The 124,596-nt window shown below is 34.2% G+C and overlaps 5 protein-coding genes and 2 pseudogenes across 6 annotated transcripts; 2 read left to right on the top strand and 5 right to left on the bottom strand.

Moving 5' to 3' along the window:
• The first annotated feature begins 19,085 nt into the window (after positions 1-19,085).
• Positions 19,086-21,725, top strand: LOC128162158 (myb-related transcription factor, partner of profilin-like). The gene is made up of 3 exons (XM_052825347.1): positions 19,086-19,392; positions 21,150-21,300; positions 21,470-21,725. Exons 1-3 carry the CDS (start codon positions 19,086-19,088, stop codon positions 21,720-21,722), a joined length of 711 nt encoding a protein of 236 aa, XP_052681307.1. The 3' UTR covers positions 21,723-21,725.
• Positions 21,726-33,066: 11,341 nt separating this feature from the next.
• Positions 33,067-34,498, bottom strand: LOC128162409 (pre-mRNA-splicing factor CWC22 homolog; annotated as a pseudogene).
• Positions 34,499-36,023: 1,525 nt separating this feature from the next.
• On the bottom strand, positions 36,024-39,443 carry LOC128163839 (proline-rich proteoglycan 2-like). The gene is made up of 6 exons (XM_052827507.1): positions 39,158-39,443; positions 38,790-39,047; positions 38,206-38,448; positions 37,318-37,481; positions 36,896-37,066; positions 36,024-36,263 (listed from the first exon to the last, which is right to left on the bottom strand). The coding sequence occupies exons 1-6, from the start codon at positions 39,414-39,416 to the stop codon at positions 36,228-36,230; spliced, it is 1,131 nt and encodes a 376-aa protein (XP_052683467.1). The 5' UTR covers positions 39,417-39,443; the 3' UTR covers positions 36,024-36,227.
• LOC128162159 (ankyrin repeat domain-containing protein 17-like) lies at positions 39,418-44,482 on the bottom strand. The gene is made up of 8 exons (XM_052825349.1): positions 44,428-44,482; positions 43,802-43,870; positions 40,950-41,237; positions 40,763-40,862; positions 40,525-40,677; positions 40,275-40,436; positions 39,497-40,185; positions 39,418-39,464 (listed from the first exon to the last, which is right to left on the bottom strand). The coding sequence occupies exons 1-8, from the start codon at positions 44,480-44,482 to the stop codon at positions 39,418-39,420; spliced, it is 1,563 nt and encodes a 520-aa protein (XP_052681309.1).
• Positions 44,483-57,973: 13,491 nt separating this feature from the next.
• Positions 57,974-73,920, bottom strand: LOC128162657 (uncharacterized). 2 transcript variants are annotated; one of them, XM_052825909.1, is made up of 12 exons: positions 68,293-68,404; positions 67,732-67,866; positions 66,720-66,924; positions 65,009-65,214; positions 64,714-64,800; positions 63,405-63,506; positions 62,097-62,159; positions 61,470-61,571; positions 61,238-61,315; positions 60,328-60,387; positions 59,293-59,360; positions 57,974-58,816 (listed from the first exon to the last, which is right to left on the bottom strand). In XM_052825909.1, exons 2-12 carry the CDS (start codon positions 67,841-67,843, stop codon positions 58,067-58,069), a joined length of 1,833 nt encoding a protein of 610 aa, XP_052681869.1. In that variant the 5' UTR covers positions 67,844-67,866; positions 68,293-68,404; the 3' UTR covers positions 57,974-58,066. The 2 variants fall into 2 exon arrangements, with proteins under 2 accessions (XP_052681869.1, XP_052681868.1); XM_052825908.1 differs by lacking the exon at positions 68,293-68,404 and adding an exon at positions 73,723-73,920 and having other exon boundaries at positions 57,975-58,816.
• A 16,232-nt stretch (positions 73,921-90,152) lies between these two features.
• On the bottom strand, positions 90,153-96,617 carry LOC128162655 (uncharacterized). Its single transcript, XM_052825903.1, has 4 exons — positions 96,470-96,617; positions 95,025-95,144; positions 93,406-93,993; positions 90,153-92,665 (listed from the first exon to the last, which is right to left on the bottom strand). Exons 1-4 carry the CDS (start codon positions 96,615-96,617, stop codon positions 90,843-90,845), a joined length of 2,679 nt encoding a protein of 892 aa, XP_052681863.1. The 3' UTR covers positions 90,153-90,842.
• Positions 96,618-96,902: 285 nt separating this feature from the next.
• LOC128162658 (putative per-hexamer repeat protein 5) lies at positions 96,903-101,098 on the top strand (annotated as a pseudogene).
• Positions 101,099-124,596: the final 23,498 nt, after the last annotated feature.

Here is a 124,596-nt window from a genome sequence, read left to right on the forward strand (position 1 = left end):
AGAGGTAGGATCAGGTGCCATGAAGGAGTGAGCATCCTCTACTGACTGGTTATATCCTTCGTGTGCTCTTTGTTGTAATCGGAAAAAACAGAAAAGTCCGTAGACAATCAGGTATTACATGTAATTATGGTCTAAAAATAAAAATAAAAAACGTCAGTCATCATGCGACCCAGTGGAAGATTGTATTTGCTGACAAGGCCGTTGTATCGATCATAGAACTTCCGAAAAGATGACTTCAATTGAGACTGTTGATAGTCCTGTTATATCAACTTTTTTGTCAGTAGCTCGCCTCGCCCTAGAAACTAGTCATACGTAGAGCATGCTGTTGCGTATCGAATAAACTAAGAGACAAAAACTACATATGCAGGCGATGAAGGAAAATTGACTATAAAAAAATTGAAGTAATCACGTTTATCATAAACTTTTGTTGTTAGGTGACCATCAATTTCCTTTCCAGTAAGATATCAAAATATGAAACAGATGACGAAAACTCTATGGTATCTTTTTTCAAGTTCAGTGGGATATATGGAGTCGACGCAAGTAGAAAAGTAACAATTGTTAAATGATAATACGTCGTTGATATACCTGATTGTGATATGAAACAAATGATATAAAACAAAATATGATACAACAGCATATTGTATAGAATAATTGTATCGTAAATTATAAAACGGTATTGTACAAAAGGATATAAAGGTGATGTATTGTCTCAATAAGCTTTATAATCTTTGATTACCTAATTTTTTTGCAGTTTAAACAAATAAACACTTCATTTTCAGAAGATCATCCAGTCACCGCACGATCTAAAACAGTGCACGGTTTGTGCATGGGTGATAATATAACAGTACAATAGAGGAAAACGTTCTGCAATGTTCGAGGATTTGTTGAAAATATATGTGCCTGGATTTCATACTTACATTTATTTGATACTTCCTACTAGTGCAGTGGGTTTTTTTTCTTTGCATCTTATCTAACGTGTACGGGTATATTAAATAATTACTTGAATGCGGAATGTGACATGTCCTATTTCATGGTTCAATATATTTTGTAGGTGTGTATCATCTGTTGTGATATATTGTACCATATGATACAATTTATCAATGCATCATTTGATACAATATGATATTGTAAAAAATGGCACAATATATTGAATCATTATACATGTACAAAATAATTTCATATTATATTTTGGAATTTAATAATGAGTCATATAGTATTATTTAATGTTGTATCATGTGATACTTACTTCTATCATAATATTTTATATGATACATGTATGACACAATGCAAATGTATGCTTTATTAAATTGTATCTTATCATCGATTAATTTTTAATTGAATGAAATTACACAATCTGGTATCATGTGATATTTTGAATAAATTTACACAGTATATTGTTGTTATAATTTTTTACACATTATTTAATCTTTACATCATTCGACGTGGATGAAATATTAGAGGAATTTTAAACATATAATAAAACATTTCCACAGAGCAACTTGTGTGGAGTAGGACAAAGAGTTGAAAAGGTTTTGTAAAAATCAGAATAGATCAGAATTTGCATTCAAAGCTAGTTCTATGCAATCTATTTAGACACATGGGGTTAGGGGTCCTTTTTGCTGCATTCAATAACCAAAACCACGTTTTTTATACGAAACTGCCCATATACCGGTATTTCTTCATTAATAGTTACATCAACCTTTCATGTCTGTATGAGTAAAGACTAGTATTTTCTTCAATAATTATTGGTAACCAGTACCGTGAATCAAACCCACATTTTAAAACTGCTCTAAAACGTTTTACCTATTCTAGCATCCAGGAAATAAAAATCAATCTCCGTATCTAAAGCTACTGTTGCTCTGTAATTCATATGCATGGTTTAATCAACGATAAATAATAAGTTAGGACCAGTATCGAACTACCTTCATATGTGACTACTCAAAAAAACTTTAACCTGCTCCAAACACTTTATCGTTCAGCATGATAAATCTTAAATTTGGCTCAGAATCAGAATCTAGGCCTTTTCAGTACATTAATTTCACAAGATTCACCATCATTTAAAACTTAATAAATATTGGGCCAGCGTAATAAATTAAGATATGACCATCAGAAGGCACCTGATCCAAAAACTTTAACCTGATTAAGCATTTGAAATTTATGCTTCGGATTCTGCATTCAAGTCTCCTAATTTAGTCATTAAGATAGCCGTGAATTTGATTATTTGAAACGGTTTCTCGAATTCACAAATCAATAGCATAATGTTTTGTAAAAGTTAATTTCAATTCATTATCTTAGGGAAAAAACATAACATACCAATCTCATCATTCTTTAGAAGCAGAGAAAATCAAGAATTTCGAAAAATACATTTGAATGATATTCATTTAATCTTTGTACAATATAGCCGTACATCATTAAGAATGTGTAACTTTTGTTTCTTTTATAGAAAAGACCTGATATTTTAACATAATTATTACAAGTGTGCAAGCTTTATGCACAACAGATATCGGGCTCATATCAAAAGGTCAAATGTCAAATATGATGACGTCAACTAGAATTTTCATCAATTTACCAAATATCTAAATCGTAATTAATCTAAATCCCAATGTCAATTTTTATAACTTTGATATATATTATTAATCAGGTCATGACAATGCTATTGAAATTTGAATTATAAAATTGTTGTATAGTTATAGTACCTGGTGAATGCAAAAGCTTGTTTCTGGAAATGACTAGACTGATCAATAATCCACCATTAGAAGAGAGAGTAAATGGTTTTGCAGTCATGGTAAACCCGTCTCCAAGGCAGAGTACACTTAGAAGGGTAATATTAGTAACAAGAGGCCAATGGGCCACATCGCTTACCTACGGATCATATGCTTTTGATATTTGCCAAATTCAACTTACATAATATTCGGGGTAGTGTTACACTTTTGCCTTTTTCGTACACACTGACAGAGGTAAGACCGGTGAAGCTGAAGCCACATAAATGTCTATCAGCTTACATTATAACACTCGCTAAAAAACAAAATATCCATGCCCGTATTATCCTGATTATATCCAATCTAACATTCATCTAAATCTTTTGTATCAGTAAAATAAGTCTGATTTCGGCATTGTTTACATGCATTCCAATGATTTGTCTCCCGACATTGATCTTTTTGTTAAACATGCTTGTGACGTCATCAATGATAATTATACGTAATACAGAGAAGTCGAAGATATATTCAATTAGAAGAGTTTCTAGTGACATTTTACGCCGGTAGTTTTTATAATTAAAACTAGAGATAAAGCAAAAATTGACATGTTTCTGATTTAAATATGATGTCGTCGTGACGTCATATTGACGTCACATGGATCAGAGGAATTTTAACTTAATCGATCGCCGAGAGTTGCCTTATCATACCCGCGATTTCAGTTTTTGTGAATAATTAAAATATCTTCCTTTGTAAAATTGGATCTTCAGTGTGGCCCCACCCTACTCCTCAAGTATTTGATTTGATTTGAAAGAATTTGAATAAACATTATCTTAGGTTGCTCTCAGTAAAGTTACAGCTTTTCTAGGCAAATGGTTTTTAAATAAAGATTTTTAAAAGATTTTTCTCTTTATATTCCTATGTAATTTTTGCCCCAATCCCCAAGTTGTGACCCCTTCCTACCCCAGGGAATCATAATTTGAACAAACTTGCATCTACCCTACCTGAGGATGTTTCCACACAAGTTTCAGCTTTTCTGGCCAATTTCTTTCTGATAAGATTTTTAAAGATTTTTCTCTATATATTCGACCTCCCCCCCCCCCCCCCCCATTGTGACCTCACCTTACCCGGAGCCGGGTATCATGATTTGAACAAAAACAAACTTGAATCTGCACTACCAGTGAATGCTTTTAATTTACACAAGTTTCAGCTTTTCTGGCCAATTGGTTTCTGATAAGATTTTTAAAATTTACACTAGAAAAATTACTTTGCAACCACTATTGAAATACAACCACTATTGAAGTAATGGTTTTAATAGAGGCTGGGGATGTATTTCATGATAAGAACTATTTTACAGACACCATTAAAGTTCAACAACTATTAAACATGCGTATACATTTGTTTTTATCTAACAAACAATTAAAATACACAATTAAAGTACTAAAGACTTGCATATTTTACGGTAATAGTAATCAAGACTATGATTTAATTGTACTTATTTTAGGATTTTCACTGTTGTGCAGAAATAACCAATCCTCGCAGATTAACATAAAGAATTGTTTTCATATTTTTTTTTTCTTTACCTTTCTCTTTCTATAGATATATCATGTTTTATGGAAATTGTAAATTATTTGTACTAGAAGACCGCGTTGTAAATTGCAAGAACTTCTATTCAAAACCCCTGGATATTAAAAAGTAATTTATAGTTTATATATCATTATAGATTTATGTAATAATGAATATCACTATTAAGATAAATACTTTTATAATGGTTGGGGATGTACTTCATTAAGACCAATATTGAATGAAATTAATTATTTCAATAGTGGTTGGGTATGCGTTTCATCATAACCACTATTGAAATTTCAATAGTGGTATGTATGTATTTCATTACAACCACTATTGAAATAATTTAATTCAATTGTGGTTAAGGATGCAGTTCATTACAGCCATTATTGAAATAAAATATTTCAATAGTGGTAGGATGTTATTTTAATGCCTATTATTCCGACTGTGCATAACACTTTCTGTTCCAGATGACAGGTGGTATAGCTAACATGACCATATAGAGGTAAATCAAATAACATCATAATAACAAGAGGCCCATGGGCCACATCGCTCACCTGAACAGCAGTTCCTTGTAACATTACATTTCGTAGCATATGCTTTTTCTATTTTAAACATTGAACCCCTTTCTGGGGACCCTGTTATGGTCCGAGGTTTACGGTTGGCTTGAACAACATAAATAGTAACATAGGAATGAAAATGTGTAGCACTGCGGTGGGACCGCACGTACACAACCTGAAAAACTGAACGTAGAAGAGTTCCACTTCAAGAGGAATAACTCTCAGACTGTACAGAACATCAAGAAAGATAACTCTTGGTTCCACTACATTAGAGTTTACACAATTTGAGGATCCTTGCATAGTAATCTCACAAACTGTAGCATTATAGTTCTCGAGAAAAACGTTTTAAAAACATTTTCAATATATCTTTCTATGTTAAACTTTGAACCCCTCTTGGGGCCACAGTATTAGTCCAGTGCTAAAGTTTTAATTATTTGGAATCTACATTATTTATGGATGCTTGCATAGTTATCTCACAAGCTGAAGCATTATAGTTCCCTAGAAAAAGATTTTTCAACATTTTCCCTCTATACATGTATTTCTATGCTAAACTTTGAACACCTCTTGGGGCCCCAGTATTAGATTGAGGTCACGGCTTTTATAATTTCGAATCTACACTATTTGAGGGTGCTTACGTAGTTATCTGACAAATTGATGCATTGTAGTTCTCGAAAAGAATATTTTAAACATTTTCCATATATACCGGTACTTCTACATTTAACTTTAAACCCATCTTGGGTCCCTAGTATTAGTCCAGGGGTCACTATTTTAAAACTGTCGAACCTTCATTATCCAAGGTTGTATGCATGATAGTAATCTCACAAATTGAAGCATTGTAGTTCTCGAGAAGAAGATTTTTTAACATGTTACCTTTATATTTCTATAATAAACTTTGACCCCATCTTGGGGCCCCAGTATTGGTCCGGGGGTCACGATTTTACCAATTAGGAATCTACATAAGCGAAGGATGCATGCATAGAAATTCCACAAACTAAAACATTGTAGTTCTTGAGAAGAAATTTTTAAAACTTTTCCTTTATGTTTTTTAAAATGTTTAAATTTTGAACCCCTCTTGGTGCCCATCAATTGTCCGGGAGTTACAATTTTTTGAATCTACATTATTTAAGGATGTACATGTATGCATAGTAATATCCCAAACAGTTGCACTATAGTTCTTGAGAAGAAGATTTTAAAACATTTTCCTATATATGTTAAAATCTAAACCCCTACTGGGGCCCCACTTTTTGTTCGGGGTCGGGGTCACGATTTTTACAATCTTCACTATATATACAACCTTTTGTGTATGTATTGGCATGTTTGGTGAAGTGGTTCTTGAGAAGAAAATTTTTAAACATTTTTCATATGTATTTCTATGTTAAACTTTGAACCCGCCTGGGGCCCCAGTTTTGGTCTGAGGGTCACGATTTCTACAATTTAGAATCTTCATTATACATGCAAGCTTTTGTGTAGATATTGGCATTTCTGGTGCAGTGGTTCTTGAGAAGAAGATTTTTTAAACATTTTCCTATGTATTTCTATGTTAAACTTTGAACCCGCCTGGGGCCCCAGTTTTGGTCCGAGGGTCACGATTTTTACAATTTAGAATCTTCACTATATATACAAGCTTTTGTGTAAATATTGGCATTTCTGGTGCAGTGGTTCTTGAGAAGAAGATTTTTTAAACATGTTCCTATTTATTTCTATGTTAAACTTTGAACCCAGCCTGGGGCCCCAGTTTGAGTCCGAGGGTCACGATTTTTACAATTTAGAATCTTCACTATGTATACAAGCTTTTGTGTAAATATTGGCATTTCTGGTGTAGTGGTTCTTGAGAAGAAGATTTAAAAAAAAATATCCTATGTATTTCTATGTTAAACTTTGAACCCCGCCTGGGGCCCCAGTTTTGGTCCGAGGGTCACGATTTTTATAATTTAAAATCTTCACTATATGTACAAGTTTTTGTGTAAATATTGGCATTTCTGGTGCAGTGATTCTTGTGAAGAAGATTTTTTAAACATTTTCCATATGTAGTTCTATGTTAAACTTTGAACCCCGCCTGGGGCCCCAGTTTGAGTCCGAGGGTCACGATTTTTACAATTTAGAATCTTCACTATATATACAAGCTTTTGTGTATGTATTGGCATTTTTGGTGAAGTGGTTCTTGAGAAGAAGATTTTTAAAACATTTTCCTATGTAGTTCTATGTTAAACTTTGAACCCCGCCTGGGGCCCCAGTTTTGGTCCGAGGGTCACGATTTTTACAATTTAGAATCTTCACTATATATACAAGCTTTTGTGTATGTATTGGCATTTTTGGTGCAGTGGTTCTTGAGAAGAAGATTTTTAAAACATTTTCCTATGTATTTCTATGTTAAACTTTGAACCCCGCCTGGGGCCCCAGTTTTGGTCCGAGGGTCACGATTTTTACAATTTAAAATCTTCACTATATGTACAAGTTTTTGTGTAAATATTGGCATTTCTGGTGCAGTGATTCTTGAGAAGAAGATTTTCTAAACATTTTCCATATGTAGTTCTATGTTAAACTTTGAACCCCGCCTGGGGCCCCAGTTTTGGTCCGAGGGTCACGATTTTTACAATTTAGATTCTTCACTATATATACAAGCTTTTGTGTATGTATTGGCATTTTTGGTGAAGTGGTTCTTGAGAAGAAGATTTTTTAAACATTTTCCTATGTATTTCTATGTTAAACTTTGAACCCCGCCGGGGGCCCCAGTTTTGGTCCGAGGGTCACGATTTTTACAATTTAGAATCTTCAATATATATACAAGCTTTTGTGTAAATATTGGCATTTCTGGTGCAGTGGTTCTTGAGAAGAAGATTTTTAAAGACATGCACCCTATACTTACTGTTTCGCAATTATCTCCCTTTTGAAAAGGGCTGTGCCCTTTATTTTAACAATTTATAATCCCCTTTTCATAAGGATGCTTTGTACCAAATTTGGTTAAATTTTGCCCAGTGGTTTTTGAGAAGAAGTTGAAAATGTGAAAAGTTTACAGACGGACGGACAGACAGACAGACGGACGGACGGACGGACAGACGGACGGACGGACGACGGACAACGGGTGATCAGAAAAGCTCACTTGAACCTTCGGTTCAGGTGAGCTAAAAAAGGAATTCATCATCTCATAAGACATACTTCTTATATTCAGAAACTCCCCTAGCAGAAGGGAAAGTGTTACAAACAGACATAATAATAGACAAAAAACTGAAATGCATCACTAACCACTACTGTAATACTTTATATCAATAGTGGTTGAAATGAAAGGTATCCACCACCACTATTGAAATAACTTATTTCAATAGTGGTTGAAATGAATCGCATTCTTTACCACTATTGAAATAATATATTTCAATAGTGGTCGTAGTGAAGTACACCCCCACCCACTATTGAAATAATTTATATTAATAGTGATATTCATAATAATATTAATCAACAAATAATTATTCAATATACAGGGGGTTTGAATAGAAGTTCTGGCAATTTAAAAAATGTTCATTATTGTGCAAATAATATACATTATTATAGGACATGATATGTATGTAGAAAGAGATATGTAAAGGAAAAAATATAAATTTTCAAAGTAATATAAATAAAGAAATGCATTCTAAGCTACAATTGAAAAAATAATTCTAATAGTAGTTGTACTTTAACAGTGTCTGTAAATTGATTTTCAAATGGAATACATCCCGGAACACTACTTAAATATTTTATTTCAATAGTGGTTGTATTTAAAAAGTGGTTGTAAAGTGATTCTTCAAATGCAATACATTCCCAACCACTATTGAAATAATTTATTTCAATAGTGGTTTTATTTCAATAGTGGTTGCAAAGTGATTTTTCTAATGAAATGCATTACCAACCACTATTGAAATAATTTATTTCAATAGTGGTTTTATTTCAATAGTGGCTGCAACAGTGCCCCCCCCCCCCCCTTCCACAATATTAACCCCCACATTCCCGAGTTATTTTTTCATCATTCATTTTTTTAATTATATGTTGTTATGTGCTACATTAAAAAAACACAATTAACGCGAAATAAGCTGTGTATAAAAAAAATACCACTGGTAAAAATTCTCTTTGTATACCAGTGGTATATATTTTTATACATTGCTTGTTTCGTGTTAATTGTGATTTTTTTGGTGTAGCGTACATCAAGATATAATTTTAAAAGTAAATGATGAACAAATACTTCGGGAATGTGGGGGAGAATATTGTATAGGCGCGTCCCCAATCACCTGTGGATTCAACTGTTTTAATTGCATCGAATCATGAGATTATGAAATCGCGCGAACGGCGTATTTTTATTAAAAAATTTCATTCAGTTCACATCCCTATAAACAATAAAAACGAGATTTCAAAATCCAGAAGATGTGCTTCCCTTGATTTGACGCGGAAATGTATTCGTCGCGTTTATTTAAAAAACTACAGTATGTGTATGAGAATATCCAACTTCAAATTCCCTAATTTCCACCTCCATCCAACCCCAGATTGTGTTGATGTTTTGAATGTATAGCAATATGTATGAAAAAAATGTCCTTATGATATCATACTTTATACTCGTACTTGATTATGTATACAAGGTAATACAACTGGACTCTCCCTTTCTATAAAAACAGGCCCATATCTGACCTCTAGTTTAATGATATGATTAGATATATGGACTTGAAATATACCGTAAGGATACTGTAAACGTACTATATTTTGCGTGTACGATATTTGGCGCTTTTTCAACAAATTAGCGTGGTTTTGATTTAGAGCATTTCTGAATGTACCTATTTAATATATATTTCACATTTGGTGATGTACTTGATTTACCGGATGCCGTTTTCCGCCAAAAATGCTAAATAGAATACACAGCCAAATGTTATATGTTTACAGTAGTATGCCTTGCATCACATTTAAAAGAAAATAGACCAACGGTTCCACATAAGGAATGAAAATATGAAGTTATTGCCTATGCCAAACAATCACCCTTTAGTTTGTAAAAATCATGTTTTAATCTGTAAAATTTACACTTTTTAAAAAGTGTAAAATTAACACTTTAATCTATACAATTCATGAAGTGTAACATTGTTACGAAATAATTGGGTCGAATGGTTTTATATGTATCACTTACAGCTCCCATGATTATCCATCAATCGTTGTAATTTATAATCATGCTTGAATGTGTTGTCATTCTTTCATCCCATATCAATTGTTCATATTCATACTTTGTATCTTATTCACGATGTTGTAATTTGAAAGTATGTTTTAACATCGGGTCCGAATGACCTCGATCCTCCATTGTATGTTTGCAATCATTTATCACGTTTTATCATTGAACATGCGTATGTCTTCGCTTGCATCATTGTTATAGTATAAAAGCAACTTGTACATGTACTTATCATATTTTGTAGATTGGATCCAATATTTTAGTAGAAATAACTCATATTCTATTCAAGAACTGCACCACGTGGACTTTCCCCGGTCTGTGTATTCCGGAAATGGCATAGGGTCGTTTCGGTTCAGCTATTGGCTAATTGAGGTTACCTAGGGGTACGTAAGTGTATATATATATCCACCCACCCCCCCCCCCCCCCCCATCGTCTGCTAATCGCCAGACGTATAATTAATAGTCTCCGGGCAACATCTATTGTTCTTCGTAAAGCCGATATACCCACTCCAGGTGGCAGATGTGTCCCAGGCCCGTTGGGTAATCATTGCTATTTAAAATATTATATTATAAAGCTGAGATACCCCTGTGGGCTACCTAATACCTTATGGGAAGCCTATGCGTGAAGTGGGATGTGCCATTTGGGATTATTATATAATTATAGGAAACGAGAGACCCATCATTGGGAAAATGGGAAAGAGAATATTTGTAGGGCTTTAAATAAGTATAAGTAGTTACTTTAATTATTTGTATAGGTAGGATTTTTATTTATGGATTGTGGGAGGATTTTTGACTATGAGAGTTTGTATGATTTTTCCATCATTATATCATTTGACCATTTCATTTTTTCATCTGAATAAATTATTGTTATATTGTTAATCCTGTCTTATTCATTTATTAATTATCAAATAAGGTTAACTTACAGGCGTAGAAAACCCACAAGTTTACTTACTCCCACCCGGGAGTGGAACGCAACAACATTTTCACTTTTTTCTACAAAATTCACACTTTGATCTACAAAATTAACACTTTAAAGTGTAAAATTCACACTTAAATTTGTAAAAGTTCACATTTTAATCTGTAAATTTCAAAGTTTATTCAGTAAAATTAACACTTTAAAGTGTAAAATTCAAACATTAAAGTATAAAATTCACACTTTAATCTGAAAAATACACGATTTTACTCAGGAAAACTTTCACTTTAAAGTGTAAAATTCACATTTTTTTCTGTAAAGTTCACACTTTATTCTGTAAAATTCATAATTTAAAGGGTATAATTTCACTTGATTCTCACTTTAAACTGTAAAATTTACACATTAATTTGGTATAATTTACACATTGATTTGGTAAAATTTACACTTTAATCTGTAAAATTTACACTTTAAAGTGTAAAATTTTAAAGTTGGCACCAATGCAACACAGTGGATTTCAGAAATTAAATGGTAAATTTTAAAGATAAAAGTGTGAATTTTACAGTAAAAAAGTGAATTTTACAAATAAAATTGTGGATTTTACACTTAAATCAGAATTTTTTTTTATAGATTTAAGTGCAAAATTAACAGATTAAGGTATAAATTCTACACTTTAAAGAGCAAATTTCACAAATTAAAGTGTGAATATAACACTTTAATCTGTAATTTTTCTCTTTTACAGATTGAAGTGGGAATTTTACACTTGAATCAACAAATCTTATAGATTAAAGTGTGAATGTTACATATTAAAGTGTCAGATTTACACTTTTAAGTGTACATTTTCAGGTTTAAGAGTGAATTTTACAAATTGAAGTGTTAAATTACACTTTTAAGTGTAAATTTTACAGGTTTAAGTGTGATTTTACACTTTAAAAAGTATGAATTTTTAACTTTAATTTATTAGTTTTACAGAATAAATTGTGAATATTACAGATTAAATAGTGAAGTTTACACATTAAAGTCTAAATTTTGCAGATTAAAGTGTGAAGATTAAAGTGTGGACTGTACACTTTTTAAAAATGTAATTTTTTTTTTAGATTAAAGTGAGAATTTTACATTTTGATCTGTCAATTTTACAAGTGTAAATTTTACTGTAAATGTGTAAATTTTACTAATTTGAAAATGTGAAATTTACACGTAAATCCGCAAATTTTATGGATTAAGGTGGATTAAGGTGGATTCAGGTGTGAATTTTACAACTAAATTCGCAAATTTTGCAAATTTAAGTGTAGAAATTACATATTAAAGTGTGAAATTTGAAGATCAAAGTGTGCATTTTACACTTTTACAGATTAACATTTTAAAAAAAAATATAAGTACAGACAGTAAAATTATCTTTTATTTCATTTCTTTTCTTGGAGAAAGTTAGAGTTATTGCCCTTTGGTACAACAGATTAGCAATTATATAAAGTTGAATACCCAAAACAAAGGAACCAATGAAATTTGTTTTATATTTAGCCATGTTTTGTATGTCAAGACATAACTGAGTTCTCATTTTCTAATTTAGGTGGAATAGCTACTCAGATGTCAACACTCGGTTCATTGGTACTCTCATTCCTTAAACGTCACACTGTACAGATCAAAACAAAAATGCGTATGATTTTCAAGATAATTTTTACTGGGTTACCAAAAGCTCCAAAAAAATTAACCCTTCTGACAACCAAAACTTTGCCATCCAAGTGAATAACAAGTATTATAAGACGTATTATTTATTCAATTTTGGTGCAGTTAGAATTAATCGAAATGGGACTTGTTCCACCAAGGGTCTTTCGTAATGCATATCAATATTATTACCACCCAACATTTTTTATATTCCTAAAAATGTTAAGGATGCATACAGTCGATAATAATTTTTATATACATCACCTACAAGTGATGCAAACCAGGTTGCATTCCCACATAAGTTATAATGGCGTTGTAAAATTTCTGAAATCTCTTCTGAAAGATTGCAAAAACGATTTTTAAAAATTGTACAACTTTTCATGAAAGTTGTACAAGGAAAACGGCATCCTGACAGCGACTGTGACTGCCACAGCGACACTAATTATATAGTGTTTTTACGCAGAGCCCCACTGCATACTTTGTGCATGCTCAAAGAATACGCCGTCAAATGGCGTCCTAGGCAACCATACCGCAACAAGTGGAAGATACCACTGCATTGTTGTACGTACTGCTGTATGAGACCTTACTGCACGCACCTTGGCGTTTGCACTTTTCATGAATTTATCAGCGTGGCCTGAAATAAAGACAGAACAATGTTAATTGATTTATTTCACTTTTTTTTTTACAAAACAAGATATCTGTGCAGGGAGGAATGTGATAATTTGATTGTCACAGCCCCGTCTAAAGATTTGTGGGGGTTTAGTTTCTAATCCTGGGTTTGTTTGTCCATATTTTTGGCATCCTGTTACGTACAATTCAATGATCTTTAATATAATGATGTAAGTCAAGGTCAAATTATGGTTTATTTAAAAAAGATAAAGATATGTCTTTGAAATTTTATTTAGCATTGTTTTAGAGCTTTTAAGTACGAGGGTTGTTAGAAAAGTTTGCGGACAAATGAAGTGGTTTACTGCAAAATTACGGTGTACTTTATAGGATGACATATGTTTTGTTAAATGACTATAAATATAAAGTAAGTATGCAAAAAATCATATGATTTTGAAATTTACAAAAAAAGATACTTTGCATGAATGAGATTCACGGATCACCATTTCATATTTTTACGACATCAGGTGACGTCAGATAACTGTAAGGCAAACCTTTCAATCTTTTCAAAGTAAATACCTTTCAGTTACACACACTTTAAGTGTCATTTAACCCATTTATAAAATGCATGTTCATACCATTATTTGTTTCTGTGTAACTCTTTAGTGGCATATCGTAGATCATTTTGATCAGAAAATCTTTGTCCACACAGTTTCGACTTTAGATTTCAGTGAAATACATAGGTGCAAAATCCGAGTTTATGGGTGGTTGGGTGCTGCAAAAGCTCAAAATCAGTTCTTCCATCTTTAAACCCCTGCGATTCCAATTGTAAACCTTTGTCCTATTTTAATAACACTGTTTCTTTATTTACAGATCACTCCAGTACAGTGAATATGTACAGTAAGTAGTGCTTAGTCAGTATACCAGTATATTGAGTATTATAAGGCAGTATATTGCTTCAATTTTTACCTTTAACTTTTTATCAGACATACATATATTTCAATTGAAATATCTCTGTTAAATGGAAGTGACTGCAGGGTCCTGCACTTGTACTTAATATAAGAGATACAAAAGCTTTGGATGTGTGCATGTTTCTTTGAAGAACATTAAGTGAACATGGTTTTCTTGAATATTAAGAGGAAATTCAATAGTTTATGAGTATAAACCGGTAGTTTATGCTTTAGAAAGAGCAATGAAGTTTTTAAAAGTGTAAATTATTCACTCATTTTAGTGTCCTTAAAAATTATCATATTATTTTGAATATATTATTAATTTAAACTCTATACTGGTATACTAAGAACAATGAAGTGAATGTAATTGGAACTGTTAAGGTTAAAAATCAGTAAATACTTTAAACTTTAATACAAAATGAGCAAAAAAAGAAATTCAAGCTTTAAACACTAGATACTCTATCTGAAAACATGGAAGGCATAAAACATTTCTTAGTTTATGCAGATGAGATTTCAACAACCAGTAAATGTATGAACACTAAAGTGGGTTTAGTTCTGTAGAATACATGAAAGAAATCAATTTCCTAACAAAGAATTTGGGGAGGGAGTGGGGGTTTTTCAGGAGGACCCTTGGAGTGACGGATGGCGATATGATGTCTGTGGAGCAGGACCACCCCCGCAGTTTGAGGGACCAGATTTACCAGTGCCTGGTCCTGTGGATCAGTAACAATGGTGGACAGTTTGACAGGGGTAGAATAGTTGCGGCACTGCGGGATTCTGCGGTGGAGAGATATGATTTAGCCGGAAGGATTCAAGACTGTGACATTTAATTAAGACAGTGTATAGATTAATGTTTTACTACTGAATGACTTATCTCCAGCAATGGTGTTTTTCTCTGTATACAATTTATGTCTTTGTTGTATACAGATAATATTAATTGTTTTCACCTCATTTTGATCCAGTGAATGAGATAAAATGCTTTACTATATGCATTATATAGTGTATTAAATAAAGTTTGTGGTATTAAAGGTAAATGTTCCAAGTGCGACTGACAATTTTTTCTTCATTTTGAATACAGTCAATTTTGTAAAGAAAATGCATGTAATGTATTTTTGAATTTGTAAATACTATATATTCACTCTTTTTATTAAAATTAATAAATACTTATTACAATGAAAATTTTGCAAATTAAGTCTTATTATGAATTTAAAAACAACCCTCAATTCATCAAAGAATAAAGAGCTCACTTGGACAATTTGTCACCTTTCTGAGACCACCAGTATTATATGGAAATATACAGTACAGGCAACGCGGATCCCGTGTTTCCCGCGCCCCGTCACGGTATAAACACATCGAGGTGATCGGCCAGGTGAGACAGGTATCCCGCGTTCCCATCACGGTAAACTGATCATCTACCTGTCCCCGTCACGGTAAAATTATCGATGGAAAAGTATCGTATACAAGCGGGAGTTATCTCCCCGAATGACAAATAAATTGCATGTTAATTTATATTTAATGACGATATTTAACCAGATTTTGACAGAGATTATAATCAAAATACATGTAATCTTTTTTAGTAATTTTTTTTTATTTCATAGCTATTAAATATATTATTATAGTATTTAATTTAATACTTGTGCAGCAGTCGCAAATAAAATATTTTCGATTCCATTATCATATTTTAAGAAGGTCGTTAAAATAAAAATTATCATGAAATGATTTTAAAATTATGAATGTGTACGCAGTGTGATTGTGTTTTCTTAACAATTAAATGGTCCGCTTACATTTGTATTGTTTGTTGTTGAAGTCCATGCGTGTCAACTAATGATGAGCAAGTGATTCAAAATTAGGGCTTCCTATGATTAGCAACCCGGTATTTTTAGCACGTTCGGTTCATTTCTTTCAAGGTCTTCTACGTGTAAAGAACATTTTTTGTGTATTCATGTTTTAGTGAATTTGTGTTGCGTTACTTTAAGTTTGGCTCGATGTTTGTCATTGCACGAGGATTCCCACTTTCTAGTGCGTTACGTTTGCGACGACAATCTTCAAGTGCGAAGCCGTGTGTTCTTCAATACTCAGTCTGACTTGAATATTTAATGTGTCCCATGGAGATAAGTCGTCCACGAATCCCAGCTACAGAAGTACCGCTCCGATGCATTCTAACTATCTCCAGCTTCAAATCGTGTCGAATACGCCCCATCGTAATGCGAAAAATCAAATGAACGTGTATCTCTAACAAATAGAGAGTACGGAGCATTAGAGATACCCAGAGTTGCATAAAATTATGTAATCGAAAGATATTGTGGGTATCCCTTGTCATGTTGTCGTGATGGTGTACCAGCTACCCGCCGTGACGGAGGTTAGCGCTCGCTCGCGACCGAGCCCCCCTCTCTCTCTCTCTCTCTCTCTCTCGACAGAATAACTAGATAATTTATTTTGAGAATGAAATGTTGTTAAACCGTATTCCTATGTTCTTACACATTTCAAACGAATTAGGAACATGTATTGAAAGTTTTGCTGTTGATATTTCATGCCGATAAAAAAACATTTAAACATTTCAGTAAATGTATTGATATCATTTTATGTGTGCTTGTAATTTTATTGTATATAAAGCTACTACACATATGTAAACCCGTTTTCGTAACCTAACCTCTCCCCCCCCCCCCCCCCACTCACCTCAAAGATTTATGTCTGTCAAAGTTAACTTTATTTGACTTTAGTCCCTATTGTTTTACACAAAGGTGTGAAACTATCGCACTGACAGGAAATCACTCTACGCTTGAACGCACAGAATACACAGGAATGAGGCAGGTAGATAATCTGTGTAACGATTGACCAAGAAGAATTCTACATGTATATCAAACAATTTTACAATAGTTACATTAAATAATTGATTCATTTTACTGCGTTCTCTAACAGTTAAACGTGTTTAAGATGTTCCTTCCCGCAAAAACCCTCCATTATTAAGTAAACGAAAGAGAGAAAAAACACAACGAATTAAACTTTCTAAACACAGTAAATCAAGCATCACGAACATTGTAAAAACTTAACTGTTAGATATACTTCTTATTTTCTTTATTAAAAATAAAACTAATAGAACGAAACTTTGTCATGGAGGGAACACGTGGTAGAACTAGCGGGCTGATTTGATTGACAGGTGCAGCACATGGACTCAAATCTGAAATTGCATGATGGATTCAATCACAGTGTACCATATTCTTTTATGAATACTAATTTTATGAATATTTAGAATTGGATATTACTATATTTCACATAAGTGTACGTTAAATTACTCCTAAACGCCCCACCTCTCTACCTCCCCCCCTCTCTCTCTCTCTCTCTCTCTCTCTCTCTCTCTCTCTCTCTCTCCCCTCTTCTGTAAGGTGTTGAGCGATTAGACGAAGCCGTACGCGATTTAAACTTTTTCTTTTGTCGTGAATAGATGTGAAAACCCTCAAGGGCATGTCGTCTTCTACCCTTTAGTTTGTTAATCACTACATGTATACACAGAAAATGACCGTGACTTAAACTTTATATGTATACACAAGAACGCATACTGACACGTTATTATTCAAGGCGCTTTAAAGCAGCACCAACTTTATATTTGAATGATAATTTTATTATTGAATGGAAAAAAATATTTGATAGTTGATTCCCGACATTTGTTCATTTCTCAATTTAAAACATACACATGTACTGACAGTTTACGGCGCTATGCGTGTCAACTTATAAAATGAGAAGATGAAATTGCTCTGCATTGATACGATGAAATATTTAATTTTAAGAGTGTTCTAAAAACAGGATTAACAACTAATAGAAATAATAACTGAAATAAGCACGTCAAATACAAATATGTGTTCTTATTTACACATCACATAATTTATTTGCGTAATGTTGTGTTATGTTGTAATTCAAATGTAGTTTCCAATTTCACGAAATTCTATTTCATAAATATTATTTAATAATTTTATATTAATATGAACCACAATTTATTTACAATGCAGCTGTTATGCTTAAATCTGAAGTCGCATATTTGACGTGGATTTACGCGACCCGCATTGCCTGTAATGTACAGTACAGGTAAAGTAACAAGAACAAGCAGCAGCAGGAATAACGGTAAATCACACCGTCGTGGTGTCATCACGGTCGCAATCCATACCGCGATCAAAAACCGCGATGGTGTATCGCGGGAACGATAAAAATACCGTGACGGTAACGCGGGCCAATACGGGATCCGCGTTGCCTGTACTGTAATATTACAAAATATATTAAAATAATTTATATTACAATATTGTATTGTAGGCAGTATACAATTTTGTCTCATTTAATATAATACAATATTGTTTGTGGTCAAATTTAAAATATTTCACTGTATGATACAATAATGCATTATACTATACAATATAATTAATCTACCATGATATTGTATTATATTATACAAAATTGTATCATACCATTCAGTATTGTATCATATCATGTAACAGTCATTTCACAATTTACTAGACATAAACTGGTTCGCGAACACCAATTTTTAAGATTAAGATGTAAACTTTTTGGAAAATAATATACCAGAGACACAGGAGAACAGGGGTCGTATGCATAAAAATTCTAAGAATTTTCTTAAGTTTATGCTTAACTTTCTAAAGAATATTCTCAACTAAGCAATATGCTTAATTTACGTTGCATAAAACTTCTAAGCAATATGCTTAGTTGTTCTTAGCTAAGCATATCACAATCTGCTTAAGTATATCGTTGCTATGTCAAACGTCACTTCCGCTTTCACTTTACTGTAAACAAATAACGCATGTGGTTTTAGCCAAATCCCAACAATTTGTCACTGTATCATTTGAAAATAAATTAAATGTAATAATTAATATGTTTTTCTATGTTTTATTATGTTTATGGTTTTTGTAATACGGATAATCACTACGCGATATTATCGTCTGCTTTTGACCGGCGTTGAAAATGGCAGAAAACAAAGATGAAGGTCCTACATGTAGCGTACCGAAGAAGAGGAAACCAAACTGGACGACAGACGAATGTTTATATCTAAGCAAATTGGTTGATGAAAACAAAAGCGTACTTAGGTCTAAATTTGGGGCAGGGGTAACGACTGTTAAAAAAAGGGAAACCTGGGGGAAAATTACAGATGCCATCAATGCCACCTCCTCTACCAAACGTTCGGTAGAGGAAGTTGAGAAAAAGTGGCACAATATTCAGATGAGAGGAAATGCGGAGATTGCCGACGCAAGACGCAGTGCCAAAAAAACAGGTAACGAAACTATACTGTATTGTATCATGCGCGGATCTCGATGGGGCGACCCCCCCCCCCCCGGCAAAATTCATATAGCAAAATTAACAAGATTATGACCTATGAGTTTATTTTAAAGTAGACTGAGCTTTACTCATGACAAGTAAAATTTTATTTCGTATGTGAATTATGTAAGAAACCTTTGCATAACATCATAGACACATATATTAACGAATGTCCATGATAAAATAAAACTGATGGATTTCGTACAGTGCGTCGCTTACCGTGACAATTGTGATAGAATTTCCAATATGAATTCACTCACACTTTCTTTTTCTATTGCCCAAAATTCCACTTGTTATTCGTATTGAGTATTCTGCATCGTCATAGCCCATTTGCTGAATGACGTAATCAATATATTTAGGAGTTGTGCCCCTTAGTTTGTCCACCCCCCCCCCCTTTTCTAATTTCCATAGGGTACAAATATTAAATATTTCCTATAACTGTCACTATTTTTATCGAATTTTGAAAACATCCTACTTGTGATTTATATATAATTCTACTACAGTTATTGCCGAGATCAAAGAGATGCCGCGGACATTATTCTCCAATAAACCACGAACGTCATCAGTAAATTATCAAATCAGAAATACCTATTTGTCTCGCACTGACAATGAAGGTACAACTTTCAACCGCAAACAGTTTTAAAACTATTGCAAATTTATGTGTTAGTTCCAGTCAAAACGATGTGTATTGCCTCAAATTTCTATTTTTAAGAGATCAATGCAGCTGTTCCTAACACCTCCCTAGCACATTTTCACTGCGTGTTTTTACGTAAAAAATATAACGTATAGTAGGAATAATCGTATTACATTGCCCTTAAAATATTAGGAACATGATTTAAACATATTTTATAAATAAGTAAAGAGTATTAAAAATCCAAAGAAAAAGTTTGTCTGTCGTCTGCGTGTAATTCCTTTGATCTAGGCCTATTCACATGTAAACATTACTAACAAAACCATAGGGGTTACACGGAACAGCCGTCAAAATGACCTAGATCGTCTCTCTATAGGAGAAACGATCTGTAGAAATACTGGGCTGTTAGTAGAATAGAAATAAAGTTCTTGTTTTTGTGAATGTTGCAGGATCACCTCCTCGGTCTCGAAATGTTGTTTGAAATATAAAAGCCTCGGCTAACGCCTCGGCTTTTATATTTCAAAACAACATTTCTCGACCTCGGAGGTGATTCTGCAACATTCACGAAAACTCGTACTTTATTTCTTAAATGACCTTAATCTGGTACACTCTGCATTTAAGATATGGAGTTCTTGAAACTTACGAAGTTTGTGTTTTTGATGCATGGTTTTGCTTTTTTTTTTTTACTGGCGGGGAGCATTTCAGAAATAATGATGAATTTAGTATATTGTATTATCATACACCTTTGGAGACAATAGACATGTGCCTTCAAAATACGTGGGGGGGGGTCTATTATGACTCCAACATTTCAATATTTCCGTCTTCTCAAGGTATATTTCGGAACAATTTTCTTTCTTGCGAGAAAAGGGGGGGAGGGTTGAACCCTCTATGATGCTATGTGCCTAATGGTTAGGTCTAACTTAAGTTGCAAAAAAGTGAGGGGGGTAAGCCCCCCAGCCCCCCCCCCCCCCCCCCCCCCCCCCCGGTTCCGACGACTATGATAGATAATATTTCCTATGTAATAAAAGGGAAATTTTAATTTAGTGTACATCTGAAATCAATCTTTTTGACCAAATTTGCAGGCGGCGGACCAGCAGGAAAACCCCTTACCCCATTAGCAGAGGCCGTAGAGAGTGTTATCGGAACTGATAACATCAGCATATCTGGAATACCTGGTGCAGTCGATACAACCTTCCTAATGCTGGACAATGAACACAACACAGCAAATATAGCGTATGTTTGATCTATAATACCGGGTATATGCTAAATTTCACGACTTGTGAATAGGGGGTACGTTGCCGTTGGGTTGAAATGATTTTAAAGCATCCCTTAAATCTATTAAATATAAGATCAATAACTTTTTAAAGAAAGAAAATCAATACAATTTATTATTGCTATGCAGCACGAGAACAGTTGAACAGCGGCCTAGTGCAGTGGTCCAAGATCTCCAAATATTAAGCACCAATGAAAGCGGTGACGGGCAGATTAATTTGGTTACCCTCCCTGCACGGAAGTGCAATACATGTAGCTGCAGCATCGATTCCTGTATGGATGACCTACAGAAGAGAAAATTAGAACTGGAAATAGAAAATTTCACGCTTAGAAATACCCTTGTCAAACTCCAGATAGAAAGGCTACAGAACGACTCAGAGTGATGGATTTGGTGAATACATTACATGATCTAAATTAAATATAAATTACATAGTATTTTAAAATATTTATTTTATTTTATTGTATATTAATTAAGAAATTATTTATTGTATATGTTGAATATGAAGTTTAAAGTTTTCTACGATAATTGAAAGTGAACATTCGTGTTGTTAACAGTTTTAATGTTATATATAAAGCTATATGCAAAATTTAATTGATGTTTTTAAAAGAAAGAATGTTTCGTTGTGTTTCGGTTTAATATTTTAGGTACATAATGTATAAACCTTCTTTAAGTTGTACAATAAATTCAAACGCATTTAAAAGTACTACTTAATAAAACTAAATCTAAAATAAAACTATTTCAAATTACATTTATTACTTTCCGGCCCATTACATGCATTAATTCCATGTGGTTTCCAACAGAGCAAAAATAGCATTTACCAGTGTTATAGAAATGCAGCTTTAAGTTACGAAGAATATGATTAAACAATATAAGTAACACGTTTTCATTTGATCATGTATAAATATTCCAGTCCAGTCAGTTTCAGTGGAGCCATGAATTAAAATCGGTTTTCTTAATAAATAGAGGAGACTGCAAATATTTAATATGAAAGAAAAAAATTAAAAATTATTTACATGTACATACCTCATTTGTCATTCAAGTGAAATGGGTTGCGACAATATGGTTTCTGTATGCGCGACCATCAGCAGTTTGGAAGTCTCCAACTAAGTGGTCTGCATTGTCATTGTCGTCAGGTCCATCGTCACTGTCGTCTTCATCTCCGTGCTCCTGTGGTACGGGGATGTTAAACATCTTCGCAATATTGTGAAGAATTCCACATGCTGTGATGATTTGGCTGACTCGGTCAGGGCTCTGTCGAATTTCACCATGGAGGATGTGAAATCGTCTCTTCAGTTGCCCGATGGTTCTTTCCACAATTGTTCTAGTGCATTTGTGCGACCTTAATTAATTAATTCAATATCATGAAAGAGAGGTCAAATGGCTTTTACGTTATATCTGATGCATTAAATAATGAAAACATAAGAATTTTCCCGAGGTGTGTGTGTGTGTGTGTGGGGGGGGGGGGGGGGGTTATTATGTTTTCGGAGGGGTGGGGGGGGGGGGTCCAATGCCTATTTCGGTATCTTTACTATTCTGATATTGGTGGAAGCTCTTTACTGAATGGGGGGGGGGGGGGGGGGGGGGGATACACAGGGACTCTAAAGAAAATCGAACCCGGGTGGCGGATCCGTTAATAGTAGCATACACTTGCAATTTAAACTGTCGGGTTCGTTATTTCAAATAAATTTATTCATCTTTTTTATTTGGGATTGGAGAGTTTTGAGAAAATTGGGACAAGAATATAAATCACTCCGTGACTCGGGATGTAAAGTCCATTCATATATTAAGGTAAGCTGGCAAAAAAACTTACATGTCTGCTTAAAGCTGTATGAGTATGCGATTTTATCAGTAATGTGTAAACAAGATAATTGTATTTCAATACCTCGGTGTCTAAAACTTCGTAACTATTACGTTATTTTTGTTCTCGCACTGACGGAATAACATAACAATAAGATGACGTCATTTTTGTTGACGTTGCGAACGTTACGTTTAAATTCTGTAGCAGTCTCATATTTTATGATTTAATTATAAGTACATGTATATTATATATGCATCATTTCATTTTGATATTTTCATGATTTTTTGTTATAGGTCTTACAGTTATGGTCTCGTCAAAGCTGTATAGTTGTTAATAGCTCATATTTAAGGTCTTCCGTTTCCAACGGAAGACCTTATTGTTATTGCTTTGTTTCTTTTTCCCTATTCTTATTATTATTATTTTTTTTCTTCCTATTTTTGTGCACGCGATTTCTCAGAAACGGCTCGGCCGATCTCAATGAAAGTTTCAGATATGATAGATATTGGTCTGAACCTGATTAAATTTTTTTTGTGTTGATGACGTCACATCCGTTTTTGAGATATTGAGATTTTTCTAATTTTTATATGGGTATTTTGTCTTCTGTCGTTCTCCTAAAGTATAAGAGATATTAAGCTCAAATTTCTACGGTTGGTAAAGGAAAGATTGAAGTTTTGCATGGTTGTTGTTTTGTAAGTTTAGCACTTCTGGCGCCAAAGCTCGCTAGGGCTCGAAAATTGACATTAAAAAAGCGTCGTAAATTTTTGTGCTTTTCTCTCTTTATCTTTTTTCTGGAAAATATTTTATTAAGACATGTAATGTAAAAAAGGCTTATATTTACAAGACCTTTTGGCTGATATCAGGAAAAAGGGGCTGGCCCCTAAAATTAGGGACCTAGAAGGCTCTAAAGTCATTTACCCATAGCTCTTCACCGAGGGATATTTTGTAATAGATTATAGAAGCAAATATGTTTATCTCACAGTTATGTATTCAAGCAATATAATGATTTTATCATGTGTTACGTAATTAAGGGTTTTTAGGGGCCGAAAGTCCAAAATTTCGATTACCAATATCTCACAAAGGAAAAATATTTTGTAATGCAGTACAGAAGAAAAGTTGTTCAAAATGATATTCTCAACAAAATGCAACCGTCAAAATTTCTTTGAACGGCCCCTAAAAGGAGAATAGGGACCGGCCCCTAAAACCTTCTTTCTCATATATCTCCAAAACGGTAACGAATTTCTAAACACTTGTTGAACAAGATTTGTGTAGAATTAAATGACCTTTTATTTGAAATCAAGAAAAAGGGGCTGGCCCCTCAAATTAGGGGACCAAAGGACTCTAAAATCTTTAATCTGTAGCCCTTTACTGAGAGATATTTTATGAAATATTATAGAAGCAAATGTGTTTATCTTATAGTTCTGTATTCAAGCAATGTAATGATTTTATCATGTGTTACGTAATTAAAGGTTTTTAGGGGCCAAAAGTTAAAAAATTTGATCACCCATATCTCAGAAAGGAAAAATATTTTGTAATGCAGTATGAAAGAAAAGTTGTTCAAAATGATGTTCTCAACAAATTGCAACCGTCAAAATTTCGTTGAACGGCCCCTAAAAGGAGAATAGGGACCGGCCCCTAAAACCTTCTTTCTCATATATCTCCAAAACGGTAACGAATTTCTAAACACTTGTTGAACAAGATTTGTGTAGAATTAAATGACCTTTTATTTGAAATCAAGAAAAAGGGGCTGGCCCCTCAAATTAGGGGACCAAAGGACTCTAAAATCTTTAATCTGTAGCCCTTTACTGAGAGATATTTTATGAAATATTATAGAAGCAAATGTGTTTATCTTATAGTTCTGTATTCAAGCAATGTAATGATTTTATCATGTGTTACGTAATTAAGGGTTTTTAGGGGCCAAAAGTTAAAAAATTTGATCACCCATATCTCAGAAAGGAAAAATATTTTGTAATGCAGTATGAAAGAAAAGTTGTTCAAAATGATGTTCTCAACAAATTGCAACCGTCAAAATTTCGTTGAACGGCCCCTAAAAGAAGATAAGGGACCGGCCCCTAAAACCTTCTTTCTCATATATCTCCAAAACGGTAACGAATTTCTAAACACTTGTTGAACAAAATTTGTGTAGAATTAAATGACCTTTTATTTGAAATCAAGAAAAAGGGGCTGGCCCCTCAAATTAGGGGACCAAAGGACTCTAAAATCTTTAATCTGTAGCCCTTTACTGAGAGATATTTTGTGAAATATTATAGAAGCAAATGTGTTTATCTTATAATTCTGTATTCAAGCAATGTTATGATTTTATCATGTGTTACATAATTAAGGGTTTTTAGGGGCCAAAAGTCAAAAAATTTGATCACCCTTATCTCAAAAAGAAAAAATATTTTGTAATGCAGTATAAAAGAAAAGATGCTCAAAATAATGTCCCTAATAACATGAAACCCTACAATTTTTTTTCAGCGGCCCCAATAAGGAGATAAGGTCCGGCCCCTAAAATATTCTTTCTGAGATATCCTAAGAACGGTGACGAATTTCTAAACACTTGTTGGACAAAACTCTTACACCTGAAACAAAATAGTATCAGGCACCTAAAATGAAGATCCTCTTTTTCTGTTTTAAATCATGTATAGCTGTTAAATAGCAAAATCAAGATCGATCATAAATCTCAATTTCTAAAATCAGACGGAAGACCTCCTCGTTGCTTGCAACGAGATCGTGTCTAGTTTCATTAATTATTAATAACCAGGGTACTTTAATCAGGAATTAGAATGCTGAAAGAAAGTGCATGCAATAGGCGGACGTTTCTCATATGCCGTACTCTCTCAACAACCTACTATTTTTATCACTGAAGTAATTTTTTTACACTAGAAAAAAAATAGTCAGTAGAAAAAATTAAACAAGTAAATGATAATTCTGGGTACCCGATAAATAAGAAAAATAAATCTACAAAACAATTGTGCGCACCAAATATATCATGCGATACAAATTCAATTTAGATAATATGCCGGCTATAATTTGCAATCAGTTACAATGAAATATGTACATACGACTGAAATAAGTCTCTGCAGAATTATAAAATACGACACTCGCTGCGGATGGATCCAAGAGTTCTTGATATAAGCATTGTTTAAATATTGTCGACAAAAGTTGACTGCATTGTAAAACAATCAAACACAGTTCACTGAAATCTAATCATACTGGCCATTTCGGATTGGAGTCACTCATGCGTCCGTGGAGTCGTGGACTTGGAACTGGTACTGTTATCTATTGTGGCTCCGTGAACACTGGTGGTCTTCTTCGCTGAGTCCCAACGTGGGCGCCAAAATGTAACAGGTTTATCCGTTGATGTAAAGAAGAAATCAACACTCCTGTTAGGGTTCGATTAACGGGCTTTTATTACACCAGTTATATAAATAGATTGATTTGACCCTGTAAAAACAATATAACAAGTATGAATATACGGCATAAAACACATGAACTTCAAGTAATTACGTATTGATGTACAATCAATGTATTGAAGTAATTTAACTTTATAAAGGGAGATAACTTATATAAGTAAACTACAATTTACATAGTATCTCCTTTATATCAATTTACATGCATTTACATTTCAGTTATAAAACCATTGCTATAATTATGTAATGCATATAATACATTAATCGGATATTCTAAGCATATGAACATACACATACCATTCTATGGGAATAGGCCCCATGTACTAGTTGAACCAAGTTCAATGCGACTCAATGGTTGCAAGGTATATCTGCATTCTGTAATTAATTACACATCTATTACACTATCATAAAAGTAGTTTTAATTAAAACACATCTAGGGAGACTTCAGTTATAACTATTTTAACTTTAACTTATTATTTCAAAAGTCTCTCTCTCACTATTCATTCAATCAGAGAAAGTGCAAAAGAATTATAAATATGATTAAATACTGATTTGACATTTAGTAGAAATATTATAAATGATATTAATATACACCTGTACACCTTTATTACAGTCCGCTCTCTTCAAACTCTTGACAAAGATTAAACTAAAACCGAAAGAACTTTTGGAGGGAAATTGACCAACCAATAGACAAACAAGAAACAAACTAAAACACCGATGAGATTAAAAGACACAACTTAACTTTGACCAAAATATAATTACTGCCCTAAAGGCAACTCTGGACCTTTCTACAAATTAAGTTGTCATGAATGAATGCACACTAATGTATTTTAAGATCAATAAAATAATGATAGAATCCAATATATATATGCATTCAAAAAATCATGAAAATATCAAAATGAAATGATGCATATATAATATACATGTACTTATAATTAAATCATAAAATATGAGACTGCTACAATTCACTATGAAATAAATGTACATACTATTACATCGTTTGATGTAATCTGTTCAGTTAAACTCACAATGTCACTAGCTACTGTAATGTTATAAACAGTAACACTTTATCTATAACGTGTAGTGCAAACATATTAGAATTTATCTACTTCTACATATTTTCAGACCTGTTAAAACGAGACTGTGGTCCATTAGCTGGATTTAAAAATGGAGTCAACAGCCAGTCTTTTGCAGGGTATCCACTGTCCCCAAGGAGATGACACTTGACAGGCAAGAGACGTTTTTCAAATAGTTGGAAAAGTCCACTTTCTCGAGGGATTCTTGCATCATGTGTCGCTCCAGGCCAGGTTGAAACTAAGTCAAGAATTCTATGGCTTGCATCACAAACAAGCTGGACATTGATGCTGTGAAAGTTTTTACGATTCACATACTCTGGTTCATGTTCAGATGGAGCCAGAATGCGTACATGGGTGCCGTCAATGGCCGCAATAACCCCCGGAAATTGTGCGATGCCAAAAAAATCAGCCTGGTGCTTCCTGATCATGTCTGGTTGTACTGGAAAGGATATAAACCTTCTAACAATACGAGGCTGTACGAGATCAGTGGTCACCCTGTGAATTATTCTAGATACAGTGGATTGATGAATACCAAAATTGTCCCCACTGCACAGCTGCATTCGTCCAGTTGCAAAGTACCTCAACGTTACCATAACTTGCACATGTGCTGGAATACTATAATTTCTGTTTGTCGGAGGCTCAATAAAATCACAAATTAAAGAAAGTGAGCGCACAAGATTGTAAGTTTGCAGGAATCCTCGACACGAATCAATTGGGATTTAAATGTCTATAACCACGAAAGGCTATGTACAGGTTTCAACAAAAATATATTATGTTGAGAGTCGAAGTACATGGCTATTCCGGTTATTAAAAAACTCACAAAGCTTTCAAAGAATGGCAATGAGAGGTAAACCGATAACTAGTTGGAAATGTTAATGAAAACATTATTTAATGAAGTTATATTGTGTTATCCTAAAAAACTAGTAATAAGAAAAGAATTTTTTTATAGTGTTCATACAGCAGATCTAGAAATCAATAAAAACAAATTAAAATATACCGGTATATTATAATTCAACATCATGTTATAATAACATACATTTAAAACAAAAAAGTTTAATTTTTTTTAAAAAGACCACCAGTTGGATTTGAACCCAAAACACTGAATGTATGTATTCACTAAATCCAGGACGAAACCACTGAGCCACGGAGACTTGTCAATATATGCTCTATAAAGTACTGTTTGAAACACCACTGTCATATCAATGGACTTTGTTTTTTATCCTTCAAAAAATAATTTGAAAAGTACATAATTAGTCATCTCTGGGTCATCTCTCCATCTTTTTTTAAAATGCGACATTTTTAATGTTGAAATATGTTACCTTTACACGTTTCAAATTTGTGGAGAGAAGACCCAGAGACAACAAAATCATTTAAAAACAGTTGTAAATAAGTAGGATTTTGCATGAATTGCATCGTGTTGCTATATTTAGACCCATATTATAATAAAACCTTTTGCATTTCAAATATTTTCCCACTCATTCCACATCCAACAGAAACCAAATAACGGTTAAAATTCGAAAAATATTCAAAATTAATTAATGAAATTTTCACTCTCCTTGTGCGCCCAGATTCCTGCCGAATCTACATCTTAAGCGCCCACATTCTTTGTTATAAAGTCAATACCTTCTTGATTAAACCTAAATCTTGCCTGTAATTCTGCGGCCGACATGGATCTTAATGGATCAACTCTTGGCTTAAATGTTCTCTTCCTTCTTTCAGCCATTTTGGATTTACTTAAGTATATGCTTAAAAACTTATGACAAGTAAATACCATGCTTGACTTTAAGAATATACTAAGCATATACTTAAGAGTTGAGAAGTTTTATGCAACATACTAAGCAATATGCTAAGTCAAATTTCAATCTGCTAAGTACAAATTCTGTACTTAAGAATATGCTTAAGCACTTATGAATTTTTATGCATACGACCCCTGGTTTACAGCAAGAAATAATTGAAGATTTTGTGAGGGCGCGAAGCGCCCGAAATGAAATATAAATTATATGATAATATTGTAGTGAGATATAATAATGCATTGACCTTCAATTCAACAATAAAAATACAGCTCTTTAAAGTGTGACTACCTATAAATAGATAAAAACCACTCAGGTATGAAACCCCGATGCGCATGCCCCAGGTAAACCCTAACCGTTCGATAGATACAATCGATGACTTTCAATGCGAGCCATAAAAAGAAAACTTCAAAATCTGATTTTGACAGAATTTATATAATATCTAAAAAATATTAATTATTCAGTCCATTTAATAAACACGGAAACTATTATATATTCATCAAATTGCACAGTCAGGATTGTTCAGCAATTCACTATGATCGTTTTTCATCTCTCAGTCTTGTTGCAGTAGAACCACTGTAAACTGTAGACTGTCTCAACTGGGCATCGAGGCGTTTGTTGGTACAGAGTTATCCTCCTACAACACATACGACACAAATTAACCCAACTATAATGTGAAATGTAGTATTTATACATAAACAATAAATCAGTACCACCCCCTTTGCCAATAATCGGGCAAGGGTGGGAGGGAAGTGCATTATTATATCTCACTACAATATTATCATATAATTTATATTTCATTTCGGGCGCTTCGCGCAATTACAAAATCTTCAATTATATCTCAAATATTTCCGTGAGATATAATAATGCATGTTTAAAGCCGAAAATTACCAAACTCACCATGTTCAAAACATTACGTGTATAAGATATATCAATTGGAGTATTGCGCAAATAAAATATTTTAAATGTTCGCGCATTTGACCAGTCTGCTTTTGATAGAATTTCTTCTAACGGTATTTCAGTATTATGCGCTTTGCTTGAAGAGACCATCCGGCACGAATGCGCTTGAAATCTTGATGTATGGATACCTGCATCTAACATAACAGATTGTATCCAGTTACTGACTGTTTGTGCAGAAACTCTATTATGAGGTTTCTTGGTTGTACGCAGCAGATGATCAGGTTCGGATTCAAGCTGCGATCTAAATGATTCAGTTCGTTTCTCGTAAACGGAACAACAATGTAAAACGCAGAGTTGTTCATTATCTGTTTTATCATACTGAACAGATCTACATTTATTATCCCTCTAAGATTTTGATAGACCCGGTAAATGAAACACGATACTCCCCTCCTTTCTTTCCATAAAACGACGATCGAATCTAGCAATCTCTGAAACTCTTTTTGGGGCTCCTAGAGCAAGTAAAATGGTAAATTTTTTGCTCAACTGTAAAAGAGAAAGTTCGGTATCATTAGGCAAGTCTAATAAATGTTTAAGAACAACATTGATATCCCATGAAAAACCATATTTAGGCCGAGGGGGGTCTTTTATTAATATCCCCCTAAACAATTGTTTTACAATAGGAACCTGTCCTACAGAAACTCCATTCACTTGCGGTAACACTGAGGATATTGCCGATCTATGGACATTAATCGTTTGATATTTATAGCCCTGAAAAAACATCCAGGCTAAAAAATCTAACACAGAGGCCAAAGGGGCTGAAAAGGGATCAACTGACCGTTCCAAACACCAGCTATTCCCATTCGACCAGAGAATGTCGTAAGCAGATTTTGTGCCTGGTTTCCAAGAGTGCAAGAGAAGTTCTTTAACTTGCTCTGAAAAACCTTCTGAAGTGTAATATCTCCTGATACCTTCCACCCTGCTAGTTGTAATGTGTCGTTGACTATCAGAGGGTGGACTTCCCCCTGGGGAAAGGTTAGGGTTCTCGAGCCCATCGGTATCAGCACTGGAAAGTCTATCGACATCTGAAGGAGGATAGGATACCAAGGCTGTGTTTGCCATGTCGGTGTAACGATCACAATCTGGCACTTCTTCTCCCTCACCTTCACTAGACAAGGCGTTATCATGCAAAACGGGGGAAAGGCGTAACCCATTATATCCCTCCACGTCTGTAGCATCGCGTCTAATGCCTGTGCATGAGGGTCTTCCTTCCAGCTGAAATACTTGTTCAGCTGGGCATTTGTCCTGTCTGCAAAAAAATCTACTGTACAAGGCCTATTATCTTCATTAGGTGAATAAAAATCTCTGGATCTAATTTCCAAGAACTCTTGTCCTTGAAATGAGGACTTTCCCAGTCTGCCTCTATGTTCATATCCCCGGGTAGGTGTTCCCCTGTAAGAGTTATTTCCCTCTCCAAACACCATTGCCAAATCTGACTTGCAAGATTTATCAACTTCTTTGATTTTGTACCCCCATGTTGTTTATGTATGCTATCGCTACTTTGTTGTCTGATTGCAATAGTACGTGCTTTTTTAAAATTTTCGACTGAAAACTGAATTGCTAAAAATGCTGCTTTGAGCTCTAACTCGTTTATGTGCTGATCTCTTTCGTTTTCCATCCAAAGACCGCCCGTTTTTGTATTTTGACAAATTGCACCCCAACCTTTCAGGCTTGCATCTGATTTGACAATAATGTTTGGTTGGGGACGGACTAAAGCTCTCCCGTTCCATTTGCTTAGTTTTGAAGACCACCATATTAGTTCTTGTTTCGAATCCTCGTCTAATTGTACATGATGGTCGTAATTCCCTCCGGTATGCAGGGCTCTTGTTTTTAATAACTGGAGACTTCTGTAATGAAGAGGTGAGGGTAGAACCGCTTGATTTGTAGCCGTCAGACGTCTTATTAATTGGGCTAGATCCCGAGCAGAGACAGACTGACGACTCGCAAGATCTTAGCAATTCTGCTTTATCTTTATCACCTTTTCTTTTGGGAGAGAGAGGGTCATTGTTTCTGAGTTTACAGTGAATCCCAGAAATTCCGTTACATGTGAAGGGAATAGAACTGACTTTTCCTGATTGATCAAAAACCCTAGATTCTCTAAGAGATAGACAACTGTTGACAGATCTGATTGAATGCCTGTGAGAGATTGGTTCATAATCAGAATGTCGTCTAGGTAAATCATCAGCCGTATACCCAGTCGACGTAAAATTGCAATTGGAATTTTCCTAATTTTTGTAAACACACGCGGTGCTATTGCAATTCCGAATGGAAGGGATGTAAACTCCATTATTTTGTTTTTCCAAAAAAATTTCAGAAATTTTCGAAATTTCTCGGCCACGTTTATTGTCAGGTACGCATCTTTTAAATCTAGTTTTACTAACCAATCTCCCTCTTCCATGAGATCTCTTAACAGCTGTATCCCCTCCATTTTGAAATGTTCGTAAGGGAGAAAACTGTTCAGATTTTTTAGATTTATTACAGGCCTTAACTCGCCCCCCTTCCTCGGTACCAAAAATACGTTGCTGTAAAAGGAATCGCTTGTGGGAGTTGTCTCCCGTACCGCATTTTTCAACACTATATTCTCTATTTGGGAATCTATCAAAATCTGTTCCTCTGATTTGAATTTCGACGGAATCGGAATTTTCCCTGGAAAGGATTTGATAATAGGGGAATTTCTATCGCTTTGATTGATTGAAGGATCCAAGGATCCCGTGTAATTACTTTCCAATTCTGATAGAAATGTTTTACACGTCCCCCAACTGGCACTGACTGGGGAATTTCTACAGCATTGAAAAACAGGAATTTTGATAGATTCCGATCGATCTCTGATAATTCTACCCGTTTTAGACTCACCTGATTCACTGAGAGACTGATTTCTTGGGAGGCACTGTATATTTCTGGTTTGCTCCCTGACCCTTGAATTGTGGGTACTGTGTGTATCTCTGATTCTGAGTGAACTGCCTCCTGTCTGTCTGTCTGCGACCCCCATACTGGAGGCTTGATGAGGGTCTCTGTAGAAAAAACTGGCGGTTTCTGTCAGAAAACTGTCTTGTTTGTGACCAAACTTTCTTATCACTGCCATTAGACAATAGCTGTTTTAATTCTCTATTATCTTTGTTATCTTTCGCTAATTGTTTAAGAAAATGTTTCCCAAATAAATCACTTTTACATTTTCCCAATGATTTCTTGTACCTTTTTTCAGAATGCACATCTACAGATTCTGGCATTGTTTTAGCTAACACTGCCTTACGCCTATCCGTATTGAAAAGGAAATGGGCATTCCCTACAAACATAATCGCTCCTTGGACAAACTGAATAACATCAGAGGGGTCCATGCCCTTGCATGTTTTGCTTATTCGCTCTGCCTCGCTCCATAAAACAGAAAGTGGCCCTAAAGCATCTAAAATTCTCATCTGGGTATTTATTTTATTTTTCTCTAACTTTCCATTCTATTTTTTACCCTTGAAAAATATTTTCTTGAAAAATCTGTCCAAAGACAAGCCCTGAAGCATTTTAGAGTGAGGTATGGGACAAATCTTAGCAATAGCCTGTCTGTTCTTTTTGTTAATCCCTTTTGTTGCGTACTTTGTGACAAATTTAAGAATCTTTTTAGGGATTTTTGGCTTAGAATTTCTGCTCTCAGAACATAAGAATAAATCAGAGTCCGAGTCAGACTCGGAACTAGAGCTTGAGGAGGAGCTAGAGGAGCTAGAACTAGAGGAACTTGAACTTGAGCTTGAATTAGTAGATGTTTTGCTTTTCTTGCGTTTTCTAGAGCTTGAGCGTGTTCTAATAGAAACATCGCCGGACTTACTTTTATCATTCCGAATTTGCTCTGACGACCACTGCCGCCTAAAATCATCCTCTGTCTTATCATCCACAGATACATGGTCTACTTCACATTGAGAGTCCTCTGACTCATCTATCTTTGTATTATCGCTCTCAACCGCCTCTGCGGGTGAGTTTTCTCTCTCGTCATGAGCCAGCGTAGCCTGTCCAGGCCCCGGCGAACGAAGTTGGGCATTAGCCATCCGAACACGTAAACACGTGTACACACTTGGCGAGCTGAATTGAAATTCATCGATTGTATCTATCGAACGGTTAGGGTTAACCTGGGGCATGCGCATCGGGGTTTCATACCTGAGTGGTTTTTATCTATTTATAGGTAGTCACACTTTAAAGAGCTGTATTTTTATTGTTGAATTGAAGGTCAATGCATTATTATATCTCACGGAAATATTTGAAATATAATTGCAACGAGGTTCCTGCTAACCTCACAAAAATTTCTCGCACATGAATAAAAGTTGGGTGTACAGTCTATGTGTTAGTGCTAAATACTTGGCCAGTAGTCGTCAAGCAATGCATGAGAGAATGTAAACATCAAGATCTAGAGTGACTTGCAACTAGATTAAGTCATATGTCCACTACATGACATACTAACTACTGGGAACTATTCCTCCTACAAACTGTTCATGAACAGATCAATATATTCCTAGTCTTTTGATGTGGAGCAAACATGCTCTACTAGCACTTACTGTATAGGACCATGTTCATATGAGATGTCCTAACTTTGTGATTTGACCATCAACATGGAACACTTACGTACTCTATGCTGTAATCCTGCACCGCCTTAAAATGATCAATAATTGTGCTGTTTACAATCAACTAACACAACGATCATTACAGCCAATTTTCATGCTAGACTGTACCACAATTTTTAAGAAATTCTTAAGAATTTAGTAGATAAATCCAATTTGACCAATTTATATATATTAAACTTTTTCCTTTTATTTTCTGTGGTATTTCTCCAATTTCCGTTTTATATTCAAATGACTTTGAACATGGAATTTTACAACCTAATGGGAAGTTACAAAATTCCTTCATAACAGAAGTTGATGACTTTAAAGTGCTCTTAACAATACAGCTACCACTATATGCAGCTGCCTTATGAAGAATTAAAGAAATCAATGTGAATTGCAAGGTTACTTTATTTATACACCTTGAATACTTACAACTAGACTAGACTTTGACCCGTGCGTGCACGGGTTGAGATTGCATATCGGATATTTACGAAATACGTACATCGATACACCTTATTATTGACATTTACCATGTTTACATAACAAAGCTATAACCCTACAGTAATGCTATTAATTTCATCTGTGTCTCGGGAAAGGCCCTCACCATGCAATCAAATATTTTTTGTCATCACGAAGACGAAAGGAAGTAATTAGTTGAAATGTATATTTGTTATTTTATACTCTCTCTCATAAGAAATCATTAATATATATGAACAGATTACATAGCAAAAGTCCAATGAAAATTTACCCGTATTTGTATTATCATTTCTGAGTTTATTCATGCTGATGTGATATTGTGGAAACATAAACTAAAGATCCCGTTAGCATTAATGTATTGCGCAAGCGCAAGATTATAAAATCCAAAAAAATCCAGGTGATTTCCGGGATTTTTGAGGAATTTTCGTTGATTATTAATCAGCGAAGCTTAACTGAGAAAAAATAAAAACAAATTGGTAATCTTCAAGTACCAATGATGTTTAAAATATATAAAACAAAAGACAGTATTATTCCGATTTCTCGGTATTAAAGACCAAAAATTCGAGTCTATTATTTTAATATAGTAGTATAGATTTTTGTCTTCAAATGGCAGCTTTGACAGATAACGAGGAAAATGATGCAAGCTTTCTTTTTTCATTCTACATTCATTATAAGACAATTTTATGTTCACATGCTACATAAAGAATAAACATAATACATGTGTCATCAAGGTCAGAATCATGACAATCAACAACTCTTTGGAAATAAAAACCACATCCTCACAGGATAAAATCAACCACTACATGCTAGTCTGCGAACTCCAAGAATTCCACATCTGTAAAATGGAGAGAGGTTCCATTAAAAACGAGAAATACCGAGTATCATTCACTCCATACATTAACAATGAAGGCTAGAGTAAAATTGAATTGTTTTATATAATATATTTCTGTTGAGCGGCAGTCGGCAATCAATCCTGCTCCAAGAGCTTACAAGAATAGAATTCCTGGGTCCCCCGTCGGTCAAGCAGTATACTAGTATCGAGTCTATCGACCAAGGCTGATTTAGGAACTTGACCAAGGTATTAGTGGTATAAACATTTGGTATAAATTTAATGAAAATCCCTCAAAATTTGTAGGCATGAGAGTGCCTACAAGGTCAATTTTTGGATAAAACGGAGTCATTATTGTGGTCAAAGTCCCATAACTCCAACAAAAAGTATCGACCAATGCTGATTTTTTAACTTGACCAAGGTAATAGTGGTATAAACATTTGGTATAAATTTAATGAAAATCCGTCAAAATTTGTAGGCATGAGAGCGCTTACAAAAAAGTGTGACGGATGGACGCACGGACACATGGACCCATGGACGGACGCCCGGCATTTCTTTGTCCCCGCTCCGCGTTGCGGCGGGGGACAAAAATTTAATTTCACATCATTTACTCAGACACTGATTAGTACAGTATTTACCACTTTATCAGATGCTTCTGACACTTGTCCCTTCATCTGTGGATTCCACATGTTGTTGGGCATTCCATCACCCACAGGGCCAGGAATTAAGTTCTGTTGCACCATGGAAAACTGCCCTCCTCCACCCGGACCGATACCCTTCCCATAGTACTCCATACCCACAGAAGTTCCCTGCAAAGATCAAACAAGACATCTCATTCATACATTACCAAGTACAAAAATATATGCATTCTTTGCTGACATAAATTGCACTAAATTTTAATACAGTACTTTATTTTTAGGTATAATGGTTGTTTATCATGGAACCTGACCTAATATTACTTTTTATTTACTTAAGAGCCCACAAAATCTTATTAATTCCAATGATTCCAAAGTATACTCCGTAATATCTTCCAGTTTGTAAATTTGGCACAAGATCTTACATGAAGAACTTTGTCCATTTGTTGGTCTGACAGGTTGCGTCCCTCCAGAAAGTCTGTCTGGTTTTTTAGAGACGGTACCCCTCCCTCACTAGAGGTTATCACAGAGCTACTGCTGTCGTGTATAGAAGAGGCAGAACTCACTGGACCCCACTGCATACTTAGTTCTGCAACATAAAATGGTTAATTAGTCTAAACAAAAAAAAATGGTTTGTTTCCGCTTTCATGCTGAAAAAAAGTAGGGTCTGTCGGTCGGAATTTTTTTTTTTCCAAATATTTTTTTCCACTTTAATATTGCAGTATCCATACATGCCGGTTAGATACATGTACTGACACTCCTGAATGGTATAAAATAAGAAATACTTTTAATTTCATTCCTGACTATTAAGCTGGTCTTAAGAAAACACAAAAATGATATTATATATCAGATACTTCCTCTGCCAATGATGAGAGCATTATTAAAATCTACAACACATGGAAACATACAGCCATTTTGAAACAAAACCTTTGAGTTACACTGATTTGAGAAGAGTAACTGCTTCAAGCGTTTTTGTGACCAAAATTTTGAGTAATTTTTTTTCTAATTCGGATAAAAACGAAAATAAACAATTTTCCATCAAAAATCCTTAAAAAAAAGTTTTGAGTCGGAGGGGTAAAAGCTATGGTCAGTCGGGAAAGCAGAAACAAACACCTTTGTTTCTTAGGCCTTATTCAATAATACTAATACTAAGAACAGATACTCATCAAAAAGAATTATCCATTAGTATATGAAATGTTTGTATGAATTTTTTTTACTGATTGATCTTTTCTACATACAATATTCCTATGTACTGTGGGTTATAATTTTCCTACCATATAAAAGTGGAACTTAAAATGTGATCACTACTGTACCTGTTGTTATGTTCCAAAATGCTGGACCGAAGTCATTAGCAGCAGAGATAGGTTGCGCTGGAATAGGCCCTGGGGCTCGGCGCTGGGCTCTCTCACTGCCTATGGGACGCATGGGTCTCTCTCCCCCGATAGGGCCCACTGGCCGTCTATCCTCAGATTTCATTTGGTCTGACAACTTGGGCGATACAGTGAGGGGTGAGGCAGCAGGTGGAGGGGGACCAATGGGGCCTGAAGAACTACCATCTGTAAAAAAAAATTCTTTTTTTAAAACAGTCATTTATAGGCAAAATGATACATTTAGTAAATCAAGTGAAGTAATTCTGACACACCACCCAGCAGGATTCTGATCAAATAATGCTGATGCTTATACTACCTTTTTAAAATTACATGCGAGGGGGAAATAATTCTTTGGCATACAACATGAAAGCAATGAGAAACTCTCTAGCAAAACTTGTTCAAGAATGATATGGAAGGTACACTGTATTTTAATGATTATTGAATCATGTGATTATGGCTTTTGAAGTCTATGAAGAGGGAATGAAATGAGTGAAAAGTGCAAGGTATGATGCCAATGAGAATATTACCTCGTGGCATCCCACCCATTAATGGAGCACTACTAGGACGCCCTTGTGTTAGAGGAGAGAAGGGGCGTGGTGGAGCAGAAGCTTGTCCTGGTACACCCAGGCCTGAGGGGACTGTGTTGCCACTTGTTGGGACCCCCACTGGAGGGGATGATCCTGCAGGAGGCTGAGCCTGTCCACTTGCCACAAACTGATGGATCAAGTTGGCAAATTCCTGCTGAGATATCATCCCTGGTGACAACAAGTTAGGTCCTGAGCCACCTAATCAAATTCAAATTTTATTGTTACCAGATTTATTATGTTAAAATTTTGATATTGATGAATTTGGGAACCTTATAAACAGAGCGACTTCTACACAGAAAAGCACATACCTAGGTTTTGCAACTGCTGAGCCAGAGCCTGTTGATATCCCATGGCCAGGTTGTTGGGCGGCACGTTGCCTCCAGGGTGATTGGGAGGACCCCCTCCCGCTTGGCGTGGTGTGAATTCTGGAGCATTTGGATTGAGCGTAATCTCAATCATGGGCAGAGTCATTGGTTGAGATGGTGTTGTATATTCCTCTTTCTGACCGACTGCAGATGACAGGTGACCAGGATCAAGACTAGTATTTGTCTGGTTTCTTGGGGACATGTTAGAGTTGGGTGTGGATGTACTGGAGCTGGGAGACATAGATGGTGACTGATTGGGTAGACCAGTGCAGAACATTCTACTATCTAATTCATTCATCATCTGTGGTGGCAATTGTATCCCTTTGAATCTCATTTCCATTTCATGAGGGGATGAGTTTCTAGCAGGTGGTCTTATCTGCCCTGGTTTGCTTGGCAATGGTTGTTTACTATTATCTGGCTTGATGGTAAATACTGGAGACCCCGAGGTTGTAACTTTGGAGGTAGAAGAAGCCAGGGTATAGGAAACCGGTGTATTACTGCTGGTACTTGGTGGAACCCCAAACCCTCCCCGATTCTTGGTTTCATTGGGGAACAGTTTACGAGTGACATTCTTGTCTGGGTTGCCCTGGCCTGGTTGGATGACTGTGGCCTGTTTTGGCTGACTCCTCCTTGGGGATGTTATGGGGGGTTGTGATGGGGGACCTCCCCACACCATTGATGAGCTGGGAACAGAACTACTGACAGTTGTCCAAGGTCGAGCACTGCTGGACTGATTCTGACTTCTGGGACCCAAGTTCCTGGTGCTGGATGTAGTCTTTGTGGTAGAGGTGGAGGTCTGGCCATGTGTGGAGGCAGGGGGCATCACTGTCTCAGGATTGAAGAACATGGACTGGTCTTTTGTGCTGGTTTTGTTCTTATTTTTGGGTATCAACTCCTGCAAATCTTTATCAGGATCTGCTATCAAAGCGGAGATCAGTGTATGAGCCTGTTTGGTTCCATCCACTGTACCCCTACAAAACAAATTGTTATATGATCAATGACTTCATCCAATTGAAATGCATGAATTTTAACCAAGAGCAAACCTGTAGAAACAGCTTACTTGATGGTAATGACCCTCTCTCCTGATCCTCGCTGCTTCTCCACTTCAATATGAGCCCCTGATACCTCCCGTATCAAATTGATGTTACAACCACCACGGCCAATCACACGACTTATAGCTGACGAGGGTACTTGCACTTTCTTGGACTTGCAGGATACAGGTCTACAAGACAGATTGATGAATAATAGAGCATGATTGTGTTAAGATGTTGACCAAATGCAGGACCTGTACAATTACATGATGAACTTACCGTCTGACCACCTCCTTCCACCCATCCTCTTTCTTTTGGCCTTTCTTCGGGCTAGCTATCACAGGAGTAGTCGTTACATAAAGGCCATGAACAGAAGGTGATACATTCTCACCATTCTGTTTATTGACATGCAACACATGGTCACTTTTATCACTGAAAAGACATTTTATATGGTGAAAGAAGCTACTCATAGTACATTTACATTTTTTGAAGCTTGTACAGTTTGGGATGTACTTACGGTTTAGTTTTCTCCACAGTTTTCCTTAGTTTTTCAACCTCTCTATCACTGATCTTTAAATTCTCTGGTAGTGTTCCAAAGTCATCAAGATCCCCTATACCTGAAGCATGAAACAAAATCTTATTTCATAATCACCCATAAGATTATCCCCTTCCCATTGATAAATTGATGAAATATTCCAAGATACCTGATCCAAATGCCGAGGATGCCGAGTTATCTCCCTTCTTCCTGCGGCCCACATTGTCATTCTGCCCTGCCAGGTGGTTACTGGTGGTGGTGGCATTCAGAGACATGGATGTGGCGACTGATACTGGGACATTCTCCACATCAGACACTCTCTCCTTCTCCTTACGATTCCTCTTGTTCTTCCTGGATTCTGCTGAACTAATAGTAGAAGTCTCAGCAATGCGATTGTTATTCTTGTTTCTCCCAGACTTGCTGTATGTTGGCTCACTGGATGATGGCAATAACCTACCTGAAACAATCAATCGTATGTTACACAAAAAGAGACTTGTACATATGTATATTGAACAAACACAATAATTTACCATTATATAAATAGTGCCTGTTTGGAAGGGTAACAGTTGAAATTGACACCCCCGAGAAAACCATTGTCAACTGACGCGATTGATATATATATAGAGGATATCTATATTGTGTGATTTTATATTTGCTTTATCCAACGAGTTGAAATGGTGTATATATTCGCGAGGCTTGCCGAGCGAATATAACCATTTCAACGAGTTGGATAAAGCAAATATAAAATCACACAATTATAGATGTTCTATTTATCTCATACAATTTGATTTATATTATGAAGCTTTTGAAACTGTCCCTAATGTGACCCGAATTGTTTTTTTTCTTTCAAAGATTAAAAACGATGGTGCAATGTTGTGTTATGCGGGTATTATGACCTTGCGCAATACAATTTAGTACGTCATTCCTGAGATAAATCTAACTGTTTTAATGTAAAGTTTCACTGAAATAAACCGTAAAATTAATTTTTTTAGCTCTAAATAATTTTTCTTAGAGCTTATTCACTTGATTAAATGAAAATTCCGATTAGAAAACTTGAATAATCAAGTTTGTTGACATAGGCTACACAAAGTTGCAAATGCTCGTTAGTTTGAATTGACTCGAACGAGGAACAGTTGTTGATGTTTAATAAAACAAACACTAGGCTAGCCTTATGATTCGAAATTGAAAATAGTGAATAAGGATGCTTACTGGTGGTGGAATAAAAGTCTCATGAAACATTATTTCGGTAAGTTCTTGTATATAAACACAACCAGAATGCTCTGTTTTCATCGCGTCGTCAGGATGAACTCCTTGATAGTTAACGTAATTTGTAGTTTTATAAACTTCACAAAGCAAATTGAAAGTTGGTAGTGGGCTAAATTTATCAAAAATCTTGACAAACAAGAAAAAAGAATCTTGTGGTTACGGTTATGAATAACTTTGCAAAAAATGTGTGTGTGTGTGGGGGGGGGCTAACCTACCCCCCCCCCCCCCCCCCCCCCCCCCCCCCCCGGTTCCGACGCCTGTGCTACGTAGTTATGTGTTTTCCTTCATATTTGTAATTTAAATCTTTGACAAAATCAATTTTATATTAATTTTTGTAGTAGATATAGTTATGTTGAAAGTCTTCGAAAATAGGTCACTGAAGCGTTGAAGCGAGGGGCTGTGTCAAAAGTAGTTCCGACCGGAAGTATTTGATAAAGCATCAGCCGTGTGATATAGCAAAGGTTTATCACACGGGTAATTATAATACACCACACGTATGAGATAAATATATAAATATACATTGATATATAAATACACACACACACAATATCAATTTTCCCCCTTAATTTATGGCTATTTGCTCACCTGATCTGAGGGAAATGAATGGTTCTTCATTGCCATGGGATGTCTCTGGATCATTTGACAATCCCCTATATCTCGCTGCAAATTTTTACAAAGATATATTATTAGTTGAATTCATTCATATTGACAAACTGAAAGTCCACTAAGTTGCAATAGAACAAGGTTCGTCACAACATGGTGATTTTAGCGCATTGTTAAACAGTATGTATTGCCAAAATTGTTGTCTATCTCTGTGGCGCAATGGGTGTTGCTTCGCTCTACCAACTTTCAGGTTCCGAGTTTGATTACTGCAGGAACTTTAATTTTCATTAACAGCAGCAACATTTAAAAAGTTTATTTTTTCCCCAAAATTGATTTTTTTTGGAGCCATTTTCAAGCCGAACACGTTAAAAATCCACATCTTCAAGTAATTTAGAGGAATGGGCATGTACCGGTATATATAAGTAGCATCTTTCTTAGGTGTGTGGAGGACCCTTAAACAAGTTGATAATAATGCAGGTCAGTTGAATTTTTACCGGTTTTTTTTTCTTTACATTTATGCAGGAACTGCAAGTATTTTTTGTTTAATATATTCATTGATTTCTTCACTACATGTATTTATATTCTTCAAATTGTGTCAACCAAAGAGATAGATCTACATTGAACTTCAATGTATGTTCAATGTAGATCTCTTTGGTTTTAATTGTTTCTTCATGTTGGCCAGAATTTTCATGTGTGCTGCCTCTCAAGTGTAACCAATTTGATGGGATTTATATACCTGTGTTTTGGGCTCTTTATCAATCATGTTCATCTTTAGATTAATATAGTCTAAACATGACCCAACTATTACAAATAAGTCTACTTAATCTGGAACATTTGGCTCAAAGATGATATTCTGTTGTCAGATTAATGTGGAGTGTGATTCAAAATACAGAATTTAATTACTAAATGCATAACTTTTTATAGTTAAAAGCTGCATGACAAAAACTTTAAATAGTACATGTACATGTATATTTTGTTATATATACCCTCTCAACATATGTTTGTTACTGGTATATAAATCTTGATTTCTATAAATTTTTAAAAGTTGTAACTCCCTATTTTAAATACTACTGGTTGATATATATAAATTATAATTAATGTAATACTGGTTATCTCTCAAGAACATGCAATAAATGAGTAAAGTTAACTCACCTGACGTTATGCGAATGGGTGGTTCTTGTTCTTGAGATACAAGACTTTCTGGCAATTTCCCTTCCAGTCCTACAACAATTCATTTATATTGACAAATTTTGAAGCCAGCAAAGGAAAAAGTAAGCAAGCTAATACATCCCAGGTTCTTCCATTACTTGACAATGCTAAACAAATGAATTGCAGGATACACATTTAATACACAAAGCAATTTAAAACAAGAAATGTTTGTGAAACACTTATGCCCCCTCCCTTGGAAACATCTGCAAAGAAAATGAACAGAAACTGCAAATAATTAGAATTTTCAAAGTCCAAGTCTAATAACTCTATAAAAATTCACTCATCTCAATATAAAACTTGATCTAAATATTATTATTAAGATAATTCTATATACCAAATTTCATTTCAATAAGTTCATTCACCTCTGTAAAGAAAATGAACAGAAACTGCAATAATTGGAATTTTCCTATGTCCAAGGGGCACAACTCTATCGAAAATGGCGCGATTGTACCCTTAATTGAACTTGACCTAGATGTTATTATAAAAATCTGTATACCAAATTTCATTTTAATATGTGCAACCCCTGCAAGGAAAATGAATGGAAGCTATTGGTGGACCGATTGACTGACCTGCCGACTGACGGACAGCAGCAAAGCAATATATGCCCTCTTCAAAGGGGGACATAATAATTAAGTTGAGCATTAAACTGTTAAAATATATTCTTTGAATCACTTGAATGGCAGTTAAACGTGTTTGTAAATATAACGAATATGAAACAAAATACTGTGATCTACCTTTAAAACGGGTTTAACCATTTACAACTGACACTCAAATACCGGGGTATATCGAATGCAAAACGCCATTTTGACATTTTACTTGGAAATAATTCTAACTACATTTTTTTATGATTAACGTTTTTATGACACAAAGAATAGAATTCATGTTCTTATGTATAATCTGAAAATATAAATTGAGTAATCCAAAACAACTTGTTTTTCTTAAAAACTGCTCGACATATATGAACACCTAAACAATTTACTGATACCAAATTTATCCTCCCAATAGGCCTGCCCTGAGTTGCACAGACCTGGAGAAAACCATGAAAAGCTCAGCTGTTTGTGTGGTTGTTTATGTGAATTTTTTTCCATACACTACATGTATGGTTGTGAATGTTTGTTAAGAACGTAGTATTTTTCAACATGCCAGCATTTGTTATTGGTAAACTTTCTAAAGATTTATGTAAATGTAATGTTAAACAATGTATGAAATTGTATTTTTAAAATGACAGATCTATGTAAATATATATATTGATGATTTTAATTTCAATTTTTGTCCACAGGGCTCTACGTACATTAACTTTTTTTCTTACTTGTCCATCCGGACAAGTGACAGAGATATTTACTTGTCCGAACTTCAACTTCACTTGTCCAAAATTTTTTCAATATCAAAGATCAAATATTGTCAACTTGAAAACTACAGTTCTGTGTTACTAAAATAAAGTAATTTGTTGATTAGTAACCTGACTTTTAAATGGAAAATTAAAGTATCTTTCCTAAATGTATTGGTTCCATATAACATTAAACATGATTTATCAGCTGTAGCTTTGTCATGGCAAATTACAAGACATTTTCAATTAAGCAATAGGTTTAAAAATACATGTTACTGTTATATTGATTTCTCAGCTGTTTTTTAAATTAACATAGATCAAAAGTCATCATAGTCTATCAATGATGAATGGGACCAAAAATAAATTACATTTCTTTCCATAATCCTTTATCTTTGCTACCTTTTCTTCCTTTCTTTTCCTTAACATGTGTGTTTGGTATTTTGTAAGAACTAAGATCCACACCTTTTCAGTTCAATAATGAAAGTTGTTTGAAATTAGTGAACTTCAATCCCAATCAAGAGTAACTCAATTGCATTGCAATTTCGGGATTGAAATTCAAAATAACTAATCGATAAACTTATAACGTGACTCTGAAAATTTTATCACAAAACTTTGTTTTCTTTTTAAAATGTTGGAGACTTCTTTACATAAAAATGTACATGTCCAGTTGGACAAGTGGCCAGCAATATTCACTTGTCCGTATATTTTTTTAACTGGTATCTGACAAGCGTTAATGTCGAGCCCTGGTCCATTGTCTTTGAAGTGAGCAACTGTTGCACATAAGCCTCATGTGAGCAAAACTCTTAGTGAGCAGATCTATTCCTCACGTTAGCAAAATATGCTTGTGTGCAGAATTTTTCTCACATGAGCATTTTACCTAATTTCATGTTAAATTGCACTTAAGACTCACATGAGCAAGTCACATGAGGAAATCTTGTTAGTCCTCACGTGAGCGGCTCATGAGCAAATTGTGAAAATGTTTTGGTATGGGAAAGGCTAAGGGGTGTTTAACAAAATATTGAGGTAAAATAAAACTTGTAAAATGATGTAGACTGAAGAAAAACATCGATGACCTTATAGTTTAGTTTACATCACCCCCATTTTGTTTTTACAAATACATGTACTTCGGACACAAGACTGTATATATTTACATTGATAAATCGAGTACAAAAAAAGTACATTGCTCTGATTATTATACTCTGTATTAAAATATCATAATAATTTCCTGATAATGGGACCATTATTTTGAATAAAATTATTTTTTTTTATTGAAAGTGGTTATAGTGGCATTTTTGCCACCTAACATTGTACGTACCTTTACATTGAGTTTCAGCTTTTTCGGGCATTTCAGCGACAATGTCGTTCACTTCATGTTGCTGCAGGTTATTCTCCTCAGTTGCAACATCCTTTGTGTTCATATCCTCAGCAGCAGTATCTGTTCCTATTTCATGAGAGAAAAAAACTAATATCGAAAGAATATATTTCACAACAGTTTTGAATTTTGTTCATGATTTTTTTGTTTGGTTTGTTTTTTTCTTTTGGGGGAGGGGGGTAATTAAAAAATGGGTCAAACCTAGTGCAATTTTTTGTGTGCCATAAATTGCAACTTTAAAACACTTAGGGAATGTACTGCAGCCCCCAGGTTGTACAGTCCAATTTTTTTTCAGATTTGGAGCTACAGACCTGCAGCAAGTAACTAACCTTGTTCTTCCTTCCTATCTGGCTGCCCTTCACTATCTTCCTCAACAATGATTTCTACAAATTGTTCATCATCTATTTGTCCTGAGAGCCCCGAGCTTCCACCTATAATAGGATCACAAGGAAAATCCTTCAAATTGACTTGAATGTACAAATTTAAAAATAAGTCTTAGAGTTCCAATGTGTGGACCCTTCTCTTATAAGCAAGAAGAAACTTGGTTTTTATTGTATTCACACAACAACAAAAATCTATTCCATTTTGATATTACAAATTTTAAAGAAAACTTAACTGCTTTTTAAACATAGGAATAACGTGAATTCTACGGCGAACCGTACGCGCATAATTTTCGCGCATGTGACAATTTTTAATGTTACCCGTTGCTAAGTGCGTTGCTAACGCTGAGGGTAATAGAACAATTATGAACTGCGTCTAAACCAATCAGATTTCAGTATTTAACATGAAAGTATATCAATAAAAATTGTTACATGTGCGAAAATAATCGCGTACGGTTCGCTGTAGAATTCACATTATTCCTATATAAAAGCAGTAAAATGTTCTTAAAAATTAAGACATTCATTATAACAAAATAAATAGTGCCTGTTTGGGAGGATAACAGTTGAAATTGACACACCTCGAAAACCATTGTCAACCTCCGCTTCGCGTCGGTTGACAATGGTTTTCTCGGGGTGTCAATTTCAACTGTTACCCTCCCAAACAGGCACTATTTATATAATGTCTGCCTTTATAATTTAATGTCACTAAAAGTCAGAGGTCAAACATATTTAGAGATATTATATGTACATGAATACTGATTTAATTTCAGTATCCAACATGTCCAAAAGAATTACAAACATCAAGTATTCGATCATTACTCACGTTCACGTTCTTTTACCGCAGATACAATATCATCATCTAACTTACCAGCTCCTGCCATATTCTTCTACTTTACACTTTATCAATCTGCAATTTGAAAATTAAAAAGCACTGAAACAAAATGTACATGTACTACATGTACTATCAAAATAACATACATGTATGCACAAATATAAACAAGTTTCATTACGAAAACTATGAGAAATGACTTACAAATGTTATTTTATTCAGAAAACTGCACATGCAGTCAATAAGACAGCCATCCATGTTACAAATAAGAAGAATTCAATAGTAACACTATATAACCTACATGGGCTTACACCTCAGTTAGTACCAATCAGCCAGGTACTGAATTAGTACTCCCATATAAATATAATTAACACTAAGGCTAACAACTACAACAATTACTCCCCTGGAACTATCACTTCGTATACTATCTTAAATAGAAGACCCTGCAATCAAGAAAGCAAGACCCACAAAGATCATCCATGGTGATGTTGATATACAACCTAGCCAGTATGTCACTGCAGGTGATGCAAGGACAAGGGTTTCTCTTATGGTCTGAGGGCAATACCATCACCTAAAGATATTATTCAATTACTCATTCTTGTCCAGAACAGGCACGCAGATCTCCAAACAGAAAAAGCCATAGCAATTTAAGGTTTTTTTAGGCAGGCTACCAGCTGATCTTATAGTCTTAGCTTATGCTGATTCTTCCAAACTTTTTATGCACTTTTTCAAACTTGTTCATGACTAAAGAGGATTTTAACTGTCCTGCCATGCACCCAAGCATAAACACTCACTGAAGAGCCCTGTACACTATTTCGATGAAAAAGAAGTAAGAAGAGACAATTAGTGCAATTTTATATTAAGAACAATCTAGAATCAATTTTTGTAAATAGAATGGAATGCTTCTGATCCAAGAGATAAGAGACCCTTTCTTGAATGCTGCAGTACTACTCTCTTGCGGCCAAACCACAGGCAACTGAATTTTTATCAATCAGTCGCTCAATAAGCCAAATATTGAAAAATTCTACCTCTTTCCTATATATCTATGCATAGACTGGGCATAGATTTTTTTCCATATCATAGATTTCAATCAGTTGCTCAATAAGCCAAATATCTAATAAAAATTCTACCCCCTGTATAGATACTTAATTTATATAGAGGGGGTAGAATTTTGCCTGCATGTGGCCAAACACAGGGGATTGTCACAAACTGTTTGATTCTTACTATATTACCACCATATACTATAAAATAAAGACAAGGGAGGAATCAAAACTTGAAGCAATCGCTACCTCAAGATTTTCGTTTGCCTCGTATCTAATTGTTCTTGGACGATTGGCATCCTATATAGTTATCAACAGATTGGGAAAGGATTGTAGTGTTTCTAGGTCGCTGTTAATCCATGGGTTGCCCCTGGACTTGCCGGTCGCCTCATCTTGCACGTCCTGCGTCTTCATTCGCTGGCTGCAGAGGGTAGACTGCTCCTCGTGCACATTTCCCAGGGCTCGACATTAACGTTTGTCCATTACCAGTTAAAAAAAAATCCTGACATCAAATTACAATGCAATTGAGTTACTCTTGATCGAGATTGAAGTTTACCTATTTCAATCAACTTTTAATATTGAACTGTAAAGGTGTGGATCTAAGTTCTTTCAGAGTTTTGATTCAACAGACCACACACAACAAAGGAATAAAAGGTAGAAAAGATAAAGGATTATGGAAAGAAATCTGAAATATCATTTTTTAAAGGAATCATTGATAGACTCTGATGACTTTACATGTTTAGTCAAAAAACAAAAGCTGAGAACATGGAGAATGCAATATCAGATGACAAAGAGTTAAACCTGACAAATAGGAATAATAGTTACTGTAGAGCCCTGTTTCCGTGTGTTGCAGTCACAGGCTATTTGTTAGCCCGTACAAGGAATGAGACCACAAACACCACACTCCACTCTGTCTTTTTAAAAGGGATCCAGTCCCACCAGCAGGTGGAGTAGTCGGTCTTCAAGGGGGCACGGTAAGGCTCATCCCAGCAAAAGCCAAGATACTAAGACCAGGGATTTATCAGGGCTGTTTTTACTACCGATAAACGGTACCTTTCCCCTCTTAAAAAAGGTGCAAAAATTCCCTTTTCCAGAGATAAAATTCCCAGATCAAACAGAGAATATTAGCGAGCACAGCTCGCCGGCGCTGAAGCGAGCTCTAAGAACCAGTATGCGCGGGAAAAAGAACGAGCTAAACCTACAGTTCATCAAACAAAATTTTTTGTCTACGTCCTATAATGCTCTCTAATGTTTTCACCCATGGTGCTATGCCAAAAATGGCAGACTTTTAACTCGTAATTTACAGTGACTTAAAGTTTGAAGACACGCATATGCTTTGGCGAGACTCAAAAGATTTGTTACATGCTTCCATACCTTCGTATTGAGTCGAGAAACGTAAACAAAGACGAACAAAGTCATGGATAACGTCACAGTGTACTCGCGCTATATTTCCCGCGATAAATTTAGAGGTGGATCAAACATCTGTAATGAGTGTACTAACTATTTCAGTATAGACTGCGATACCTGCCTCATTGACATATGATTTGTTTTTAATTTTTTTTTTAATATAGAGATTTTATGTATATATATTAGCAAGAGCCATACTTTACTGTCATATCGATCCATTTTAAAGCTAATTGTGTATGCATGAGTAGGGAGGAAATAAACAATAGGACATTTTGAACTAAATAAAAAGGAATAAAATGAAAAAAATAAACAGTTAAAAAAATTATGTAGATATTGCATATAGTCAGACCATTAAATTTAAAAGTGGGAAATTATACACACCTACAAACAGGTACCGGGCTCTCTCTCTCTCTCTCTCTCTCTCGGGGTAGGGGGTTGCGCTGTATGTATCATAACCATTAAAATTAGTACCTTTGGCATACTTATTGTAGAGCATTACTCTCTCAAAAATTCTTTGACGTTCGTTGATACCTAAATAAAACTAAGTTGACAATGATGCAAGGTATGTGTAATTCTTGCTGCGCTCGCCAGAACGGTAGCACCGTAAAACATATTAAACTAATAGGTGTGTTTGTGATCGGTAACTATGCCAGAATTTCCTCAGAAAGAGAAGTTGAAGTTGCTCTGTCTTTTGATCAAGTACATGACCGTGTAAATTAATGTCAATGGCAAAAGAATGATAGTAAACTAATTTAAAAATATTTTCACTGCGTGAATTAACCCTGTGGTGAGTAAGAACTTGAAACAAATTAATTCATCTTGGGTTATAGATACGCGGGTGAAGCAACAACATACCTCACATAATGCATCAGAAATAACAAAAACGATGTTTATTACTTTTAATCCTGATATCATTGCAGTTAGCTGATCACATTTTATTAGTTAATAAATCAGCAATAAATGTTAAAATTACTATAAAACCGTTTGTAAAGAGTTATCTTCAAAATTAACAGATCCTCTACACAATGGTAGTAAGTGGGTCAAAGGGTTAGACTAATACCCCAAATGCACGTGAATATACTTTTTCCTCTTTCCGAGTGTTAAAATTTTTTTTTGGTAAAAATTCCTACCTACCTAAAATCCTTAATTTATTTTGTCTGGGGATAGGAAACAGTTATCTATATAATATAGAGGGGGTTTAAGTTTTTTCTGTTTTTGCCTAAAAAGGGTAGGTTTTTTTGTCTTCATAAATGTATGGAAATGAACTTTCGAAGCTCCCAGAATACAGGATTTTGCTCCATTTATTTAAAAATTTTCTTTGGGGGCATGCCTCGGACCCCTCTAGCATTCTCGCACCTCCAGCACTCAAATCGAACTTACGACTCAAATTGTCCCCTTTAAATATAAAGGATAGTAAAATAAAATAGATAGATAAGTCCCTGAAGACACTTGAGCAGGGCCCGTCCAACTGACAAAGGGCCTCAACGCACAAAAAGGATAATCTAGGGACAGTCCAAGTCGTTCATCCAGGTTGCTGGTCCAGTCCGGGGAGGGCAGCTCTACTACGTCTGCTCTATGAGATAGGCCCTGTACAATCCAGATGGCAAAGACGGCATCTCCAATGCATCCATCACTCTAGTCTGGACACCAGAATGGGGATACTATCTTCATGTGTTTGACAGGGACCATGGCTAGGCAGGGAGTGGTCTTCAACCTCTCAAGCACTTCCTTCTGTCCTCCGTCTGAGGATAGTAGAACATTCTCTTTGGAAATGCCCAGTCTTTTCGCATCTAAAACATTTACTTGTCCTTGGGCCAGGTTGTCTTGGGAGGCAAGTCGTCAAGGTCCCAAGCCAGACCAAGTCAAGGATTTCCTTGAGGGTCTTCTTAAGATGCTGCACTCGGCTTTTCGACCCCTGTATCTCCCTCTCAGTTTTCCCATCTTCTTTAATCAACTCTCCACCTTCAACCAAACTCCTCACTGTTTGGTACAGTACTGATCACACCCAACCTAACACCAGAGTAAACCCAACTAAACCCCGGTTTTACTTTTTGGGTTTATTTGGGGTTTACACTGGGTTTGCTTTTTGAAAATTTGGGTCCACTCAGGGTTTACTTTGGGTTTTTTTGGGGTTTACTTTGAATTTACTCAGGAATTCTTTTCGGTCAATTGTACGCACATAAGTTTGAAGCAGACCCGTCTTTTATCTTACCATCTTACTGCCTGTAATTACTGCCCCTTGTATATTCCAAATACCAAATACACATGTAGCGTCTGCTTTTAGGGTTTACTTCTGATCGGGGTTTACTCTCTGTGTCCACTCTGTGTTTACTCTGGGTCCACTCTAGTAAACCTGGAGTAAACACAGAAAATAAACCCAAGGTTTAGTTGGGGTTTACTTTCTGTTGGGTTGGGTCTGATCGGTACTGTAGCTAGGGCCTGAGGATCTGCTTCATCAGGAATGCTGGTAAAACTGCATCCTATCTATGGCCTCATCGACGGTCTTGGGCTGGCCATCCAGAACATAGAGGGCTACCTCCTTGTCATCTGCCCAGTAACATAGAAGGGGTATAGCCTGAGTGTGAACATCCGGTAGTTTGGGGAAGGCACAAGTAGCCAAGGTCAGTACTCTGTCTGACAACTGCCTCAGGGACTCAATGCTGTTTTGAACTGCAGACTGGAAGCTAAGCTGCTGAGCCAGAAGCGCTTGTCGAACTTCCTCAGGATGTCAGCGAAGCGCAAGTCAGGGCTGGTCTCCAGTAACAAAGTGTATTACTTGCTAATGGTTCCTTTTAGGAAAAAGCACAACTGGTTGTGCTGCTCAGTCTCTGTCCAGAGCTGGCTTCGTGACAGTCTAACAAACTAGTGTAGGAATGCCTTCCAGCTGGATCTCCCATCAAATACAGATCCTTATACCTTGGCCTACTCTGGGCTTTCAGATTATGGTAGCTGGTAGGCGGTGCACAAACTCATGGAGAATGAAGAGGGCTGCAGGGGTCTGCACAACTCCAGGTAAACCATAGGCTACTGCGGGTACCCATGAGTATTCTGAGGGATAGAAATACGCTGCAGATATCCACGCGTAACCTGACGGACATTGAGACACTGCGGGTATCCATGCGTGGCTTACTTTGAAAGGTCTCTCAGTGGTGGGGGCCCATTCTCCCCCCTCCTTCACCAACAAAATGATAAGGGTGGAAGGGGACCTAAGGTACTGGTACAGAATAACTACTTGGCTGATGATCCAAACACCCACGCATTTCAAACGGGCCTGGTGAATACCAATTATCTCTGTGGTCACTACCGGGCTGAGACTGCGGATAAGCAACTGGGACAGGGGGATTCGGGTGGGGGAAACCTGGGATAACCGGTTGCAAATCAACCGCTTGAACTGGTCTATGATTATGTTGCCCCTGACCTACATGCATAGATTCTAGTGCAACTCCTTCCAAATAAACAGGTTGACTATCTGAGGACTGGCATCCGGGCTGTGCAGGATACAACCGGGCTTACATGTACTGTGAGTAAAACCCGTGACAAATGGTTCCCACCCTAAGCCATAGACACCCAACCCCCAAAGCATGAAGTAGACAGAGAATCTTCAAATTACATATTGATAAATCAAAACAAGTAGCACAAACACAAAGCCTAAACTGACTTAATGTTTACAAAAACCTAATCAGAAAAGCTGACCATGCGGTGGCCTCCAAAATGGCGGCCTCAAATTTAACTCAAATTCTCTAAACTCTTACCCTACGGGCTAAAAAACAATCCTAGTAATATGTGGGTTCCGTTGCCGCTGGACTTACCTGTCGTCTCGCTGGCTGTATAGCCACAGGAGTCGGCGATTTTATCAATTTGTTGTAAATGAATGAGAAACAAGCAAAATGCTACCAGTGAGCTTCGCGAGCGTAGCGAGCGAAGCGACAGGATGGCAACGAGTTTTCTAGAATTTCTTTATTTCGATATCCAACTGACATTGAACACCAGACATCAACTCCGTGGTGTTATTTTATCAATCCCTCGCATTTATTTCCCTAAAATTATCCTTTAAAATCATTTTAAATCCATTTCTGCACATCTCGATCTTAAACGGCGGCCATTGCCAAATTCGTGTGACGTCACACTCAGAGTCGAAAATATTTCATTCATAAAATTGAAAGATGCGTTATTTAGACAAAAATAATTAAGTGCATTGATGCTTTCGTTTTAAAATAATCAAATAAAGAGTAACATAATTCAAAATTTTACCTTATACTATGTTAAATCCAACATTCTTGTTTGAAATGTAAGGGAGGGAATCCAGTGCTTGCCTTTGCGGGGAATTCAAAAACAGATATGGAAATCGTTTTGATCGGATGATTTTAAGACACCTATAAAGTGACACACTTTTGGAAAGGCTCTCTAGTAAGCGGATTTCCTTTCTTTTTTACCGCACAATAACATATCATCTTAAAACACATGAGAAAAGAACAAATGTTGACAAGTCCAGTGAGTGTGACGTCACACGAAATTGGCAATGGCCGCTGTTTAAGATCGAGATGTGCAAAAATGGATTTAAAATGATTTTGATGGATAATTTTAGGGAAATAAATGCAAGGAATTGATAAAATTATACCACAGAGTTGATGTCTGGTGTTCAATATCAGTTGGATAGCGAAATAAAGAAATTCTAGAAAACTCGTTGCCATCCTGTCGCTTCGCTCGCTACGCTCACGAAGCTCACTGGTAGGATTTGTGCCTGTTTCTCATTTATTTTCCAGAAATTGATAAAATCGCCGACTCCTGTGGTATAGCTATGTTGATCTCCTCGTGCACGGTGCAGGAAGTAATAGCTCGATCTCGTGATCAGGGTGCATCGATTTACCCAAATGGAAGCAAATGGACCCAAATAGAAACTCAAATTGAAACAAATGGAAATTGAATGGCATAATTGAAGATTTTATTTAATAATTTCAATTATATGATGAAGAATCAATAAATATGAATATTCTATAACGACAATTTTCTTGTGTTGTTAATGATTTTTTTATTGATATATGAATTTATATCTGTTAATAAAACTGTTGATATATATAATCATTTCAAGATACCTTTTTAATCATAACAATATAATCCAAATATTTATTTCCGATATTGGAAAATAAAGTACCATAGTTGTCTTCTAAATATAGATGTATATAAGTTAGTTTTTGTTTGCTTATACATGTACAGTACATATATAGGCGTCGGAACCGGGGGGGGGGGGGGGGGGCTAGGGGGGTTGCCGCCCCCCTTTTTTTGCAGAGTTATACCTAACCTTTAGAAACATAGCATGGTAGAGGGTTCAGCCCCCCCCCCCCCCACTTTTTCTCGCAGGAAAGATTATTGTTCCTAAATTTACCTTGAAAGATTGAGAAGTTGGATTCAGAAGCATACAAGCCCCCCCCCCACCCCCCCCCCCCCCCCGGATTAGGAATTTCATGATTCTGGAAAAAAAAATTGGGTAAGTTTATTTTTCTTTTGGAAGTATAGGTATACTCCATTCAATTTCCATTTGGGTTTCCATTTCCAATCTTGCCAGTTAATGTTCCGCGGTCTTAACGGCTAACAATCCAATAAATAGATAATTCGAAAAAAAAAATATCTAAATCGTGTATTTTAATCATGAAACTAACTGATAAGGCTACATTATCAATTTCTTTACCATTTGGTCAGAAATTGTTGTTTAATTTGAAATTTTTCAATTAAAAAAACTCATTATATTTAAAATAATGATTGAAATTATTAAATAAAATCTTCAATTATGCCATCCAATTTCCATTTGTTTCCATTTGGGTCCATTTTGGCTCCATTTGGGTTCATTTGGGTCCATTTGGGCCATTTAACGTTCCATTTGGGTCAATTTGGGTAAATCGACGCATCACGAATTACGCAGCAGTTAAGGTTGCAAATGTCATTAAAAACGAACTAAAAATGTGATGGTCGTATAAATCAAAACTCGCACACAACTTTTTTCCAATATACACTATTATTATAACTCTAGTGACTTATCAGTCTTATGTGTTATAAAACACATGTTTAGAGTCATCACGTGTCTATCACGTGACATCGATAGCCTATTTATAAACATTTATTCTTTCATGATTGTTGATTATTAAATAATTATCAAACAATTGAATTCCTCAATGTGTACAAATTTGTTTTTCATTTGTTTTCTTATTTAATTACGGAATGGCTTTGCAACAGTAGCACCACCTGCACAGATTTCCAAATACCTCCAATCAAGCGAATGAGTTGCAATGCATGACGATTCAACAAACGCACGTGGTTTTTGTCAGCTTTATTCACAATATTTAATTAATATTAATTAATATTAATTTAACTGATATTTTTTGTTGTGAATAATATATAGCTTGATATTATAAATATTTATTTCTAAGTGGGTCAGTTCTCTTTATTTGATATAATTAAAAGTTTCTCTTAATTGGAACTAAATTGTCTATGAAATCATATCCTTACATAATAATGATTTTTGATATCAATTCATATAATTATACCATTTAATGTTATAAACAGAAATATGAAGCTCTATAATTGAGCATGCTTGCATGTACACCCATTAATGATTATTATTGGAATCAATTAGTAGTAATAATACTGATGTAGGTTTCATTCATTCATACTTTATTTCCCTCATATGAGGATTATTTCAGAACATACAATTATACGTACATACATGCAACACATATAATCATGTATAATTATAAGACAAAGGTCTACCTCTGAGACAATTATCACATGCTCTGCACCATCTATCCACATCAGAATATATTCCAATCCAGTAAAATCTTTCCTTAACAGGTTTGCAAACTCTATCTGGTAACCCTTTATCTCTTCCTAAATGACATATATACAGGGTTATTTTCGCCCTTTTTAACTTGCAAACGGTCTTGCCCCATCTTGAATTCGCCAAGGCAAAGTTTTGAATAAAGAATATAGTTTGAAACATAGGAATTCGCCCAGTCTCATATTCGCCCGCTGTCGAGGACGACGAGGGCGAAAGGGGTAAAAATAAAAGTTTTTTTTCAATCTTAGCCACAAGACTTTGTACACTGTCTCACAAACACACAGAATAATGGTGAGTAATAATAAATCTCCAAGTGCAAAGGGATACTAGTGATTAAGGAGGCTGTATAGCTAAAACCATAACCATCAGGCCCTGGAGCCATAAAACTTACTTTTGATCTCAGTCTCACTTTTCCAAAGGAACATATAGTGGAACAGTGAGACTGAGATCAAAAGTGAGCTTGTTTAGGTGTTATGGCCCCAGGGCCTGAACTACCTAAAATTTTAAGATATGATTCGTTTAGCAATAAACTATCATTTCTTAAAGAGAAAAACCAAATATATCACTGTGTGAATTTGGGTACTTTCCTATATTTTGATATAGAGCTCTTCTTCTAAAGGAGGTCAATACAGTCTGAAAATGATTACAACCATTTAGCCCTTCATCTCGGGAGAAATAACAAATATACTACCATGACTAAAAATTTCAATTGAATGCACCAGTTGTTTATTTAAATAAACTATATATTTATAAAATATGAACAAGTTTTTCTTAATAACAAAATAGATTTCTTCAAAAAATATATCATTTAGAAATTTAAAAAATAGTATAAAATTCATATAAAATACAGATCAAATATTTTTTTTTAAAATATGCATAAGTAAATATAATAAGTATTAAGATATATAACACAATTTTTCTTCACACATAACATTAACATATCCTTATTAAAAACCTATCACATGACTGTTTATAAGTTGAAAAAAAAATTCAATGTGTTTATCATTAAAGATATAACATAGTTTTAATCAGTTTTGTCCTTTTTGTTATCATTATTATTGTTTTTATTTTTACTATTATTATTTTTATAATTATCAAAAATATTTAATATATATGCAATTGCTGCTCTTAGAAACCAAATCGTAAATTCAAAATCAATATTACCCATCATGCTACAATATTTAAAGATTGTAAACATATCAGTTATTTTAAAGTCTCGAGATTTAACTTTGTTCCAAAAATACATACAATGTGTAAAAATTTTAATCAAAAGAGCTATAAAACTAACAGATAAAATTATAATAGGTCCCTGAATAGGATATCGCTCAACAAAAGTATCCACTTCAGAGAAATTTTTCTCCCCTGTTTTGATATATGATATTAGGGACTGACAATAAAACTTGTTTTCCGATATCAAACTGTAATTAATATGCGTCCAAGATATCACTTCTTCAAGCCTGTGCTGCATTGCCGCAATCTGTGATTCGTTAAAAGGAAAATCTGCACACGCAATGAACACACCTTGCTGAAAGTCCAACAAAGAATTGTTTCCGGTTGCGAAACTCACCCTGAGGATTTCACAACAAATCCTCAATGGCCAAGTCAAAGTCAAATGTACAATGTCCAGGCCCCCCTGCGAGACTTCCCAAATCATAAAGTAGTGATGGTATTCGTGACCGAATTTCATTCTCCGCACTTTGCATTCCGTTCCACGGTTAACCTGTCCAGTTTTGCACCACTCTTTCAAATGCTCTATATCTCTGCATCTTGTAAACTGACAATAATAAAAAAAATAAGGTTATATAGAATTTCAAATATTAATCCATCTCTTCGTTGAATACGTACGTATCAATAAACTGATAACAACAAATCTCTAATATTAATCTATCAAGCTGTTGAATACATGTGTACAAATTTTAATGGATTTCATTGTTGATTGATCCAAAAAATTAAATTATTGATGAAGTTCAATATCTAATAACATATTCCTGATACGATCATTGACCCCTTACTTTTCTATCATTAAAACTAAACCCACAAAAATTGATGTCCACAAATATTAAAAAGATTATAGCAAATTGTGGACAAAGGGTATTAATTCATATGTATATTGATCCCTAACAAAATATCATGCAAGAACATTAAGTATACCAGCTGTCATCCTTGATGGTAAAAGCAGACTTAGGACTTAATTATCCTCATTACCATTTATTAATGTTTTGAAGAAAAAAAATTCTTAAAGAATTTCACCTTTTGTTTTGGGGTCTTCTCTTCAGCGATACTTATTTCTCTGATATCTTCACAGACTTCATTGATATCTGAAAGAACGCAGTATAATATATTGCTAATAAAAATATAAACTCAATTTGCATGCAAAACTGTAAATTCTTTATTTTGAGTGAGTCCTTAAATCTGCTTTTCCTCCGTTTTGTATCAAATCAGAGAAATATGAAATTGCCAGTGCCAAACTTTTGTTGTGAGTTTCGTAAAATTATCAAATGTCATAAAATTAAAAGCAAAATTTCAATAAAATTCCATGAGGGAGGCAAGATTCTCGTAATTAAACATGCATATCAATTCCTCATATTTCATTAATATTACTAGGAATTTACAGTTTAATCATGTTTGTCTCAATTACGGCAAATAATATATTATTCATTTAGGAAATTGATAGATATACATATGTAACACTATGATGTCAAAATGAATTTTTATGCACTAGCTACTATTGAAATAACTATCCGAGATAAAAATCAAAAAGCCTTTAAAATAGGGATTTTCGCTTACAAATAGGATTTAAACATGATAAAGAGGATCTCTAATAATTTGTGATGGTGCTAATTAATTGCTCATTGTGTGTTTTCAACCCCCTAAACCAGGCTTGAGATCAGAATACACACTACTTGCTGGATATCTAAAAATCATAATACATGTAATACCATTTATAATAATTAATTAATAATCATGAAAGGTCCTACATTTATATTACTATAGTGCTTCTTCTAGCTAGATTTAGAACCATTTTAACAAAAGCTTGGACTTTGGGTAGTTGTGTCAAACAGCAATGTGACGTAGGCCTGTCTATTTCATTGCTGGCCACTCAGCCATTGCTCTTTGAAATCAACGAGATTTGTCTGGCTTTTGAGCTAAAACTACACAACCGGTGTATATATCACTTGAAACCAACATCATTTTCAACTTGTTTTGACGCAAGAAATAGATAGTTATGTCCTACTGAAAGTCCAAGGCCTTGTTAAAATGGTTCTAATTGATTGTTTAGCTTACAATCAACAGGTTCATCCTCTTCTGTATCAATCCAACAAAACTGGTTTTCAAGATCTTCATCTGCAAGAAATATCAGACACAGTTGGGGTTTACAATTGTCATAGAATTTGATGAATACTGCATACAAGGATCATGAAATTTACAATATTGGAAGAGGGCTTTATAGACAATCTGAATGTGCAGTCAGTTTCAATTTACCTGGTAAGGTAGTTTAAGAAGAGGTAAATGAAAAGATAAATACATTATTACTACTACCAACGAAAATAACAAAATTAAATCCTGAACAAATATTTCAGCTTCTTAGTATATGATCGTTTTGTTGCATTATAAACAACCCATTCTCTTAATATTTATTGATTTTGTAATTTATCTGTAAACATTGCCAGTCTCCATTCTAGCCTTTACTGAATTCCCCGCCCCTCGTTTCAGCTCCCCCATTCAATCTTGATCCCTCCCAATTCCCATCCCCAAGGAAATTAATTCTCTTAGCAAGCTTAAGTTGCAACCAGCTTGGATACCATGGGTTGAATGGTGATACGTAAGGAAACTGAAAAAAGTCAATTGAGAAGAACACCAAACTTTGGTATCAGAAAACACACCTCGGGTGAATTCTAACACTCCTAAGATTTTAGATTTTTATTTAATTTAATAACTGTTTACACGGTTATTTTTGCCTCATATTAATTTTCCCCCCTCTACACTTGCAAAGAGTTTGCCCCATCTTGAATCGCCCAGACACAGTTGTGTTTAAAGGGAGATAATTTGAAATATTGTTATATGCCCAGTATTAAATTCAAGGAGATTGAAAAGGTAGAAAATAAAAAGGGCTTCTGTTTACAATAAACGGAGGCAAATATTCCCCCATTTACAGTATCAAGTGTTTTGTTGTTGTTTTTTTTTTTTTTTTTACCTTTTTGATTCTCAAGCTCTCTCTCCTGAACTTCTGTGACAGTATTGATTGTCTTTTTCTTCGCTAGATCTTTAAAACCTATCCAAAATGCAAAAAAATATATATATAATTATAAAAATATATATATATATATATATATATATATACAAGTAGAAGCCTTATAAAGGCATTATTCCTTCTTTTAACATTACAAAGAAATATCAGTTCATCAGAACATGAGCTGGTTTACTACCATCAACACTTTCGTCATTCTTTTCTCTCGATTTCTCAATTCCAACAGTCTCTGGAAGAATATTACTCCTGCTGCTGTCCAAATAATCTACGTCGTCTTCATCTACAAAGTATTCACTTCCACTGAGTTATTTTTATTGTCCTCTAATTATTCAAGTACCTCTTCAAAAAATTGACAGTGTTCATGCCATATTTCCTCTTCAATGCTTGTATATTGAATTTAAACCTCCGTGAATCAATAGAGAAAGCTTTTGAAAATTGTTTACATGTTATGAAATATATTTTACGCTTCAAATAAATACCATTTCTGATAAAGACAATTTGAAATTGGATATCATTCTTATGGTAGGTATAATTGCAATACTGTAAACCCATTTTTATTCAAGCATGAGAATTTTTAATAAAGTTTGCGAGAACCTTGTCATCGCTAATATTTCTTGCAATGAATCAGCCCTTAAAAATGTCTCTGGTATTCTTTTTTCCAGATAAATTATATCTTGCTGGTGAAAATCAAAGTTGCGGTGAATGAGTTTAACTCCAGTAGACCAAAAAAATAAAATTGTCGCTAATAAAAACTGGTATACAATCTCTCATTCAAATGTATGAGCTATCTAAGTCTTAAACTTACAGTCAATTTGGCGTTCATTCTTCTTTGGATATGTCACAGGAAGCTTGCTTTCAAGATCTTCCACTGCAAAAAAACAATAGAAAATAGTTGTCTTACAGAGGTTGACATTAGTTTTCATTGTGCATGTTTTTGTGTTAATAGAGAATTTACTAATATGATTTGATAATCTTTTATCATTTGATGTTGGGAAGTCAATTTTATAATAACCATATAAGGCTATATATATATATATGATATATTATAAGAAATAAAAAGTATAAGGGGGTCTGGAGGTCTAGCTTCTAGCAAGTTTGTGTTTGAAATGCAAAAATAGCCGGGTAATTACGTCACTTCAGGTGGGGGAATTTCCCGCCCCCCGGGCCTTAGAGACAACCCTTGATGATGCTTCATAACAATTTATTTAATAGGGTGTACTGGGGCTTAAATTTTTGGTAAACACAATGAAAAATCATGTTATTTAGTCAATTTTATGTAATATGAGGGAAATAATGAACAAAATTTGGAGCTTTATCCATTTTTGACTAATAAAATATATCTTAAATGCCCCGAGTCTCTCAAAAAAAAAAACCTGAAACAAGCTCTCAACCTCCCCTTAAAATGATGTCAGATTTAATATAGGTATCGGAATACTTTTTCACTGATTTAATCTAAAACGTCAAGAAATAAGTATGGGAAAAAGATTTTACAAATCAATTATGACATCATAATGGTTAAATATACCACGAAAGAGACACTCTGGAATCATTTACCGGTACTAGGTTTGCTTGCAAGCATGTTTTTGCAAGACAATGTAATCTTTTCTCTGCAGCCTGTTTTCACAATTCCAAATGTTTGTTGAAGAGAAGGTTTAGAAGAGATATTCATCACACCCAGAATATGAATAGAATTATGAATATGCAGTACGTCACTTTTTAAAGGGGTAAAAGTTTGGTAGTCTCTCTCAGACTCCATCGTTATGGCTATGCAGAAAGTTTGTATCTTAAATGTTTTGCAAGAACAGAAGTCTTCATTAAATCTTTGTTTCATATTAAATGTATTCTTGCATAGTGCATACTTTAAAATCATGGATATATTTATGGTGGCTCAATTTTTGGGTTTTTGTGAGTATACCACTTCTCCATGAATTAATATCTCCAAAGAATAATGAAACAAAAGTCTTTATTCAAATAAATTGTACAAATTAAAAAGCAAACATTAAACCCTTATTGATACTTTAAAATGCTGAGAATTAATCTATTAAAATTGGCTCTCATAAATTTAAACGAATCAACAGCATTATTCACCATTGATTTGTAAATGTTCACTTACTGTTGAATGGGTCAATCCCTGCATTGCTTGGTTTTTCATCTCCAACAGTCTTTGGAAGACCAACAGTCTTGCTGTAGTCCAAAACATCAAGGCTATCTTCATCTACAAATGTAATAAGATCAACATTAGATTTTCTGCATGATATCAAGGGGCAAAAAGTAAGAATAATTTTTATTACAAACAAATAATCCAATAGGAACAAGAGATGTTTGTGAAACACTTATGCCCCCTCCCTTGGAAACATCCATAGAGAAAATGAACGCAATCTGCACATAATTGGAATTTTTCTACGTCCAAGGGGCATAACTCTGTCGAAAATTGCACAATCGTACCCAATATCAAACTTGACCTAGATATTATCATAATTAATCTGTATACCAAATTTCATTTCAATATTTTCATCCTCTTTAAAGAAAATGAATGGAAACTGCAAATAACTGGAATTTTTCTATGTCCAAGGGCCAAAAATTGCTCAATCGTACCCATTATTTAACTTGACCTAGATATTATCATAAATAATCGGTATTCCAAATTTCATTACAATATGTTTATCCTCTGCGAAGAAAATGAACAGAAACTGTTCGTGGACCGACCGACCGACCAACAGACAGACGGACAGCAGCAAAGCAATATGCCCTCCCTTCTTCGAAGAAAGGCATAATTATAGGGGCTATGTATTCTATGTATCATCCCCCCACCTTTTACATTAAGATAGTCTAGACCAAGTACATGTAGTTCTGAGAGAAAATATTACAATTTCAAGGCTGACAAAAAAAGATGGCTAAGAGGTCAACCATGCAAGTTAAAATTAACTTGAATATATACCATAGCTGGGATTTAAGGCTAAAAGAAAGTTATAATTTAATTCTTAGGCCCAAAGTTTTAAAGGAGCTCTGGTATTTTGTTTTTATTTAGTACATGTATATATTTTCAAAGGGGAATAAATAATTTTTGTATCTTAACTTATTACTAAGTTACTGTAAACCAACTTTTATTTACGAAAAAATTATTTCGCAATTTCCTAGAGATAAACTATTTCACAAAGACTAATTTTCACGAATAAGCCACATCCAGACCTGTGTTGTTTTTTACAACCATACGACAAGGACTAGTACACGGCGAGAAATATTCTTGACAAAAAGGCTCTTGCAAACCTTGCAAAATTATCTCACTCTCGAATAAAAGTTGGTTTACAGTTTTAATTTCATTTTCAATCAGGCAATAATATAAACCAATGTGGCAGCATGCGGTCTGGTACCCAAGAACCCAAACATTAATTTGTTTTGGCCTTAAAAAGATGTCTACTTACATGGCTCAGCTCCATATTGTTTTCCAAAGTCTATAACGACTGGCATCTCAACAAAGTCACCTGAAGGCACAGAGTCTGTTTGACAATCTGTTAATTTGAAAGAAAAATAGTTAGGAAATAAAAGTCTACACTGTAAATTCCTCATTTTACACTGTTTAGTACATGTACTTAATTCTGCAATTCCTCTGTGTGTATCAAATCCCAAGGATATAAAATCGCAAGCATCAATTTTTTTGTCATTATTTCATATAGTTCAAATCTTTCTGAAAAATAAAACAAATTATGAAGTGACTACCATGTTCAATGCAGGTGTAGTGAGAATTCTGCAATCTTAAGTGAAGCAGTCTGCCGCTATCATGTCGAAGTTGTTCAGAGGTTGCCCGTACGCGTTGAGTGACTCCAGAGTTTCCGTACGAACTGACGTAAATATTGAAACCATACAAGTCGGCAGCTGCTTGAATGATTGGTTCATCAGCCCACTCTCCACTATTATTGTGGAGCCTGGAAAGGAAATATGCATTGTAAATACAATATAACTGTAGATTCCTTTTATTGCTAGAGTATTTAAATATGTGATTTAGTGACAAAGTATGAGAAAATAAAATTGTGAATGAATAGCTTAATTAGGGGTGCAACGATACACTTGCCTCACGATACGATACGTATCACGATACAGACCTTATGATACAATACGTACCGTGATACTTTTGATGTGCTTTTAAAAAATAACAAATAAACAATTACGCATGTTTTGGTATTGTTTAATCTCTAAACTTTTAGTTACATAATTTTTTTCCACATATTTTTCCTAATCAGCTGTATAAATATCAGAATGTCAACATGATCCGCATAAGGTAAAAATCTAATGTTGACGTCAATATCGTTATTTCAACACTGACAACAATCAAATTATTTATGCTCTTATTATAGATGTACAGAATTTTCTAAAGGCAAAATATTTAATGACTAGGGTGACGTTTAATTTTAATTTCATTTTTGCACATCTAGGAATGTGGCATTAATTTCTTGCGACAACAGAAAAAAGCGTTGATAATGCCGTTTTATACGAGGTGCAATACGCATGTCGTTTGTTTGTAGGAAAACGTTTTCAAAATAGTGCTTGCAATGGGAATTTTGTTAACCAATTTCATTTATCCTACAAAAAATGTTACAATATGATTTTTGGGATGCACTGTAGCAGGGGACAAAATTAAATAATGCGAAGCACGTTTTTCAACACCGGATGCCATTTTGAAAATATAATTTTCAAACCGATTCGGACGGATCAAAATTTTCCGGATCGAAATACAGAACCGCGGTAAAGCCTACAGTATCGTGACATTGAACCGTAGCATGTTTTTACCGTGATATACCGTTTCACGGTTTATCGTTGCACCCTTAAGCTTAATTATTCTTTAATTAGTTTTATTCAATTCACATGTTCCGATTTTAAAATCCACATAGTGTGCTTCTCGCGATTTTACACAGATCGTTAAAAATCGAAGTTTTATAGAAATATCGTTAGGAGAAAAACGAACTCCATTAATATTATCATCGTATAAAGGCTGGACAAACAATATCTGTAAAGAGTAGAATATTCAACTAGGCTTTGAATTTATTAAAAAAAATAATAATAAATTTGTTTTCCAGGTCAAATCAAGGGTGTACAGGGATTTATTTGGAGGTGTATCCATACACACTTAGCCCTGAGGTCTCACGGTGCATGCAATGTAATCCCAGGGATATCCCCATACGCCCTTAATCAAATCTTTAACAAATGATATTGTATTAACAAAATAATGTTATTATAGATTCCTTATTTAACATGTTTATAATGCAAACACTAAATTCCACTATCCTTGAATATATATGAGTTTGTATCACGAATCTCACAGAATATAAAATCGTGAACACCAAAACTTTATCTTAATTTCTCAAAGTTCACGATCATCTGTAAAACCGCATGATTTTATAATCTGATTTAATTTGGATATATTATAAAATACCTTAAGTAATCCTCGTAACTTTGGCGTGTGTTATGCATCAATCGACCGTAACGACGTGACCTTTCTTCATTTTCCACCTCAGACTCGCAGCTGCGACCAGACATATACAAGATGATGTTCTCCCTTATTGTACTGTGTTCATTCTGGTGTCCATGAAGATAAACGGACAAGCACCTGTAGAAACAGTTGCCATCTCCCACAATCTCTGTAAAACAAAGTTTTGATTGGATAATCAACTATCATTATCACCGTATGTGTATACATATTAAATTAAAAAGATGTGTTTCAGTTTTTAATACAATCACTGGGTTAAGTTTTTGCATAATCACATATGAATTAGAGATCCACTTGAGGCACAGAAATAAAGAAACAAAGTTTCATTGGTCTGATAGATTAGAAGGTATGCGATACAAAACAGAGTTCTCCATGTCAGCTTAGGTTACTTCCCTTTCCTTAGATACATATTACAGTTTGGTGCTATTTTATCTATTTCTTTTTTTTCATATAATTATATTTTTTTTACAATTTTTAGCATGAAATAAAAATGTTCTGACATGCAATTTGATGTTTGAGGTTAATTTATTTACATGTATTTGTTTTCAATTGTTATTTCACAAATTGTCTAAAAAAAACCCACATGTATTCATTTAATACTGGGTGATGGGGAATTTACTCTTCAGACTTGCGAATCTCGTTGGTTAAATATAACTTTTGATAGGTAATAATCATTCATTACGCGTCCATTCAGGCGAGCTTCATAAACAATAAAATCCAAGATGTTTTCTTAAAAACTGTAAGATGGCAGTACAGGACAATTTTTATCAATTATTAATTACAATAATTAATTTATTATAGCTAGGATGTCTTCGGAACATCTGTCAATAAGTTATCAGTTTAGTTTCAGGCACGGATCTAAGGGGGGGGGGGGTCCCCACCCCTCCCCGGAAAATGAAAATTAATCAAATCGTAAAATTATCACAACCACAACAAATATGCCTAGGACTCAACTCACCTTTCCCAGTTGATATTTCCTGGATATACTTTTTATCTTTCATAGCATTAGTGTAATTCATTGAATGGAGAAGAATCACAGCCAATAAAAAGAGTCGTCTTTCAAATGCCATGGTGATGAGAAGTCCTAATTAACCTAAAAGAAAACGATAAAGTTTAAGAACATTTAATTAAACGAAATAGATTTCCTCCAGTTCATAACTAGTTTTTTCTTTTTATCCTATTTTTTGACTCATCAAACTATATAAACAAATATCTCTTTTGAAACAAATTGTTTAGTTGACTTAATATATCATATCCGCCACCAAAAGGGACACCCATCGTCGCAAACCATAAAGCCAGTAAGTACGATCCTCTCCCATCTGGCCATGGAAATTGGTGGCATGAGATAAGAATATCAAATAAAGCATCAAAATATTGACCAATGCAAGTAAAGCATAGTTAGAGATTTAAGCTACTCTGGCAGATATGAATAATGGATTAGTGGAAGATCAACTGGTCATTTTTTTAAAGTTAGGATTAACTCTATTGTTATTTTGTCATACACTGCATGCAAACTTACTTGCTCATCCCTCAATGAAGGGTGTTCATATAGTAAATTATGTTGGGAGGGACTTAATATGGTCGCATAAGGCAGAGAGTCACTTGATTCAGATAGTCGCTATGGCAGTCTATAAACTGTCTAATTATGTAAATCTAGTTCAACTAGTGAAGTCAGGAAATAACAAAGCTTAAAGTCAAGTGATAGATTCCTTTTTAACTGGGTTTTTCTGAATTAGATAGTTAATGTCAGGTCAAGCTTTTATTAATAAATGATATGATCATCATGACTTTAAAAGTGTGTTGGTATACATGTACATTAAAATGGTTTCCGCCTATACAGACAGAGCTCTAATTGTTAAAAGTGTTATACATTATAACATTTAAAAGTAGTTTCCATCCATTAATATCTATAATAATACTCTTGAACCCATCTGCATTATAAAGACTTAATTTTTTTTTAAATCAATGTCTTCAAAGATTACAGATTTATTGTAAAAGAACATTTGACATACTTTGATTTAAAGACACAAACTTCCAAAAAATTTAATATTATTTATGTATATTTTACCAATACACAATAATATTTTAATCGTAAAATCACTGTCATAGCGCGCATGCATAGACTCCGAAAACGGAGTCCAAATTGTTTGCATAAATTCACTTCCGTTTACTAGGGATCGAGTGCAACTACACTGATTACTGTGACAGTACTGTACAGTAGCTAAAACTAGTACTTCTGCACTATAGATGTAATAATTGAAGCACTTGCTGAGTTATAGACCTTGCACAATTATATTCTTCATTACAAAATCTAGAATCATTGTGACAAATTAAACAGGCAGTCTGTTGAAATTGACATGGTGCTATCATATCATCTGATGGCCCAGTAGCTGAACCCCCTGACTTATTTGGCCCCATAGACCATGTAAAGACACTAAATGTTTCACACAGTGCGCCAAATGTATAATAAACAATAGCATGTGCTATTGTTTTTAGTTTTTTTTAGTAATGTATAACTTAAAGGTGTAAAAAATTGCATGTGGGTCGTTTTAACACCGGGTTGCTTCCCCCAATAGTCCAAATCAATCTGCATAAATCAATTTCTAATTAAAGTTCTACAAACCTGCACGACTCGGTAAATGTGTAAAATAATGGGACATTGGAACAGGTTTATTTTGAGGAAAAGTTATGTTGGGAGGGACTGAATATGGTCGTATAAGCATTTTACCGCAATGCATCATGATGGAGCCAAAGACTCCGTTTTGGGAGTTAACTCCGTTTTGGGAGTCCCGTCTAGACTGATAAGGCAGAGAGTCACTTGATTCAGAGAGTCGCTATGGCAGTCTATAAACTGTACAATATTATGTAAATCTAGTTCAACTAGTGAAGTCAGGAAACACGCAGGAAATAACAAAGCTAAAGTCAAGTGATAGATTCCTTTTTAGACGGTGGCTATAAATAGCCACGGTCTATTGCTACCGTCCTGACCGGAAGAGTATTTCTCACGGGGACCCTAGCGGATAAGGAACGATAACTCTGTTAGGTATGCAGTGTTACAGACAATGTTTTATCTACGGTATGTGTCGATTTCAGTATGAGAACTAATTCTAATCTTATCAGATATTTTAAGCATTATAGCTGCTAATTATTTTCTACATATATCAAAATAATTTATGAAATTGTGTTTTATTTAAATTGGCCGTTACCCTGTCTGCTTACGCGGTATCGATAATTTATGCACCAACTGCCAGTTGTGACGTTAAACTCTGTATCAGGGCTGCATAAACTATATCACTGCGATTATTTGCTAAGAGATCTCAAAATAATCGCTTCTTGTTTTTTATGATGTAAACAATTGTCAGAAACACACTATTTAAACAGGTTTGCCATTTCATATTTCAACGCATTAATTTTAGTTGAGGCAGAATATTTATTTTGTTGTAGCTTATTCCAAAGAATTCACAACAGATACTGACAATGAATATTACATAAATTACATTTTATTGAACTTCAACCGATCAATGGCACACTTTCTTCTACAAGTGTGCATGTGTTTTCAAACATACAAAAAAACATGAAATTTACGATACAAATGTGTTTTATTTTGGACTGACCTGTGATTTACATGAACCTTATTTTGTAACCCACTCAGTCTGTAGGAACATTAATTTTATTACAGAAACCTCAATATTCATCAGACAATATTTACTACCGAATTTGACGCTTTACTTGCTGCCGACTTTCTCTCAAACACGCTAATCGATCGACCTCGGATTGTAAAATTCACGTGCAAATCGAGTCGCCATTTTACAAGTTTACATGTATAAACAAACCACATTTTACGATGTTTCAAAGGTTTTCAGTTCAGATTTTTTGTAAGCAAATAAGGGATTAAAGACATATGCTGTGAAACGTCTTGTGGATTTCACGGCGTGTCAGCTCGAGTATCTATAAATAATTTGCAGCAAACGCTAGCTTTTTTGTGAGAAAAAAATCGGTTCAACTCATGCAATATTCCATATACATTTATGGTACATTGTGAACGGTAATGTAAGATATAATAATTTTGTTCACAAAACAGTTTCTGACGAATTTTTTCACAATAAACTGAATAACGCAATTTGATGAGCGAAGTACAATCTGTGACTTTAATCCATATGCACCCGTCGACTCTCTGCTATTAGAGAACCTTTTCTTTGGTTTTGGGGGGATTTTTCACTAACAGATAACATTATTACACATGTACGTAAATATCGCCCCTGTTGTTCTCAAATAATTTTTATCTCGCGAGTACAACTCTATTATGACCTTTCTTCGACATTTGTTTCCATAATAGGCAGGCCTAATATATAAATGCGCCAGTTTGTTGCGACTCGCAATTGAAATACACAACGGTTAGAAAGTTTCATCACTCAACGAAATGCTACATCAGCCGTAGCGTATACATCCATGCTATATTTGCGATAAATAATGAAACATGAGGCAAAAAATGTGCTTCATAGATGACTGAAGTTTTCTGCTGAGCTACAGAACTATAGCTTTCCGGAAATATTGCTGGGATTTGCGAACCCTAGATATAGTGTTTAAGTTCATGCAAAGAATAAAGTGAAATTTATATACACGGCTGTACGGTCAGAAAAACATGCGTTCAACTTGGATTTTGTTTGTTTGGTTTTTTTGAAAACTAATTTTGAATAATTAATCAATATTTGTTGTAAGTTTACTAGAAGAGTTTAATGTAGCAAGTAAATTATGCGTGTTAAAGTGTACTGAGAAGCGATAAAATATACATGTGACTTTCCCAAATCCATTCAAATGATTTGAATGAATCTATAGCTAAATACAATTAATGATTAATGAAACTGCCGCGACTGAATATTGTATGATATTTTTTTTTCAAATTTTTATTCACTTTCGCTGTGAGCAAATGGAAATAATCCACTAAAGTCGAAGATAAAATATTGATTGACTCTCCTTTTTCATGATGACGTGCATTCCAAAAGCAATACCAGTTTTATCAAACAGGTTCTTGTAAACCATTCCGTTTTCTTTACACCTAAATGTGTTAACTGACTATGAGGACAAAAGCAAGTGTGATGGTCCACAAGACTGCAACTTTTTCCCCCGTGAAGAAATTGACGGAAAATGCTGTCGAGAGGGACAATAAACATACCACATGTCTCCCAAATAATTAGTAAAACCTGATAAAGTATTTTATCCATTTGTTATATCCAATCCACACTTTTCAAAAGTTGTTCCCCTTTACGGGGTCAACCCAAAGGTCAAAGGAAAAAACCAAAAATCCCCTTCTTTATACAATCAAATATCTGTGCGTACTGTGATGAAATCGCTATGGATTTGATTTATTCATTCAATATGTGGTGGCAACCCACCTATTTAATGAGTCATTCTGGGGCAATCAAAATACATACATGTAGTTCATGTATTACCGAAAACGGAGTTTTAATGTCAACTGATATAGATACAAACATATAGATACAAACATATAGATACAAACTTCTATATTACAAAGGCTACTGTGATAAATTTATGTGTTTTCCCCAAAAGATGACGATAAAGAGACACAACATTTGTAAAGTGTGGATTGTGATCACAACTACGATTTCCACAGAATTATCCATGTAGGAAACTCACGACCAGTTGTGCTTATCATTCATGTAATATGCCACTTTCAAACGGCGCCACCGTCTAACAGTACTTTCAGTACTTTGATTTTAAAAGTGGGTCTTTGTGATTTAAATAGTTACATGTAATGTCGAGTCAAGCTTTTATTAATAAATGATAAATAAATGATCATATTAAGTGTGTTAATTGGTATACATGTACATTAAAATGGTTTCCGCCTATACAGACAGAGCTCTACCGGTAATTGTTAAAAGTGTTATACATTATAACATTTAAAAGTAGTTTTCATCAATTAATATCTATAATCATACTAATTATACTCTTTAACCCATCTGCATTATAAAGACTTCATTTTTTTTTTAAATCAATTTCTTAAAAGATTACAGATTTATTGTAAAAGAACATTTGACCAACTTTGATTTAAAGACACAAACTTCCAAAAAATCTAATATTATTTATGGATATTTTACTCATACACAATAATATTTTAATCGTAAAATCACTATATTCTGTCATAGCGTGCATGCATAGACTCCGAAAACAGAGTCCAAATTGTTTGCATAAATTCACTTCCGTTTACTTGGTTTAGGGAGTTCGACTTCACTGATTAATTACTCAATACTGTGACAGTACTGTAGCCAAAACTAGTACTTCTACACTAATAGATGTAATAATTCAAGCAATTGCTGATTGCTGAGTTATAGACCTTGCACAATTATATTCTTCATTACAAAAACTGGAATCATTGTGACAAATTAAACAGGCAGTCTAGCTGTTGAAACTGCCATGGCGCCATCATCATCTTATGGCCTAGCTGAACCCCCCGACTTAGTTGGCCCCATAGACCATGTAAAGACACTAAATGTTTCACACAGTGCACCATATGTATAATAAACAATAGCATGTGCTATTGTTTCTAGGGGTTTTTAGTAATATTTAACATCAGGTGTAAAAAAAAAAAATTGCATGTGGGTGGTTCAGAGCAAGCTTTTAACACCGGGTCGCTTCCCCCAATAGTCCATTGAATCAATCTGCATAAATCAATTTATGATTAAAGTTCTACAAACCTGCACGACTCGGTAAATGTGTAAAATAATTTGACATTGGAACAGGTTTATTTTGAGGAAATCTTATATTTGTTAACATCACATTACACAAATATATACGAATTTTAATCCTTTAAAATAAAATGATATAATTTAACAGTTTAATATAGGTACTGCAGTATAGTTGTCGTTTTACTAATTGAGAATGTAAATAATCAATATAACAAACAAGAAGATTTAAGGAATCAATAACTTACCAACAGTACCAGTGATCCACATGAAAACTATCGCTTTTGGACAATTAAACTAAACAACAGAATACACTCTTCTCCTGGGTGTATTCGTTTGCTACCCCCAGAACTGTTCCAGGATATCTACAGCGTCTACTTGCTAATGAATATGATCAATATCTACCGGAGATCTCCACTCAAACACGATTCTCAAATAGCTTGGAGGAGTGGAAAATGGATGAGGTGATCCGATTGATGGTTTTTTTTCCCGGCATGGAGTCCAGGAAAAATTTAAACCAGGTTGATTCGCACCCCCCCCCCCCCCCCCCATCTGATTGTGATAGCGATATATATTGTTATATGATTGCGCCCATATCATTAAGGTCTTCCGTTTCCAACGGAAGACCTTGTACTGATTCTGTTGGAAATTCTTCATTATTAAGGTCTTCCGTTTCCAACGGAAGACCTTATTGTTTTCGTTCGGTTTCTTTTTCCCTATTCTTCTTATTAAGGTCTTCCGTTTCCAACGGAAGACCTTATTGTTATTCTTCGGATTCTTTTTAGGGTCTTCCGTTTCCAACGGAAGACCCTCTTGTTATTCTACGGTTTCTTTTTCTTTATTAAGGTCTTCCGTCTTCAGCGGAAGACCTTACTGTTTTTCTACGAGTTCTCATTCTTCTATATTATTATTATTTTTCTCCTTGGTAGACACCCTTAATATCTCAGCCATTTCTCAATCGATTTTAATGATTTTTACAGGGATAATATCTTTGGTGAATATCTCTTTGCATCCTACTTCCTGTCTGAAAATTCACTTCCGCTTCTGAATTATCTCCCTTTTTCCTGTATTTTGGAGCATGATGTTGTCCACGCATCTCCTCAGGAACCGTTATAGTTAGAGACTTGAAATTTATATGCAAGACAGAGTGGTTATTGTAGATATGCTTGCTTGTTTTAGATTTGTCAAGAAGCCATTTTCCTTGAAGCTCGCCTGGACCCGAAAATTGGGATTAAAAAACGTTGTAATTTTTTGTGGTTTTCTTTAATTATCTAATTTCTAAAAAATATTTTGTTAAGACATGTAACGTAAAATTAGTTTCTATTTACAAGACCTTTCTTTTAAAATCAAGAAAAAGGGGCTAGCCCCTCACACAAGAGGACTAAACGGCTCTGAAGTCTTTAATATGTAGCCCTTTACTAAACGATATTTTGTGAAATGTTATATAAGCAAATATGTTCATCTCACAGTTATGTATCCAGGCAATGTAATGATTTTTCCATGTGTTAGGTAATTAAGGGTTTTTAGGGGCCAAAAGTCAAAATTTTTGATCACCCATATCTCAGAAAGGAAAACTATTTTGAAATGCAGTACAGAAGAAAATTTGTTCAAATAAAGTTTTTAACAATATGCAATTTTCAAAATTTCGTTAAACGGCCCCTATAAGGAGATAAGGGACCAGCCCCTAAAATCTTCTCATATATCTCCAGAACGGTAACGAATTTGTAAACACTTGTTAAACAAAATGTGTTTAGAATTAAGTAACCTTTTATTTGATATCAAGAAAAAGGGGCTGGCCCCTTAAATTAGGGAACCAAAGGGCTCTAAAGTCTTTTATCTATAGCCCTTTACTGAGGGATATTTTGTAAAATGTTATAGAAGCAAATATGGTTATCTCACAGTTATGTATCCCAGGAATGTAATGATTTTATTATGTGTTACGTAATTAGGGGTTTTTAGGGGCCAAAAGTCCGAAATTCTGATTACCCATATCTCAGAAAGGAAAAATATTTTGAAATGCAGTACAGAAGAAAAGTTGTTCAAAATGATGTTCTTAACAAAATGCAACCTTCAAAATTTCGTTAAAAGACCCCTACATGGATATAAGGGATCGGCCCCTAAAACCTTCTTTCCTATATATCTCAAGAACGGTAACGAATTTCTAAACATTTGTGGACAAAATGTGTTCAGAATGAAATGGCCTTGCATTTGATTTTAAGAAAAAGGGGCTGGTCCCTTAAATTAGGGGATCAAAGGGCACTCAAGTCTTTAATCTATAGCGTTTTACTAAGAGCTATTTTGTGAAAGGTTATTTAAGCTGAATTAGGTATAATACGTTTATATATCCTAACGATATAATGATTTTCTCTTGCGTTACCTATTAAGGGTTTTTTAGGAGCCAGAGGTAAATAAGTTTAATCTCCATCTTAATTTGAAGAAATGCAAGTACCTAAAAAAACAATATAAGAGAAGTTATAAAATGTGATACAAAAAAGCATTAGTTCTCCACTCTTTTTTCCATATCATGTTTTTTTGTCGAAAATCAAAGTCGATGATGTTAAATTTCCTTCCAAAAATCGGACGGAAGACCTCCTCGTTGCTCGCAACGAGATCGTGTCTAGTTATTCTTTTTTTTCTTTTTCTGACTTTTTTGGAGCGCTATTTCTCAAAAACTATCCAACCGATTCGCACAAAATTTTCAGGACGGATAAAACATGATCGGCGCTACATTTTATAAAATTTTTAAATGATGACGTCACTTCCGGTTTTAGATATTGACGATTTTGTAAATTTTTAAAGGTCATTTTGTCCACGCATCTCCTCCGAAATAAATCAAGATAGAAGCTTGAAATTTTCAGGGATTGTAGATGAATGTATGTAGATGTACCCCCATGCTTCCAATGATGAAAATTGCTAAAGGCCTCAAAGCTCGCCTGAACCTGAAAATTGGCACCAAATTTTTTTACGACATTTTTGCACATTTTCTGTGATAACTTTTGATGTATAAATATTTTGTTAAAATATGTAATGCAAAAGTTGTTTAAAATTACACGGGCTTTCGTTTGATATCAAGAAAAAGGGGCTGGCCCCTCAATATAGGGGCCAAGAGGGCTCTAAAGTCTTCTTACAATAACTCTTTACTGAATAATAATTTGTTATTAATTATAGAAGCAAAAATGTTCATTGTTGGGCTGTTTATCTATACAGTACCATACTTAAGTCATATGTTACGTAATTAAGGGTTTCAAGGGGCCAGAAATTCAAAACTTCGATCAATAATATCTGAAAAAGGAAAAATATTTTTAAAAGCATTGTAGAACAAAAGTTGCTTAAAATGGTGTTCTGTACAATATGCTACCTTAAATTTCTTTGTTCATGACCCCATTTAGGAGATAAAGGGCCGGCCCCTAAAACACATTTGTAAAGCTATCCTAATAACGGTTAACATTTCGTGAACACTTTTTGAACAAAATATGTTTATATTTGCAAGATCTTTCATCTGATATCAAGAAAAAGGGGCTGGCCCCTCCAATTAGGGGTCAAGAGGGGTATTAAATCTTCTTACAAGAAATCTTTACTGAACAATAATTTTTTACTAATTATAGAAGCAAAAATGTTCATTGTACAGCTGATTATCTATACAGTATCATACCTAAGTCATATATTACGTAATTAGGGGTTTCAAGGGGCCAGAATTCAAAACTTTGATCATTAATATCTGAAAAAGGAGAAATATTTTGAAAAGCAATGTATAACAAAAGTTGTTCAAATAAATGTTCTTAAGAATATGATACCAAACATTTTGTTGTTAGTGGCCCCGGTAAGGGGTTAAAGGGTTGGCCCCTAAAACACAGTTGTTTAAATATCTAGAGAACGATTTACAATTCGTGAACACTTGTACAACAAAATATGTATATATTAGCGGGACCTTTTATTTGATATCAAGAAAAAGGGGCTGACCCCTCAAATTAGGGGCCAGAAGGGCTACTAAGTGTTTTAATAATAACTCTTTTCTGACCAATAATTTGATATTAATCATAAAGCAACAAAGGAGCTTTTATTAAGCTTAATTTAAAACTGAAATCCGTTTTAAATTTGGACGATGCATTACAGAGATATCGGGGTTTAAAAATAGATTTTTCCGGAAATTTTGATTCCGCGTCCTTGGTTTAAAAAATAGCGTAATGTTCAAAGTAAAATTAACTCGTACCAAAAATAATTGTTAAGTCGTACATGAACACATTCGGATTTTTTTTAAGTCGTTCTTGAAATCGGAAAGGTTTTTTTTAATTCGTACTTAATATCATTCGGATTTTGTTAAGTCGTACCAGGAATAATTCGATTTTTTCATCTTTTTATTTAAATTACTCTTGTTATTGGTTTAAGAGCTCTGCTTCTTACAGGAACTTCCAGCTTTACTTCCGACATTAAAGGAAGACCCACTCGTTGCTTTGCAACGAGCTTTGCTCTAGTTCTTCTTCTTCTTCTTTTTTTTTCTTACGGATTTTTGTGCACGCGATATCTCAGAAATAGCTTGACCGATTTCCACGAAATTTTCAGATCTTACCAACTATGTTCTGAACCTTATCGGAAATAATTTTGGTTGATGACGTCATTTCCGTTCTTGAGTTATTGGCATTTTAAGGATTTTTAGGGGGTTGGTTTGTCCAAGGGTGTTCTCCTAAACTACAAATGATATTGATTTCAAAATTTCAGGGATGATAGACAAAAGATTGTTAATCTGAACAAAACCATTCCTGTTTGTTTAGCACAAGAAACACCGGAGCTCGGTAGGGCTCGAAATTTGAGATATGAAAAGCGTCGTGAATTTTTGTGCTTTTCTTTGTTTATCTCTTTTCTGGAAAATATTTTGATATAACATGTAATGTAAAAAAAGTTTAAATTTACAAGACCTTTTAGCTGATATCAAGAAAAAGGGGCTGGCCCCTTAAATTAGGGACCTATAGGGGTCTAAGGTCTTTTATCTATAGCTCCTCACCGAGGGATATTTTGTAATAAATTATAGAAGCAAATAAGTTTATCTTACAGTTATGAAGCCCAACAGTATAACGATTTTATCATGCATTACGAAATTAGGGGTTTTTAGGGGTCAGAAGTCCAAAACTTTGATGCTCAATATCTCAAAATGAAGGCAAATTTTGATAAGCAATATTGAACAAAAGATGCTCAAAATATTGAGTTTAACAATAATCAACCATAATTTCTTTGTTATGCGGTCCTTAAAGGGGCTTACAGGGTCGGCCCCTAAAACGACCCTCTCAAGATATCTCGAGAACGGTACAAAATTTGTAATTTCATGTTGAACAAAAAGTGTTTAAATTGACAAGAGCTTTCATTTGAAATCATGAAAAGGGGGCTGGCCCTTCAAATAAGGGGCTGAGGAGACTCTAAAGTCTTTTAATGATAACTTTTTACTGTGAAATATTTTGTGATATGGTATATAAGCAATTATGTTTATTCTAACGGTATTCACCTATATATGGCAATCATTTACTCCTATGTTACGTAATTAGGGATTTTAAGGGACCAGAAGTCCAAAACTTTGATGCTATATATATTAAAATGGAGGAAAATTTTGATAAGCAATATTGAACAAAAGATCCTCAAAATATTGAGCTTAACAATAATCAACCATAATTTCTTTGTTATGCGGTCTTTAAAGGGACTTACAGGGTCTGCCCCTAAAACGACCCTCTCCAGATATCTCGAGAACGGTACAAAATTTGTAATTTCATGTAGAACAAAAAGTGTTTAAATTGACAAGAGCTTTCATTTGAAATCATGAAAAAGGGGCTGGTCCTTCAAATAAGGGGCTGAGGAGACTCTAAAGTCTTTTAATGATAACTTTTTACTGTGAAATATTTTGTGATATGGTATAGAAGCAATTATGTTTATTCTAACGGTATTCACCTATATATGGCAATCATTTACTCCTATGTTACGTAATTAGGGATTTTAAGGGACCAGAAGTCCAAAACTTTGATGCTATATATATTAAAATGGAGGAAAATTTTGATAAGCAATATTGAACAAAAGATGCTCAAAATATTGAGCTTAACAATAATCAACCATAATTTCTTTGTTATGCGGTCCTCAAAGGGACTTACAGGGTCGGCCCCTAAAACGACCCTCTCAAGATATCTCGAGAACGGTACAGAATTTCTAACACTTCTTGAACAAAATGTGTTTGAATTGACAAGAACATTCTTATGACATCAAGAAAAAGGGGCTGACCCTTCAAATAAGGGGCTAAGGGGGCTCTAAAGTCTTTTAATGATAACTTTTTACTGTGAATTATTTTGTGATATGTTATAGAAGCAATTATTATTATTCTGACGTCATTCTCCTATACATGGCAATTATTTACTCCTATGTTACGTAATTAGGGATTTTAAGGGGCCAGAAGTCGAAAACTTTGATGCTCAATATCTCAAAATGAAGGAAAATTTTGATAAGCAATATTGAACAAAAGATGCTCAAAATATTAAGCTTAACAATAATCAACCATAATTTCTTTGTTATGCGGTCCTTAAAGGGAGTTACAGGGTCGGCCCCTAAAACAACCCTCTCCAGATATCTCGAGAACGGTACAGAATTTTTAAACACTTCTTGCACAAAATGTGTTTGAATTGACTAGAACATTCTTATGACATCAAGAAAAGGGGGCTGACCCTTCAAATAAGGGGCGGAGGGAGCTCTAAAGTCTTTTAATGATAACTATTTACTGTGAAATATTTTGTGATACGTTATAGAAGCAATTATGTTCATTCTAACGGTATTCACCTATATATGGTAATCATTTACTCCTTTGTTATGCTGTTAGGTATTTTAATGGACCAGACGTCCAAAACTGTGATGCTCAATATCTCAAAATAGAGGAAAATTCTGGAAAGCAGTATTAAACAAAAGATGTTCAAAATAATGTGCTTAACAATGTACAACCATGTAATGTTTGTTATCTGGACCTTAAAAGGAGTATTAGGACCGGATATTAAAACGATTTTTCCCAGATATCTTAAAAACAGAAACCAATTTCTAAACACTTATTAGCGGTATACAAAAATACCTTAAACTAGAATGAATGAAAAGGAGCTGATCCCTTAAATAAGGGACATTAAAGGGATATATAGTTTTTCACCCAATACTCTTAGATCCCGCCTCCTTTTCCGGATACGTTTCGTTGACGCAGATCAAGAACAAGGTCATTCCATATTCTAAAAATCGGACGGAAGACCTCCTCGTTGCTCGCAACGAGATCGTGTCTAGTTATTATTTTTCTTTTTTTTTCTTACAAATTTTGTGTACGCGATTTCTCGGAAACTGCTCGACCGATTTACACGAAACTTTCAGATTTGATAGATAGTGATCTGAACCTTATTGGAAATTTTTTTTACCGATGACGTCACTTCCGGTTTTGATTTATTCACAATTTAACGATTTTCAGAGGGTCGGCTTGTCCAGGGGTAAACTCCTAAACGGTTTAAGATATTGAGTTCAAAATTTCAGGGATTGTAGACAAAAGGTTGTAGATCTGACATGTGGTATATTTATTTTCCTGTGACCAAAAGCGCCGAAGCTCGCCCGAGCTCGAAAATTACGGTTAAAAAAGCGTCGTGATTTTTCGTGGTTTTCTTCCAATATCTCTTTCCTCGATAGTATTTTGTAATAACATTTAGAACAAAAAATTTTTATAATGTCAAGAGCTTTCATTTGAAATTATGAAAAAGGGGCTGGCCCTTCAAATAAGGGGCTGAGGGGGCTCTAAAGTATTTTAATGATTACTTTTTACTGTGAAATATTTTGTGATACGTTATAGAAGCAATTATGTTCATTCTAACGTAATTCACCTATACATGGCAATTATTTCCTCTTATGTTACGTAATTAAGGATTTTAAGGGGCCAGAAGTCCAAAACTTTGATCCTCAATATCTCAAAATGGAGGAAAATTTTGATGAGCAATATTGAACAAAAGATGCTCAAAATATTGAGCTTAACAATGTACAACCATTTATTTTTTGTTATGCGGTCCTTAAAGGGAGTTACAGAGTCGGCCCCTAAAACGACCCTTTAAAGATATCTCGAGAACGGTACAAAATTTGTAATTACTTGTTGAACAAAATGTGTTTGAATTGACAAGAGCTTTCATTTGAAATCAAGAAAATGGGGCTGGCCCTTCAAATAAGGGGCTGAGGGGGCTCTAAAGTCTTTTAATGATAACTTTTTACTGTGAAATATTTTGTAATACATTATAGTAGCAATTATGTTCAATCTAACGTTATCCACCTACACATGGCAATCATTTACTCCTATGTTACGTAATTAGGGATTTTAAGGGGCCAGAAGTCGAAAACTTTGATGCTCAATATCTCAAAATGGAGGAAAAGTTTGATAAGCAATATTGAACAAAAGATGCTCAAAATATTGAGCTTAACAATGTACAACCATTTATTCTTTGTTATGCGGTCCTTAACGGGAGTTACAGGGTCGGCCCCTAAAACGACCCTCTCAAGATATCTCGAAAACGGTACAAAATTTGTAAACACTTGTTGAACAAAAAATGTTTGAATTGACAAAAGCTTTCATTTGAAATCAAGAAAAAGGGGCTGGTCCTTCAAATAAGGGGCTGAGGGGGCTCTAAGGTCTTTTAATGATAACTTTTTACTGTGAAATATTTTGTGATACGTTATAGAAGCAATTCTGTTCATTCTTACGTTATTCACTATACATGGCGACCATTTACTCCTATGTTACGTAATTAGGGAATTTAAGGGGCTAGAAGTCCAAAACTTTGATGCTCAATATCTTAAAATGAGGGAAAATTTTGATAAGCAATATTGAACAAAAGATGTTCAAAATATTGAGCTTAACAATGTACAACCATTTATTCTTTGTTATGCGGTCCTTAAAAGGAGTTACAGGGTCGGCCCCTAAAACGACCCTCTCAAGATATCTCGAGAACGGCACAAATTTGTAAACACTTGTTGATTAAAATGTGTTTGAATTGACAAGAACATTCTGTTGACATCAAGAAAAAGGGGCTGGCCCTTCAAATACGGGGCTGAGGGGGCTCTAAAGTCTTTTTATGATAACTTTTTACTGTGAAATATTTTGTGATACGTTATAGAAGCAATTATGTTCATTCTTACGTTATTCACCTATACATGGCAATCATTTACTCTTATGTTACGTAATAAGGAATTATAAGAGGCCAAAAATCAAGAGCAAGGTCGTTCCATATTCTAAAAATCGGACGGAAGACCTCCTCGTTGCTCGCAACGAGATCGTGTCTAGTTCTTATTAGGGTCTTCCGTCTTCAGCGGAAGACCCTTCTATTATTCTATTGTTTCTTTTTCAATTTTATTAGGGTCTTCCGTTTCCAACGGAAGACCCTCTTGTTATTCTACGGTTTCTTTTTCTTTATTAGGGTTTTCCGTTTTTCAACGGAAAACCCTTCTGTTATTCTACTGTTTCTTATTATTATTTTTTTTTTTTCCCGCAAATTTTGTGCACGAGATTTCTCGAACATTTTTTGTCTGATTGCTATGAAACTTTCAGGGTATGTAGATGATATTAATATCTCTAGACGTTTTTTTCAAATTTTTAAAATTCACTTCCGGTTATGAGTTATTGCCCTTTAATTAAAAATTGGGGGGTCTTTTGTCCAGAGTTGATCTCGGGAACTACAGATGATAGATGCATGAAATTTGGCGAAATTGTCGGTAACATTTTATAGTTTTGCTGGCATGAAAATTTTGGTAATTTCTTTGTTAGTTTTTGAGCTATTTGTCGCCAAAGTTTAAGATTTTTTCGGGGCTGAAATTTTGTTGCTTTTTGTATTATAACCTTTAAACTAAAAATATTTTGTTAATACATATAGAACAAAAGTTGTTTAGAATAACGAGAGCTTTCATTTAAAATTAAGAAAAAAGGGCTGGCCCCTATAATTAGGGGTCAGCACCTCATACACGTATTTTTCTGATAGCAAAAATCGTTATCATTTTATGAAAAAAAATTAATTCAGTTATTGTTAATATATTAAATAATGTCATTTGGTATCAAATTAAACAAACTCTGTGCTATATTTTTTTTCAAATTTCATAAAACAAATATGTGAGAATCGTACATGAACGAGTTAATATGTCTACATTGACACACAAGCGAACAAATGCCACATTAAGGCCCAGGCATTTACTGCATTACGTTGTGTTGCGTCTTAGATAAATTGTTGTGATACAATTTCATTTTTTTCATCTATATCATTTATGAATTCAATGAACACACATTATTTAAACGTTCTATGTGCAACTATTTGTCGGGGCGCCCCTGTTTGTAACCCCCGCGCGCGCGCCGAATGTAAACAGTAACGAACGGCATTGTAGAAAAGAGAGCCGTAATGCAGAAGAGAAGTTGTGTATTCTTTCGGTGTACACATGCATTTTCAATTTACTGTGAAACATATGAACATGCACAGGGAACAATACTACATATTTGTTTAAGGAGGATATTTTTCTCTTGTGAATCGTTTACGAGGAAATTCTGACAGCCACACTTCTGTCGACGATCAGCCGTTGATAAGCTACGAGTAGCCTAATAAAGGAGAAAATATGGACATTAAAGTGTGTGATTTATGTGGATGTTACTGAAGAAGGTGAGGCTTTTACTCCTTTTAAAGTTTCTTGTTAACTGGTTAAAATTTAGTATATAGTATAGATGTACATGTAAGTACGTGCACACTGTTAGATGTTTTTGTTATGGTGTGGGTGTTTGTTTACTAACGTGTAATTTTTACATGTTTCATGGATGTTTAGACTCGCTCGAGGTTCATGGGGGACTGGAAAGGGTAACTGAATTTATCTATTTAAAAAAATAACAGATTGTGAATTTTCAACTCAAAATTCAAAGCAGGGTCTAATTATAGAAACATGTCATAAATTCTTGTGCAGAAGACTCCAAATGTAGTCATGAATACCCTGTAGACATAACTTCAAGTAAATAAAAGTGTATACTTCAGACTTCAGAGTTAAAACATGACTTTAATATCTTTATGATGCCGATCATTGTATCATTAAAGAGGTTTAGCAGACCAACGGGTACCCGGTACATGTACTTGTACATGTAGGTTACAAGTTAGAACTATGCCTACCATTCTACCAGTTCACATAATTTTTCTTGTTTAGTTTAGCAGTTATGATGTGTACTTAAATTGTCCTTGTTAATGTTTTAAATGTAATTTTTTATTCTCTTTTTTTAATCTGACTACTGGCAGTACTGGCGTGCGAGCAGTTCTCGACGAGGACCATTTCTCGCTGGTGCACTGTTACATCATATTTTCGTATATAATTTTATGTGTTGATAAAATGACGTAACAATGCACTGGTGAGAAATGGTACTCGGCGAGAACTGATCGCACGCCAATATTGATTAATTACAGACAAAAACTGAAGGTTGCGAGTGTTATTTTTTATTGAACAACATTGTTTAAAATAATTCTTTATATATGTGACGATCAGACCCGTTTGAATACCAGTGCCAGATAGCTCAGTTGGTAAGCACCTGACTAGAGATTCAGGGGGCCCAGGTTCAAATCCCGGTTTGGTCCTTCATTATTTCTCCCATCCTGTTACAATATTGGTGTTGTGACCAACCCCTGGAACTAACAGGTTAACTCGATCCTGCAAGGGATGATCTTCGAGGGTGAAGATCATTTAAGGGGGAGGAATGTGACGGTCAGACTGGTTTGAATACCGGTGCCAGATACATGTAGCTCAGTTGGTAGAGCACTTGACTAGAGATTCAGAGGGCCAGGTTCGAATCCCACTTTGTTCCGTCGTTATTTTTCCCATCTTTTACATATACATGTATATCAGATATATGACAGATGATTAAGGTCATCACATGTTTTGCAAGATGCAATAAGTGTTAAAAACCTTTACTTTACAACAGAATACATTTAAGTGAATATTTATGTTTCTTGTTATTATTTTGTGTGGTTTTCTTGACAGTGTCGCATAAACAATTTACCCGCTCCTAAAACACAAACTTTATTTTTGTGGATTCAGCTTACCGCTGATTGGCTGCTGTTGCAGCAGACAAATAAGTTAGCACGCACAAAACACAATGAACTTATCAGAGAATGAGTTGAGTTTATTTAAACTGTTGGAATTTGGGTATTTTTTTTTTAAATGTATACTTGTGACAAAACATATATGTGGTACATACAGCTGTAGCTTTATGAAGAAAATTTTGGTTAGACCATATATACCTATCATGCAAGTAAATGATATTTACAAAAAAACTTGCAATTTATGGTGCACGAAATATACGCTAGTTTTATAAAGATTGACATACATGTAATGTACCACATTCTTTGAAAAATAATCTTTTAAAAATTCTTCATTAAGTTTACTCATACATGTTTTATGCTTATTACATGTAGTATTGTTTTTAAAACATGTAATTTATAAGAAAATAAACAAAAACCCACGCTAAATTTATTTGCAAAAAAAAAAAAACACAGTAGAATTGATAAAAAATGGTATACCAGAAGCTAATACCAGTACATGTACTTTGACGCTGTTCGGTGGGTAATATTCGTTTGTAATTTACGAATTGAAATATTGACTGTTGCACTACAAGTACGGTAATAAACTCTCTCTCTCTCTCAAACTCTCTCTCTTTCTCAATTTGATAAGTATTTATACCTATGAAAATTTTTTAATATTATATAAAATATGACTTGATATGCAAATTTTTGATCTTGTACTGCCTAAATGTTATGTCATGTATTGGGATATGTCATACTTATTACACTGCATGGTCAGTGTATTTTTTACAGAAATACTATGCATATGTTAATGTAAACACAGCTATTACTAGTACATGTATGTAAACAGTCTGGGCGGACTCCGAAAACGGAGTAAACGGAAGTGATTTCTCAAAAGAAAAAATACTCCGAAAAAGGAGTTCGGCGCATGCGCAGTTAATCAAAATATCCCATTTTTACGTGAAAACAGGGCACTCAGGAAAATTGATTGTGCAAAGCGGATTATTCATATGCAGGTCTGAAAATACGTTTAAATGCTTTATAAGACATGTTTCAACAGAATGTATTTGGCAAAAATATACGTTCGTTGGGCAAATCAAATTTTATTTGCTGTCAAAGTTTGTCAATTCTGTTTCCGATGACGAAGCCAATAAAGTGAATAAATTAATGTTTTTTCCATGATTTCACTATTATTAAAGATAATTTATGTGCTAGGGTGTGAAATACACTATTACTGTTAGGTTTTTTTATCCCGTTTGTAGTCATTACACCGTTCTTTTGATCACGCGCTGACTCGCCAAGTCGGCACTTCTTAAAACCTTGTATACATCGTAATTTTGTCGTATTTAAAAAAAAAAACATCATCTATATTAAAGGCTTGAATACTTACATTAGTGCAACAATTAATTTTCAATTTCCATACTTCCAAGTCTTTATTTGAAGTCCGATTGTCTTATCTTATAAGTCCTGGTCGACCACGTATGAGTTTTAATATTTGTATGTATTTTTCCTGTTGTTTACCGAAACATTTCCACTTTTTTAAAAAGTATTATTTTAAGATTAATCATTTCTGAGTCGTTTCCATATTTTTTTTTCACGCTTCTGAAGGATTTCAATCTATTTTTCAATCTTGTTTTTACGGGAAAGGGAGGCAACTCTCCATTATTTACATTAGCTACAAAACGGAAGTTGAGGAAATCGCAATGCATGACGGTGCCAAATACTCCGTTTTCGGAGTTTACTCCTTTTTCGGAGTCCGCCCAGACTGGTAAACACAGCTAATTATTTTTTTTATTTATTTCAGCTCAAAACAGACTCTTGTTACCACATGGCTTTTACCGGTACCTGTTGATTCTTGTGTGTCAGCTCCTGAGATTAACCTGTCACCTCTATCCACATGCATATTCCTTGTGTTCTTAACAGACTATTTACCGGTAATTCAAATTAAATCCTATAATGCATGAATAATAATGGAACTTGAAGAAAGCATCATGCCATGTTGTGGTTTGTGTTTGATAAGAAATTATGAAAACAAAATTAAGGCTGTTTAAAGAAATTCATAATTGCTGTGAAAATTTGTTTTTCAATAAAAGCATACAATTATGTTTCCTTTATTTTTTATTTCATAAAGATATTTAGATGTGTTTACATAATTGAACCCCCCCCCCCTCTATTTAATTGTCTGCATTAAGATTACATGTAGGATATGTTAATGTACATTTGACTTTGAAATAACATCTGCTATGATAATTACTTTTGAAATGAACAAGAAACAACCTATTTCTACCTTTCTAAGGTATATATGCATAAAAAAGTAGAAAAACATGTCAAATTTGAACATTTTTCATTGAAATCAACTCTGTCTCCAGCTACCTGGGTGTGTTTGAATTTAATTCTTATTTAAGGCAGATGTCTAACTTGTAGGTTGTAACTTACTGTTTTAGCATGGTTAGAAGGAGACTAGAAATCAGAATAGATTAGATATTCACTAAATATGATTGTTAGCTTACTTTTTTCATGAAAACAAGAAATCATAAGCAGGACAGCTGTCTATTTGTTAATTAAAATGGTACAAATCATACAATAAACAAATAAAGATCAAATTTTAGAATCATTGATGATTGTTTTCAAATATGTGTGAGAAATTACTCAAGGAAATTGCCACACGTTTCATAAAATGAGGTAAAACATTTCAAACCATGACTTTTTATGAAAATCAAAAGATTGGGGGGTGGGGGGTATACATGTAGGGGGGTGGGGGGTATACATGTAAGGGTATTTCTAAGTGATGTGAAGCTTTTATCATGATTATATCATGTAGGCATATGTTGTATTGAATAAGGTTTCTTTTTAAAGGTGGTTGAACAACAATTGACCTCTAAAAGGTCAGGTAAAGATGTTTTACTATCGAGAACCCTGTAAATCTGTGTTTACTAAAGGAAATTGGAAATGGTGGGTTCACTTAAATGGCCATATTTTTATTAAACCTCAATGGAATTGGCAATATGTGGTATTCTTTTTCTCAGAATTGCATTAGCTTTCTTATTCTAAGACAAACCGTCTTTTCATAAAAATGTTAGTGTACTAACTTAAAGGTACAAGGAACAGTTTCGGATAAAGTACCGTCAATATTTTTGTAAAATTGAGAGTGACTGTACTTGAAGGTTTATCATTGTTGCGTAGATTCATGAAATGAATTTTAATGATTATCAATAGTTAGAGGGATGTCTCTTGTTGGAATTGGTAAGCAATATTAAGGCCCCTAATTTTAAGTACATGAGAAGCAGAAATAAATTGTGAAACTTGCGGCTATGACAGATGTGTTGACTTTACAGTGAAATTGAAGGTTACAAACGGGAGGTTATATAACATGAAATGTAGGTGGATGGGATATTATATGCCTATTTAGTATTTACTGGGTATGAGGACAATAGCAAGTTTATTGTCCCCCAAGACAGCAACTATTTAATGAGGCAAAGCCAAGGGAAATAGTTGCTGTGGAATGGGACAATAAACTTGCTATTGTCCGAATAGTCAGTTAATTGGTATTTCATTATGCAGAAGAAAACTTTATTTGTCAGCGATGCAGAATTTCTTGATGATAAACAAATTAGAGTTAAATCAAACTTTGTATTTAATGCGGCGATCTTATTAGGTCAGAGGTGTTCCGAGTTTAAGGTGATATGGGACACTTCCATGTTGTGACGTATTGTTTATCGAAATAAACAATAAAATAAAGTTACATTATATAAGTACATGTAGTTTCTTTTCAAAAATGGTCACCTAACTCCTTAGCACAGTGGGTTAGAGGGTTTACTAGGAACCTGTAAGTCATGAGTTCGAATCCCGCTGGGGTTTTTACAATTTTTACCTTTTCAAATATTTTTAAAAGCTATTTTTTGGTTAAATATTGTAAAATTTGAAAATTCTAAACCGGTGAAAAGTTTTCAATTATATAGTACTTTAATCCACATTAATATCGACAGATGTCCCATACCACCTTAAAAAGGAGGGAAATCAAATTCTGCTGATGAATGGTTTTGATGACTATTCACCATGGGCAGATAGCATGGATACTATTTTAAATTAGATAAAAAGGCATGTTTATGCGGGCGCCTTCTAGTGATCAATTTGACCGTCTGTCCATCCGAGATGGCTTGACAGGAGCATAGCTTCTCTCCCCTTGGCCCAATCTGGCTCATACCTCACCCCTGCGAAATGATATTCATGACTTTAAGAATCTTTATGAGTTGTTCATAATTGTTCTTGAACGGTTCATAAAAGATTCATAACAGCTTCATAAAAGGAGTTCATGAATTAAATTCATGAACACATTCATAATTCACAGTTCATGAACAATGACGAATCTTTATGAACATGAATTGATAAAAATTACTTTAAGTCTATTATTTTTGACTGTCACAATTTTTATGAAGATTTAAATTAAAAAAAAAATTATGAGATTTCTCCAAATTTTAAAAATAACACATTCATGAACATTCATGATTATTCATGACTCAATATGATTCAGCGGAATAATTAAATCAGGTTTAAATTATTGATTACATTTTTAATACTCAACATTGACAAGTGCTAAAACTTTACATTTCTCATATTAAAAGTTCACATTGGTTGCTTACATCAAAGATGACTAAAGTATATAATATCTATTGGATGCAGATAATTTGTCAAAAAAATATGAAATCATATGTTTAAATGTTCTGATGACGACTGCCACTGGTCGAAATCAGTAAACCAAATAAATTTAAACTGCATTCCTGCGAAGTGTTGATCCAACCGTCCACTGTTTGTTTCTTTAAGTTTAAAAGGATATAAAAACAAAAATAATTTTCTTGCATGTCAACATAATCTAGTTATATCTGAACAATAATGTAAAAATTGTAACAAATTCACTTCATTCTGTTATCATTATACATGTACATATAAAGTGATACCATATTTTGATTCATAAATAAGTGTAATTTCTAGAAGAAACTTCAAAAATGGCTTAAATCTGTGTTCTTCTTAAGCATAACACTTTGAGCAAAAAACAAGAATACATCATGTTTATATTAAATTTTAGTTTGGATATTGAGTAATTATGCGTGGTTAACTTTTAAATATGTAAATCTAATCCATTTCCTAATCACATGTACATGAATTGGGACATAATAATTCATACAAAAATATCCAAGACATTATATTCTGTCTACTTAGTCCTTTTATACACACCGAATAGGCCATACAATGTACATGCATTATGTAAATAACTGTCAGATCTACAAAATGGTTTTGTTTCTGCGTCACTTGAAAATAGCATGTCCATGGGAATTTGGTGCTATAACAACAAATTTTTGTATATTAACATCTTTTACATCGATAAACCAAACATTGTCTAATAGATGATCAGCCAAAATCAAATCATATGTATCGACTGTAGTTGCAATTTGGAAATGTTTGCCAGCATAGGAGAATCCCAAACTCCATGGTTGTAGCTGTAATGGTTGCACAAACGCAAATACTAGCCTTGTCTGTACATGTAAGACATAATAAATGACAAACACAAATTTGTTGTGTTTTGTAATGTACACATGACAACATCTCCTCTTCATTCGAGTGTAACTGTCAGAGTACATCTTTTTGCCATCAAGTTGGATTCTGTCAACTTTCTTGATTTCGGAAACTTCCTCTAGATTTGAATCCAAAATATTCAAAATGATATCTTTGTGGTGTTCATCAGAAATCTGTTGTATTGCACCAGCAATTTCACAGTTCATCATTCTTTTCAACTTCCAATTTCTTCTTTCTTTTCCAGAAGTATTCAAATGAAGACTATTTCGCAGTAGAGTCTGAGCTTCTTTAATTTTCATAATTTGATGAGTCACATTACCCGTGCCATGTACTGCTTTTGTTAACATAGAGTTGCAATCCTCAAAAGGGAAACAACTCCACGCCCAAAGAGGACCCATCATACGAACATAGTATGTGTAATGTGTTCCTATGTTATGTACATTTAGCCCACATGTTCCTTCAGGGTATAACGTGCAAAATTGTCTGTAAAATATCTTTAAGACAGTTTCTGCCCTTTCCAGATCTTCTTCTGTTATGTGGTCTTTTAAAAGTAAGTAAACTCCTTCGGAAAGAAGAGCAAAATGCTCCAAAAAGATATCTGGTAGGATTCCCTGCAGGCACGGAACAGCATAATATAATAGCCAAGCTTGTAATTCAGTTGCCTTAAAATGATTATAATTTTTTTCTAGGTCTCTTGGTAACCTTTCCATGTATTGGGGTGGTTGTATTCCAATCATTCGTTTTGATATTGTTTTCAAACTTTTCCCTACAAAATAGGGTTTTTTACTTTCTGTTGGAGATAACCATTTATGCAATAAAGATTTTGTTACCCCTAGCAATGCACCATGCATATAATCTGGGGGACAACCTGCTACAATATCAAAATCTTTAAGGTTGAGCAATGCTGATTCACCTTTAAATCCTTTTATGCGGTTGGCACTGGTACCGTTTCTCATACATATGGTAACTGTCTCTTGATTTCGTTTAGGACAAGGATTTTCTCTGTAAGGGAAACTTCTGCAATGCCCTTTACCCTGTTTCACTATTTTTCCTGATTCTTCACATGTAATACAGGAATCGCTGCCATTATACTGTGTCATGTTTAAAAGGGATGATTTAGCAGGCAGGTCATAGGTCCCACACAACACTTTCAATTTCACATTGGTCTCTATGTCATCCAGATCAATTACAATACCATTTTCATACAGATCATTAAACATAGCACACAGAGGTTCTAAATACTGCTGCATAGGTGGCTTTCCCTTGCCTTGCCAAATTCCTGCTAGAATTATGTTCTCCCTTGCAAATCTGAGACTTGGAGTCATTTCATTTATAGCTACAAAAACAGGCCAAAGTTGTATTTTAGATGATGAATAAAGGCTCAGTCCATCTGTGTTTATCAGTGCTGTTAAATTGTTGTTTTTATCTAAAAAATTTCCTTCAGCTGTTAATGTCTTGTAAACATGGCCATCCGTTAAATCCGTCAAAATGAATGGGGTTTTCAAGTGCCTTTCTGTAAGTCTTTCTTTGTTTTCTTTTATGTCATCCCAAATTCCTTCAAATAAAATTAAAATTAGTCATAAATATAAAATGATGTCAATTTTTTTGTTGGCATGTGAATACAATGTAAGGTTATCTATTAAAAAAATGGAGCATAAATTGAAATCATGGAAATAGGTAGTTGGTTACCAACATTGAATTTCTAAAAATCATTGAAATGCATTAACAAGCTTAAGGCATAAGCGTTAATTGATAGAACAATGAAGTATAATAAATATATATATATATATATATATATATATATATATATATATATATATATATATATATATATATATATATATAACAAGCACAAACATTGCAATAACTCTCAAATTTACATATACCTGCCCATAGTGAATGATAAAGATATATATAAAGCACAGAGAAATTCACTTTTGTTGGAGCTCCACCATCCGCCCCGACCGAGGCTTGAACTCACGACTTCTGGAACCCATTCTCCTAGCAGTGAGCGGCCACCGCGCTCCCCACTCGGCTACCTAGGCAAGACAAAATCTTGCTTTCGATAACGAACGGAACCTAGCGCGCTGGCCGCGCACTACACAGTCGCTTGAGATACAGGTGGAATACAGTTAAACGACAATCTGAGAGGATCTCAGATTATATATATATATATATTAAATATGAATCTTGTGCCATTGGCCATAAAATTTTAATAATTGGTTCTCATGGCAATATCGGTATTTTAAATTTTATGTAATAAATAAATCATTATAAATGATTACACTTTCATACCTGGAGACTGCAATAAATTCTTTAACTGTGTTTTCATGTTGGCAAATACAAAGCTAGCACGAGGAAGTTGTGATCCATTCATCCCATGTTTATATCGAGGACCATCACACTGTCTGCACTGCGTAATTTCTGGATTCTCAGGGAAAATGTTGAAACACTTTTCACAGTAATGTACTTCATGTGCATAATCTGCATTCAGATGTTTCCACAAATTATCATACTGTAGTTCTTGTAATGGTTTGCAGTCTGGAAATGCTTTCTTCATAGTTATTAAAACATCCTTACTTGAACTAGCAGAAAAATTGTTCCTTAAGAAACAAGATAACATCATCATTTCAACATCTTCATAGTCAACAACTGGTGTGTCTTTAAATTCATCAGCATCACAAGAAAATGTGGAGTCTGAATCTGAAGAACTTGAAAATTCCTTTTCGTCCAATGAGGAGACAGAGTCATCTTCATGATCATCAACACTGGAAAAATCTTCATCAGTGCTATCTCCATCATTCATACATAACAAACTGTCTTCTCCGTCATTTTTCCATGTTTTGTTGTTATCCTCCGTCTGGAAAATATCTGCCTGGACCTCTAAATATTTGATATAGAATTCCATATAACAACTATATTTGTACAATACTGCATGAATTCTTTTTTTTTTTTTAATCATGTTAATCTCTGAATCAAATATTCATCTTCTTTTATAGAATTTTAATCAGTTATCGTGAAGATAAAATTACTCGGATTACAGTGATTTTTTTCGGTTCAAATTACCACAGAAATAAGGTGGCCTAAGCGATTTTCTCCCAATTTTAAACTTTTTTCCCCCGAATTTGAATTTCAAGAAAATTTGATGTTCAAGTTTCCCAAAAGGAAAGCAAAAGTAAAATTTGCAACATTACTTTTCATAAAATTTGATAAAATTAAAAAACAAAACACCAATAAATCAAATGTTTTTATGGGGTTTTTGCACAGGTACTTGTTTCATGAAAAATGAAAAAAAAATCCCTATAGTATAATAATGATACAAGGTATCAAACTCTTAATGAGGTAAATGATAAAATAAAATATCACAAAATAAATGTTTTGTTAAAAAATGATTTGAAATTATCTGGTAATTTTTTTTATCCAATCAAAATCTGAATTATAAATATCATCATTATATTTCGAGTTTACCATGTTTGGACACAGTTTACGCACATTAGTAAACAATAAAAGCTTGCTATATATGGTTGTTTAGATAATTTAATGTAGAAGAAAATAGTACTAAACAGTTATATATTGCATTTCGCATAAAATCGAAAATGACTGCAAAACACAGGAGGGGTATTTTACCTCATTCTGAGTTAGACACCTTCTGTTATTATTATACTTTAGGGTAATTTTTTTTTCATAAATAAGTGCCTGTGGTTTATTTGCTTTTTTTCCATTGTAATCTAATATGATTCTGAATCAGGTTTCTCAATTGAAGAGAAACATTGCTAATTTTTCCTAATCCAAAAGGAGGGGGTGGTGGTTTATATAAACAAAAAAAAAAAAACACTCGTATGCTAAATTGTTTTCCGTGCTCTCTAGTGTAGAGTCGTGCTCAATTTCTGACAGGGCAGGCATATTAAGCTTACCAGTATGAGTATCTCCATCCTCGTGTTCTTTGGTTTCACTCACACAACTAGCTGAATCTATCTCTTGTTTGAAATGCTTGATACTGAGCGGATACCTTTTTTTACATCTTTTTAATGGGCCTGCAAAAAATGTTTCCATACATATATGATGTGAATAAAATTCAAAATTTGATACACATAGCTAATTCTGTCTATACAGAGATATTAATACAGCTAAATTACAGCATAACCCTTATAAGTACATATATAGCACTATAAATAGTATTAAACACTGTTTGTAAATTTATTGAACAATATGTTTTACTTGAATATTGCATCTGATTCAAGTTCAACTTCCCTTTCTAAAAATATAGGTGACTAACCAAACCCAAAATTGCCGGTGATGATCCCTGTTTACAGTCACGAAATTATTTATGTAATATTTAAAAAATAAATCACTTTTTAATGGTTATTTTTTAGATAAAACGCAGTCAAATCATTATCAAATCTGAAAAGACAAAGGGCTTTTAATTATGAAGGAATTGATAACGATTTGACTGTGTTTATACCAAAAATAACTCTTGCTCCGTATATCAAATAATAAATACACTCATGTTTTTTCTTCTCACTATATATTTCATTGAAAACCAACATTTTACAAAGAATTGTTATGAAGGAATCCCTCAACATATTTTAAAACAATATGGATTGATAAATTCAGAATTTCTCAAGCTTTTTGGCATAATATTTTAATATTTTTCCAACCCTCTGGTTGCTGAGATCTGACATTAACAATCCAGGGTGAAATTTTTCGGCTCGCACATTGCAAAAGATTTATAGTAAAATTCTAAAACAAATTTTTTGGGGGTTTTTGAAATATCACATTTTTTACAAATGAGTTGTCAAAAACTATTTCATTGTATGTCAAAAAAGTGCAAATTGAATCTGCTTATATCAATTTCTTCAAAATCTGACAAAAAAATAAGATGAGAAAACCTATTTAAAATAAGTCTTGTTTTCAATGAAATATACAGGGAAAAAGAAAAAAATTGACATACTTTTGGCATGTGAGTGTACAGTGTGATAATTGTAAGTGTTTATTGACAAAGACATCGACAACAAAAATGATTTATATATATATATACATACATGATGTGTATTTGTTTTCCTTTTTTCTTTGATGCCATCGTGTATTGATCATTTGTCGTGTTCGGTTGATTAACGTTATTTAAAACATCTAAATTTAGCTATTAACTAAATCAGTCGAGAAAAATTCCATTCACTGAGTAATGAATTAAGCAAAAAAAAAAATCATTGTTGCATCAATTCCTTTATCATCTAGCTATTTTGGTGTTTAATAATCAAAGTTTTAAAGCACAATGATTTTATAGCTCTAGTCCATGCTAACCATGTGCAACCATACATCTAATCTATCTACCATATGTACCGATAAAAGAAAAACTTACTAATATCATGAGCGGAATTCTGGTGATACAATGCCGATCTCTTTGTTGTAAAATGCCTTCGGCATATCTTGCATTCAAATTTTCGTCTTCCATTGTGGTTTATTTCAAGTAAATTCTCACTTTTACAACTGGTTGAAAACTCCGCCATCTTCAAGTAGCAGGTACCATCGAAATTTGTAACAACGGCATTTCACACCCCGTGCTTTACTTTATCTAAAAGAAATTTTTGAAATCAAAAAATTCTTTTTGATAAAATTAAAAAAGGAACATATTTCAGTAAAATTAAATATAAAACAAACGAGAATAACAAATAACTTACACCAAAGTGACTTCGTCCCAATGCACCAAAGAAGTCGGGGAACGATTTGCAGAGCAACTTCGATGAAATGTTAGACTCGCCTTTTGATTGGATGGTTCCAGAAAATATTAAAGAAGCGGCAAGACATTCAAGATGGAGAAGAAATATGCACTTATCGAATGGGAAGACGAGTATGTCAGTATTATTGATGTTGTTACTATTGTTCACCCCCGTAAAGAGGTATCACACTACAGAGAAGGAGAGGTGGTGAAAGCAAAATTCAAAGGAGCGGTGTATGAAGCGATTATCTGCGAAATAAGTGGTAAGTTCAAAGCGCCACGTGCTTCTGTTTTAAAGTCGAATTCCTGAGCGCCGGTGTGCCCCACCCCTTCCCTCCGCGTTAAATTGTTGAAATTTTATTATACAAGTTCGCATACATTTTGATCGTATTTTCAAGCATTTTCGTATGGGGGGGGGGGGGGGGAGTTAGCTCATTTTTCAAGAAGGCAGCCATGTTTTTTCACTTCATGCCGCAATGTATTGTGGGTGAAATAAATTGCAAGCAAAGTCAAAGGAAAATTCAGTGACATAAACTATTGAATGTATGTAGCGATTTGAAATTCTTATGCAAATAGTAATATTCACACTATGTGCAGTTTTGCAGATGGTATAATGTTCTATGAATATCAAAGATTTGATTTTGATTAAAAACAAAGTAAACTTTGCTAGGCAGCTTTAATGGTTTTCAGTGACCTTGTCCGCAAGCACAATATATGCTGACTGACATTTTTTCAAACTTGTTAGGCCGTTATTTACACACAGTAATTTGTTGCAACTTTTTTTTTTTAAGAAAACAGAAAATACTTAGAGGATACAAAAAAGAGTAGTGTTTTGAAGCACAGATATTCTACAAGGCAAATTGGAGAAAAGGGTAGGTACATGTATAACAAGTAAATTTTAGATATGCATGACATTTTTCATAAACTTTTAAAGATATTCTATGAATGTTAATGATTATCGTAATATGCACTCCTCGTTTTAATTATCAAAAAAATATACCTACTATACTATAAACATTACTGTTATGTTTATAGTACAGCAGGTATGGGTTATTTTAACAATTAAGAGAGGGAGTGCCTATGATTATCGTTATATTTAGATAACTTGCGAACTCTTTCGAAGATCTATAAAAAAAAAGTGATGAATATTGCTATCCTGCTAACTTTTAGTTTTATGGGTCAAATGATTGCTCAGAGTGGGGATGTTGAATAACATATTTTACAGAGTACTGATAAATCTTTAAATACATATATATTTATCATATAACTTCCTATAGAATTACTGATCATACGACACATGTATAATTAATATTTTATATGTAAAACATCTTGGCAATTGATTGTTTAATTCATAAATGTTTGAATGGGTGAACTACAGTTTCTATTTTTTACAGAATTTTCACTTTTAAGTGTAGAAATGTAACACAATAGTTATTTTAAATCAAATCATTCTGAACTTATTACATGCAGTCAAAGTACAGTAAAAGTTTTATAATGAACACGGATATAGCAAAATCTCAGATATAACAAATTTTTAGTCCCCATTTGAGTTTTTTGTTAAACTTTATAGAGCCAGCTCCAATTCGCAGTGTGAATGTCAGGATCACACCAAAAAAAACTGGTGTTGAAATTTCAACACCATCAACTCCAACCAAGGGAGCTATGAGACGACTAGCTACAGACGGCTCATCTACGCCCAGGGGTTCTACGACTGATACAGGAGGTGGCAAATCTCCCCCCAGGGGTTCTACGACTGGTGCAGGTGGTGGCATATCTCCCCCCAGGGGTTCTACGACTGGTGCAGGAGACGGCAAATCTACCCCCATGGGTTCTACGACGGTTGCAGGTGGCAGCATATCTTCCCCCAGGGGTTCTACAACTGTTGCAGGAGGCGGTAAATCTACCCCCAGGGGTTCTAAGACTGGTGCAGGTGACGGCATATCTTCCCCCAGGGGTTCTACAACTGGTGCAGGAGGCGGCAAATCTACTCCCAGGGGTTCTAAGACTGGTGCAGGTGACGGCATATCTTCCCCCAGGGGCGCTACAACTGGTGCAGGAGGTAGCATATCTTCCCCCAGGGGTTCTAAGACTGGTGCAGGTGGCGGAATATCTCCCCCCAGGGGTTCTACGACTGGTGCAGGTCGCGGCTTATCTTCCCCCAGGGGTGCTACGACTGGTGCCGAAGGTGGCTTATCTTCCCCCAGGGGTTCTATGACGGGTGCAGGTAGTGGCATATCTTCCCCCAGGGGTGCTACGACTGATGCAGGAAGTGGCTTGTCTTCCCCAAGGGATTCTTTGACTGGTGCAGGCGGTGGCACATCTGACAGTTTGTTAACATCAGGTTAGAAAAAATATTGAGTGTTTTCGGCTAAATAAATTTGATATTACAGCTCTCTGAGGCACGCATGCATCCATTTTGAGGTAGCTACATTCCAATTTTTATCATATATGTGATAAAAAAAAAGTTGTCGATGTCCTCGTTTTTTTTCATAGCCAAGAAATTGAATAACACTTTTGGTCATCATTTTCAAAATGTCAATTCAGGCTCGTTTAGAAATCACATTAAAAGATAATGCCCATGAAGTAAGGAAAGTTTATATGATAGAACAAAGATATTTATCGTTATTTAATAGAAAATTAAATCCCTCAATCATTTAGTACGTTTTCCGAGGGCTGGGCAATTATATCGATATTCCAATATATTGCAATAGACTCCTTAAAAAATATCGTATCGCAATACATTTTTTCTATACCGATATATTGACAATATTGATAACACTCAGAATTTAGCTTCTAAATTAAGTTTTCTTAATCATATTAAAAGAAAAAATAGCTTAATCTAATACAAAACAGAGACATTTTAGTACTTATTATAAATTTGTATTCTTAAAATGAAAATAAAATTTCTAAACAAAAATAATTATTTTTTATCATATATCTATAGTGAAAAGTACATTTTAAGACAATTAAACTTGAAATTTTTCTATTTTTTTCATACAAAAAATATTGCAATACATATCAATACAAATTAAAATATTGCAATATATCGCAATACAAAATTTCCAGCAAATACCCAGCCCTCTTTTTTTATCAATAAAAATGAATTTTAAAAAATGCCCCCTCGCATCTTTTTTTTTTTAGGAAAATGGTCTGAGAACCAGAGAATTAATTTTATGTAGCCTTAATAAATATTTTTTTTACTGTGGAATTTAAAAATATATTGCAAAATTTGTGTATTGAATAAACTAATAGAGTTTGAAAATACTGGTATAATTTTCGTTTTATTTTTCAAAAGCATATGTGGTTTAAAAGATATTTGATTGCCTAAGTAAGTAATTAGTAAGTGAAACTAAGTCACTTTTTAAATACATTGTATTTATTTTTTACACAGACGATGAGAACCAAGAGTTTGATAATTTCAGTATCCAGGGAAACATGGAAATGTCCATCAAAAAGAGCAGGTAATTCCCTTTACAATTTGGTCTTTTAACTCTACTTTGTACCCCCTTCATTCTGAAAAAGTAAAATATAACGTTCTTTAAGGTATTCAATATATAAAGACCATATTTTGTATCAGATAAATATATCCAAATTAAGTGGTAGGGCCTTTTATAATTCTTGGTATCATTTTAAAGCGTTATTAAAATAAAAATGATTCACGCTTAAAAATATTATATTTGGGTTAGTCATTCGATTAGCTAATTATGTATGAATATTAAACCTGTTTTACATCGTATAGAATTGTAACATAATCTCCTTCATATTATACATTGAATACCTTATATTATATTGACCTATAATGTTTTGATTTTATTATATTCCATTAGGGAAAAGAGAAAACTGGAGCGCCTGGAAAAGGAAGTTGACATTTTGAAGAAGGATATTAAAAAACTTAAAAAGAAGGTCCATAAACTGGAAAATAAACAAGCCTCGGAAAACCAATCAGATGCAGGCGAATTACAGTTGAGTGGGTTAAATTTGAAAAAGTACAATCTAAAGAATGCTGTGAACGGAATGTTCAATGCTCAACAAGCTCTCAATTATGCATTAAGAGAACTTTTTTCATTGGAGGAAATCCGAAATTCCTCAATATCTGGGAAAAAAACTGTGAAGTGTGGAGAGGATGGACCCAGACCTCCTCTTGATCAGGAGAAGTTTAGACTGTTGGAGGAAATTATTCATGAGAAGTTTCCATCATTTACTCGAAAAGAATTTCGAGAGAAAATCCAAAATATTCAAAAAGTAGAAAGGAAAAAAATTGCCTCCGATAGCCAGTTGTAGGTTAAGGCTATGCACATAACCGGTACATTTTGTAATCATTAAGGAGGCTGGGGGGGGGGGGGGGGGTCATACCATAAAATTTTAATTAACCACCAGATTTTGCTGAAATTTATAGACATGATTATTGAAGCTGTTAACAATCATTTGGTAAAGAAAAAAGTCGGGTTTTTTTTTATATCATTTCCTTATATCTTTACATTGTGCTCTTCTTTTAAAGGAGACCAAAATAGTATAAAAATGGCAGCAACCCCCGAGCCTCCTAAACAATTGTATTTAGTTTCTCTGACAATTTTGTTTGACACTCGAGAGCTTGAATTATCGTGTAACATTGTTGAAAGCAATAACATGTGAATTTTAAGTATAAGATTCCAGTCAGATGCACTGTGAGTTGTCCAACATTGAAATTGAGGCTTATTGTTAATGTTACTGTATGACTGCATGATTTAATTACTCAGTGATAATTGATTTTTGATCTTAAGGCTTAAAACCCATTGCCATAAATGTAGATTTATATGAAAGTGTGAACTTCTTCATGAATTTCAAGAACATTTAAGACTTGGTTCATTCACCTTCAAGAACATTCATGAATGTTAGTGATCATTTATAACCATGCTTATTCTTGAATGTTCATGTATTCTGCATGATTTTAAAAATGCCTTTTCTGTTGTGAAATTTGTTCATGAATAACCTGCTTTTCATGAATATTCTTGAACTTTGTTTTCATGAATAAAATTCCAATCATCATGATGTCCAGTTTGTAAGTTCATCGGATCTTCATGAACATTTCATGAACCGATTCAGGAATATGATTCATGAACATTTCTTAATGATTCATGAATTATTCCTGACACTCTCGCAGGGGCATCCACAGGGTTCCTTTGGTTGAAGGATGTGCAGTGACCTTGAACCATGTTTTTAGGTATAAGGTTAAGGTCATAGCAGAATTATATATATAAAATCCTTGTCTGGGGCATATCTTTTTTCCCTTTGGTCCAATCTGGCTAATACTCACAGAGTGTCTCTATGGTTAAACGATGTGCAGTGACCTTGCATGAAATTTCTAGGTAACGGGTGAAGATCAAATCGGATCATGCAAAAATCCTTTTTTGAGAGCATATATCATTTCTACTAACCCCTATTTGGCGCAGACTTCACATAAGCAGAGCTTTTGAGTAAAGGGTGAAAGGGTGTGTAGTGACCTTGAACCTATTTTCAGTGAAAAGAAACTGTGAAGGTCATACCAGAATTATATTTTTAAAAATCCTTGTCCGGAGTATATCTTCTCTCCCTTTGCTCCAATCAGCCTCATACTTCACCCACATGATGCCTTTGTTCAAAATATATGCAATGACCTCGAATGATATTTGTAGATGAAGAGTCAAGGTCATCAGATCACACAAAAATCCATATTTTAAGAGCATAGATATACTCTCCTTTTAGCCCCTATTTGGCTAATATTTTACCTTTACAGAGTTTATTGGTTAATGGCGTGCAGTGACCTTGAACCAAGTCTGTCGATGTGAAGGTCATAGCAGATCTTTCTAAAATTAGTTTTAGACAGTAGATTATTTTCCAAATATGCTTAATCTTGGTCAGATTGAACAAAAATGCATGTATGTTAGGGGGAATGAAATTGAATTAAAAGTTCTATGCCAGCTGGAAAAATTTCAAGTTATAGGTCAAGGTCAAAGCAGAATTTTCTGAAATAACATAAGCGGGGCCCTTTGAAATGTTCACCATTTCAATGTTGTCTGGTTCATAGTAATTTTACATAGAAAATATTCACAGAAGAACAGTAAAGTAAACTTTACTTCGATAAGTTTTGACAATTAATGACGCAACGAGCACACAGTACGAAAGGTCAACCTTTTGAAAAGCAGTGAAGAGGAAAAGTTGCTCAGAATTATGTTTTAAACAAAATTGATTTTTTACATAAATTTTAATTTTGCATTCTGGGTTAAGAAAAAAGATGTTAGTTCAAGGTAAAGTAAACTTGTACCTAAAATGAAGTCAAATTTGTTAAGTCGTACTTAAACACATTGGTTTTTTTTGTTAAGTCGTTCTTGAAATGGTTAAGGGTTTTTGGTTAAGTCGTACTTAAAAACATTCGGATCATGTTAAGTTGTACCAAGAATCATTCGATTTTTTTTAATCTTTTTGTACTTAGGTTTCTTTGTTACTAGATTAAGAACTCTGCTTCTTAGACGTACTTCTAGCGTTGCTTTCGACATTAGCGGAAAACCCACTCGTTGCTTTGCAACGAGCTTTGCTCTAGTTATTCTTTTTTTTCTTTTTCTGACTTTTTTGGAGCGCTATTTCTCAAAAACTATCCAACCGATTCGCACAAAATTTTCAGGACGGATAAAGCATGATCGAAGCTACATATTATAAAAATTTTAAAATGATTACGTCACTTCCGGTTTCAGATATTGACGATTTTGTAGATTTTTAAGGGTCATTTTGTCCACGCATCTCCTCCGAAACTAATCAAGATAGAAGCTTGAAATTTTCAGGGATTGTAGATGAATGTATGTAGATGTACCCCCATGCTTGCAATGATGAAAATTTTTAAAGGCGTCAAAGCTCGCCTGAACCTGAAAATTGGCACCAAATTTTTTCACAAAATTTTTGCACATTTTATGTGATATCTTTTGATGTATAAATATTTTATTAAAACATGTAATGCAAAAGTTGTTTCAAATTACACGGGCTTTCGTTTAATTTCGAGAAAAAGGGGCTGGCCCCTCAAATTAGGGGCAAGGAGGGCTGTAAAGTCTTCTTACAATAACTCTTTACTGAATAATAATTTGCTATCAATTATAGAAGCAAAAATGTCCATTGTTGGGCTGTTTATCTATACAGTACCATACTTAAGTCATATGTTACGTAATTAGGGGTTTCAATGGGCCAGAAATTCAAAATTTCGATCATTAGTATATGAAAAAGGAGAAATATTTTGAAAAGCATTGTAGAACAAAAGTTGCTTAAAATAATGTTCTGTACAATATGCCACCTTAAATGTGTTTGTTCATGACCCCATTTAGGAGATAAAGGGCCGGCCCCTAAAACACATTTGTTAAGATATCGTAAGAACGGTTAACATTTCGTGAACACTTGTTGAACAAAATATGTTTATATTTGCAAGACCTTTCATTTGATATCAAGAAAAAGGGACTGGCCCCTCCAACTAGGGGTCAAGAGGGGTCTTAAATCTTCTTACAAGAACTCTTTACTGAACAATAATTTGTTATTAATCATAGAAGCAAAAATGTTCATTGTACAGCTGTTTATCTATACAGTATCATACCTAAGTCATATATTACGTAATTAGGGGTTTCAAAAAGCAATGTAGAACAAAAGTTGTTCAAAATAATGTTCTAAACAATATGATACCATAAATTTTGTTGTTAGTGGCCCCGGTAAAGAGTTAAATGGTCGGCCCTTAAAATACAGTTGTTTAGATATCTTGATAACGGTTAACCATTCGTGAACATTTGTAGAACAAAATATGTTTATATTAGCGATACCTTTTATTTGATATCAAGAAAAAGGGGCTGACCCCTCATTTTAGGGACCAGAAGGGCTATTAAGTCTTTTTATAATAACATTTTTCTGACCAATAATTTGATATAAATCATAAAGCAACAAAGAAGGTTTTATTAAGCTTAATTCAAAACTGAAATCCGTTTTAAAATCGGACGATGCATTACAAAAATATTGGTATTTAAAAATTAAGTTTTCAAGAAATTTTGATTCCACGTTCTTGGTTAATAATATAGTGTAATGTTAAAAGTTAAATTAACTCGTACCTAAAATAATTCGTAAATTGTTGATTCGTACTTGAAGACATTCGGGACTTTTTTTATTAAGTCGTTCTAGAATTTGTAAAGGTTTTTGTTAATTCGTTCTTGAAATCATTCAGACATTGTTAAGTCGTACTAAAAATTATTCGATTTTTTAAAAATATATTTTTTTTATTTTCTTTGTAGTTGGTTTTAGAACTCTGCTTCTTACAGGAACTTCTATCTTTACTCTCGACACACCGGAAGACCCACTCGTTGCTTTGCAACGAGCTTTGCTCTAGTTATTATTATTCTTTTTTTCCTTACACATTTTGTGCAGGCGATTTCTCGGAAATGGCTGATTCGATTTCCTTCAAATTTTTACTGATGATGCCTCGTTATATGAAGTTTGTACCCCCGTGAGATTTTTTCAAAATTCACTTCCGGTCGGAAGAAATCGTCAATAAACAATAAATTTAAAGTCAATTTTGTCTGTCAAGTTTCTCAAAAACGAGTAAAGATAAAGGTCTGAAATTTTCAGAGATTATAGATCCACTGTTTTTCTGGCGCACCTCGGTCAAGAGAATGTCTGCCGTCACTTCCGGTTGTCACCCGAAGGAATTTTGAAAAATTGAATTTTTCGACTTTTTTATTTTTTGATATTTTTTTTGGAAATTTTTACACCTTATAGTGACCCTTTTACTGATTCAGAATATGTAATTTGTTTTAAAATCGATCAAGGCATTCTCGAGAAATTAAGCGTCAAAGTTCTGAAGCGAGAATCCGAGTAGCTCAGTCGATATAGTCGTGGACATGGCCCAGGCGACCCGGGTTCAAGCCTCGAGTGCCGCAAATTTTTTTTTACTATTTTTCGCTTAGATCTACGTTTTTATCAGTTTGATCTAATCTATTCAAAAATCGAACGGAAGACCCACTCGTTGCTCGCAACGAGATCGAATCTAGTTATTTTTCTTCTTCTTTTTCTTCTAGACGTTTCTTTAAACTGTAATATCTCGCTTGTTTGTCATTAGATTTTATTCAAATTTTCAGGGTTAATTGAAAATGATAATAGCTTAATATGGCACAAAATATTGTGAAATCGCTACATCCGGTTTCGAGTTATTCCCCTTTGAATATTTTTTTAGTGGGTCTCGTGTACCTGCAAAGGCTCCGAGTTGATCCGTAGCAAGTAGTTTTAATTTACAAATCTTTAATGTAGACATCTTGAACGTTGTCCTCCTAGTTTTACATGTTTGATTTACCCACGTTTACTTCTTAAAAAATTACATCGAAATTTATGTTTCAAAAAATGTTAAATTTTGCTTATATCTTTGCTCAATAACTTTTTAGTAGTAATTTTTTTCTAATCATATATAGAACAAAAGTTGTGCAGAATATTACGAGCTTTCATTTGATACCACAATAAAGGGGCTAGCCCCTAAAATGAGGGGTCTAGATTCCTTAAAAGTCTTTGCTTCATAACTCTAAAACGGTAAATTTTTCGATATGGGCGTCGCTGCAAAATATGTTGTTTGTGACTTTATTGAACTCATAAAACTGTTTTTGTGTTCGGGTATTGCATAATTTGAGGGTAAAAAGTAATACGTGTTGACCAGCACTCGCGGCAATTTGGCCAAGTTAACGAAACTCTCCCTCGCCCGCGGCCGAGAAAATCGGTCACCATGGTCGCGGCTGGGCTACCTAGCGGTCAGCGGTTATCTAATACACGAGAGTTGCGTCTCTCGTATATGAGTTTATCCAGCCGCGAACTCAAGAACTGTTTTAGTTTTCATTACACATAAAAGTTTATGGACTAAACGATCGGGTGTCAATTAAGAAATCGTTCAGTTAATTAATAAAAGCAATTTCATTCTCAATCTAAAGCAATATTAGACATAGATCAATTGTGGGTTTCACTTTAAAATAAAGAACTTCTATTTGATAGAATATGGTCATTATACTGCAAACTTTTCAAATCTTCCTGGGTTCTGAGCTGTGCGTGTCTGTGCGTTGTACCTTTACTTAATCTATCCTTCCTCCACGGCCGAGGAGATCAGCCAGGGCTGCACTGCCTAAAGGTAAGCGGTTATCTAATACACAAGATTCGCACACCGTGACGCACACTTAGATGAATATGAACGTGTTTGAGTTTATAAAGCCGTAAATACAAGAACTGTTTTAATATATGCAAGTTTGTCTATCTTGTATTTTTTTTATTAAACATTTGAGTGTAAGTGAATATTAATGAACGATATTACTCCAAATCGGAAAGATCGTCAGACATAAATTTATGGTTGGTTTGTATATCTATAAAATTTTAACCCCCCACCCCACTAATATTAAATGATTATTATCCCTCGCACATGGCCGAGGAGATCCAGCGCGAGTGGACAAGTGATCCGCGGTTGGCTTGTGTTCTTCTACATGTACCTTATCACGCGGTCATGTTTCATATTTTCACGGACAGAACTATATTATTTTTTATGTTTTCAACTGTTATATAGGTTTAAGATGAAAAGATAAATTCATTTTACTTGTACGGTTGATTAAAAATTGATTTAATCATACGATAGCGTACAAGGTAGTTTAAAAATCAAATCAAATTAAAATCAAAGTTTCATGTTACATGTTTGCAGAAGGTGCTAGCACGATAAAAGAATGTCCTGAATTGAGGCATTTGATGCTTATTTTAAAGAATATTCACATGAGTTTTAAACGACTTACGATTAAATTTTATCGGTCACATATTAATCACTCTGTAGTTTTTCTACATGTTTGTTCGTTTCAGTGTGGAAGCGAACTCATTGCTGCGCCCCCCCCCCCCCCCCCCCCCCCCCCGCCCCGCTGATAAGTGCTCGCGCTGGATTTTTTTTTAAATTGGCGAAAAGATATCCAGATCTGTCAAAAAACATTTTTTTTACTTCTTCTTATGTGCAACATTTTCTACTCAACGTGTTTCACTTTCCCACACGTTTGTTTATTCGGCCAGTCTGTGTTAATTCAAACGCCACGTGCGACCGAAAATCTTGTGTCGCTTTATCTCACACAACTCAGAACATATGTAATTGAGTAACAGTTGGGAGGGTGCTTTTATTAACAATAAGACTATTATTCGAAATCAATCATCTTCACATTAAAGATGTGAAATCGTAACCTGAGAATGTGGCTAATAAATTTACCTGTTGAACACGCTAAACCTCTATAGTTATGAACAGAATAATTTATAAAATATTAAAATTAAAAGTTTGAAGTCAAAGGAAATTTTGTTCGTGGGAAATACGACTACATTATGCAATGCAGTCGATCGCCATAGAAATCATCAAAGTACTGCAAGTGTCGACAGATTTCTTATTTCTTTGAAAGACCATGATAATTCACTTGACTTGCAGACTATAATATAGCGACATATCTGCCTCCCAAAAATAAATGCGCTTTTGAAAGTTACACTTAAATGAGATAGATGTGCGTTATTGAGGATTATATTTATTGCTAATTGTATGAAAATTGATAAAAAAAACTTTTAATTGAAGTTGTGTATTATGAGGTTGTAATGCAACTTAATTTACTTACAAGGTTAGCTACAGCCAGCGGAATATTAATTCTAGGTGAACAATGAATACCCAATATTAAAATACAAGATAAATAGTTTCCAGAACTATAATACTATGCATGTGTATATGAAGGTTGCACCCTCATTTGTATGGCTGTAAATGAGGAGGTAAAGGTGTATCGATGTACCGGTACATACAATGTATGACTGCACATACGGATTCCGGACCGTGGCTACAGACGATACCCATGATAGTCTAATAATACATCAATGCGCAGTTTGATCTAGAAACTGACCAGTTTCATAACTTCTTCGAATTTCTCTAACACGGACTGTCTAATTCCTTCCCAGAATTCCAATTTACGCAAGCGCAATTGAAATTTTTTTTCAATTTAATTAGTCAACCCACTGACATAAAAATAAGGATTTTGCATATTATTACACCGACGAGAGAAAAAATATTCATTTCTGTAAATAAGGTTATTTAATTTCACGTTACATAGCGGTGTCTCTATGAAACAACACCATCTGGTGTAAAATTTAGATGCTGACTTTTGCATAAATTCTCTTCTTTTATTTTTTAGCTGATTATATATTATTTTGAATGTCCAAGTCTACTTGTATCATTAAATAATATCAGACGACACACATTTCCCTGTAGAAAAGTTCAGAGATGCCTTCAATTTTGACTAATTACTAAATTTTGTCAGCACGTAACAATTCTTAACTTGCACATAGTCTTCAAAAATTTAGAAAGATTTAAATAAAAAAGTTATCCCAGAGAAAAGGTTACGTGTTTTGTAGGCGGGTTCGGTTTTTTTTTTTTTTAAATACAATTCTTGACATGAATCATGAGTACATACTGTTTACAACAATGCTTGCTACCCTTTGAGAATTTAACTCGCCATTAAACATCTTTTTTTAGAGAATTTTTGAAACGATTACAAAAACTGTGTTCGACAAATAGTTTTCCTAAAACATTTTCTTCCTTTCTTTTTCAAAACACGTTTAATATACAGTCTTTCAATCACAACACGTTTTTATGACAAAAGCAGAACTGAATGTTTAGTCATTATAATCGTTTGACACCATGTCACATATATTTTCAACCCGCAGCAACAACGGAAGACCTACTCGTGGCTTTGCCACGAGCTCTGCTCTAGTTTATATTTATCTCTTGATCTAGTATGGACAGGGGTAAAATAAGCACTTTTAAGGTATCCGATCCATATTTAATAGGACCTAATTTTTCGAACCTTGAATACCCATTATGTATTAAAAATATTCTGATATTAATTTGAAACATTTTAGAGTAGAAAAAGATTTACCGAGAGGAATTTAAAAAATATATTTTTAACTTTTAACTAAGCAGTAATTAATTAATGAAGATTGCATTAAAGTCTATGTGGGGACAAGCACATATATTTTAAAATGAAAAATTAAATATCAAGAGTATCAATAAATGCATGCTTCGGTGGAAAGATGCATTTCATCACTGGGAATACAAACACTATTGAAAATACATTTTATACCGTATATATATTTTTTAGAATTAATTTTTATAAATTAAAAGCAAAGGGGGGCAACTCTTCAAGAAAAGGAAAAGGTCATTTATTAAGAAACATTCTGACACATACTGACACTTACAAATGAAAATTATGTCTAAGCATATTAAGTATGTAGCCCATACAGTTCTATTATGTATCCAGATTCGTTGAATCTGGGGCTGTTGTGGATCGGATTTTTGTTCGGCGAAAGAGAGAGAGAGAGAGAGAGAGAGAGAGAGAGAGAGAGAGAGAGAGAGAGAGAGAGAGAGAGAGAGAGAGAGAGAGAGCTTGAGCTTAGAGAGTAGGGCGAAAGGATGAGCGAGTGGAGCGAAAGGGTGAGAGACAGAAAGGGGGCGAGAGGGTGAGAGAGAGAATGAGGGGAGAGGGTGAGAGAGAGTGGGCGAAAAGTGAGAGTGGGGCGAGAGGGTGAGAGAGAGAGAGAGTGTTGACTGAAAGAGAGAGTGGGGCTAGAGGATAAGAGAGAGAGAGAGAGAGTGGGGCAAGAAGTTGAGAGAGAGAGAGTGGGGTGAGAAGGAGAGAGAGAAAGTGTAGTGAAAGGGCGTGAGAGAGAGAGGGGGGCAAGAGGGTGAGAGAGAGAGAGTGCATGAAGCAAGAGGGTGAGAGAGAGTGTGGGGTGAGAGAGAGGGGCGTAATGGTGAGAAATAGAGAGTGGGGCAAAAGGGTGAGAGAGTGAGAGTGGGGCAAAAGGGTGAGAGAGAGAAAGAGAATGGGGAGAGAGGATGAGAGAGAGACAGAGAGAGAGAGAGAGGTAGAGAGAGTGGGCTGAGAGAGAGTGGGGCGAGGTGGAGAGAGAGAGAGAGAGAGAGAGAGAGAGAGAAGGGTGAGAAGTGAGAGAGAGTGTGGGGTGAGAGAGTGGGGCGAGAAGTGAAAGAGAAAGTGTTGGGCGAGAGGGTGAGATAGAGGGGCGACAGGGTGAGAGAGATCGAGTAGAACGAAAGAGTGAGAATGTGAGAGTGGGCAAACGTCTGAGAAAAAAGAACGGGATGAGAGGATGAGAGAGAGAGAGAGAGAGAGAGAGAGAGAGAGAGAGAGAGAGAGTTGGGCGACAGAGTGAGTGTGAGAGAGAAGGGGGTTATACTGTGTTACCATTGTGTGTCTGTCTGTCCGTCCTTATGTCTGTCTGTCCGTAACAAAAATTTCTGTCGCATTTTTCTCACAAATGCTTGAAATTTTAACACTATTTGTTTTGGCATGCCATATCGTTGGATATACTAGTACATGTTTATGTGTACCAATCGGACGTAAACTTCCTGTTATTTAACGAGGCCGAGTACAGAACGAGTACGCACGCTTTCGCGCAGCGTTTCATTTGGATTGTGACGTCATCTTTTTGCTTGGTTGACGCCATGGCGTGATAGTTTCAACTGCAGATATTCAGCAAAGTTTGTTCAAAATAGCTCGTTTGATGCGTAAAATTAATGTTATATTGTGGAATAAACATAAATGTCTCGAAGTATAAGTATATTTGGGCTCGGGTCGAAAACGTGAAGAGGATTCAGCAAGCCTAGCCCTCTGTCACGTTTTCTTAACCCGCGTAAATATAGCTTAATTCATATATTTCAAGACAGTAACCATGTATTTTATATTAATGACCCTTAATATGTGATGTTATATATCTTTTTATTACTTAAATATGTCTCAATGTTTTAATAATACTATATAGATCACCTTTTCCGCCTTTGTCAAATAAAAAATAGCCATTATCTGACGAATCTTGGAAATTGGGCATACAAAAATAAACTTTGATAAGACCCCTGGAACAAACCAGGAGGTAAAAGGTTTTTTTTATTTGACCATTTGATGCCTTTTAGCAATAACTTTAATATGTAGGACAGAAAAAGAAATCCCTAGGGCAGAAGTTTTAAAAAAATGTAAAAAATGTGCAAAATTGATACATTTCATGCAAAATCCCATAGGGGCCTATGTTAAAGATTAACAAACTTTGAGATGACCCCCTAAACAAACGGTGTGGTAAATGTCTTATTTTTTAATCTTAAAATAATAATTATATCAGTAGAAATTCATGTAAAAAATTTCATCCAAAAATCTAGGGCAGAACAAATTAGACCCGGCCTCGTTAAATGTTTATTTTTAGACTAAATTTTCAAAAAAAAATTTCGTCAAGGATTTCTCAGCAACTATTTATTGCAGATGCTTGAAATTTTAACACACTATTTATGACGGATGTGATCGAAGTGCAGCTTGATTAAGCATCCAAAATCGGCACCTCCCAAATCCACAACAACCATGGCGGAAATGTATCAACCCAGGCAACAAGATTATAGGTAAATCACCAGGACACTTACATGTATGTAATACATTTTTTTTAAAATGTCAGTGCTAGTTATAATCAGATAAACCATAATGATTTCATTTCTATGAATGTGAATTCAGAGACAGATGATAGATCATATTTGTATGATCATCTAGGTCTTTGGGGTAGATTTACAGGTTTGATCAATAATTATCATTTTATCCCTGTTTGATGGAAAACTGTTTCCTCTATATGAGGCCCCTTTATTTCTACGTAAATATTGTATTGTTGTTATGCATGAACATGAATTTATTTGAAGAAAAACCTTGGTTTCTTTCAGTTTGCATGTGCATGTAACACGCAGATTATTGAACTTTTAAAGTTGAACACCTCTCGTAAATGGGCAGTGTCTGTAGTATTTCTCCTTTTTATCAACGATATCCCTACATCCCCTGTAAAAGCTGCAAATCTTATGTCAGTTAAAGTATATCGCTGTAAAGGTTTCACCTGTGAGGATGTACATCTTGCCTCGCAATGCTACTAGGTCACGATGAAATTAACAAATTTTAAGCACTCATTTCAAGCCAGGAGAATACTTAGATCAAATAAACAGGTCAATCCATTATTTACAAACAGAATATGCACATCAATTAAGAATAAATGCATAAAATCCAAAGACAATGAAATGAACACTACACATCAGCCACAAGTTTCAAGTGTGTAACAAAATCAGAGGGTTTATATAGATACCTGTGCTTATTTACAAGCGGTGTTCAGTTTTAAGATATACATTTATTAAATAAATTTCAACAACTGATATATGTAAAGAAAATTATTTGTGCAGCAAAAATGGTCTCGCAACATAATTCATTTTTCTGTAATATGGTTAACCCAATAACATATATTTCAATGGACACAATCTTTGTCGCAATTTTTTTTTGTATCAAAGTGATATAATTTATTTTTTATATACATAATTGTCATATTTATACCTATGTATGTTGGTTACACATGTTCATATAAAAATTATGACATCCTTTTAAGTTGCTGGCAATATAGTTTCTTTATTTAATATTTGCAGCTATGCATTGGATTTTATCAATTAAAGGAGCCTGAATGTGAGGAAATGCCAGTATTACTTATTGAGGACCAGCTTACAAGTGAAGAGTACATGAATGCCCAGTGCAAGTCTTTATATCTAAGGTACTATTGAAATTTTGATACCTCTCTCTCTCTCTTTCTCTCTCTCCATTTCTCAATCTATAAATATGTAATGTTTTTTTCTGGTTCTTTGCAATAGGGATAAGCTGTTATTTCTTCGGAGAATGTCATTAAGACTGCATGGATGACTACAGGTCAACGAGAGAATTCGTTATGGCAGCTGTTCGTAAGTTACGAATAACTGCATCAAATTTTGGATAAGTTATTAGAGCTATCAGGAGAAATCGGTAATTGATTGATTTCAATATAAATTGAATTCTTAAATAACTATAATCTTTCATCTAAATAATTTTTATTATAATAAGAAATAACTTAGAATCTTATTTTTTAGGCTAACTTTGTCCTTGAAGAAAAGGTTACTCAGTGCTTACAATCTTGAGAAGAGACTTTCTATTCATTGGGGACTTAATCCTCTTAAACCATTGTCAACCTCCGCTTCGCGTCGGTTGACAATGGTTTCCTCGGGGTGTCAATTTCAACTGTTACCCCCCCCCCCCCCAAACAGGCACTATTTATATAATGTTATCCAATATAACATCATGTTACAATATTGTGATTTGTTTTCCCTTGGACTGAAATGTCACATTTTCATTGGTTTAAACATAGCACGTGATTGCCTCATATATTTCTATATTTGTTCGGTGAGAATTAATATTAGGCAATATGGCCGTCATTGGTCGACGCTTCGCTTACGCATTTCGACATTTCATAGTATTTAATACATAAACCGCATGCCGTAAGTTCTCAAAGTATTTGGAGTAGTTGCCCTTTGAAATTCTTTAATTAGAGTAGTTCCCCTTGGAATATTGACGTCACATTGTTTTGTCTGGAGCAGAACAAAATGGCAGCGTCGAAAGCTCAAATCTCTGCAGAGAAAAGGGAGAACACATTTAAAATTGAATAGCAACAAAACATTGTAAGTAAACATGGGTGAAGCAAAGATTTTTAAAGAGTATTTGAAAGGTAAGATTGAAAATTTTGAAGAGTTTAAATGAGTTAAGTTGGACGAGGTGTTAGGCATCTTGTGCATGGCTGTGCCATGATCATCGTTATTTGTGAAGAAAAGTTACAATGTCATATGATACAATATTTTATGGACAAATGTCTGTATTTTGAAGGTATATGATCTAGAATATAGTAGTTCTTCATTCATTCATTTGCACGCTCCACATGAATTTGACTTCTCTCAATCTTGTTGTAACATAACTGTGCTTCTTCCTTCGTAAAATGAGATTTTGATGAATGGAACGGTGGTATATTTAATGTTACACCTGATGGAAGTTTGTCAAAAATGATGAACTCTTTTCTGCAAAGATCATGTCACCTGGCTTTAACATATCCAAAACTCCACAATGATCGGTTCAGAGCAACACACAAGTGCCCCATTTGGTGCTACACAAGTGACAGCCTTTGCTGTACGGTGACTTTTTAGTTTTATAGTTGCTATAAGTCTTTCTAAAATCAAGTTTCTTGGAGAGAACCTGCAATATCCTTTCCCTCATATCCCTAAGTGAACTTGTTCTACACGGTTTGAATGTACATGTTTATACTTGAAAGTTTCAGTTTTAAAACTTTAACTATTTCATTCTGTCCGCTACATATGCGGACTTGGATGATTGTTTTAGATTGATTTTTCCGACTGAAATCATTTAATATTAAGACTTAAAACTTGGTAAATATCCATTCATTATACTACGTAAATTAAAAGATGACCTTTTGCTTCTGAATTAGACAAGCGAGTCGGGTAGCAATTTTTGGGGACATAGAATTGATTTTCATTCCCTCATGGAACAGAAATTAAAGATCACCAATAGCATATTAATTATTAGTCTTTACTGTCAGAATTTTTTGTAGCTTATAGAAAATATGTTATTCATTTTCAAGTATACTAGAACAGAATACATGTACAAATAATGTCTCTTTTTATCAAAAACTGACATTAACCCTCACTCTTCACTTTAATTGATATAAACTTATCATGATATCTGATAAATATGTCCAACATATACTGACAGTTAACGTTACTTTTCAGGCAAATCGACACAGCTTAATTCCACAGGCACCCGACGTCACGGTTATATATTTCTTTCATAATAGAAAACATTGATAATGTAGGTGCCTGTGATAAGAAGATCAACCACCTATAGCTACTCCAACCCCATCGCATGATCCTCTAGAACATTTACATGGACGATTTTTTTCGGGGTATTCATTTCATTGACGAAAACAATTATGGTTAATAAACTTCTGTCCAGCTATATAGAAACTATAGAAGCAAAATTACGTTATGGTGATCCTGTACAGAAAAAATTAGGATGCTAACTTTTATATATTTCATAAAGCAAAATTGTTTATTCCTAGAAAAAAAAACCCGATTTGTTTTAATCATGTTCATCATATTTAGTTACATCCTGATTTATTCTAATAGCACATTTTCACAGCAAAATAAAACACTGAAAAATATCGGCTATTAAGATAAATATAGTTATTACAGTATTGCTCAGGAAAGAGTATGCATGAAAATGCATATATATACAACATGTCTCAAACCTTTAACATTTCCGAAATACTAAAATTACAAATATTAGGGGAAAAGAAAAAAGATGATTGCTAGTCTTATTGTTTTTTGGTTAAGAACAGTTATACGAAGATAATACTATCAGCATATTGTCATATTGTAAATTTGGTATTTTCTGGTTGGGATAATCACAGTTTTAATATACTGAGTGGTTGCAAGAGCAAATATCATAATATGTCATATTGTAAATTTTGCATTAACACCCACCAGAAAACTTAAATGAACAATATCAGTTTCAATTTACTGGGTGTAAAACCAAATTTAACAATATGACGTATTGTATATTTCTATTTATTATTTATACATGTATTTGTACATATATCCAGCAAATACTAGTATAAAAAATATTTCACTGAATTGAATAGTTTATTGTGTAACCATGAATACGAATATTTTTATTAAAAACATATTGTATCAAAATATATTGTATCATATAATTCAAAATTTTTTCCTCAATTCCTTCATATTTCATTGAAAATGACAGTTTGAAACATGATTTTTCATTGTGTTTACCAATCATGTGCTTGAGACAAATACGTTATTATAATAAAATAAAATATTATATTAACATCGAGTGAGTATGATTCCCTCTATTTTTTAAATAAACTTTAGTTAATTCATGGCTCTATTGAAACTGACAGGACTGATATCGACACACCCTGTTTATCGATTGGTCGAAACCTACAGCGACTGAAACTGACTGGAAATTGACAGGACTGAAATATACATTTATCGATTGGTCAAAGCCTTCAGCAACCTAAGAAAAATCACAGACTGCACAAAATAATCATGAAGATGTCGAACTCAAATTCCGACAGGAGACGATTTGGCTGTTTCTTTTAGCTGGTGTACAGTAACATTAATTTAGTGAATTTTACTTACTTTTTACAATCAATTTATTAATTTGTTAAAAGAAAGATGCAAATATAAAAAACAAAATGCTTTCTTTGATGATTCATACAGATTATGAAGGTAGCGATCATTGCAGAAAAAAAATTACATATCCCGCGTTACGGGTTATGTAATTTTTCTGCAATGTCACCACCTTCATATCCCGCATGAATCACAGAAAAGCATTTTATTGTTTAAAGCTGCTTGGTCCGATTTTTCTGTTACTACAGTATCAAATTTTTTTCCATACAAACCACAGGGGCATCGTATATCCGCTGTACACTCTATGACATATATATATAAATAATACACAAGGGAAGAATCGAAAGTAGGACACCGTTCACACTCAAATATTCCTAATAAACTCGGTAAAAAGCGTTCTTATCCCATTAAAACAGCTGTCTGCTGCAGAAACCTAATCTCTTCGCCCAAGAAAAGATGACTCTGTACTTTCGCCATCCGAAAACTCTATATGTTCAGTAATGATACATAGTAAAATTCCGTGAAACATCAATTAACAAAACAAAGAAATAAATTTTATACATCTGCAGATCTGAACTTGCAGCACGGGTAGGGGTGAATTTTGAATGATGGACAATCTTATTTTAAATATATATAAGTAGAACTCAGTTTAAAATTTCAAAATATATGTATATTTTTTTTTAAATATAATGCATATCTGCTGTCACAATTTATATTTATGGTGTATATATTTGTGGTCTTAAAGACACATGTAATGATAGGAAATTAGAAAACAATGAATATTGTTCGACCTGCTACTGCAATTACTTTATACTGACCACTAGAGAAAGACCATTTGATTTAGAAGAAAAAGACTCGTATAGTTTAAATTTAATTAAGGAATTTATTTTGTAATTTTAGAATGAAAATTAATGATGATGAAAAAGTGTTGAAAATGTATTTAATTTTAGATATTTTTTTTCTTCTCTAAAATGTTAATGAAAAACTACGATGGTGTTGACATATAATTTTTTAAATTATTTTTTTATTCAACAATTAAAATACTCATTATTCATTTATTGTCTTTGCAACCCATTCCTTCAAAATTAATTATCGTTGCCTAGAATTTCAGCATCGTTTTATTGTCAATATCAAATAACTAGTATATTTACATTTCTTCATTAAATGATAGGAAATATATTTGTTTTTAAACAATTGCATATCAAATTACGCTAATTAAAGTACATGCCAAATATATCGGAACGAATGTTATTATGCTTACGGTAGTTACATATTTTATTAAGACAAAAATTTCCCCAGTTTACCGCCGAAATTTCTATCATTACTGAACATATATAGAGAGAAAAAGTACAGAGTTATCTTTTCTTGGGCGAAGAGATTGGGTTTCTGCAGCAGACAGCTGTTTTAATGGGATAAGAACGCTTTTTACCGAGGTTATTAGGTTTGTCCCCCGAATGATTGGGGTTATTCAACACGCATATGCTATGCGTCGATTGTAAAGAAAGCAAACTTCAGAAATATTAGCGAACAAAACGTACACTTGCTTATTTGTAATTTGTCTGATTATTTCGACCTTTATTTAATGCGATGTCAAAGTCGTAATACAACCATACCTGTCTCGTCGTCAGGGGTGAAATTTAACATGAGGCGAAATAACGCGGTACCCTTTTATGTCGTTTGTTTGTTAGCATTTTTGTACGTATTTTTCTTCATTGAAATTTGGCTTAATTGACTCGAAAAAACTACTGCAATGTCTATTTTTATACATATACTAAGCATAACCATCATTTAAAAGCGTGCATAAATATGGAACGCCATAGCTGCCTTATGTGGCTATTTTATATGTAGATGGTGCTTTATCATATTATGCTGTGGTTATTTCATGTGAAGATGGTGCTTTATTATATGAAGATGGTGCTTTATTATATGAAGATGGTGCTTTATTATATGAAGATGGTGCCTTATTATATGAAGGTGGTGCTTTATTATATGACGATGGTGCTTTTTTATGTGAAGATGGTGCTTTATTATATGAAGATGGTGCTTTATTGTATGAAGGTGGTGCCTTATATATGAAGATGGTGCTTTTTTATGTGATGATGGTGCTTTGTTATATGAAGATGGTGCTTTATTATAGGAAGATGGTGCTTTTTTATGTGATGGTGCTTTTTAATGTGAAGATCACGGATGGTCACTCGGAACTTTATTTTTGAAGACTGAGTTAAACATTTATTATCTCGAACTTTAGAAACTAGAACAACTTTGATACAGTTAAAATCCATTTAATACACACTTGCTAGTTTCTCCTTTTTAGCATAATAAGTATTTATGTTACGAGATGAACTGTACGACTTAATCTCAACTGAATTGACAAATATGATTAATTGAATAATACAATATTTTGTCAGTATTCCTTGACATTTTACTTTGCCTTTACCACTTATAAAAGGGCTTTCTTTGAGCTATATTATAGTATAGTAGACCTTTCCCTGGACTTTTTCGACAAGAATGTCGAGAAACCCCCATTTGAATCATCTTAAATAATATTTGAAGATAAAATTAATTCAATCAAACTATGTATCAGTAATAGAAATATTTCTCGAAAATTGTATGGATCCAAGCAATATTGAACTCTAGTCTCGTTCAACCAAACGCTCGGCTGACACCGTAAATCTCCGACAAGCAAGGGAGACTCTCTGCTTGTCGGAGATTTACGGAGACAGCCGAGCGTCGAGTTGAACGAGACTATATTGAACTCTGGCGTAGGAATACATACGACTACAAAAAATATCTAAATTGTTCGTACCATTTAAAATCTGACTATTTTCAAGGTATTTATAAATAAGTTTCCTTGAAAAACAATGCTGTAGCATACATTACATCACATTTATCAATAATGTTCAAGAACTAGGTCTTGTCAGCAGCGATGATTTGTGATGAGGTCCAAACACTGTTTCACTTTCGGTTTGTCTGAGTAACTGCATAGGAGAGTTGATTAAAATCAACTCCCAATTAAGAGCGGATCTTATTTTAATCAGATTGCTAGGGCATAACCTTCGCTTAAACACAAATAATTAGTAAATTCAATTTTCTGCTTTTCAGGATAACGTTACTAGGCTTCAATTCTTGTAATAGTCCGTCATTATATAGTTGTCACTTTAAAATAGATGTAAGTTCGGTTGGGGTAAAGTCGTACACAGCTAGAACTAATTGTGCTAGAAAAAAGAGGAACTAGCAATAGTGTATCAAATGGATTTTGATCGCATCAATTTTTTGTTTTACTTTCAATATTTCGAGATAATACATAAATGGTTAACTCAGTATTAAAATATAAGAGGGGTTCCGAGTGACCACCTTCACATTAAAAAGCACCATCATATAAAAAAGCACCATCATATAATAAAGCACCATCTTCATATAACAAAGCACCTTCACATAAAAAAGCATCATCACATAAAAAAGCACCATCTTCATATAATAAAGCACCATCTTCATATAATAAAGCTCCACCTTCATATAATAAAGCACCATCTTCATATAAAAAAGCATCACCTTCATATAATAAAGCACCACCTTCATATAATAAAGCACCATCTTCATATAATAAAGCACCATCTTCATATAATAAAGCACCACCTTCATATAATAAAGCACCATCTTCATATAATAAAGCACCACCTTCATATAATAAAGCACCATCTTCACATGATATAACTACAGCATAATATATTAAAGCACCATCTTCACATGAAATAGGCACATAAGGCAGCTATGGCGTTCCATACATAAAGTTTGACATAAAATCAGACCAAGCAGCTTTAAATAAATACAACACCATATTATACCATACCGTATCATATGATACAATATCTTTTCATATGATAAAATATTTTATATTCCAATATCATTCATAGGATACAATATCATGTGAAACAAAAATATATAATAAATAAAACACTATTATATTGTACAATATCATATATTATACAATTTTATGTATAACAATATCATGTGATACAATATCATATTATAATATACAAAAATTTGATACAATATCATATTGTATCATATAATTTTGTTTACAAAATAATATTATATAATATTGTATCATATAATACAATTTAGTGAATCATTTCATACAATACTATATCATAGGAATGATATTATTTCATTTAACAACAAACAAACCTATCAAGCAAATATGAGTGAGGTAAGAAGTTTTGTTAGCATCCTCGATAATTGAGATCAGGCTCTGTATCTAAAGCTACCCCTGAGAATCATTTATATCGTTAAATCAACCATGCAAGTTTGAAATAGTAGTGCTACTTTTATCTATTAAACATAAGACCTGTTTCAAAAAACTACCAGAAAACCTCCAGCATCCGAAACCTATGGCTCTCATTCAGCATCCAAGCCTGTGGAGAGCATAATAATCACACGATGCATCATCTATTCTAATTTGATAACGATTGAACCAATAATAATTAAGATTTGTTCATCAAAGGGCACCTTTAACCAGCTTAAAAACCTTAAGGTGGCTCTATACGCCCACAGTTTATTCCAATTTTCAATTGAAGACCACAGAACATATACCGTATTTTCCGGACGAATCGTCTATGCAGACGACTAGTCGATTTGCTCATTTTTAGCCCAAATTTAAAAAAAAATAAAATCCTACGATACGTCGATTCAGACGACACGTCAAACTTATCGCTTTAAAATGGCGTATCAAACTGCAAGTAACATTATCAGTGCATGATGCACATTGTGTCCTTGCTATTGCTACCAATTATTATCAATGATTAACATTTAAACAATTACGCTTTATACTTATGCATCGTATTTTCAAATACCGGTACATCTAAGGCCACATAAATTTAATTTTTAAATTCTCATCCCTGCCCGCTCCTCTGAAATTGGCCACCTGTTGACTCGGCGCGTGGTCAATCTTTGTTTCAATTTCCGGTGTCAGAAGCATGCACCTGTCTCTTCTCGGACTTCAAAAGGGGATCTCAAGTGCAGAAAGCTTGGCAACTACTATGATTTAATGAAATTGTTCACTTTGTATCCGGTAATGCAGTTACACCTATTGTTTTACATAGACACTGTTAGAAATAGATCGATCATTGTACGACTTGATAATGACGATATACGACAAACGTGCGTTTCCTAAAAATTTTATTTAACAACAATAAAATAAATGGACAATAATTGATCAGTGAACTATAATCACTCTTATAACGGTACTCTTTATATATACAGGGAGTGAACACGCCGTATGGATCTCACCCTTATGGAATGATTACTATAGTATTACCACAACCGTTGTCAGCTTATTGTATAAACAACAGTATTGATAATTGCTGATTACATATTTTAGATTGCATTTGCCTACAAAATATTTCTTATTTATACTTTCTACAAACAACTCTTTACTAATCAAATGATTAAAAATAAAAACATTACCCGGACTTACTGCAATAATTTTTCCATTCAAATTTGGTTTTAATTTTACTGCGCAATGTTATCTACCCACAAGTGATATATGGAACCACGTGACGATGTGTTGAGTCTATAACTTAACCTAGTCTCGCTTACCCAAGACTCTCGCTCTCGAGACTTGCCTCGTGCAAGTCTCGAGAGCGAGAGTCTGGGGGTAAGCGGGACTATAACTTAACCCAGTCAGGTAGTTCGGAAAAACGGTAAAACTTTTAATTGATTAAAGACATGTACCATTTTTTTTAATTACAGTTATTATTATGTATACTAGTGTTAACAAATGAGTGAAAACGATAATTCATAAAGATGAACAATGAATTCAATAAGGTTATTTCCAATCACACAGCCAACTCAAGATGATTAATACTAATCATAAATTAAGATTTTAAATCCAAGCCTTAGACAAGTCGAATTAGACGATTAGTCGAGTGCTCTGCTTCACAGAAAAAATACCGACTAATCGTCGGAAAAATACGATTCAAATAAAATCAAATATTAAAATGATGATGTTGATACTAAAGGTATTTTTAAAGAATTTTTAAATGTTTTTTTCGTGTTTTGTAAAATAATTTTTAAAAAGTTAACTACTAACAAATTGAAAGAAAATTGTTTGTCAAATGATGGATATTTCCTTCAGACACATGAAAATAAATATAACACTTCATATCATATTCAAAAATATTTTCATTGCAAATTTTTGAGTATTTTCTCAAAACATATAATTTTCATATCTTCTTACTCTATTGTCAAATCATCAGAAAAAGCTGCTTCATGTTATATGAAAATGTATTTTAATAGGGCGCCTGTAAAGTGCGAAACGAAATCGAAACGAAACAAAACGAAATCGAACGAAACGAAACGAAACGAAACGAAACCAATCGAAACGAAACGGAACCAATCGAAACGAAACGAAATCAAACGCAACGAAACCAAAAATCGAAACGAAACGAAACGGAATTTAAACAAAACTAATATCAAATTTGACTACATAAAAGTGAAAATAAATTCATTGAAATAAATGTTTGAACCATAAAATATAACTACCTGTATGTTTCAGACTGCCGCTGTAAATTGTTAAGCCGATTATCCGAAATTTGCAAAAATTATATAATTATGTAAATTAATGATGTACATTCCTATACCTTTTAATGTTTCTAATTTGTTTCATTAAATGATATTCAGACGTTTAGAGAGAGAGAGAGAGAGAGAGGGAGAGAGAGAGAGAGAGAGATGCCTTAAAACTTATCAGCGACATCACATAGCAAAGTATATACGCAAGTTTTGGGAGAGAGAAATAAAGAGAGAGATAGAGATATGATGATGATACAGAAGGGGACATTCTAACATCAATTTTCTTTCTATCGATTTGAAATATTGTAAAAATGAAACGATCGAATACAATATGTTTCTAACATATAATAAGAATTGTTGTAATATGTATAGCATGAATTTGGACGTCGTAATTTGACAAAATTAACGTGCAATATAAAGATGATTATACTGTAAACGTATTAAAAAACTGTCTTTACCCCTATTCTATTTTGCTTTTTTGGCGGAAAACGGCGTCCGCAAAATCAAGTGCATTGCCAAATGTAAAATATATAGGTAGATAAAAAGGTAAATTCAGAAATGCGCTAAATCAAATCCACGCTAACTTGTTGAAAAATTTTATTCCGCCAAATATTGTACACCCTAAATATAGTGCGTTTACAGTATTTACGGAGACATTCCAACTACACGATTTTTTAAAATCGATATGAAATATTGTAAAAATGATTCAAATACATTGTGCGTGCGTCAAAAAGGGAGAGATAGAGTAGATCATGTTTGATTTAAGGTAAAAAACAGGGAAAAAAACCTTTTTATATTGCACGTTAATTTTGTCAAATTACGACGTCCAAATTCATGCTATACATATTACAACAATTCTTATTAAATGTTAGAAACTGGTAACCAACCAGTGTGCTATAAATCACATTGTATTCGATCGTTTCATTTTTACAATATTTCAAATCGATAGAAAGAAAATTGATGTTAAAATGTCCCCTTCAGTATCATCATCATATCTCTATCTCTCTCTTTATTTCTCTCTCCCAAAACTTGCGTATATACTTTGCTATGTGATGTCGCTGATAAGTTTTAAGGCATCTCTCTCTCTCTCTCT

This window comes from Crassostrea angulata, chromosome 9, assembly GCF_025612915.1.
Source record: "Crassostrea angulata isolate pt1a10 chromosome 9, ASM2561291v2, whole genome shotgun sequence".
Taxonomy (NCBI): Eukaryota; Metazoa; Mollusca; class Bivalvia; order Ostreida; family Ostreidae; genus Magallana; species Magallana angulata.

Excerpts from the sequence above, each read along its gene's own strand:
- LOC128162655 (XM_052825903.1), bottom strand. The coding sequence starts at position 96,617 with ATGGCGGAGTTTTCAACCAGTTGTAAAAGTGAGAATTTACTTGAAATA. Across the intron at positions 95,145-96,469 it reads GAATTCCGCTCATGATATTA|GCCCATTAAAAAGATGTAAA; the intron begins GTAAGTTTTTCT and ends CATTTTTTGCAG. Across the intron at positions 93,994-95,024 it reads GGATGGAGATACTCATACTG|AGGTCCAGGCAGATATTTTC; the intron begins GTAAGCTTAATA and ends TCAAATATTTAG.
- LOC128162657 (XM_052825909.1), bottom strand. The coding sequence starts at position 67,843 with ATGGCATTTGAAAGACGACTCTTTTTATTGGCTGTGATTCTTCTCCAT. Across the intron at positions 62,160-63,404 it reads AGGGATTGACCCATTCAACA|TGGAAGATCTTGAAAGCAAG; the intron begins GTAAGTGAACAT and ends GTTTTTTTGCAG. Across the intron at positions 61,316-61,469 it reads GAATGACGAAAGTGTTGATG|GTTTTAAAGATCTAGCGAAG; the intron begins GTAGTAAACCAG and ends CATTTTGGATAG.
- LOC128162158 (XM_052825347.1), top strand. The coding sequence starts at position 19,086 with ATGGCAGAAAACAAAGATGAAGGTCCTACATGTAGCGTACCGAAGAAG. Across the intron at positions 19,393-21,149 it reads ACGCAGTGCCAAAAAAACAG|GCGGCGGACCAGCAGGAAAA; the intron begins GTAACGAAACTA and ends CCAAATTTGCAG. Across the intron at positions 21,301-21,469 it reads CACAACACAGCAAATATAGC|CACGAGAACAGTTGAACAGC; the intron begins GTATGTTTGATC and ends ATTGCTATGCAG.
- LOC128163839 (XM_052827507.1), bottom strand. The coding sequence starts at position 39,416 with ATGTCCCCAAGAAACCAGACAAATACTAGTCTTGATCCTGGTCACCTG. Across the intron at positions 38,449-38,789 it reads AATGGGTGGGATGCCACGAG|ATGGTAGTTCTTCAGGCCCC; the intron begins GTAATATTCTCA and ends TTTTTTTTACAG. Across the intron at positions 36,264-36,895 it reads CAGAAGCATCTGATAAAGTG|ATGTGGAATTCTTGGAGTTC; the intron begins GTAAATACTGTA and ends TCCATTTTACAG.
- LOC128162159 (XM_052825349.1), bottom strand. The coding sequence starts at position 44,482 with ATGTCCCCCTTTGAAGAGGGCATATATTGCTTTGCTGCTGTCCGTCAG. Across the intron at positions 40,678-40,762 it reads ACTGTGGAGAAAACTAAACC|TGATAAAAGTGACCATGTGT; the intron begins GTAAGTACATCC and ends ATGTCTTTTCAG. Across the intron at positions 40,437-40,524 it reads TGGAAGGAGGTGGTCAGACG|ACCTGTATCCTGCAAGTCCA; the intron begins GTAAGTTCATCA and ends TCTGTCTTGTAG.